Source organism: Betta splendens, chromosome 2 (assembly GCF_900634795.4).
Source record: "Betta splendens chromosome 2, fBetSpl5.4, whole genome shotgun sequence".
NCBI lineage: Eukaryota > Metazoa > Chordata > Actinopteri > Anabantiformes > Osphronemidae > Betta > Betta splendens.
The window spans coordinates 8805511-8949689 of NC_040882.2; the positions used below are offsets into that span (position 1 = coordinate 8805511).

At 48.8% G+C, this 144179-nt stretch overlaps 2 protein-coding genes and 1 long non-coding RNA gene across 8 annotated transcripts in view; 2 read left to right on the top strand and 1 right to left on the bottom strand.

The window, feature by feature from the left end:
* Positions 1 to 12468: 12468 nt before the first annotated feature.
* Positions 12469 to 119266, top strand: pard3ba (par-3 family cell polarity regulator beta a). 4 transcript variants are annotated; one of them, XM_029129543.3, is made up of 25 exons: positions 12469 to 12764; positions 12922 to 13058; positions 19858 to 19959; positions 33048 to 33225; positions 39269 to 39375; positions 43511 to 43593; positions 46316 to 46402; positions 46503 to 46628; positions 47104 to 47561; positions 49099 to 49235; positions 49554 to 49682; positions 55256 to 55441; positions 58089 to 58250; positions 59352 to 59420; positions 63185 to 63332; positions 64355 to 64502; positions 65462 to 65565; positions 68676 to 68717; positions 75525 to 75740; positions 76259 to 76460; positions 89378 to 89488; positions 89633 to 89923; positions 96336 to 96447; positions 109362 to 109438; positions 118321 to 119266. In XM_029129543.3, exons 2-25 carry the CDS (start codon positions 12942 to 12944, stop codon positions 118664 to 118666), a joined length of 3738 nt encoding a protein of 1245 aa, XP_028985376.1. In that variant the 5' UTR covers positions 12469 to 12764; positions 12922 to 12941; the 3' UTR covers positions 118667 to 119266. The 4 variants fall into 4 exon arrangements, with proteins under 4 accessions (XP_028985376.1, XP_028985382.1, XP_028985390.1 ...); XM_029129549.3 differs by having other exon boundaries at positions 12470 to 13058; positions 63185 to 63296; XM_029129557.3 differs by having other exon boundaries at positions 12471 to 13058; positions 63185 to 63293.
* On the bottom strand, positions 89938 to 92329 carry LOC114843220 (uncharacterized). Its single transcript, XR_003783554.3, has 3 exons — positions 91911 to 92329; positions 91749 to 91809; positions 89938 to 90288 (listed from the first exon to the last, which is right to left on the bottom strand). It is a non-coding gene; the product is annotated as an uncharacterized LOC114843220 (long non-coding RNA).
* Positions 119267 to 142590: 23324 nt separating the features above from the next.
* Positions 142591 to 144179, top strand: part of nrp2a (neuropilin 2a) — a 51138-nt gene continuing 49549 nt past the window's right edge. For 2 of the 3 annotated variants that reach the window (XM_029174661.3, XM_041074054.2), the window contains exon 1: positions 142591 to 143405. In XM_029174661.3, coding sequence (XP_029030494.1) covers positions 143330 to 143405 — 76 coding nt within the window. In that variant the 5' untranslated portion in view covers positions 142591 to 143329. The remainder of the gene's footprint in view (positions 143406 to 144179) is intronic. The other variant, XM_029174650.3, reaches the window with a different exon arrangement.

Genomic DNA, 144179 nt, shown 5'->3' on the forward strand with positions numbered 1-144179 from the left:
GTATCTCTTAAGGTTTTCCCTGACCTTTTCCGTTCCCAGATGGGATTCCGAACTTTTCGCTGACACGACGGGCCTTGGGCCTCCCGCCTCCTGCTCCTCTCGCGGGGCCATGAAATCTGCCGAGTCAGCGCGTTGGGGGCCCGGATCGCCCGGGGAGCCGCCCGGACCACTGCTTAAGTCATCAAGCGGCGGATCGACCGTTCCGCTGGAGCCCCGGTGACACGCTGACCTGTAATGAAATGCATATATTAGGTGGAGTTATGTGTCCCATAGTGTAGTCCAGGGGATGACATTTATGGCAGCACACCCCTGGAAAACACTCTAATGCCTATGGATTTACAGCGCTGTGTAGGAAATGCGTTCCTCATGGCTGCGAGTCCTCGTTCTGCAGGTTCGGGGAGTTTTCCTGTATTGTTTTTGGTCTGCGGCTGCACAACTCAACTCTCAGTTATTTATTCTGAAACAGAAAGTTGAAGAAAACTTGGGCGAAAAATATACCGTATTAGGGAATTGTTGTATCTAACGTGGCCACATATATTGTTCTCTGAGGTTAATGGAGGTCAAAAGAAAAGAGAGAGGAAATAATGGAGTCACATTCACTGAGTGGATGGAACCATTCCTTCAGTTAAATGCTACGATGGTCGGCAACCGCTTCAACTTTGTCTGGAGCGTCTCGTTGCTGCTAGCGCATCACTGGGCCAACTCGCCCGCTGTGTATCCTGATGCTGTACCAGCTGTCACCTTTCAGGTGTGCATCTGTGTGCAGGATGTGCGTGTCGGTGACAGCCTGCTTTTCAGGGCATTGGTGTGTTTAATGGAGCAGTGATGGCTCATCCAATCCTGCCTCGCCTTTAAGCCCGTTTTTGTCTGCACACACACACACACACGCACACACGCATGCACGCACGCACACACACACACACACACACACACACACACACACACGACATCTATGTGATGCAAGAAGGTGGTCAAGCATATACCGCAAAAAGTAGGCACACACACACACACACTCACACACACACACACACACACACACACACACACACACACACACACACACACACACACACACACACACACACACAGTAACATACAAATCCTGCTTTATGGGGGATAATCCAATGACAGCCAATTTGCTGGAGGGATATACTATTTTATTTTATTCTTTATTTATCCATCACTTCTGCTTTTACAAGGCAATTCGTTACGTAGCCAGCTGGAGGAGACGGAAGCATTAACCTGGACTCACACACACTAACACACACACACACACGACTCTTCCTCTCTCAACCCCCCCAACTCATCCGTTGAAGATTAAGTCGACCCCTCCCAAAAATCGAGGGTCCGGTGTAATCATGAAAGTGTCACATTTCAGCTGAGGGAAGAGGAATCGGTAGCTGCGGGGTCACTCTAAAATTCTCCACCTCTCACTCCCAGGTTGATTCTTTCTTCTCGTGGCTTTTCCATCTCTTTCTTCCCTGCTCTGTCTTTACTCCCTCCTGTTTTTTATTTATGTAATTCAGTCTGTATCATTCGTCTCCGCTTTTGTTCCTTTTTTGTCTTTCTCTCGATTTTGTCCTCTTTTTCCAGTCTTGTTACGCCTTCACCTCTCTCTCTCTCTCTCTCTCTCTCCCTGACAGCGGTTCAATCAGCAGTGCCTCCAGAGTGGTCTTGCTCAGTCAGTGGCCAATTACCCAGTCACACTGCCTGTCCTCTGGGATGGACAGGATTAGCAGGATCTGTCGTCTGACCACACACACACACACACACACACACACACACACACACACACACACACACACACTCAGACCTGGACACCTGTCACTTAGACAACCTGTGGGTTCTTTATTGTGTGTGTTTAAAAAAAAAATCTCTGACACCGCTATCTTTTTGTCCAACGGGCAATTTGACAGGCCAGTGAAGGGGCTGCGGAGAGGAGGAAATGTATGCTGTATGAAATGCATAAAAGCACAGAACAAGCTCCACTGGTGCGGGTGGGCAGAGAGGGCCAACCAGCACAGGGATCACTCCTCACCTTCGTCTTGCTTAAGGGCAGCTAGCTCAGGGCAAATTGGACTTCCAACCTGATGACCGCAGCAGTGCAGCCAGCGAGGGCATCAGCAGCAGCCGCTCGCTGACTGGCTTCTGCTTCCCTTCAGGGCTCGGCTTCTTCCCTATTGTAAGCGTTTCACTTCTGCACAGCCCTTTCAGTTTTGGGATGTTCGTTACTGAGCGCACACTTGCAAACAATGCCGTCCGAAAAGGCGGCTTCTGTGTCATTGAGTAGGAAGCTGCGGCGGAGGCCAGGATGGCTGTGGACTAAATATACAGTATGGTTTTATTGTTCACGTGAAATCAGAAATACAGCGAGAGAGAGAGAGAGAAAGAGAGAGAGAGAAAGCAAACATGATACAACCAACAGCTAAACAAGATTAAAACGCATTAAAGGAAAGCCATTAAATAATAAACAGTCTGTAATAACAATGGTAATAATTATGTTATTAATAATGAAAAAGGAAAAACATACAGTTATACATAAATACACATCTACATACAAAATAATTACACACATAATTTATTTTGTATTTTTATTTTTTTGTGTTGCGATTCATTTGTTTGTGCTTCATTTATTTTGAGGTAGTTTGACTTTAAACAGCATCTGATGCATAATATTACAGATAATAGTGTATTGTTTAGTCTGTCACATGGGCAATTTCAGCTGATTGGAAGTCTGTCCCATTCTAAATAAGAGTTCAGGGAGTTAGTTTATGCAACTTTATGCATTCTGATTAGAAACAAGACAAAAATCCTGAATACAAACACTCTTGCGTCAAACTATAGGTTTTGATCGTGATCATGGTCTAAAGATGAGGATTAAGTACATCTCAGGTTCGGGCCATTAACCACTCAACCATTGTGCTAATATGGGAAACAGATTCACACACTTCTCTCTTCCAGGCGACACCTCTGGGATTGGCAGCGGAAATGAAACCGGCCCCTTGTAAATAAGTGTGTCTGTGACAACGGGAGGGCGAAACGCTCCCAGTTGAGAGCTGCAGCTCTCACAGTACAATGTGCATGTGTTAATGGACTGTAGGCCTAATTACTGAGTGCTGAGCCAATAAAGGCAAACACTGGCCAATGAAGGTAAACATTAGCCAGCAAAGGGAAGCAGGACGTGTTTGTTGAATGGAAATAGTTATCATTGAACCTGGTCTTGAATTACAGAACAATTAAGATTATGGAGTTTCCAAAAATACGTAAAGGTTGAGTATATATTTATATATTTTGGTCCCTCTGTTTGAATGTGCGCCATGTGAATGAACCCCCCTCCCCTTTTTATTTGACTACCCCAAGTGACCCTGACTGAGTCGCCGGGATTTTCTTCGACCCGGTGGGAAATGAGGCTGGAAATGATCTGAGGAAGAGCCGGATTCCTTTCCTCCGCTTTCACAATCCCTCCACGGCTCCTTTTTGAACTCGCCAGCGTCCGAGGCCGGCTTATCCCGGCCACTTCAAAGACGCCGGGGACCGCGTGTTACATCACGGCGCCGGTGACCACCGATGCGCTGACTGCATGAGTGGAAACTGGGAGAAATGTCCTCTAATCTCAGCCCTGCAGAGAGAGGCTTTCAAGCCCTCTGGTTGGGGGGAGGCTGAGTAAAAGCTGAGTTTCCAGCAGGTAAGTGGCACCCCACCTTTTGTCACCGCGAGGCTCCGACTGAGAGCTCTGACAAATCCCTGCAGTTCACTTAACCCTGGCAAAGATGTTTGGGGGGGGGGTTATTTCAGTTTGTGCCCGGACGGATTCCACATTCAACTCCAGCTCGTTTTCTTTCCGATTTTCCGAAGAACTGACGCATTTGACGTTAAAGGATTACCGTAATGTTACATTGGGCGTCTCTGCTGTCAGTGTTTCACTTTCCATCCACCTTTTGAGTCGAACGAATGCAAATTGCATCCGTCGCAGGCCTGCACAATGGCGGCGGAGTGCTAAGCAGACAGAAAGATGGGATCAATATTACACTAACTATTTCTGGTATTATGGGATTTAAAGTGGACTTTAACGTAGGGCCTCACTTTTAAATCACTCTGCCACCGAGTGAAAAAGCCACAACAGACATATCTGACAACCTCTCATCCATATCAGTTTATTGCTCGCAGGGAAGAAGCAGGCGAATGGATGCCAAACAGCCTCGAAATTACTATCATTCCCTGCCTCTTTTCCAGAAAAGCTCTTTTTGATATTGACTGAATCAAAGAGGCGTCTCTGAGTAATTAAGTAAATTATGGCCCATCAGAATGGGAGACTTGGTTGAGGAACTACGCCGTATGGATTCCTCTCTAATTACAAAGGGGAGCTGGACAGAAATAGAGCTTTCTTTCATCCCCAACCTTGGTGTCGTCTCGCCGAAGCAGCCGTAAGCCGGGACTTAGCTCCGCGATCGACCCGTGAGCCGAGGGCCGGGGCCCACAGTTGATTTCCATGCTCCGGCTGCTCCACTTCATCCATATTTACACTATTTCCTTGGGAAGTCTGAAGACACACAGCGAGACGTTGCGTTATTGAATTATTGGTGTCTGTGAAATTGATAATCACAGGATAACATGTGACCTTGAGCTACTGAACCTCCTGTGGGTGGGAATTTGTAGAAAAATCTAAATTTCTCAACTAAAACACTGATAAAATGTTCTCATTTGTATTACAGTACCTATAATATGATGATTAAATGCAGCACAAATCAGATTCACTTCCCCAAATTCTAAGGTATCACAAACAATCAAGCTTAAATTAAATCTATAATTTGCAATAACAACCTGAAGAACCTGAACATTTTTAATTGAACAAAAACAAAACAAACATTGTCATAAACATCACAAAGACACAACATGTACAGTCACTTACTTATCCTGTGCCGTTAAATAAGGTTAATCTTCTACAATGTTAAATAATACCCCCCCCCCCATCCAAAAAGAAAAGCAAGGCGCCAATCAAATAGTGCCGTCTCCATAGCAACAATTCTCCCAAATCAAATGGTGGAGCAGCCACAGCCACGTAGCTGCAGCTGGGTGGTGTCTGTCGAGAGCACACAGTGATTACCTGTGCCCCGTCCCTTTGTACCGCGGGCAATCACGCTCCATTCGCAGCCGGCAGCAAGCGGGAGCCTTTTCTCACCCAGAGAGCGATCGAGCCCGGCTTCTCTTGAAAGAAGCCCAGCACGACATCCTCCCCGAGACGAGTTCAGACCACTTTCCCCCCGCGCTCATTCCACCTCCTCCTTGTCATCGATCGGGGGCTCCTTTCGCCACACGAGCAGCCGCCCGCCACAGAATCAGGTCCGGGCTGGTCAAGTGAATAACACCCTCCGCCCGGCAATCAGGCGCTGCAGCGCGGCTGCTCCGTAATGACAGCCGAGACCCCCTCATCACCGGAATCTTCACTTATGGAGAAAGATTCAAATTGGGGGCATTTAGGTTAAAAAGAGTTCCATCAGTTCACGCTGTGCTCACTGGAGGGATACAAAAGTAATTTCTTCACTCCCTAATCCTCCATCTTCCGAGAACAGCACACAGCAAGTGCAAAAGTTCCAGTGACTGTGTAACAGGGTGCCGGGGTTCAATCTCTCTGACAAAGACATTTTTCTCTGGCGTGTCACTCGTGCCTCGTTGAACTGCCTCTCTCTTGGACCAGCTGTCGCAGCCGAGATGGGAGCGTTTTGCAGATGCTCAAACCGGGGCTTTTTCTTCCGCCCAATTCTTCATGCAAATCAAACACGGATCAGTCTGTGGCTGTCTGATGAACTACTTATACAGTAATTGTTCTGGTCTCAACCAATGTGTCGCATTATGTGACTCTCCAGAGCTGATTAAGAATGATAATTGGCTTTTTGATTGGCAGTGGGGCAATTGTGATCTTTCTTTTCCCTTTTTGCCCCCACACACATACAGTATATTCCCACATGAGCCCCTTAATGCTCCCCTTAAATGTCTGAGACAAATCCATCTGGTGAGCAGGACTGGAGAGGCGCTATAGAAACCTTTCTACTGTTTAGGGTTAAGTGATGAAGCAGGACTGTTTTGCATTTGCAATTAGTGCATTTGCATAACTTAATTGAGTGCGTTTGGTGAATGGATTGTCATTAATTCTTCCGCAACCGCTGCCACATGGAAGGAGAAAGTTCTGCGAAGGCCTCGCGTCTCTCGCGTTTTCTCCGTCGACTCAAACTCGCCGTGTTTTTACTCGATCGCCGAAGTCGCGGCGCCGCAGCACACAGTCACCCGCGTCCCTTTGAAGGCAGGTCAGTCCAAACAGAGCGCTGACCCCATAGGAAAAGAAATAATAGCCCATAATGAGCGGGTGTTGTTACAGCGAAGCCATTCTCAACTTTTGGACTCTTTGACCTTTGACCTCTGGGGGCCACAGCTAATCGGAGCGCCTCCCCCGCTTGTAATGAAGACCAGGTTGCGGCGGTGCCGCTGATCACAGCCTGAGGCTAAGTGGCCTGATTGAAGTTCGGCCAAATTACGATCTCCTCTGTTTCATAGTCATGTGGATCGTTTCTGTTCTAATTACAAAGTCTTTGACACGTTGACCTCTGACTTTCCCGCCACCACCTGAAAGGAATTTATTTCAAATACTGAAAAATAGAGTTTCCTGGAACCATTTTATTTGGGCATGAATTATAACAAGGTGTGACATGCACAGTAATTATACATTAGAAAATACAAATGATTTATTCATTAGGTGAAGCACTCATTGTACATTCATGTGCGCGAATGAGCTAAAAAACAAACCCTGGCACCTTTAGTGGCTCCAATTTATGAACACACAATTCTGGAGGCATGGGACCGCGCACAGAAACTCACACAGCGGCTGCACAAGCGAACACGGCCCATTTTCTCTCACACAATTACTCCATTAGGTGCAGCCACATTTATTAGCAAATGGTGGGAGTGAGTAGCAAATAATGGTTCATGCTGGGCACAAATGCGGCTTAGTATGCTGGTGTTTTGTTGGTCATTTCTGAAGCAGAGACACGTGGGACAACAGCCATACGTGGTCAGTAACAGATCAGGCTCCTGCTCCAGCAGCTGCAGGCTTGTTTCTGTTTGTGTAATTAAAGCACTGATTTAACAGTGGTCGGGACAAAATGTCCTCCGAAGAGCCCTCCGGGTTGAAGTGACCCATTAAAAGCAGAACTACAGCACACAGACTACAGTTCAGTTTAGCATATGGTTGATTCGGGAAGTTGTTATGTAAGTGAACTGTGAAAAAGGCACACGTTGCTGAACAGTCATGCGATTATAGCAGGTGACAGATATAAGAGATGATTAGCCTCTATACAAAAGAAGAGCGAATGGAACTGAACTTACTCGAAGTTCATATTTCCCAGTATAGCGTAAATAGACGTGAGAGGGATGACATCACTGGGACATTACTGTAGCGGCGGCAGACGGAGGGAAAGGTGCCATTTTGGAGCCATTAAACTATTTAGCTACGTAGACCCCACCATGCTGCTCCCGCTCCTCCGCTCCCACTTTGGATTCCACTTATGTCTCACTCAGCTCCTCTCCCCACTCCACCTTTTCCCAACCGTTGCCTCTGCCTTGTTTGCTTTTGTTGCAAATGTAGCCCCGTAATTGTATAAATCAATGTTCTGCTCTCTCTCTCTCGCTCGCTCTCTCTCTGTCTCTCTCGCTATGATTAGGCAGAAAATGAGGTTATGTGGCAGTTGCCATGGTTTCAACGCAGCCGATTTCTAAAAAAGATCTCCTGCGAAGCCCGAGACTGGCGCGGTATAATGAACTTAAATTAAAACAACTTTTGTCTCACTGTAGATAATTACCAAGCGACTGTCTCCGACAGAAGGAATGAGGTAGAAAGGGAGGAAAGAAATCACAGGGAGAACAAGAGAGGGGGTGACAAACAGGATTTATGTGCCAGAGTGCTAATTTGATCCATTAGGGGATGTGTGTGTGTGTGTGTGTGTGTGTGCGCGCGCGCGCGCGTGCGAGGCGCTACCTGCCTAGTGAATATAAAGTCTCATTCTCACCCATCACAGAACGCTGCGCGGAGGGCGAGAGTCGTGTCCCGCTAAACTCCAGGCTTCAGCTCGGAAAAATCTAATTAGTCTAATTACGCGCGCGCAACAGTCAAACGCGGGACGGCGTCTCCTCTGCGACTTCCTCGCGCGGCAGAGTGAGAAAATATGTCTCTCCTGCGAGAGCGGCGTGAAAATATGTGCGGCTGCCTTGACGCAATCGACAACATCCACATCCTGCCTCTGACTGATGTCTTCCGTCTTAACCTGCTCTGTGATCTCCCGCGCTGCCGATGATATAATAAGTCATTCCTGGGTTCCGTGCCAATGGAGCTGCTCCAGCGAGAAAATGATTAACACCAAACCCGTCCGCTTGCGTAACAAGCGGCATTCAGTCAACCGCTGGCACTACGACAACAGCTCTCCTGGAGTGTTTGATCAAAGAAAGCCTCACAAAGGCGACGCTCAGTCAAGGGCTCCATCAGTATACTTCATTAGCCTCACTAAAAATAAGCCAGCTTGGCTTTATAACAGGCATGTGTGATGAGTATATTTGGCCTCTACTTCTGTACCTGTAAGTTTACTTTTTTTTTTTTTTACTGCAGATAGAAGACAAATACACATGTAAAAGTCACGTTTCTGTGCAGGTTGTTGACTGCTTGATGGGACGATGGCAGGCTCTTATTGTGAAGGACCTGCCTTATGTGCGACAGCCGCCGAGCGCTTCCTGTTCTGAGCGTGAAGCAAAATAGCTGCAAATCTACCTAAAAATCAAATTCTGTACTTTATGACATCACTCAATCAAACCCTCGATAAGCTTCTCGCCATTATCTGACTTCAAGTGCTTTCCCCCCAGCTTTTACAGCAGCCCCGTCTCAAGCTGAGCCCGTGAGCCGCGGCCGCTGGGGTTAATGCCTAAAGCCCTGGGCCACTCGTTCAATATGAGACGCTCTCCGGACGGGCTGCAGCTCGCGGAGCGCGCCGACCCGCAGGTTCTGATTCTGTTTAAACGGCACTCATCAAACACACACTTTTGGCTCGCAGACTGTCTAATGGATGCACGTTCGTTAGGATGCTGTTAAAACATCAAAGCCTCTCGGTTCCTCTTAAAGTCTATTTATAATTCTCACTACTTCTTCTTATAGGACTCTTAAAAAGCCCAAACAAGAAGTAGACAAGCAGACGGAGTTCCGTGTTGTTATCAACCCCTGGGTGAGTCCATAGACCCAGAACGCAGATTATTCTGCACGGTGGCATTCGATGGGGACTTTCCACGCACAGAATGCCGTTTTGCAGCGTGAACATCACACCTGAGGACCGAACGCCGCGTCTCACGTTTCACGAGCGCGCCCCCGTCCCCCGTCTGAACCCGCGGGAGCGCGTCTTTCTGAGTAATCCTTTCAACTGATTCGGGCCCCGTAATTGTAAGCGGCGCAGCAGGAAGTGAAGCAAGTCTCCGCTATTGACCGGCCCCCGTCTCACACTGCGCTAAAACACAGGGGTGGTGGCACCGCCGCTGAGAACATGTCAATTTTGCTCTTTAGAAAAGGGGCACTGCTTGAAGACTGAAAGCAAATCAACACGGCTATCGACCCAGACAAGCCAACCCTGTAAATTGCACTCACAGAAACGAACAAAACAACAAAAACCATCGCTGGCGCTTTTTATTGACGCCCGACACTTTGGCCAGCGCGCCTCACTTCCAGACGAAGATGAGATTGAAAAGCTTGACAGACCGTTCAAACGCTCGTAACAGCCGACTGTAAAAAGCGAGCGTTTTCAGATTCTGCCTCGCGCACGCAAAAAAAAAAAAATCTTTAAGACTCCCGCTCCCACGCGCTGAAGAGGCTCGAGGGCCGAGCTGAAGAGCAACGACGCTCTATTAATAGGGAACGTGACGTCACCGAGTCAACAGTCGGCGGTGTTGTCAAACCCGTCTGCTCGGGTCAGACGCCAGCGCTCCCATTGTGTGGGAATGGATCGAATTAAATTCTGACGGTGACACTTGATCACTGTGCGCTTTCACGTGTTACAACGAGGAGACATATTGAGGTCTGGTGTCTGTCACTCAGTTATGAAGCCATCTTGAATCAACAGCGAACCCAGTGAAGCTCCTCTACCTGCTTTATAGTAACTGAGGTCATTTGCACAGGACAAGTTCAAATGAAAAATGAAGTGCGTGAGATTTAGAGCAAATTGGAAGCCGAAATGTGATTGGGCATAAAAAGTTGTGTTGTTTTCTTTTTTTCTTCTTCTTTGTAGGGAGCAGGTCACAAAGGTCATCCTTTTGCACTGTCACAGTGACATTCCAGCATTGGTCGGATGATGCCGATAAAGAAAGAAAGCACCCAGTCAACAACCGCAAGAAATGAGGACGTCAAAACGAAAGAGCTACAAGAAGTTCAGAACATGTACGGATGAACAGATAAGCAGCTCAATCACGGGATAGAACACAGCTGGTTGTTTTGTAGCGTTGGCCGTGGGAATAGATCTCCACAACGAGCCGGTGATTACGATCATCAGCCTCGCTGCTACAGTAGATACCTCTAATTCTTTCACGCTGCACCTTGAAGTCCAGAAAGACAACAACAGAAGGCCGCGTGATATGAGGAAGGTTCAATATCGTACGGAACCGGGGAATCGAGAACAAGGCGTCGCTGAAATCAAAATGTGACAGAGTGAAGTTGTGTTGTCTGATTAATTATTAACGGAACCACAAAGGGAACAATGGGGCGAATCAAAACAGCAAAAATCACAAAGTGCCAATTCCAACTGGGAACCAGTGGTACATTTCCTGTCTATCTCATCATCATCATCATCATCAAAAAAAAAAAAAGAAAAAAGATCCCAAAATAATTCTATAAAAAATGCATGAGTGCATTAAAAAGCGCTGATTGCAATCAGAGTGCAGTGTTAGGAGGGCCCTCTGCTCACAATCAGGACTTATCCCAAATGTTTTGTCAGACTCCAGACCTGCTGCTATTTAAGCTGCATTTACTGTACAGGATCCTCATACCAGGACATTGTTGCTGCGTCAGTCTGAATGTGGCTGTGAGGAGGTGACGTGAAATATGAATGAAGTGAAACCAGGTGAGCGTAAAAACTTCATCCAGAGACACAAGCTGTGGTTCGGGCCTTTGATTTACACAGAGCTGGAATGTGGGGCAGCACTTGTGTCAGTCAGTGTTACATCCCAGGATAAAAAAGGATTAAAGATCGTTTTGTGCTGTATCCTCTGCCAGCGACACTGTACATCTTTCATTTCTCAGGTTCCCAGGGTAATAATGTGGCAGGAAACCTGTTGCGCCGCTGAGTGAATACGAGCGCTGGCAGCAACACATTTTTCCCATTCCTCTATTTGCTTTCCGTACGTATGCCCTGCTCTGCCCCCCCCCCCCTGCACTCACCTTGTTTACTGGGGCTGAGAGGAGTGACATGAAACAAGAGGCAAAAGAGGCTGTCAGCTCCTCATTGTTTCCTTCTGTACATTTTGGATGAGCTGAATGAATAGTGGCAGTGGAAATAATTGCTCGTCCCAGTTATGAATCCATCTGCCATGGTGCCGTTCTGATTAGACTGGGGGGGCTCCCAGGAGGAAAACCAAAGACTGAGGGAGCATGTCAGTGGCCATTAATACCTATAAATGCAATTTCACAACACACACAATGACACGAAATGACAGACAGCAAAAGCAGGGTATGTGGTGAGTGTGTACACGTATGTGGTATAGGTGATGTGGGAGGGAGTAATGTAAAAACAGCTCCAATCTGCAAATAACAGGATGAGTGTTTGGATTTCAATAGAAAATGGTCAATACTTACAATTCTTTAACAGCATCAAAACAAGCAAACAAACAAAGTAATAAAATCTAATATAATCGTAGAATTTTACAGATTTTAAATTCATATTTAAATCCAGTATTGACAGATAAACCCATTTGACCTACAGATTACAGCAGAAAATTATTATTTCAAAATGAATAAAAGTCATACAAATCCATTAAAGAGTTTTCTACTAAATGTAATAAATGATTGCATAATAAATTCTTCAAAGAGTCATTAGAAAAGGGGTCTGACTGTAATTCAAACGTGGAGTAATGGAGTTTTGGTATATTCCTCCACGGGGATTAATTAGTACATTTTATTCACTTTTCTGTTGTAGCATTAGAATATATTACAATACTGTATTCATGAAGCCTGTGACTTTTCTTTTTGTGCTGTCAAATAGGCAAAAATATTCACACTTTCGAGTGTGGAGCTGCTGCAGCCGTGCGGCTTCGTGCGACCTCACGTAAAGTACGCCAGCTCACCTGCGACTCAGTGGCCGCTTACGCAAGTTACGTACAGGCATATGGTTGACAGGCCATTTAGCGGCCGCGCAGCGTTCGCGCTACTCACGTTTTATCGCGACATTGTTTGTTTGTTTGTTTGTTTGTTTGTTTGTTGGCCGGTGGACTCCGCCCTTACATAATGTCGGAGCGGCGGCGTCGGTGGGAAGGTGATTTCCTGGAGAGCCGCCGCCGCCACCGTGATTTCTTCCGGGTTCCCGTCTGTCTGTCCGTCCGCCCGGCCGCTTGTTTGGGTGTATCCGCGGACGGCTCAGCGTGACGCCGACCCACGCTCCGCGCTGCCAGCCGCCGTGTTGCGCCGGATTATGTGACGGTTCGCGTGGGAGTGCTATGTCAGAGCCTCCACGCAGATGTTGCGGCGGTAGAGGAGGGTAAATACCTTTTCCGTGACTGCATTCCGACCTGAGACACCTGTTGCGCCGGTTTCGACACACAGGTGTCAGTTTCTTCAGACAGGCTGCTACTCGGGAGTATATTGAAACTTTTCCTCTTTCTTTTATGTTTTGAATCACTTTTCAACGTCAAAAGCAGCCGAATTAAAAGTTGGGATGAAAGTCACGGTAACTTTCGGGGACACCTCCGTGGTGGTTCCCTGTAAACCTGGATGGACCGTGCGGGACTTAGTCGAGCAAGCCACGCGAAGGTACCACAGGATTGTGGAGCAGGTGAGATTTCACTCTTTGGACATTTAGCTGAATAATATCGATCTTTATTTAGTTGCTTTTCCAAGCGTACCGAGTTTATGGTGTTTCATTCCAGCTATTTCTCCCACGTTATAAAACACGGCGGAGGTGTGGGTCACGTGACGTCATCAAACAAGCTAATCGCTAGTCGTGATGTTGATAAGGTTACATCTGGCTGCTAGCTTGAACCCAGCAATGAAACCTGCTGTCTTTTGAATTACCAGGATTTATTACTGCTGTGTGACAATATTATATCACTTTTTATACACGTACAGTCTCATTGCTTAGATTTACCTGTATTTGACGTTTGTTTTTGTTGTTGCTAACTTTACAACTGTACATTCATTTACTATAAAAGGTGAAAGTGTACAGATTTGTCAGCTTGCTTTTCATATTCAAACAAAAATATGACTTAAAATTAATGTTGTCGTATCCACAGGTTATGACAAATAATTAAATGCTAATACATAGTGTTTAATTTTATGGAACTAGTTGACAAGACTTAGTTTATTATAATTCAAGTACTAGGTTCGTTTGTCTGAATTTAGTTTGATAACTGATGATGTCATCTGGGGGAGGTTTCATTATAAAGCTGAGATGTGTCATATATATGTATATAAGACAGGGGGATCTTTAATATTATTCATATAGAGGAGATATGCTCTTCATACGGAAACGAGTCGACCCTGTAAATATCTAAACCTTTTGAAATGTTTCAGAGTAGAATTGTTGTTCCTTTAAGTGGTAGATACTGTGGTAGTTTCAGTAGAGATAGCCTCAATAAACCACAACACTTCACCTAAGCGATAAACATATTATGACTCAGACTGAGGAGGTGTGGTCCTTTTATGCATAGAAACATCAGGAGGCACAATGGCTGTTCTGGGAAACGCAGCAACGCTTCATGACACATCATGACAAAATACTGTGTGCATTGAACGTCTCGCACTGATTGCGAGGCCTTAAGTGTGACTCCTCCACCGTTTTCCTGCATCGCCGTGTGTTGTTCTGAATGTCTTACTGGCAGCCTCCACGTTCAGGCACCTGCTTTCCGCCTTCTGATGCTGCAGTCGCCCGGACATTAATCATTCTGCCGAGCTGACCTTTGTATTAATCAGCAGCCTCGTATGTGCATGCTGTCCTCGCAGGATAGCGCGCTGATGTGTGTTCTTCCACCGCGGCGCTGGCGGAGCTTTTGGCTGTCTACCTGTACAATGGCGCCCTGTTTAAGCCCTGGTATCTCCGCGGGCAGGTGGAAGTTTACCGTTTGATATCCTCAATGCGGCTGCAGTCGGGGGTGTGCGTGGCAGACAGCAGGCTTTGTCCGGTGAGTGATTGGGGATTAGGACCGGTGACAGGCCACTGTCTTATCGCTTGGCTGCTAACCCCCTCAGCCTGCCCACATGAGAGGCCACTGGAGCAGGGATGGAGGCACAGATTGGGTGGCTGGGTGGCTCGATGAATTGCTTCCACATTTAGCGAAGGGACTCGTGCAAACACCTAAATGACCACGCAGGCCCACACGGGGAAGCTCATCTTGCTTGGTGTCCCTTGAGCTGGCTCATCCCCGCTTCACTGACGTCCTCGGCCATGCTCACCCAGCCCAGCGCTCCCTTTTTATTCCCACTCAAGCACACTGCAGTGCACAAGCTGAAGGAGGTTAAGCGCGTGTGTGTGTGTGATTATGATGCACCCAGGCTTTGATTGCTGTTCAAAGAGCATGTTAATTAGGTGCTGTTCCTAGACGCTGACTCAGCGGTCGGTCGCCTTCTCCTAAGAGAGGCCGATCTTCTCAGGGACACTGCACAAAAACCCTGTTTTTGCCACACATCTCTCTGCTCTCAGGCCTCGCTGCACGGGGGACGGGGTCAAAATCCTGAGTTTATGGCCACATGCATGCTAAACAGGACCCCTCGCAGTGTCGCTGAGCACTGGCGCGGCGGCATATAAACCTTCTTAATTAGCCATTTATTTTAATGTGATCTCAGCTGTGACTGCGTACGTGCTCTGCTGCTTTTACCCCGGCTGCTGAGAAAACAAAGCCCTGGACTCGCTGCACGGATAGCGCGCCTTCTAATTATGCAGTGCGATTTGTAAAACACGAGTGTACGTGTGATCGTGGTGGTAATTCTGCGCTCTCCTATACTTACTGCTATTATGGTATGGTTTGAGGAAAGCAAAGCATTGTGGGTGTTGTGTTTCACCTAAGGTGTTGGAGATGTCACACAATTTATTCCTTCTGCCATCTGTATGAAATGGTTACTTTGTAGAAAAATATAATAATAAAAATGTGTCTCTGCCAATCAACATTTCAGGCTCAAACAGCTTCCAAACAACAGTGCTGTAGCAGCATGGAGACCACAAGTTTTGTGTGTTCCCAGGGAAAATGGTCTTTTTGTGCACATGCAACTTTCTCCCGTCTCATGGGTTCAGATTACAGCCCCTATGCCCACTCTGCTGACACTTCTTAGCGCCCGTTGCCCTCTGTCCATGCAGTTGTCCAGTGTGGGCTGCAAGGTGCTTGATGCATCGGGAGTTCAGTGATGCTTAAGGCGTTTTTTTGAAAGTTCCTCTTGTTTTGTTGAAGTGCTTTTGCTGCACTGGATGTTGGATTTGGATTTCTAACTACACACACAAAGGGCAGCTTTGTTTAAATAAGCAATCAGTTCAGTTCCTGTAGAATAGAACGTTTACGTTTAGTAAGTTGCTGTATATGTTTATTTTCTTAAGTAAATTGACTTCTGTAGGAAATCCAATGGTTTAAGGTTAGCACTGATGACCCGCTACATGTTTAACCCCAGTTGTCGTGACATTGAAAAGCGGATGCGATGCTGTATCAGTTCTTGGTTACACATATAGTATGGTAGTCAAAACACTGTTGCGTGTGGTTTAAGTGTGTTGCATTGGTTTAACTTGTCTACTGGCACCTGTAAGTCAACTTTAATACTTTAAATTTGCACTGCACTATTCAAAAATATACACAGGATAAATTAGGATTATTATGTTTATTGAATATAAATACTTCTTACAAATATATACAAATCAGGTACTTATCTCTGCCCATTGAAGAATCAGTGGAAGCTTTGTTTGAATTGTGGTTTCTTCATTTCCTTAATAACCAAATTGAAAGTTCAATGGATGCTGTGTGTTGTAGAATGAATATAAACTGATAAAATGTAATTTATTTTACACACAATCCTGTTTTCACTAAATAATAGTTGTAAACGATATAAGAAAGTACAGTAAATGTACAAGGCGTTGAATGGAAAAAAGGACAAAGTCTTATCATTTGAACGTTTTATCTCGGCTTGTTTGCCAATATTTGTTCATTCCTTTCCCCCAAATTTAAAATGTACATTAGGGCATGAATGTTATCTGTCATTCGCACATTTCTGCTGAGTCCAGGAGTAAGTTTGGACCCTGATCGCAGTAGAACCTACTCCAGACAGCTGTTTCCAGCTGCCATCAGAAGGAGCTCTCCTCACCGGCTCAAAGTCAGCTCCTCATCGACGCCCTCATTAAATACTTTTTTTTTTTTTTTTTTTTTTGGCACAGCTAAATCCACACCGTCCTCCTGCAGCTGTGTAATTACACATTCTCCCGGGGATCAAAGTGTGAAATAGCAGCGGCACCGCCACCGCTGCAGTGAATTTAGCTTCACTAATCGCCCCGGCGCTTCACTGTTCTCGAGTGGTGTCGTGTTTGCTCACCGGAGACGGGGGGGGGGGGACTGGGAGAGATAGCGTTTTAAATGGTGTGGGGGGCTTAATGGTGTAATTTGCAGGGAACTCACTCTTCAGACTGTCACGGTAATTCTCCTCCGCTGTTGACTGACTGACTTCACAACTCCTTTTGTTTTTTTGTTCTGAGGTAAGAGTTTAGGATACAAAGGGCAATTACCAGAGACGGAAAATGAGCGACTTTAGAGGATTTTTTTATTCCCCCTCTTCCTTCTGTGGAGATTACTCTCCCTCTGAAGTGTCATACATTCATCCCCTTTTCATCACAAGCTACAGAGGGACTTTTCTAGGGCTCAGGAAGAAAGCCAAAGTTTGCTAGGTGTGCTTAAGCGTGGCCTGCAGAGGTGATGCTAATTAACACTTGGGCATTGTTGTGCTTTAATCCACTGATGGGAACTTATCCTTGAGCCCTGAAAATCGCTCTAATGCTTCTTATTTTATTAAAGAGAGCCTCTTAATATCTTAATGCCGGTGATGCGATGCTGTTGCCGAAGAGCTTTTCGGTTTCCTACGCTGTGGTAACGCGCGCACACAACCACACACACACACACACACACACACACACACACACACACACACACACACACACACACACACACACACACACAAACCTTTTGCACACAAACATTGTGAGTGAGATGGAGAAGAATGCCGGCAGTCTCTCTGGTTGGACCAGATTTTCTGGCGAGGCTCGATGCTTGGACGCTTTCGGATCTGTCTGTACCACATGTGAAGTGAACAATTACTATTAAACAATTTCTTTTTAATTTTTGTATTTATGCTAACATTGATCAGTTTTGTGAGACCGCCAAGGCGCTGTTGCGTTTGCACAGTTACAACTTTTTACCCTTGTGATTTTAAATACTGCGCATTAAAATATTGCATGTACTAATTTAACATAAATGACGCAATTGTGTGTCCAGACACAACAGAAGCGTCAGTTATGACATCTTTCGCAATAGTGTATCACCCGCCTCTGTTGTTATATTTGTTTTTTTTTCCTGAACTTGTTAAAGTTATGGATCAGCGCTGAACTATTAACTTCATTTCAATGTCGCCATAAAACAAAACTTGAGTGAAAACAGTTGGCTCTTCCTCAATTAAATCAATTTAGGTTAGACTCTTTCATCAAATTTACTATATTGTTGTTGTTTTGTTTTTAACTAATCAGCACTTATGCAGTCAAACTTTCAGAATTTAAAGAATTCACTGCAGCTATTACATGTGTTGACCAGGTATTGATTTATTGTTGGGCAACACAAAAGGTGAGAAACTTAAAAAAACAATACCACAGGGGGCAGTTTGGCAACTGCAGTGTTCATCATCAGAGTCACATTTTCATATATGATCTGCTGAGTTGGCTGGTTGGTATGTGGAGCATGCGGACATAGCCTAGTTGTCTAAATATGACTATGCTCTATATGAGAAGAGTTCAGGAAGTCAGAATTGTGTTTATTACACTGGTGCTTTGAGATTATCTTACTCTGCTTCTCTGTTAATTGAGATTTGACAGGTTCGCCCACAACGTCACATGCTGGTGTCTGATATCAGTGCAGGCAGAATTTGAGCTACTGGGAACAGCTTTTAATACCTGTGCTTCACAGGTCTGTGGTCATTATGCACATAATGTTCCTAAACACAGTGAGCCAGTCCCACGAGCAAGTAAAGGCCCACGATTAATCGACCTAATGTCCAGCTTTGAGTTGTTGTTGTCCCAGCATGACTTAGTCTTCCCTAGTGTTGTTCAGTGACAGGCTACCAAACATCACAAACATTTATTTATCTTTTGTATTTCAAATTGAGATGCACCAGAGCAGGAACGAGCCCGTCTACAACAGGGCTGTGATACGGCACAAGCTGTTTGCAGGGTCTCCGCCAAACTCATTAGCTTGTAGCCTGTAATGCAGTCTTTTGTTGCTTGGGGCAGATTGCTTATTGATATATGCAGTTCGAATGGGCCATGTTCTCCTAATAGAAACAATAAAGCTTTTTCATTTTAATGGAAAAATATTTGAAATGTATGCAGTCTTCATTTGGCCTAAAATTGTCAACATGCCTTTTTCTGGGTTTCTGTGAAAGCCGGGTCATGAAAAGGGGAAGATGCTATTGTCAGCGCGCTTCTTTGTCGAGTGTATTGTGTAAACACCACCTACAGTACATGTACTGTACGTAGCTTCGGGTTCGCAGCACAGTCCAGCCCTCGCTCCCGTCGCCGGTGGATGAATCATTGAGCTTAGTGTATTTCCTCTGTGGGTGTGTTCACTTTGACCTCTGTCTTCATTGTGGCAGTGAACCCGGCCTGGAATGTGCCCACCACCACTCCCTGTAGAGCAGCCAAACTGGAAAAGTTCCTATCCCAACTGCCCCCCCCCCCCCCTCCTCTCAGCTCACAATTACATTCTTCTCTACTAACGTGGTGTGTATCTATGTGATGCAGCCCTTCGTTGTGTAAGCGTACACTTCTGATTTATCATGGCGAGACTATGGCAGCCTGTGTTGTGACATATAATATGTAAATATACAGCAAGATTTTATTGGAGTTAAAGAAAATCTAGGTTGAATGTAGAGCTGTCCTCATATTACAGTAACATTCCTCATTTCATTCAGAGCTGTAGAACGCCGTGTCTCTGCTTGTCTCTCTACACACACACACACACACACACACACACATCTGCAAGTGAAAATGTTGTGAACCACGCCTCCAAAACAACCCTGAGGTTTAGGTGACGGGACGTTACTCTTCTGCTTCATGCCTTCACAGATTTCCAGTAACTTGTTTCCTGGTTACCTAAGGCACCCGGCTGCTCCGCGTAACCTGGTTACTTTAAGTGCGTCTAAACTCACTGACCACACTGTCTGACACTCCTTCACACTATTACCCTCTTGTATTGTTCCCTTGCACTACTGGCGCTGGAATGGCTGTAAAGCATTTAACCTGATGGCTAAAAGTGCAGGTGTGATGTATGTAGTTATCACACCCGTAACCCTGTTACTGTGGAGCCTTGATGCTAACGTCTTTTTGCTTTGGTGTCTCTGTCCAGCATGGGGGGAGCGAAGTGAGGACCCACCACTTGGAGTATGGCGAAGGAGGGATCCTGGACATGGACGACCTGGTGAGCGAACTGGTTGAAGACAGAGACAAGGTGAGGATGAGCCGCTTTGAACATCAGGTCTGAAATTCAGTCAGTGCGGTGACTTTGCTTTGGACAGAGCAGTGGTGCTGATAGTTGTTACCTTGTGAGGTACTGTACAGTGAATTACAGTGAGAACCTGTCATTTGTGTTTTTTCACCGTGGTTAGAGTCAGGATGTGATTTGTTTTGACTTCCTACTAAATTCTCCAGTCTGGCAGGATGACAGGGTGTCCAATAAACAAGTTGTTTGTGAATCCAAACCCTGGTTGGCTTGTCACTTGCTGTTAGGAGCAAACCATCCGAATGCAAAATGTGATCAAATGAGTTTTTTTCTGCTGCGGTTCAGACCAAAGAAAACAAAGTCTGATTGGATTTGATTTTGTCGTAATGCGCTCCATACATGCTTGATGAGGAATTAAATGTATTTTCTTCCCCTCTCTCCTCTGCTGAAGCCCGCTTCCCCTTCAGAAAGCAGAAGGAGTAGGTGTGGAGAAGGTGCTGTGTGATTTAGCTGTCATGTTCATTTGTACTGAGAGAGATGAAAGGCCACCATTTCAGATTTAATGCCATGTGCAGAGGCAAGCTCTCAGAAACAGCAGTGATGTAACTTCACAGGAGATGGATGGGGAGTTGAAGTTTTCCGCCTTTCATAAGCGCACACACACACACACACACACACACACACACACACACACACACACACACACACACACACACACACACGCACAAGAACAGTGTCCCAATTTCTTTAAAGAGCAAGTTTCATTCCCCTTCGTAATTTCCCCTAATGCATTCCTAAGATGTGCTAATAAACCGCCTGAAATCCATATTCATAAGCCTGGAGCCCAGGCAAATGATGAATTACCAACACTTAGTCAGCAAGAAAAGCCAAATGAAATGGAAATGGAATATTCAGCCAAGTCGGTACCACACAATAACAGTTGGCGTTTAAAGCTGCAGGAACAATACTGTGTGTGTGCGCGTGTGTGCGCGTGTGTGCGCGTGTGTGCGCGTGTGTGTGCGTGTGTGCGCTGAAAAAGGGGACAGAACTAAATAATAGATGTGTAAACTCAGTGGGAATCTTCAACCGAGAAAAGGAAAAAAAATGTTTTTCCAATCACGGTAAACAGAGGCTTCGTTTTCCGGGTTGATGGGATTGTAATCATAAGATCTGGATGCTATTTGCGCTTTGGAGCGCGAGACGTACAGTAGGATTTAATGACTCATTTTCCGGCCTCAACCTGGTTTCTGTGTCACAGATCAGATCCCGCTGCCGCATTTGATCCCGTCGGCTCACCAGCGACTAAACCTGACGTCGGTGATTACGGGCTCTGCTGAGCAAACGCTCCGCGAGAACCCGCGCCGTGCGGGAACCGTCCTATTTACCTTTTTTGTTCTCCGACCGTTCCTCCGCTCTTACCTGAATCCTCCAAACGCGCTCCCCGCTTTCATCCCGCTCCTCATTTCATCCATTTGTTTTTGCGGCTGATGAAACGATAGCAGGCGGAATGGGACGGGCGTGTGGGATCTTCATAAGGTGCCAGTCATCCCACTTATCTCCAGGCTTCCAAGCGGCGCGGGCGCTCGCAGATTAATGAGCTGTGCCTGGCATTCTTGATTAGTCTGACTTCCTTTTGTTTGTCTACGTTTTTATTACCTCGCCTCGGCCGACAGATTCTATCTTTGCCGCGTTCCTTTTTGCTCCCGTTATTGTGGTCGACGCTGATTCCTCATCAATCATACAGGAGTGGTCCCATTGTGCGGGCCCTCAGCCTCACAGCAGGGGCTCTGTGTTAGCTGAGGATGCTAATGAGAGATAATGGCTAGCTATTTGTACTCCTGGTGGTTAGCTTAGCTGTGAGTCCAGACCTCTTTATCTGGGCCAGCCCTTGACTATTATTCATCTCACACGCACACACACGCACACACACACACACCTAATATCCCTGCTGCTTGCACTGAACTGGCTGGAGTGTAGGGTAGCATGTCGGTGTTAACGTGTACAGAGGCAGCTCCACTGGTGGTTGATGAGGCTGGAGATGAGTGGGCTGCTGTGATTTGATTACAGTTCTGCCTCCTGCATCTGTGAGACACACACACACACACACACACACACACACACACACACACACACACACACACACACACACACTCATTAGCCCCCCATCCCGAGACACCGGCCACCAGCCTCCTCATAAATATTAATATCAATCTCATGAATGTGGAGAAGGCTTAGGTGTGACCACATGAGAGCAGAACACACTTAGACGCACAAAAGGCCACCGTATAAAAAGTCCACGACAGGTCACGGTGCGGCTCGCCTCCTTTGTGTGCGTCACAGTGTGTGGCCTGCAGCTCTCAGGCGACGGTTGGTGTTGTTGACCTGTCGCATAACCTGCTACTTTGTTTATGGGGAAGAGAAGTGAGCGACAGAACCGCTTTTCAGTTGGTTCCTGTTTTTTTTTTTTTTTTTTTTTTTTTGCAGGTTACTAATTAATCTGCATCAACTCGTGTCTTTCTTCATTTTTGTAGTTGTTCCGTCGCACACAGACTGAGCTGCTGCGTAGTCGTAGCTCTTTTCTTTTTTTGTCCCCATCTCCTCCATCCAGCGGCCGTGACGCACTGATTTACCTCGGCACATTTATCCGTTTACCGCTTCCGCAGCTGTCGTTCTCTCCCATTCGCAGTCCTACGAGAGCCTGCATTAGCAGCAGCCATTACTCCCGCGTGTCTCCGCGGAGCACAGGAGCCGTCAGTCAGGGTGTCCGGTGCCGGCGCGCCATTAGCATGCAAGCCATGCACCACCTTTCAGCTGCTGCACCCTCCTCTCCTTCCTAAAGTGACTGTATACAGTGCTCTATACGCTGCAGCACCGCCAACATGTACAGTAGATGCCACGCGACGAGGGCCCCTCTGACTCACGCGGAAATATATGAATATTTAACATGTGCGAGTGTCCTCTCTTGTCACGCTGATCTGGGAATGGGAATTAAACCCAGGGAGCATAACGTCTCCTCATAAGTGGACTGTCACTCCTCATTCCATGTGCGCGACCACATGTACACAGTAATCCACGCAGACCTTGTTTTCAACTAGGGGGAAAAGCATTAAAAGGGAAAAAAAAAAGAAAAAGCTCAGTCTTGCAGCCGAACGAGAAATCTCATTTCATGGGAAATTTAATAAAATATCAAAAAACCTGGAATGGTTTTACTCTCTTTTAATTAGCCCCTTTTAATCACGGTGTCTACGAGGCGTCAGTGAACCCCTGCCGCCGTCTCCGGTTGCTGGAATGTAAATGCTAAGGGTGCATCTCCCAGCTGATCGCCCTGCGAAATGTCAAGTGCTTGATTACGCGGCCGTCTCCCGTCATCCTGCCCACATGTCAGAGCGAGGGCTGCAACGTTGGACGCACTACATGGAAATGTTTAATATTTCAAGTATTTCAAGTTAAAGGCGTCCTCGTAGTTTCATGGCCATTTGTTGGTCCCAGAGGCCCAAAGACACAACGATGGCTGGTAACAAGCCAAAGAAGGCAGGGCTCAAGCAGACGATACATGTCCTTGTCCCTGAGCAAATCTTTTGGTAGCATCACAGAGTATTATCTAGGAGCTCATAAAGAAAGAAGTAATACAATTTTTTTAGCTATACAGTTATATAGTCTCTAAATTTATTTGAAGGATAGAGCTATTAAAAAAAGTTTAATGTGCCAAACGGGGAATCTGACCTGTTCCTCAACTTCAGGTCTCTGGTTTCTAATTTGAGGAAATGTATGCAACTGTCTTAAAACCTGCCTGCCCTATTATGCCTGTATTCAAATATCTCTCTGCTTTTATATGAACATTTCCTCCAGATGACGTTACAGTATGAAGAGGTGCTTTTCAGTTGAGAGGAGTCACTGCAGAGGTCGTAGTCTCAGGTGACATCCAGTGCTCCTATAGGACTCCTTCAGAAGGTCTCATCTCAACACCTAAGGATGAGAGAAAGATTATGACATATGGAGGGGAAATGGAGAAATATTATAATATGGAGAGATATGTTAAATCATTAATGTACATTTAGCGAGAAAATTCAGATTCTTGATCTGTTCTAAACAAATCAGGTGTTTTAGTGTATGTTTAATGGGGAATGTCCCCAGTACAATACTAAACAATACTCTTGAAGTTGGGAGAGCAGAAGTCATTGCCGTGAATGTGACCTTTAACTGTTTCACTCATGGTAAGTGGAGGTGAAATGGTGTGATTTGGAGGAGTTCAGCCCTCAGATCTTTTCAGCTCACATAATCAAATAATGCCGCTGTAGGTTTGACTTCCACGTATCCAGGAGAGCTCTCTTGTAAGGTATGTCGGCTGATTTGCCTCCAGTCATTACGTGTCAGGTGTCGGGCCCTCTGACAGGCAACAATGAAGCATTACTTAAAATGTGCTAACCCGCCGACGGAAAAGTTCACGTGAATGGGAAGTGATTGCGAGGCGCATACGCGCTGATTAGCCTTTGACGCGCGGTGACATCTCGCTCCCTCGCTCGCGTCGTCCTCTCCGGCTGTGGCGGCGAGGCGCGTTTGATTGGCGTCTGAATAGTCCTGGAACGCCGCGGCGCCGCCTGTGAACGGCCGATGATGAGTCGGCGCGCGGGGCCCAAGCGCTGCGATTAGAAAATGTCACACGCACGCCGGCCTAATCATAATCTATACGCTTTTCACATTGTAATCACTATGCACGCTTGCCTTACCTGTGACGACAGGCTGTGATCAACGCCGCGTCTGTCTAATGCATTAGAATATTAATTAGATCCTCAACATGGCCGTGTAATGAAATGAATCACCTGTAGCGAGTCATTATGCTCTTTCTATTTCCGGCTTAATTGATTTACTTCTGGCCTTTTTTCTTTCCCGAAAAGTTGTGGGAGCCTGCAGCATTTTACATGGTCTGAAATTAAATTGGAAAATGAGCCGTTTAAATGTTCAGCTTCAGATTTTAAAGCATTTCTATTACAGGAATAACATTTCTCAGTGATGCGATATGTAAATCTCAGTATATGTGATTGTTGTATCATCCAGTATGAGCTACTGTGCAGTTTGTCCTCCTGCTCTGTGACGGGATCGTACCTGCTGTATATTGGCTGAAGCTGGATTATCTCCGTGTCAGGCTGTTGCCTGCAGATCAGATCGCGTGAATGTTTTGCCCGGCGGGATTCGGTCACTTGAGCTGATTTCATAATCTCTCATCAGTCTCGACCTTGATTCCAACCCCCTGCACCCGTACCTGAGCATCACAACAGCGCTTGATGTGATTATATTCAATTAACAATACCCCCTCCACACACACACACACACTCTTCAAACCTTGTTTGATTGCAATTATGATGAGGAAGGCTTAAGGAGAAATAGTTCTGGATGTGCTCGTCTGCTTTTCATTTAACTCCACGCGGGTTGAGCTTTCTCTCAAAGTTGCACTTTGGAATTTTAATTCCTTCTAAATGATATGTTGCTTTACCTTTTGACTTTGAATGATGGCACCTCTCCAAAATGATTTGTCAGTTCACTGAAGCAAAGGACTGATTTGAGCTAGGAGAAGGCCCACTTTGTGCAGGCGCGTGTGCGTGCGTGCGTGCATGTGTGTGTGTGTGTGTGTGTCTTACAGAGGCCCCGCCAGGTCATCACACCCTCGGATCTCATCTTCTGGCGCCCCTCGTTTGTTAATCACACAGACTCTGCGCTGCCCTCGGTGTCACCCTCACACCACCCATTAGCTCCTAATGGAGTGAAACGGTCAGGCTTGTAACCTGACCCGCCTGCGCCTGCTGCGGTCTGCCTGGAGGTTCCTCGCGGGGGCGGCCGCGGTCCGCACGGCGCTCCACACACCCACCTTTCCAATCAGTGTGGTGGAAACGAAGAGACACGAGGACGCGCAGCACGCGCGTCTGAGGTCCAATAACGGGCGCCGGAGCGTGGATTTCTGTATCAAAACACACGCGTTCAGACTCACGTTCAGCTGCAGCTCCTGTTGTGTTTGCTGTCAGTATTAGCGTTACGAGTTAACAGTGATTTTGGCTCGGCAGCCTGCAGAGGAGCTAATCACATCCAGCTAATGATCTATTATAGATCAACTTGTTTACAGCAAATCTACTCTCTGACCTAACCAGGCACACACCATCTGTTTTCCTAGATGACATTGCCCCCAGACTAGTGTGCGTGTGTGTGTGTGTGTGTGTGTGTGTGTGTGTGTGTGTGTGTGTGTGTGTGTGTGTGTGTGTGTGTGTGTGTGTGTGTGTGTGTGTGTGTGTGTGTGTGTGTGTGTGTGTGTGTGTGTGTGTGTGTGTGTGTGTGTGTGTGTGTGTGTGTGTGTGTGTGTGTGTGTGGATGCGTGGCGTGTTCTCCCTGCGCTCACCGAGTCACCGCTCGGTGAGCTCCAACTGCTAATAACTCAAATCAACAGAAAGTCACACTCTCCAGATGCGTGTTTGTGTGTGGGTGTGGGTGCGTGTGTGCGCCTTCACAGCCACTGCAGGATAAATGGCTCTAATCCTGAATCCAACTCATTTAGGCTAAATATTTAATGATTTCTGTTGCAATTACGCAGCGGAAACCACATCTGTGTCCATTGTGTTGCACATGCGCGCACACACTGTTATTATTCATTTTTGCTGCCTCTCACACTCATCATCTAACTGATTGGCCTAATGAATGGAGCACTGTGGACCGTAATGTGTCTGAATAGACCTCTTGAATTATTAGCCCACCTACACCCGACCCAGAGGGAGACGTATGGAAAAGAGGAGAGATTGTTTCATTCAAGCAAGAAGAAGATTAATCAATGTTTTAGTGATGAAATCATCAGGATAGTCAAGCTGCATCCTAAATTCTGATGTAAATCATCAGCTGAGTCCCACCTTATGTTTTTTATGTGAGAGCGTCAGACCAGATTTTACTGCATCGATATGCATAAATCAAAACAAGATGACAAGTCGGCTCGACAAATTTACTGCCGTCCGGCGTGATTGCCACTTGAGTTTGTAGTGCTGTCAGGAAGCAGACAGAAGGACTCTTCAGTCGCTGCTACGCCAATGTTTCACGTTTACCTTTTCTGTTGTTTTTTTGGTCTGTGCTGAAATTGAAGGCTTTCACATCACAGATGATGACCAGTCAAGGCAGCAAAGCGTGAGTCTTGGACCTGAATCAAATCTGATTTGGACTCAGCCCTCAGCCTGCAACATTTTGGGCAGTGAATCTGACACAAGTCATTTATTGTAGTTTTTGTTTGTACAGCAGAAAAGCCCCCTGAAATACTTTTTCTGTATTATCATTCCTGCATTCCTGTATTATCTTTTTATTTTTTTTGTCCTCTTTCTACCCTGAAAAGTTTGACATCTTCTGCTAATTAGTTATAATTAGCAGAATACTGTATTCTGTTATTTTTATTATATAATAAGTACACCAGAAAAATTCCAGAATAATGACAAAATGATTTTGGTACCTACAGTATTCTTTTATTTTATATGTAGTAAATTAATGTCACAGCAGCAGCTCTCACGCTCACATTTGTGGATGGATGATGCCTTCAGGTGCCGTTTTGTACTCACGAGTCTTGCAGACGTGTGATGTGGAGCAAATGCGTTTTCCCTCCCAGGCTTAGATGTTGAGTCAATACCTATCTAATAAAGCATGTTGTTACGAGCACATATGTTGACGGGCTGTGTGAGGAAAACCTGAGCGGGTGAGACTTTTTGGCCCCTAACACCTTGGGGGGAGAGTGAGGGATGCTGGCTCACCATGGCAACGGCAATGACTGGATGTTAAGTAATGTATGGTTCATATGTACTGTACCGGTCGCAATGTTTACGCCTAAAGATATAATCAGAGCTGAGAACAAGCACTTTTAGGTAATGGGAGCTCTCTGACACGGAAAAGAAAAAGCACAGTGGGAAACCGATGCATTATTAATGCATTGTGCTTTGCATAATAAAAAGTACAGTTATTCCCTTTAAACCATCCTAAACATCACTTCAAAGCTTTGTTGGCACAATGAAGGAGGCGACAGGCAGAAACGAGGTGACATATAGTATGCAAGCCTAATGTCAAGGGAGGGCAGATGGAAAGAAGAGGAGGAGGAGGAGGAGGGGGGGGGGGCAGCCTGTGGAGGGGAGCCACAGGTGAGAGGGCGGCAGCCTCCCAGCTCTGAGTTAATCACAGCTTCCATTTCTCTGTCAGATCTCACGAGGGAGGGGGAGGCGGGGAGGTCGGGGGGGGGGAGCAGCTGGCCTCGGCTCGGCCACGGGGAAAAGAAAGCTGATTATTAGGCTCTGGCTTCTGGGGGAGAAAGCTGGAACAAGTGCGACTTGACTGAGTGTGTGTGCGTATTTATGAACATTTATGAGCTGGAGGTTATGACTTTCTTGTGTCGGGGGAGCGCATTCCTCTGCTGCGTGTCAGCGAGAGACTCTGTGACTGTGTGTGTGTGTGTGTGTGTGTGTGTGTGTGTGTGTGTGTGTGTGTGTGTGTGTGTGTGTGTGTGTCATGTCCACACATGCTGAACACCACCCGGCGTAGCCACCACTGTTGTGTTGGCTCTGCGCGAATGATAAATGAGCCGGTTTGATATTTGTCTAGCCGGTCTGGAAATACAGAATGCGAAGCCCGGATCTCTGCTGTCACCCACCTCCTTCGCTCCTTTCACTCACACTTTCCCCCCACACCTCTCCCTCCCCCTCCTCCTCCTCCTCTTCCTCCTCCCTCATTCCCTCTTCTGGCCTCTTGGGCATGTGTGATATATGAGGAGTTTACTTTCTCCCTTTATGAGTGTGCATAAATAATAATGTGACCTGTCACTGTGCATAGCCAGCACGGCAGTACCTCAGCTGGTGGCTCGCTGTGTGTGTGTGTGTGTGTGTGTGTGTGTGTGTGTGTGTGTGTGTGTGTGTGTGTGTGTGTGTGTGTGTGTGTGTGTGTGTGTGTGTGTGTGTGTGTGTGTGTGTGTGTGTGTGTGTGTGTGTGTGTGTGTGTTCTCTCAGTGGACGCACATGTACTCCATCACTGTGGCTGATGTGACAGATGTGCGTGTGTGCACACACACACAGGCACAAATGATAACTCAACCCTTTACAGTGCCAGAAAGAGGTGTTTGCATGAACAGTAATGTATAGAAATACAACACACAGATATTTGAGGCTTATGGCTTTTATCGTTCATTTGAAACCAATTTTGCCCATTTTCCAGATCTGCATTGTAGAATCCTGCGATCTGGGCCAGCCGTCGCTGCATTTGCATGAATGTTGACGCTCAGACCGCCGCGCCAGCAGACTTCAGCGTTTAGCTCGGTCTGTCAGAAGCATCAAAGAGACGTTATGTTCAATGTGCAAGTGCTCGCTGCCGTTTGGAACTGCTTCAAACAGACAGAGAGAATCACTCGGAGGGCTCCGATTGCGACGAGTCGCTTGGAAAAACACTCGGCTGGAGGAGTCGGGACAGTTCGCTTCCCGCCACGAGTCGCAGACGCTGTCTGTGTGGTTTCTCCCCTAATCTCACGCACTGCATTGCCTGTGTGTGTGTGCAGCGCGTGCCAGGTGTGCGTTCCTGATCGACACTCCTCCCACATCTGGCAGTGATGCATAGATTCAGGCTTGCAATAGAAGCTGGATTAGCCCTGCTCTCGCTGGTAATGCAACCACTTTTCTACTTGTTTAAGCAACGCAGGCCAAACATTCCTCTGACGGCCCACGTGCTGCCTGGGAAGTGTGTGTGTGTGTGTGTGTGTGTGTGTGTGTGTGTGTGTCTGTGTGTGTGTGTGTGTGTGTGTGTGTGTGTGTGTGTGTGTGTGTGTGTGTGTGTGTAGAGGTTGAATGCATGCTCCCAAGCTTGTGAGCATATACAGTAAATACAGTATTGTACGTAGAATATTCAGTTTGTGTCATGCAACCTGCTGCTCGGGTTGTTCATTGTTCATTCAGTAGAAACTTCATCAAACCCCATTCCTCTGCTGCCATTTCCCACCATGATGCTATAGATATGAGTTCTCGCTCAGCTGGGGCGCGACGTGTGACTTGATCCGTGCCCCGTCAACATCCATCCTCAGCTCCACACCTGTCGGAGAAGCCCCTCTCGAGACGCGGCGTCGGCTCTTGGCCGAGCGGCGTCTTAATCGCACACGGAGGGGTTTCCGTCGCCGTCTCCTCGCGGCCGGCTCTCCCTCCGTCTTCGCGCGGTAGCAGCTGGGAAACCAGAGGGGCTCCGTGGAGAGTGTTGATTGTAAACTACAGTTTGAGTCCTTCTCAGCCGACGGCGCGGCGAGAAGCGTCCTCGACAGATCGCCAGATTGCGCAGGTGTTCATTTTCTGCATGGGAGAGCGGAAGGTTTATTCTTTGTGATTCACATTTTGGCGCTTCAAAAAGCAGCTGTCTCCCGTACTTTTTTAAAAAAAGCGAGCGCTGATGTGTACTGTATATGCCCGTGTGAGATGATTGGGATACCGCACCACTGTCACGATGCTGTAGCGCTTCTGAATTATGCATCTCTCGTTCAAAGAAAAGAATGAAGAATAGCATGAACGGGGGGGGGTGCAGCCGTAAGATAAATGACAAGTGCACAAAAGCAGAGCATCACACACACACACACACACATAGATAGAGGAGAAGAAGTATGGGTTGATTAGCACCAGTGGATGAAGTAAGGAAGTATGTGTGTGTGTGTGTGTGTGTGTGTGTGTGCTGTTGCTTATGTAAAGCCTGGAGGCTTGAGTGGTACCCACATGTAATAGTGTTTGACTAAAGCAAGGTGGCACTGTTCATCCTCTCACTGTTAAAAGTAGTGTGTGTGTCTTGCGTTGTGTCCACAGTTGTTTTCCTAAAGAACGCCATTATACAGTGTGTGAACACCCGTGATTGAGTGCATAATATATACGTGTGTGTGTGTGTGTGTGTGTGTGTGTGTGTGTGTGTGTGTGTGTGTGTGTGTGTGTGTGTGTGTGTGTGTGTGTGTGTGTGTGTGTGTGTGTACCATGTTCTTCCCTTCATGTGCTACATTTGGCTAATTAATTCTTAGCGAGTGCATCAATTATTAAAAAGGCCCGACTGTTCCATCTGGGAGTTGCAGCATGTAAACAACATCTACTGTTTTGCAACAGCTGGAATAATTTAATATCCTGGTCGTTAAAAATTCAAACGATAAGCATTGTGTACGTAAACTCTGTATGTGATTGGCTGATGTCTGGGTGATGGGGAAAAGTAAACAATTAAAATAACTTAAGTCCAGTGAATGAGACGTTTTATACGTTAAAGATGGAGAGGCTCTAGTCGTTTGTATTAGTTCCCGGTGTCAGTGTGCGTTTGAGTGTTTGGCTAATGGAAATGAGTCAGGGGGTCACATTATTCAGCAGTAGTTGACACACCGGATCCCCAAGTCCATATCAATGTTCCCTGATGGACACGGCAGGAAAAATAAGGTGATTTGTTTGCTAGAATACTAATCAGAGTTGTGAGGGCGAGAGGGGAATGTGTGTCAGGTAAATACACTGAACGAGTCGGGTTTTTCATCCTGGGGCTCAGGGTTCAGAATCACAGTGGCTGCAAAATCAGCCCATTAAATACAGGGGGAGCACTAACCTGTGTAGTTTTCCCAAGCTTTGGAATATTAAACACGGCGCGTCACCATTTTAGAGATCAGTTTTTAGATTTGACTCGACCTTAATTGCGGAGGGTTAAGTTAAAGGTTCTAGGCGACGAGGCATGTTGTTCAGATGAAAACCAGCGCCGTCTCCCTTTCTCCTTCCTTCTGCCTCAGCTCATCCCAAATGAAGTAATACATGATTCCTTTTGTTGATACTTTGTGTTTGATTGAGTGATGAGCGCGAGCAGCGGGGCGGCCTTCATCAGCGTCGCCTCCCGCCAGAGTCGGCCGTGGAAAAAAAAATAAATCCCCGAAAAGCAAATCATCATCAGGCCTCCGCACATTAAAAGAAGTTGTTGTTGTTGAAATGAGGGAGGGGGAAAAAAAGGAAAAAGCGCTCGAGCTTCGGTTCATGCGCGCGCCACATTATGCTCTGAGACCGAGCGTTGGGAGGGAGGGCGATAAGGAGAGAGAGAGAGAGAGAGAGACGGAGAGAGAGAGAGCGATCGAGGGAGCAGATAAAGAGAGAAGAACTTGAGAAGCATCCATCAAGCGGCGCAATCAGATTGTTTTGCTGCTGTTCGGCCTTTTCTCTCTCTCTCTCTCTCTCTCTCTCTGCATCTGCCACCTCCTCAATTCCTCATCTTTGCTTCCGCTCTTTATTTCTTTTTACACACATGCACAACTTTAGCGGCTGCAATGACGTTGCGTCAGCCAGTTGTCGTAAAGATATGTCGTGACATATGAATGGCGCACGAACGCGCGCTCCTTTTTCGCGGTTAATTGACGACCTTCCACGCGCGTGTCGTTTTTATTTCCTTCCCTTGTTCCACTGCGGTTATTGCTTTTCATGAAGCGGTCATTTCCTTCGCCGGCGTCGTCTAATGACAACGTCGCGCCGCCGCGCGTGCATTTGTCAAGCGCGCACGCGATCTCCGCGGCTCTATCTGCCATCGTCTCCCCGTCTCAATTAGGACCGTTTGTCGTCCTCCTGCCCCCTCCTCGCGCCCCGCCGCCCCCGCCGCCTCATTGTGGCGGCCATGTCATTGCGTTTGACAGCTTCTCATTCTCGTGTCACATCTCGGTTGACTGCTGATTTCATACGCGCGCGCCTCGGCCGCGCCGCGTGCCCCGGCGCCTTTCAGCCGGCCATCTGCCGAGTCGCGGGTCGCCTCTTGTCCGTCTTTCTTTGTGGGACTGTGAGACGTTTGAATCCAGCACTGTTTACTTGCTCCGCTTCCGCTCGCGCGCGCGCGCTCGCATCTGCGCGCTTGGCAGGACGAGGCGCGTCGCGTGCGTTCCGTTGGCGCGACGGAGCGCACGAAAGCCTGTGATCACCGAAGCTTTAGAACCTGGCTGAGCGCGCGTGTGTACTGTACGTCTCCAACTCACGGGATGCCAGAAATCACACTGTTCAGACGCCCCAGCGCCTTCATTTTACCCACTTCAGTGCATTATGTTTAATATTCCAGGGTTTTGACTCTGTGTGTTTGTGTTGCAGCTGGTGGCCGTGTTCGACAGCGTCCAGCAGCAAAGGACGGACACCCCCACAGATAACATGTCCAACGGGTCCAGCAGCTCCAACCCCAGCCCAGAACCCATGCACTACTACCCCCACCTGCAGTACCAGGACCCCAACGCGGGGGAGATCGAAGTCAACGAGGCCAGTCTCAAAGCAAGTATGTTGGTGTGGTCTTCGACTCAGCTGAAGCTCTCGTATTAAAGTGTGTTCATGGCTAAATGTGAATGTTCTCCTTTTGGGATTTACAGCAGCAAAACTCAATCAACACCTGAAGGTTTTTTTGTGACTGTAACAAAGTTTGAGGTGACACAGCAGGTGGTGTGTGTGTGTGTGTGTGTGTGTGTGTGTGTGTGTGTGTGTGTGTGTGTGTGTGTGTGTGTGTGTGTGTATGCGAGAGGCAGCGAGACAGAGTCCGAAAATACATTTATGGAGCAGCTGTAAGCAGAACATACTGTGATAAAAAAAAAAAAAAAAAAAACAGAAGACAATTTCTTCATGTAGCTTGATGGCGAGTGAAAACAGATGCAGTGTTGACTTTCACTTTTTTCATTTTCGCTACTTGGTTTATTTTTGTTTTTACACATTGCTCACGCGAAGTCCCACTAAATGCAAACAGACATTCCAGTGTTCATATAGGGTCATTTAAGGGTTATTTTAATAATCTGAGCCTCCATTAATACAAGTTTATATGGTGCTTAGGCTTAGAACATGCTGGTAAAGGACATGTGCTACACCTGCAGCTGTGCCACATGTTGGCCCGTCTTCATGCCTTTACAGTACCTCCACCCTGCCACTGTATATTATTATACTTCATATATTCATTACATTTTGCTGTATGGGGGCATATGACTGAACAGGATGAACGCAGTATTACTAAGCGCCGCGTTGCTCTCTCATTTTGTCTTTGTCACAACTCTATTCCTCACGCTGACAAAAAGCTTCCATCTGTTCACCATTAAAGTGATGGATTCTCACCACTTCTGCTTCCGAAATAGTAAATAACTTGATGAATAGACGCTTAGCCATTGTGTCGCTTCGCAGCCTGAACCACACACTGATCCTGGGCCTCGTGCTTGGGCATTTTAGCTCCTCTGTCTCCGACTGAGCTGAGACCAGCCGTTATACAGCAGATTTATACCCGATGTGCGATCTGTGTCAGGGGAGACCTCGTGAAAACCAACAAGCAGACGAGTGATGACAAATTAATTTATTAGAAATGGAGCGGCCGACCCTGATCAAAGATGACAACCCACTCAATCTAGTAAAGGTTCAGAACATTTTCAGGAGGAGCATGTGATCTTTTCTCATCCTAAACAACGGCATGTCCACATTGTGCTGTTTTTTGAAGGATGCATTTAGTATATATTTGTAGGGTAAGAATGTGATTAAGTGGATATAGCGAATATATAAACCCCCCCCCCCCCTTCTAAATTATGTTGTTTTCATTAGGACATGCTTTTTCTGCCAACACCCTGCAGAGAACTTGGGCTAAAACGTAAGTGAGAACGACAGATTGACAAATGTGAACGTAATGATTTAAAACGCAAGAAGGGAGCGCCGCTTTAACTTTTGTCTCAGGCAGGAGGTATAGCGAACAAGTTGTTGGGTCACGAAGCGTCTCCAGAGGCAGACATCATAGAAGTAGTCAGTCAGAAGCCTAAGGGAGCCTCTGGGGAAATATCTGCTCTGTCTGGGATACGGTTTGTTCGGGCTACAGCTGCATCTGAATGGAAGCGGTTGAGAGCCTGATTCCTGCCTGTGTGTGTGTGTATATGTGTGTGTGTGTCATTATTTCATCTTTCAGAGATTAATGTTGAATGGCGAGAGGCCAAATGAAAGACAGTGGATGAAATGAGGCTGGATGTAACATAGGACAGGTTTGTGCAATCACTTCTAACCTCTCTGAGCCAGTCTGAGGCCCACCCGCGCCTGCCCTTTGCCAACCCTCTCTCTCTCTCTCTCTCTCTCTCTCTCTCTCTCTCTCTCTCTCTCTCTCTCTCTCTCTCTCTCTCTACGCCCCCTCATCTGCCCCCTCTCATCTCCAGCCAGTCATGTGTGTCTACTCTACCATTCAGCTTCGGCCACCTGCCGTCCGGCTCACCACAGACCCCCCACCCCCCACCTCCTGCATCTCCTGCCCTGTATCCTCCAGTCTCCACATGGCTTCCACCGCTAACTAGATTAGCACTGTAGCCTGTTAGGAAGCCCAGAGTCCAGCTGACGATGAATGGACTTAATTCCAGCCCCCCTCCACATACACAGACCACGGTTTTAAACCTAGAGGGACCTCTTCCTGCCCCCCACCCCCAAACCTGCTTTGCAGCCCTGCTGAACCCTGACTAACCTGGTTATGATGTGACCCTGTGACGCCCCTCGTATAGAGCCAGACTCATGCAGTAGAAGTGCTTTTATCATCAGGACAACACACACACACACACACACACACATGTAATATGACAAAAGAGAACCCTAGTAGGCAAGTTAAACAGCGGCTCCCCACCTACTGCTGGGAAAGTCCTTTGGGAGTGTGTGTGTCCTCTCCTCTGATGGAGACGTTGTTAACTTGGTGTTACATCACATCTACTACGCTGACAATTTGTAAAAACATCATCTCTGTAGACAGTGAGCATGGTGGGTGCAGACAGTCAGATGTCACAGGAAGCAAGGTGTGACAGAGCAGTCAAAGATTCAGTTTTTATTTTATAGAGTGTAGTGTATTAATTTTGAGGACTCAATTTTATATAGTAGGAAATGTAAAGGAGTAAACATGATCATCTTCTACAATCTGGAAAAAAGCTTACTGACATCCAGAAATATCCAAGCAATGTTGTTTACTATTTAATATGGATCTGTCAAATGTTTGTGCTAAATATTATATGAAATCAATGTATAATGAACTCACACTGTACACTATTACATTTTTATTCATACATTTATTGACTTGATATAAATAAAAACTGTCAGAATCTGCAATTGGCCTGATGTTAACTAGAGTCAAACTACTGATTTCGGGTTCCCATTCTATTGTGGTCAATTTGCATCTTTTGCGAAAGTTGTGCAGATCAAAATTTTTTAAGACCTTTTGAAGTTGGAAACAATATTAGAACAATATAAAGGGCCTCAATCTGTGCAACACGAACAAAGTGAGAGCGTGTGGACAGTGTCTGATCGATAAAGATGTCAGAGCACCCACTCTTAGCGACGACATATCCCTCCACGCGTTAACCCGTTTAGCAACAAATCATGGAAATTGAAGTCACAGGGACAATTTGTTAACGTTTAATCTCATTATCACCTTATCTGAATATTCCCAATAATCCAGTTACAGTTTGCACATAATAGCGCTGAGTGGTGGTAGACAGGACGGTGAAGTAATTCAGTAATCGGTCAGGCACCAGTGGGTTTGTGTGTCAAGTTGGGCCGCTTGTTTGAACAGGGAGATTGGACTTCACACTGCCCCAGTGGGATGATTAGACCCGCATTGATCGGCTGCTACACACACACACATACACACACTTTTAGGAAGAGAGTCCTTATCACATCATCCCATGAGCAGCCTGAGCTGCTCCGCTTTATCGATTGCCAGAGAAACAAGACCATCCTGGCCTGTAGCAAGAACACACAGATGCCAACAAATATAAACAGAGAACAGAGAAGTACGGCTCAGCGGCTGTTTGTAATAAACGCACAACTTCGACACACGCGCTCGCACACGCAAACTCGAAGGCAAACAAAGCGATTAGCGTGTAGCATGCAGCGTACGCACACACAGACGGACGGACGGACGGACGGCGCGCTCGTTTCCAGCGCCGCGGCTTTACAGAACTTTCGCGGGGACAGAAAACAAGAGGAAATTCCTAAAATAAACCTCGGCGCTGCCAGAATTGCGTAAGCAGCCTAGTTAGGCAGAGAGCTGCAGATGGAGAGTCAGAGACGGATAAACACATAACTGGCAGAGTTCACAGAGGCTCCTCGGGCCTCTCCAATTACACTAATCCAAGGGAAAAAGAAGGAAAGAACATAAGTTGGGTTTTTTCCAGTGTCTTACCATTTGGTTAATGAAGTTTGGTTTAGTTTTTAGTGTTACAATGAGGCTTAAACTCACTCACCATGCACACGCAGAGGACAAGTACTGCCGAAGCAGCCTTGAGACAGAGAAATCTGCCTCCGTAACATCCAGAAAGGGTTTGATTCCATTTGTCAGATTTGATCAAATGTAAGACCTGTTTTAGACAAGAGCTTTTTTATGTACCTAATAATCTAACAGGAAACGACGTCCTTATTCTACAGTAGATGTTAATCTAGGAACAAAGCCTGCTTTTATCCAGGCACCTACTCTGATCCAGTCCCTCCTCGATTAGTAAATGCTCCCGGGCATGAGCGTCCGAATGGCTGCTTGCTTGAGTGAGCCACAACCGTCACTCTCATCAATAACCGTGACCGTCTTTGACCCCGTTTGACCCTCCAGGGGTCACTGCAGGTCACGGGTCAAACCCAGTCGCCCTCAGGTTCCTTCACACGCCTGGGCCCGGCCCAGGCGTGTGAAGGAACCTCGAAGAGGTGGGCGGATTGATGGAGGCAGCTCCGAGTGAAGCGGATGAAAGAAGGGGGGATTTATGGACGTGACCGTGGAGTAATGGACCCTGACTGTGACCATGGAGCAGCCTTGGTTGCCTCCCAAAGTCGCATCATTGACATCCTGATGGAGTGTGTTGTTGTGACTTGATGTAACGCGTCCCATTTTACGGCGCTCGTCTTGAAAATCAGGTGCAGGCACTCTGGGAATAAGTCATGTGTGAAGTTCACGGTCTTCAGTGCGATTACCCGGTCCGACTGTACCGGCAGAACAAAAGGGCGTTTCGGCCACTAATATCACCACAGTCTAAGCAGCTGGAGGTGGGAGCTCAACTGCTCTCCACACACGGCTTTCCTCGTTGTCTCTGTGGTGACGTCGCCGTGGAAACCATTTCATCACTGTTAAGTATTTCCAGTGTTTGACCTAGTTTGGATGCTGATTAATAGATAATCACACGGTGACAGCCGAAGCCACCGATACAGTGGCGCTTTGATGTAACTTTTGATGCCGGGTGATGCCGGTTCTGAGAATATACCTTGTTGGGTTTTTTTTTTTTATTTAAACAGATGTTTCCATGTTAAATCAAAGCGCTTGTCATTACTGCATATTACACTGTTTCTGCATGAGGTCTGTTTTAAAATGGAATAATTAAGTCCACACTCACTTGATTTTTTTTTTTATTTTATTGAATAGCGGGTATGAAAAATGAACAAAACCTAGGCCCTGATTAAAGGTAGCGTAGCTGGTGTTTAAATGCATTTCGACACCTTCATGTATTGTAGGCATCCTGAGTGCTAGCGAGTCAGCTGCTGTGTCTTTTACCATTCACGGTTGGTGAGGAAAGAGCGTGAAACCCAGACAGATGAAACGCAAAGCTAGGCTTTATTACTGTTAATTACAAGGACGCGACCTGACGTGTGGACTCGCATGGCTGCTGTAATCATTTTTTACCAGCACACTTTCACACTGTAACCTGCTCTCTGCATTCTGAGCACACTGGACCAGGACCCTGTCACTGACCCTCCAAAGAGAGATTGATTACAGGAAAAGGAGAGAATTTTGTTTGCCTTCCCTTTCTGTGTCTGTCACTATCGCTCAGCTCACTCTCTCTTTTCTTCTGTGTTGTGTTTATCTCACTCTCTTTTCCCTGTCTTTATTTTCTCCTCTGAGTTAAATTTACCCAAAAGCGCCCTGCTTTTTACCCTCAAATGCCGTCCCGCTGCTCCCTTTTGTGATGGATATTACGAGAAAGAGCCGGCGCAGAGGTTTAAATTAGATGCTGTTGAATTGTTCTGTTGTGCCTTGAGACCTGCCCGTGTCGCCCCTCCCGGTACCGAGGCGTGGACGGACTGCGGCGAGTGCGTGTGGATGCATATGTTTGAAGGCGTGGAGGCAACAGCTGTTCATTGTTTATAATGTTGGAAGGATGAGGATGGCGTCCCACTCTCTGGGTCTGAAATAAGAGCAGGCCCTTGAAAGTGTAACACAATAACGTCATTAACCATTCTTATTAAGTGATGATATTTTGTCATTCCTTCATCAGAGTTAGCAGCAGGATGCTCAGTCAGGCGTCGCGTGGTGACAGGGCCGTTCTCTCTAACCTGAGTCGCTCTCCTTCTTCCAGATACACCTCTACTGGTGAGGAGCAGCAGTGACTCTGCTCTGGCTCCGCCTCACGAGATGAGGGCCACACCCCCTCCAGATCACTATGGCAACGCAGCTCCTGAACAGGTGAGAACGAAGCTGATGAGTGTGATTACACTTCAGACGTTCAGGTCAGGAAGGGCGGGTGGTTTTAACTGAATGACCAGAGGAAGGACAAGAAACATGACAGAATAATGTTTTCTTTATCTTTTTTTTGCTGTGTGTGTGATCCCTTATGGAGGACAATTAGAGAAGCCCACTGAGCGTTCCTCTTTTCCATCTCCGAGCCCCAGGCTGTACTTTGGTAGAGTTGGCTGAACAGGCTGCCATTGTTTGTCCTTTTTTTATCCCTCTGTGAGAGTGTGTGTGTATGTGTGAGTGTGTGTGTGTGGTGTGTGAGTGTGTGATGGGCAGGACAGAGGCGGCATGAGGTCACAGTGAAACTCGGGCAGAGAGAGCTGTGTTGTTTTCCTCCTGTCATGTTCGACACAGCGGTGACTAAGCAGAACCCAGTCATCAGCGAGTGCCGTGTAAACACAATGACAGAGCCCATCCTTCTTGTCCGGGGCCCACCGAGCCTCACGCAGCGCGAGCCAGGCCTGAGTGAACAGACTCATTATAGATAACCTGAAATATCCAGCTGTTTACAGAAGTCTCCATCTCTCATCTGTGTGACAGAGGAAGCTGTTTCTCTGCAGCTCCTTGGGATTTGTCTATCTGCATCTTTGTGTTTTTAAACACACTTATTCTTTAGTTCCCATACGTGAAGGAGGCAGAAAAGTGAAACCATACATTTGAGGTTTAGTTTTGACATTACACAGATATTACGTAATCCACCGTAGAACATTCTGTGGTGATGCGATTCTTCTCCTCCGCATCGGTGTAATGATCATTCACCCAAATCAGTGTCAAAAAGTCGGTCTCCAACTAACCTGACTTCAGTCATCGCCACAAGCAGATACACTATGTGAACTGTAAAGAGCTTTTTGAGCAAGGCAGCCTAACCTTAAACCGCTGCAAAAAGAAAAAGATAAAAAATCAATGCTCTCTTAGTGTTTATCGTTTATTTAACACTACTGTAATCCATAAATGGAGCATTTGGGTACACACTGCTGCATTCAGATGGCAAAGACGCTTAAAGTAGAACAAAGAGCATTTATTGACCTTTTAACATGCAAGTGTGTGGGTGTGTGTGGCCGTCACAGCTCTTGGACATATTGAGTCGCGTGCTGGATGGACTTCCATAGATCCATACACTATCACCTCATCCTCACTCATCCACCGTATCCCCTTATCTTTGCAGACTCGCACACAATCACGCACTTCAGCCGCGCACACTCTTCCACTTTTAATAATGGGGGAGGTGTTGAAAGCTGAGTGAAGTGTAATTACACCTGATACAGTGATAAATTAGTGTCTTTCCCCTTTAATTGATTTCACTGTCTGTTAAACCAAATGTGACCCACATCTCTCTGGCTTCGGTGCTACTGTATGCAGTAGTCGGTGCAAACATACATAACTTCTGCAACTTTTCCGTCTCTTTAGCATGAAAGCTAATGCAATTAGCACAAGGCCTGTTAATTGACTTGTGCTTCCTGTCAGTTTGGAGACGACTAAGCAGTGAGGCTGTAAATAATAGCAGGGGCAGCAGTGTTTGTTTTCTCATTTCCAGCACCTCGTTAAGCATCCTCATCCGCTCCGTCTCCCCCTCTCTCCCCCGTCTCTGCCTCCCACATTTTGCGCCTGATTTTCCGTACTCCGAGGCGCCATGATGCAACACGTGTTAACGCGGCGGAAAGTCGGACTCTGATATGTTACACCCGGGTGTCGATGTCGAAGCTAACGCCGAGAGGAGCGGCGCTGGATTCTGCTGCATGCACAGTGTGAATCTCATGTTAGCAGCTGCGTGCTGTGTGTACCTGCGTGTTCGTCCCTTGGGGGGTAGCGCTGCATTCACGCGCGTGGGACTGTGGTGGAAGTGAGTGAGCGAGTGCAGCAGTGAGTCGGGGGTGATGGACGCGGTGAGGGTCGTGCAGCGGAGGAGCTTTGATCTCCTGCATCGCACACACACACACACACACACACACACACACACACACACACACACACACACACACACACACACACACACACACGTATTCCGGGCGCGCTGTCGCTCAGACTGTGGACAACGCGCATCACAATAACAGAGCAGGCAGACTTTGCTTACATTCAGATATGTCGCGTGCGACCGTCGGATCACTCAGCCAGAAATACTGCCGACTGCACTGAACAAAACGACTATAAACAATAATTTCCACCGTGCAGCTGTGACTGAAACGCTCGGTGCGTTTCTGGGATGTATATTGAGCTGGAGGGAAACGCTGAGAGGAGCTGAGGAGTGCTGAAGCTGTCACTGGAGGTGTAACTGATAAAGGAGACTAAAGTGTCAGCAGATGGGAAGGTGCTGAAAGAAGTTATTGTTAGTTGAAGTGTAGGTGAACGTGCGAGCACAGATGGGAGTTAAGGTGTCAGCTGAACCTGTAGGGGTAGTCGCATTGCTAGGGCTGCGTGTTGTTGTGGGTTTGGTAATAATAACAGTTACTACCACAACATTTACTTTACCATTTACAGTCTGATGAAAACCTCCTGATGATGTCATCTTGAGGAGTGTTCTGGAGGATTCGCGCCTTTGTTCAATGTGCTTGTTTATGTAATGTTGTAATTCAGTGGCCACAAATCTCTAATAACGCAAATTGTTAAAAAGATTTATGAAACCGTGAAAAAGCCACGAAATGGGTCCAGAATAAAGCAAAGCGTGGCCTCCAGACAGAGGGGTGTGGGGCGGGCTTATATACGGAGCAACAAAAGTTAAAGTGCTTCATTATTACTAACATAAAACAGGAGCGGCACAAATGTCTCTTGTTAATGTGTTGAGATACGAGCAGCGAGCGGGGCGAGCTGATTGGCCGGGCCCAGCGGGGCTTCCTGATGGGAGAGCTGCTGGTTTTAATGTCGACATCAACAGGAGCGCTCTCAATCAGGGATTAGATTCATGCCGGGTACTGTGCTGCTCCTTTAATTTGAAAGCATTAGACAAAGATGCGCGCACGTCCCCACATGCTATATCTGACACAACGCATGTACGTGATGGTGTTGTACTATGTGTAGTAGAGTACTTTGCCTTCCTAGTACATGCATGTACTACAAGGGCAGAGTGTGCTTTTGATGCGTTCCCATGGTGTGTGTGTGTGTGTGTGCGTGTGTGCGTGTGCATGTGCGTGTGTGAGAGAGAGCTAGTGGCGTTAGGGGAAGATGCACAGCAACAATGGAGCATCCCCCCCCCCCGCACACACACACACACTATTGTGTATAATCTCACACTGCCCGGTTAAGTGGGTCACTGTTTGTGAAGGCAGCATCTATATGTGTGTGTGTGTATGTGTGTAAATAAATAGACTGTGTTTGTGTTTGCAGCTCGGCACAGTGAATATGTGCAGGAGCATATGTGAGGGGGGTTTGTGTGCGCTGTAAAGCATGTATTTACTTTGTGTGTGACAGTGGGTCCGCTGGGGACATGGGTGTGGTGGTGGTGGTGGTAGTGGGGGGGGGGGGGGGGGGGGGGCGCTGAGGAGAGGGCTGGTGGGCGGGAGCTGTGCAGCCATTAGTACTGGTAGCACAATGAAAGTGACAAGGCAGAAGGGACTAATTGCACCCTTCTTGTCTTTGGAGAGTTGGGGCAAATTCTGTCTGCTAACCCCCCACCCCACCACCCCCACCCCCCCGCGCTGGCAGCTTTCGCAACAGTTTGACAACGACTCCGACGTCTTCTCTCCTTCTTTCTCCCTTTTTTCTTTTTCTTTTTTTTTATTCCTTTGCCCCGTGGTTGTTGATTTGCCATCTTTAAAAATAGAGCCGTGGCCGGCACAGGACGGGATGGGACAGGGATGGACGGATGGAGCGAGGGGGAGGGAGAGGTAGATAGAGACCTATGCGGAGCGGGTGAAGCAGGGACAGCGGCTCGTGGCGGGAGGCGAAGTGTCCGACGTGCCGTCCGCCGCTCGCTGTCTGCGCAGGTGATTGATGGCGCGTTGACGCCGTTTAGCTGATTAGCAGCGGGCCTCCTCACACGGGCTGTCAGACTGCACTTTGTTGAGTGTGGACAGGTAGGAAGCTGGCTGTTTGACTGCATTCTTAAAGTAGCCGCCCTGTTAACCCCGTGGAACGTGTGTGTGTTTTACAGGAAACCAAGCCTGTGCTGAAAGGCTCCTTGGACCCACAGAGCACAGACGAGCGCGCTGCCAAGATGAGCCACGTTACCTTCAAGTAAGTGTGTGTTGATGTCCTAAAAGCTGGGTGTGATGCCGTGATGGAGACTGGGATTAACGCTCAGGTCTTTGTTTGACAGCCTCTCACTGACGGGATTAAACAGTCTGACTGTGATATTACAGGTTGAACTATTTTCTACTCAGCTGCAGAGAAACAGAGTTAAACTCATTTGCTATGATCACAATATATAATGTGTCACTTGTATCTGAATAGTTTTAGCACAGAGGTTGTGAGGTATTCAGTTCACCATGACTTGCGATAGAGAAGTAAACGATTTAATTTAAAATAAAGTAGTGAAACATAACAAAGCAGTTGTGGAGCTTCTGTGCATCATCAGCAGCACTACTAACCTGCTAAAGCTAGACTTGTCAGTAGTGTGTGTGTGTGTGTGTGTGTGTACAGGTGAGTAAGCGTTCTACCCGTGGGCGTGTGCAGGCTTGTCACCATGGCAACCTCCCCTTTTAGTTTTTTGTGTTGTTTTTTTTGCTGAGCGTTACTTGCAGACCTCTGGCAGGCAGAGAGTTTTATCTTCATTCCTGCCCGTTGCCAGTCACGCAATAACCATAACAACGACTCGCCGCGCCATCACAACCCCTTCACCTGTCTGGTCCAGCAGGCCATGGCCGCCCCCCCCACACACACACACAGTCTGAAAATTGTTCTGTTCAAAACAACTCCTCCGAGGATCACCGGCGCTCAGGAAATAGACTTGGCTGCGGCGACAGATGGTGATTTTTCAGAGTTTCACAGTACAGCGGTGCCTTGACAGCGCTGTGATACAATGGAGGCGCGACTCTCACAGATAGTTTGCCATGGTAACAGATGGTTGGCGGCGGAAGGAGCCGCGGTGAGCGAGCGAGGGCGCGTTCGCCGCGAGTCCCGGCCGCGGGTTTGTTGGGCCCCTTAGCCTCTGTTGATGTAGAGGAAGTCAACCAAGAGTGGGAGCTCCATCTGTCTCACTCCTCAATGCTCTTTTTAGCCGTCCCACTGTCCCTCGCCTCCCCCTTACCCCCCCCCCCAGTGGATTGACTGTTTGTTTGTGTTTGTGTCAGTGGGATGCTAAAATGGGTGAGCGGAGCTATTCTGCATATTAGCATGCTGCGCTAACAAGCTACGGCTGCCTCTGATGAGCTTGTTTGTGCCGCCGTTTGTTTTTATGTATGAATGTAAATGGGTTGAAGCTGCGCGTGTGCGTCTGTTTGTACCACGCGTGTTGTCTGAATACACATCCATCATTCAGGATCACATTTGTACCTGTGTGCGAGTGTGTGCGTCCCGCCCTGACTCGATTGTTTGTGATTGTGTGAGAGCCTCCACTCCGCAAGCCGTGCACATGTTTAATTTAGATGTAACCCTGCTCCTTAATGGATGTAAATTTGATGCATGTGTATCTGTGAGTTCAATTTGGAAGAATGTGACTGATGGTGTTTGTGAGCGTGCAGCAGCAGGAATTAAAATGAGCTGTGTGTTTGTGGGTGTGTACAGTACGCGCGTGACCCCGGCAGAGGTTAACGAGAGCGGGGTGACAGTGACAGAGGAGTGTGTTTTAATGATGCCAGCTAGTCGTTGGGCTTGTGTGCGTGTCGGAAGTGCACGGGCCCAGAACTTCACAGCGTTTGTTCCCAGGCTTGTTTTGTTATTTTGAGCCGATGCAGATGCCGCGTCTGTTTTGCATTTTCAGCTTTTGTAAGAACAATGTGGGGAAAAACTTTGGAGGAAAATCAAAAAAATCCCTTTGCTGCGTTGCCCTCCACCTGAGAGAGAGAGAGAGAGATGCTGTTTGCATCATGTTCTCACATGCAGTTCACAGGCTGAATCACAAAGGCAGATGACACTGCAGAGAATTGCTTAAATGAGAGCTGAAAAAGCAAGAAAGAGCAGCGTTCATCCCAGGACGTGATATTTGGCCTGATTTCTCGCTCACTTTCAGTTTCTCAGGATTGTCGTTCGCAGCTCCATCTTCTGAGCTTCTGTCGGCACAGTTTTGTTGCAGCCAGTCTGGCGTTAAACAGTAGCTGCTCCACCTACAGTACAGTGCAGTCTCACATGCTAACTTACAGTAGAATACTCTAAAACATATATCTATCTATAAATCTAAAAGCATCTACTATACATAAAAGAACAGACATCTTTATTGACTGTCTGTGATCCTGTTTTCTGTTTGTGATTTTGCCATGCAAATGTTTAATAATAGGGAAAAAGGAGCATATCTGAGCATCATTTGCTGTTGTGTAAAGCTTCCTACTCTACGTTCACCCTACAGATGCTTTGATCCTACACACACTAGTGGTAGAAGTGATCTGATTGTCATCTCCTCTGATCTCCCTCACGCAGGTCCCCTCTCTTAGCAATCCGATCCCAAACACGGCTTCTTCCTGTTTATCTTCCGCCGCATTGTCCTTGTTTATCTGCTGTTAAAAGCCAGCGATCAGGCATCTGCAGAGATTATTAGCGAAGCTCATCATGTTTTGTCTCTATCTCCCCTTCCGTCTCTTTTATCCGCCGCTCTCCGCTTTTGTCCAGCCTCTAGATTGGGTGGCTGAGAAGCAGGTGGATAAAGGCCACCTGCGTCCCAGTCTCACAAACATGAAGTCGCTCGTGCTCGCTCTGATGAACCCGTGAGCTAATTTGTGTCCGTATCTGTGTAGCCTGGAGGAAAATGCTCCGATGGTGTGTAAAGCACTGCACACGTGCTGATTCTTCATGCATCTGTTGACAGTTCCCTCACAAAGACAGTGGAGTTTCCGGGCGACCGGGGACCTCTGGGCATCCACGTCGTCCCATACTGCTCCTCCCTCAGCGGACGGTAGTTACACTGCATGCACGCACCTACTAGTCAGCAAAGTGATTTTAAACGGCTAACGTTCGGCAGCTAATGCTCATTGTGCGCTGCTGTGTGCTGCAAGGACGCTGGGCCTTCACATTAAAGGCATCGAGGAAAACAGTCGCACCAAGAGGGAGAATATCTTCCAAGAAGACGAGTGCATCGTGCAAATCAATGAAACGCCACTTCAGGACAAGACCTTCGCACAGTGAGTACACTGTCTCCAAAGTACAGTTGGTGAAGTCAAGATTTTATTGCATTACAATTTTCTACATTAGACAAATCCTCCCCTTTCTCTACCTTCCCTATGTCCACACCACATCACCACATTCTGTCATGGCTCCTTCCAGCATAGTCACACACACACCTACAACCTTGTTTCCTGTTCTCTTCCTTTATTTTCTCTGTCGGCGCTGAATAGATCCATTTAAGGGCTTCCCACTGTGCAGGCTGCACTGTGTGGATGCAGTGCCGACAGTAGTCTATTACAGCAGCGCTGCTTAGGAGCCTGCCCCCATCTGATAGGGACCGCAGTGTCCCAAACCAGCTGGAGGAGTCACTCGGTGCTGGTTTAAATGGTATTAAAGTGTGTGTGTCCATAAACAACCCTCACCCTCTTCTTCCTCTGCTGTGCTTTTGTCTGTGGTCTTTGGTAAAGACTTGAGTTTCGCGTCTTCTCCCAGGTCTCAGGAAGTGTTCCGCAAGGCGATGGGTGCCCCGGTGGTGCGCGCGGAGATCCTCCCTTTGGCCAACAAGCAGCGCTACGAGAAGAGGCTGATAGGCCAGCTGTTCCCCGGGGAACTCAAAGAGACCCTCGCCAAAGCAAACAGCCCAGTGCTGCTGCGGAGTAAGGCCGACCCCCAGCCAGAGCCCAAGCAGGACGCCAAACCCAACGGCAAACAGGAGTCCAGGCGGCCGGTCCACACGCTTCCAAGACCCCCGGAGGCAGCTGCCGTGACCCTGCCCCCAGTGGAGTCCCGGCCCGTCCACGCCGCCTTGGAGAGGATCTCGCCCACTCCTCCGGCCAAAGCGGCCAGCCCCTCACCGACGCCCAGCAGCCCCCTGCCCAGTAAGAGCCCCGTCATGCCCAGCCTCACCAGAGGGAAGGGTGGCAAGAGGATCAAGATCGACCTGAAGAAAGGTGAATGTTCAGTAATATAACCCAGGTGTAATTTGTTTTTTCTTGCTCATTTATCAAATTTATTTTCCAGTTTTGTCATTGTTATTCGTGGACATTTCCCACTGACAAAGCTCTGAGGTAGTAACCCGCCACTGTGAGCGCTCGCTTTGTGTTTAGTCATCCAGGGTTGCTGCACAGCCGTCTGGTTACCGAGCCCGACGCCTGAATCTACGCGCCGTCCCAGCAGCCTCGGCGCTTATCCCTCTAAAACACATCGTCGCCGCGGCGCCGATGTGTCGATAGCGAGGGAATAGCTTCTTAGGACTATGAATAGGCTCTGTTCTAGCAACCTGCGGTGTTATGAGGCATTGAAAGGCTAGCTGTAATTGGGCTGCACACACACGTGCTCTACAGGCGCCCAGAGAAAAGCAGGAAGACACCCAGATGAAAGGATGGAAGAAATTGGGCTCCACACTTCCCAGCTCCAGCTCAAAGCCTCATTCACGTTGGTGTATTGTTAGTTCCTTTCTCTTCCCAGAACCCTTTTCATCCCTCCCATTTTCTTCACCTTTTTCCTCCTTCGTCCTTCCTTTGTTTGATTTTTTTTTTTTCGTTCCCCCCCAGTCTCCGTCTCTCCGTTTCACCTGATGCAAGATCAGAGCGGAGGATATTATGGGGTTTTCTAACACCCTCTCCCTTGGCAACAGGCTCTTTCTCCCTGTGATTGACAGACGGTGCGGTTTAGGTGCACTAATGTAGGGCAAGCAGAGGCTTAGCTCTGAGACCAGATAGCATCGCTCACCGCCTTTAGCATGCCATGCCGGCTTTGCTCTCTCTACACACACACACACACACACACACACACACACACACACACACACACACACACACACACGTACACAGAGCATGGCACATTTCACTCATGGCTTGGGGCTTGTGAGGCCGTGAAAAAGCGAGAAGGTTGGAGGCTCTGGGGATTGATGGAACAGCCACGTATGTGGTCTTAGACCCAAACACACACAAACACACACCCTCACATACACACACACACACTTGTAACTGTATACATAGAGATAAACGTAGGCTCAGACGCACAAGGAAAATCTTTGTGGAAATCACTTTGCCTCCCCAGGGAAGGAGCGAAGCTGGAGACGGGAGCAATATCACTCAGGTTCTCCCCTCTCTTTATTCCCGCCGCCCGTCTATCTTTCCCTTTTACCTCAGCTCACCGGCCGCCGTTTGGCCTACTCACACGTGAAATTAAAGGCAGAGTGTGCTTAATCTGGCTAGGAGAGGAGCCTTCTCTCCGGGGCTCAGGCAGCTGACCTCCAGAGGGAAACAGGCAGTTAAACTGTAGTTAATGTGGAAGATGATGCTAAAACTACAGGCTTGGTTCAGCGGCACCAGAGACGAGGGGAGAGGGAACACGCAGTGGCTGGTAGAGAGAGAGGGAGGAAAGGGAAATTCAATTAGAACAGAATTAAAAAGGAGAATAATTCCTAATTGAATTTAAGGCCCTAATGCAGCCTGTGACGCCAGCGTCTCTTCACTCCCACAGGTGCAGAGGGTCTGGGCTTCACCGTGGTGACGCGGGACTCCCCTAACGGCCAGGGGCCCATCCTGGTGAAGAACATCCTGCCGCGTGGCGCGGCAGTCAAAGATGGCCGCCTGCAGCCAGGAGACCGCATCCTGGAGGTAAGGCAGACCTGCCGCTGAGCGCGGTCACCACCATCAGGAGCTGGAGCGCGACGGCACCCCTGGTGGTGTAGCCCAGTAACTGCAGTTCCATCAAAATCACCAGCAATAAGGGGTGACATACCTAAAACATTATTGGTCAATGAGTTAAAAATAGCATCATTACATCATGGGTGAATGAAGGTGGTTCTCAGTTCAGTGTGTAAATGCCTGATCCTCTACTAGACCAGTGGAGGACTGGCAGTGTGCGAGACACATCACTTTAATCTACTCCTGTGTGTGTGTGTGTGCGTGCGCATGCGTGTTCTCTGTGTGCAGGTGAACGGTGTAGACATGACAGGCCGTAGCCAGGAGGAACTCGTGGCCATGCTGCGCAGCACCAGGCAGGGAGAGAGCGTGTCTGTGGTGGTGGCTCGTCAAGAAGACATCTTCCTGCCTCGGGAGATGGTAATAGTGCAAACACATGAAAACACAGCACTCATGTCCTCGCCCTGCCTGCTTTACCTTCACACCACGTCTCTCCTTTTGCCTGTCAGTCATTTGAGCTCCTTTTGTGATCATTTGTTCCTTTTGTCTTGATTTTTTTATGTTTTTTTTTTAACGTTTTCCTGCACATTGTGCCGCTTTTTCCTCTGTGCTTGTCAAAGGAGCGAACCCCCTTTATGTCGGTGCCCGTTTTCCTGTAAACAACGCACACGGTCGCACCCACGAGCGCACCCACAACACGCTCCGGGCCTTCCTGTCCCGCTCGCTTGCTGACACAGCGATCCCACAGGAAGCGTGCGAGCGTGCCCACGCTCGTCAGTAGGCGGCGGGTGTGAAGTGACCGTTCACCTGGAGCAGCTGACGGGGTCAGAGGTCAAAGAACGCTGGGCTGCGCTGGTGTGACTGCACCCCATGGGGGGCATTTTATCAATAAACACCCGCTTTGAAATGTGCATCCATGCAGCCAGGCGGCCTCTTCAAAGACTCTTGCTCTCTGTAAATGATGCTTTAGTCCAGCGCTTCTGTTCTGTCCCCTCCGTCCTCTGTGGTTTTTCCGATTATTCCCTTTCCGCTACTTCAAAGAACTGTGAGAAAGACGTGCAGGGCTTTGTAGTAACTGATGCATATTCACACCTAGAGTACACACAAACACACACACACACACACACACACACACACACAGAGCCACACAAATGCCTAAACACCTAGTCCTTGATAAGAACTTGAACAAAAGTGCTCTGACACTCTCGAACACACGCGTGTGCACAGATGAAAACATCACACAATCTTTAAACAGCCAAGTTGCTGCTTCCGAAAATAGGTTGCCCTCATTAATGGCCCGGCAGTCTTGGCATAACAAGTGCACTTTGAAGAGCCTCTACAGTCTTCATCTAACACTTGCTTCTATTTGTGCATTAGAGGGAGACTTAAAGAGGCTGAGAGAGGCTCGAATGAGAGAGAGCCTTCACTCCTGTCTTTATCAAGGCCGCCGAAGTTTATTGGTTCCCCGTGAGATCTGGCCCTCATCCGCGGCGCGGTCCTGCGGCTCAGAGATGGTTTGATGTCCTGTGAAGCGCGCACGCACTCCAATATTTAGAGATCCACACAGAAGGCACAGCGCACGGGCACCAGAGGCTTTGCATCATTGAATTTGGATGTACGGACCCATCGGAAATCAAAGGATTACATAAATACACAGATGCGGCACCAAAGAGGGAAAGGTTCATTATTAAAAGCAGCCAAATTAGCTCATGCAAATAGAGGAATGCTCTGTGTAAGTCCAACAGAATAAAGACGCATCCAGATGACTCCTGGAAACGACGCTCCGAGCTCCGCCGTTCGCTTCCCCCTCGCCCGTTCTAACGGCGCCGTTAGGATCGTTCTCCCACTCCTCTCGAGTAGCAAATTGTGGTGGAAAATTATGTGGAGCACTAGCAAGGCAACGGCTCGCGACGATTTGGTTGCACAAAAGCTGTAATGATGATGGAGCCGCATTAAGTCAACGCGGCCATCTGCTTCCCCCGTCGCAGGAAAATGTTTGTCTGCTTGTTTGACTTAGAGCCGGTGCTCATGAATATTTATCCCTGTTTACTTTGGAGGCTGTGGAATCTTGTAAAAAAACGCTTTTGTGTCTCCATAGAGCTGTGGTCATATTTGAACAAAACCCATATTTTTATACTACACGTATAAAAATGAAAACCTAGTGTTACTATACAATAAGAATCACCCGTATCATTGTTAGAAGATGTAGTAAACCCCTGCCTGTGCTTTTACTGTAGACGCTTACTGCTGTTCCAGGGTTTAAACCTGAAAAGGCGTCTACTGTCCACCTCCACCATCAGAAAACCAGTAAAACCATTAGAAGAATTTCAGCTGCACTGGCATCGTGCACAGTAAGGACCAGGTAGCTGGACACCGGGATGTCAGACGCTAGCGCGGCCACGGATCCGCTCAGGGTTCAGCGTTTTGTCACAGAGCACTTTGTCGGATCAGATACTTGCTGACACGGCAGTTTGAACCCGACTAAGGGACCGGTCTCCGTCTTCGCCCCGCTGCCACGCCGCTCGATTTATATTCCCCGCTCAGGCACTCGCGCGGCCCTATGGTCTTATCTCCCTGGTAAGAGTGAAGCCGAGGGAGCGGCCGCACTGTTGATTGATTAGTTTCAATAGAGGGGGGTATTGATGTTCCATGAGCGATGTACAGTTCTGTGAAAGCACTCGGCGGCGCCGGGAGGCACGCTGGTCCCGTTCAGTCGGAAGAAGAACAACAAAGCCTCTGAATTAGCCTCATTACTAGGACACAAAAGGATGCAGATTTTCCACCCACCTCCTGTTCTCTCGCACACTGTCGAAGTAATTAAAAAGTGATAACTTCTAATCACAGTTTAATTCCTGTCAGCATTGCTGCGTGTCCTCTGCTAGGGGCTTTCATTATTTCACGGGCCTGGGTTTGTTTCGGGGCGGAGATTAGAGAGGCGCTTTGAGAGTGATTGTTTTAAAAAAAAAAAAAAAGAAAAGATTTTCGTGCGTGTGTGAGTGAAAGTGTGCGTCTGCAGCACAACGATGCCTCTGCCAGGGACAGGATGGAGGGGTCACGCTGCACATGGCTGACCCTCCGCCGCCGGCGAGCCCGGGCCGGGTCGGAGGAACGGGGGTCGTCAGGCAGAACGCGGCTTTGTTGTTTCACTGTTTTTCCCCTTGTTTCAGCCTGTCTCCGTCTCTCTGATCTTTATTTTCCCACTAAGATCTCTGTCTCGCTGTGAGGATGTCTTCAAGCCGGAGCCCGTTGCTCACTCTTCCGTTGTCATGATCCTCCCTCTTCCTTCAACGCGACCGTCGCTCAAACCCCGCCGCTTTGTTTTCCCTTCTCCTCATTGTGAGGTAAAGGTGCAAAGCGGACATTAAGGCGATTAATTGGCAGCTCCATCGTTGCCATCGAGGACGCCGAGATCTCATCTTAATTGAATGTCGCTCTCACCGCTAATCTCGCCGCTTTGAAACCCCCCCCATTTTGAAATCCTCAGCGACAAAAGGCTCTGTGTGTAATCGCTGTGTATCGCACCCCTCCTCGTCTCCCACCCCCAGCTTATGGTAAAAGCTCCTCATTGTCTCCTCATTTCGGCGTTGAGGAGGGTGGTCTCTCTCCCGGCTAAAAGCATGTTAAAGAGCCCGTTGCCGTGAGGGGGGGGGGCGAGCGGGGGAGCGGAGCCAGGGAGTCTCACCCACCCTGGGGACAAACGTGCCCCCGGGAGAGAGAGCATTAAGTGGGATATTGGAGTGTGTGCTTGCTTTGTGGACCACCGCTGAGCTGCGGCTGCTTGTGTAAATAGATTTAAATTGGCACTTGTGCTTTAAGTTTCCCCTAAAGTTCCAGCACGTTGTTCTGCGGAGCCTTCGGAGCTCTGACTGGGCCGCCCTCACCTCGTGCGTCGCTGGAGCCGGATGAGACGAAATTCCAAACCTCACGAGTGTCTCTCAGGCGTGAAGCAGTGGGTTGTCTCTCTGTAATTCCTCTGGCTTTGAGCTACAACGCGCTGAAATGCCTTGTTGATAAAAATAAGCTCCGACTGAAAGTCTCACATTACACTGAAGAGGGAGAAGAATTCAGCTGTGGCTTTGAAAGGATGCATTTAGCTTTATTTCTGTATAGAGTGAGTGTGAACATCGCACGAGAGCTGAATATCGGGTTGTTGCACGTATCGGTGCTGCTGAAATCTACATCTCAAGGTCCTTTATACACTTATAAAGGACCTTGTTACTTTACTGCCAGAATGATGTATTATACGAGAGCTTCATAGAAAATATATATATTTGCCCAGTCAAAGGCTCTGGATTCTTTTAACAGAGAAAGAGAGATGTGATTTTAAGTATTATTAAGCAGGTAATTGTGTGGAAAAACATATCAGGCATTAAAAGTGTAATTTGCTTTTGTATTTCCATTTGTAGCCGTGCTGTTGTGATGGTGGTTGCGCACAAACAACTGAGCAGCAACGCGTGAGCTCTGGCCGCGTGGCCAAAGTCGCGCTGGGCGGCTCAGCCAATCAGAGCACAGCGGAGTGAGAGACATGAAGAGGCCTGATGTGATCCGTTAAATCACCCGGTTACCTGCGTGGCTCCACTTGTCACGACTGTTTAAAATGTCACCGTGAGCAGCGTGAGATCATGACCCCCCCCCCCCCCCCCCCCCCCCCCCCCCCCCCCCCCCCCCCCCCACACACACACATACACACACACACACACACACACACACACACACGCGCACCGTATCAGTTTCCCGTCCAGGTTTGCGTGGAGCTGCTTGTCCCTCACGGCCTTTAACGGGCTGTTGTTTTAATTAAAAGCGTCCAGACGAAGCCGCGGCTCTGACAGGGGGAGACAGAATCTGGGGGAGGGGGGGGGGGGGTGCTGGAACATCGGCATGAGGCTGAGCTCCTTACAGGAATTCCACCGCAGAGCATATTCGACTCCCTCATCCTTCAACGCGGTGCCTCGAGGAGGAGAGTGCGAGCGCTGATTCCTGATGCGGTGGCGGCCAGCGTGCCTGACGTAAGGCTGCCGCAACCCTGGACGAAATAGAAATTGAAAGCCGACATACGTGGACTCACCTTGGCCTTCTCAACCCTCCGTCCCTCCTCTAAAGTTGCGGGGGGTGAGGCCTCCCCCGCTTCACTCTAATGACACGCACTCTCCGTTGCTCTGTTGTTGCCGCCATTTCACATTTGCCGGCAGCAGGTGAGCGGGGTGGGTGGCACCGGGGGGGGGGGGGCCTGCAGAAGGCAGCGACGGTAACGGGGGATGAATGAGGTGGGGGGGGGGGGGTGATGTATAGTGTGATTGAGAGATTAGGTTGAAATGTAAAGGGGGGCGGAGGGAGGAAGTGTGAGCGAGAGGAGCGGGTGCACCTCAGGGAGAGGTTATTACTTTTAAATGCTCCTCTGTGCCTCCATCTTCCTCCCTCCTCCTCCCCCTGCCGCTCTTATTCCCCCCCCCCCCTTTCCTCTCCCCACTGCGCTCCAGGAGGAGGTATGAAAAGGTTATTATGTTTCCTTTAGAAATGGCTCGCTCTCCGTCTGCGCCTTTCATCTCCAAATGGAATAACCTCTCTACAGTAGCTTTCTTCTTTTCCCTCACTACACCTTCATCTCTCCTTCCCCGCGCACAGCACCTGCTCCTCTCGTCCTGTCCCCCCCCCCCCCCCCTTTCTCTTACCGTGGTTTATTTTTTCCTTTTCGCCTTTTCGTGCAGCAAGCTTCCGTTCGACTCATTAATCCTCCGCTCCTCTTCCTTCTCCCCTCCTCTTCTGGCTTTTGGTGTAGGGTATAATCAGGGTTGTGGGAGCATTAGGTATGGTGCTCCTGCTCTAATCATCAGCAATCATACACATTAGTTATTATGTAAAGTAGGCATGAAGAGGCTTTTTTAGTTGAGAAGGTGCTTTTCACATAACATTTTAAAGTTCTGATCTTAAAAGTCTTCCAGTACTTAAGTTTGATGCGCCTTCGACTCTTCCTCCTCCTCCTCTGTGTGTTTCAGAAAGGTGAAGACACCAATAGCCTGGCGATGGGAGACGGCAGAGAGCAGCTAATGTACGAGATCCCGCTCAATGAGACCGGCTCAGCGGGCCTGGGGGTCAGCCTGAAGGGCAACAAGTCCAGGGAGACCGGGGAGGATCTGGGAATCTTCATCAAGTCCATCATCCACGGAGGCGCTGCTTACAAGGTACGGAGGCCGCACGGGGCCCGTTCATTATATAGACGTACAGATAGAGTTTTCAAGAGCAACAGCAATAAACCTCTATGTGTAATTTCATCTGTTTTTTTAGGTTTTTAAACCACCAGCTTGAGCGGATGTGTTTGGGGTAAAATAATAGCCTATTACTGGATGAGGTTTTGACTCAATTCGGTTCTAAAAAAAAAGAATCCGATAATCTGTCATCATCAGTCATCATTTACACCCTGCTGGTGTAAATGTGTATTTACAAGTAAGAAGCAACCATGTAACGTAAAACATGTGACCTGTTTTTACTGTAAAGCTGTCTTTACAGTCCTTAAACGCCTCATTAAGCTTTAACCAGCAGAGAAATCTTCTGGTGCTTTACAGAGCTCCTTAAAAATACATCAAACATGAGAGCAGGAACATTTTTTAAGGTCACACTGCTCTGTGTGTGTGTGTGTGTGTGTGTGTGTGTGTGCGTGTGTGCGTGTGTGCGTGTGTGCGTGTGTGCGTGTGTGTGCGTGTGTGTGTGTGTGTGTGTGTGTGCGTGTGTGTGTGTGCGCGCTGAAAGAGGGGACAGTGTGTGTGAGAGAACTAATCAGGAGTTCTTTCAACTATCGTCTCATTCTAAACCTAGCACTCGAGTGAGGATGCGTTTCTTCCCGGATGTTTCTAAATTCTAGTAATCTTGTTCTTATTCTTGTGTTTTTTTTATCATTCTTTTTTATCTTTTTTCCTTCTCCTTGATTTGGTTCCTCGTCGTTTCCTCCCATCTCTGTTTTCTTGTCACTTCTCTCGGCCTCGTTTCCTCTCTTTCTCTGGGGCCACAACCCGTCCCACGGCTCAGTGACTCTCGACCTTTAACCCCAATTGACCCCACGTGGCCTCGTCACATCAGCATTGCCGCTGTCTTATCTGCGCCGCTCAGAACTCACTTCAGCTCACGAGCACATCAGGAAAAGAAACATCCTGCTTCAGCACTTTGGAGACTCCTCCGCTTGGTCTCAATATCTGGCGCTGCCTCGCGTGTCACAACTCCTTTTTGCCGCCTCGTTCGCTGCTCCCAGATCTGCACAGTGGCGCAGAGACGAGTGTGGCGTTGAAGATAAACGGCTGGTCTGAGATCAGGGCAGCCAAGACAGCAGCTCCCTGAAGTGCCGTCAGAAGTAGTTTTCTGACAGCTGCTGATGCGGATAGGGCTCCAACAGAACGGCCCTGTATGATCTCCGGCTGGCTGCGAAACAGGTTTCTGGGACAAGATACCACATAAGAGGAGGAAAGACTCGAAGAAAGGCAGACAGACGGTAGCGAGGGAGCCCATTGAAAGATGACAGTGGGAATGGTGGGAATCGAATAGCGAGGAATCGAGCAGCGTTGAATTAGAAGAGACGGGAAGAGGCGGAGTAATAGAAGAAAGGGAAAATTGAAAAGTGGGGACACACTGCAAGAACACAATACATGAGGAACGTGTGTGTGTGTGTGTGTGTGTGTGTGTGTGTGTGTGTGTGTGTGTGTGTCTTCTTTCCTTGTTGGCTGACGCATGCTAATGAAAAGTCGTAAGAGGCCTGATGAGACTCTGCAGTTCAGGGCCAGTGCAAAGCAGGGACCCATCAGGGAGACACACACACACACACACACATACACACACACCAGGCAAAAGAGGGAGGAGATGAGGAAGCGTCATGGAGAGATCTAACCTATTTCCATTACAGAGTTTTGGCTGCTGTCACGACCCGCGGCTTCTATTCTGTCAAAGGAAACCCACTTCCCTGGCTTCATCCCCGCTCCTGTCATGTGATCATTTCAAAGAGAGCGCTCTAAAGAAAACAAATTAAAATTACATGTTGCGTGCTGCGCGCGGAGAAGAAGAAATGAGTTGGACTAATTTTGGCGTAATTGTAAATTTTTCATGACGCCGCTGGGTTTGATGAGGGGGCCAAAATGTGGGTTCGATTTGCACGTCTCACACATGCAAACACTGGAGGTCAGCCCAAGTGGTGGGCTCTTAATGAGACGGGGTCAAAGGTCAGCGCTGACCATAATGCTCCGTGCCTCCACACACACATACGCCCGGGGAGACTGCGTGTGTGTCCTGACTCTCTCCTTTTTTTTTTCATTTTGCCCCTTCATAGGTTTCCTCATTTGATCCTCTCCCTCTCTCACCCTATTTTCCTGAGTGTCGGTCGCTCGTCCACTCCCTCCACCTCCCTGTCTCTCCCTCCAGGGCACTATTCTGCATTGCCTTTCTACAAGAAGCTGCTATTTAAAACACTTAGAAGTGATTTAGTGCCCACGGAGGCTATTCCATTAGCCGCTCTATGTATTTATCATGGCTCTCCTGCTCTCAGCAGATTGCTAACTCCACAGTTTTCTGGCCTTCCCCCATCTTCTTCCATTTTCTGCACTTATTTCTATTTCTCTCTGTCATTCTCACTAACTCTCTCACACACACATTTCACACCTCTCCCAATTTCTCTTCATCTTTGTCCTTATCCTTTTAAAACTTTATTATTGACCAGTCCTGCAGTGCAACATTTTTATATACTAATGCATGTTTATTATTTTTGTTGCTGTCACTTGGTAAACTGTCTTTATTTTAATTGATCCTTCATTCAGAAGCATTCACCAGCCGTTTGATTCTTTTCCTCTGCAGGATGGACGGTTGAACGTAAACGACCAGCTGATAGCAGTAAACGGCAAGTCACTGCTGGGTCACTCAAACCATGCTGCCATGGAGACGCTGAGACGCTCCATGTCCTCAGAGGGAAACGCCAGGGGCACAATCCAGCTTGTAGTACTTAGTGCAGCCAGACAGGTACTGTATAACGGATCAGGCTCTATTCTAGCAAAAAGGTTTCTGGGCTATGACTGAATATTGAGAGCTGTGTCACATACGGTAGTTTTGAGGATGTACCAGTGCACATTTATTGTTGAACTGTAATCGAGGTAGGTAACCAAAGAAGACACAAACTGGCCAAAACACATAATAAACCCAAAATAGACACAAAACAAGCTTTAAAATACTTAAAATAACAAGCAGAGAAAGATTAAAAAGACACATAACAACCAATAATAGACATAAAATGAACCTTGGAGACAAATAAACAACATAAACTCATCAAAGTCTCCACAGACATTTAGAAAAACAAAAACGTTTGACAGGCAGCTGTAGCTTTTCTTTATGTTCCCATTTATTCTAAATCCATCCAGAAAGTCACGCATCACTATTTCTTTTTGTGATTATTGTCCTATCTCCTACTTTGTACATTCACTAATACTTTTTGCTCATATTCTGGTTAAAATGTGCTGCGTTCTTTAACTTCCTGCTATAGATTTGAGAAAATGTATCAATGTGTTAGAATTAGGTGAAATTTCTCCAGTGAGGGTTTGAAAAAATACATAAAAAATTTAACATGTCATGTCCATAAATCTTATATTTCCCTCTTACCATCGGTCACATCTTTGTTGTCTGATTCATTCCCCTCCCTTTGAAGCTTGGCTGGATTTGGGTCAACATGTTCAAAATTCTATGTATAGTTTGAATCAGATGAATATGGTTGCGTGAATCGTTTAGGAATCTTTATGAAGTCTGCAGCCAGACGTGTCCAGTGATTACAGCATTCATAAGCAGCTGCCACAGATGTGACAGCAAAATCAATGGCGTGTGTCGTTCACATTAAGATCACTTCCTCGCCCGTGATCATCAGAGGCTCGTAGAAGGGGAAACGTTCCACACCCTGTCAGGGGCGTCCTGCATCAGGGTCAGCGATATGAGGCACTCATGTCTATACAAGCCCATGGTATTCACGGTCTTATTGTAGTGAGGATTGGTAGAATAAAACCTGTTGCATTTAAAATCCAAGACTGTTAGTTCATATCCCCAAATCATGCTGTGTTGCTCTCCTTTGCCTCGCAGATCTTCGGCAGCCCTGCGCCCGGCACGCCCACGTTCGCCGCCGCCACCCCATTGACCTCTAACAGTCAGGTACGCGCCACCAGCGCCTGCCTCCAGCAGCAGCAGCAGCAGCAGCCGGCGCCGCCTCGCCGCTCCTCCTCCCTCCTCGCCACGCTGAGGAGGCGGGCGTCCGAGCCGCTGGCCCACGTCCACGGGCGCCGGCCGGGGGACACGCACACGAGATACACGTACAGGTTCACGCACGCGGAGACGGGCCCCGCGCTGAGGGACGACGGGGGGGGCGGAGCGGGCGAGGCGCATAGCCGGGGGGCGCTCGCTCACAGCCGGACGCTGAGCTGCGTTAACGCACTGGACTCCAACCTGAACGGGGGGCGGTGCCCGTACGGGTGCACGCGGGGACGCGGGCGCAGCCGAACGCCCGTAGAGCGGCTGTCGCTCGACAACGTGCGCGTGGACGCGCAGGGCAACGTCCGGCGTGCGGCCGCGCGCGTGCTCGGACCTGCCGCCGCCGCCGCCGACGTTGCCACCTACACGCAGAACATCAGAGCAATGGCGGTGCAGATGTACGGAGCCCCGCACACGTGCACACCCGACGCACAATCGCATAACTACGCGCACAACCGGGCCCTCCTCAGACTCCACCACCTCCGGCTCTCGGGTGGACTCTGACGCACACCCAGCGCAAAATCATTGTATCATAGGAGTAGATTTCTTATGGTCTGGAGTCTGAAACACTTGCCTCTTCCAGCAGCACTAACTGTAACATTTATACTAAATTCTTGTATGCTGTGCACAGCTCTCCCTCATTACAACTAGCTCTAACTCTGATCTCTAACGCTCGTCAAACCACTGGAGTTGCCTGCACACGGTGAATCTTCTCCTTCCTGCTCTGTCCACTTGTGTAAAGTTTTGTATTATTTTTTTCCTTTTTCATTTCCATATTGTTTTGAGGGAAATGTCCCCTCTCCATCCTCTTCTCACCTGCTCGCCGCTCCTCTGTTAAATAAAGCCTATCTGAATCCTCCTGCATGCCGGCCTGTCTCTGCTTTTTCTGTTTGGGTTCCAGCGGTTGCCTTTGCTTCACTTCCTGTTCACTACATGATATTTGGGTCCTTGTCTCCTCCCGTTTGGACCTCGCTGTCTCTTTTCTTTTCTGCCTTTTCTTTTGGTCTGTGGAGCTGCAACCACAACCCATTTCAAAATGCCCACTAGGAAAAAGATTCATTACATCCAAACTACTTATTTCAGCATGAAGATGAAGCAATGCTAAATTCATAGACAAACAAGGAGTCACACAGTCATGTGAATATCTTTTTTGGCGTAAACCCGTGTGATAAATGTGTTTTGCGTGTTTTCACCTCTTCCCCAAAAACAATCCCCACAGACGGCCTGAAAACATCCTGTCAGTGCCGTGCCAGTTTCTTTAATCCCTGCTGGTTAACAAACAACAAAACATTAGCATAAATCACAGTCAGCTCTGGAGGCGGGGCTGGTCTGGTTCTTGCTCCATCAGCTCCTGGATGGCCGCTCAGATCAAGATATCAAGGCAAAGCACCAGAAAGGCGCTGTTTCTTAGTTAAGTCCGTCTATTCAGCTCCGTGCTGAACCATGACTGATGATTTCAAGGCAAACAACGCCGTTTCACAGCGCTTTAGGTTGATGCTGGGGGAAAATGTGTGTCGGTGAGCGAGGGAAGTGAAACGAGGGGGGGGTCTCGTCGGTGCCCAGTTCAAAGTGCACAGTTCACTTTCCATCTGCCTAGTCCGTCTCTGCCCGTCCATAAGCGGCCTGTCTGGTGACACCGTGGTGATACGGGCGCTGAGCTCCCTACAGTAGAACTCAATGAGCCCCTCATCCCTGTCGTCTGTCTTCAGTTTGATTTCCATTCAAATGGCCACATTCACTTATATTAACGTATAATATAGCAGGCCTCGTTCATCATGTAGGTTGTTATTTTATGATTAATTTTAATGTTTGTGAGGGCAAGCTCATTAAAATGCTATACTAAGTACAGTACATACTGACACTTAGCATATGGCGTACTGTACTGCAGTGTGTTCCTGTACAGGTTGCCTAATAAAGTGGCCAGCGAGTGTGTTTCATCAGGTAAACATAATGAAGTTGCTGTGTGAGCAGCATTTAGACACGTCTTGTTAAACATGACAGCTTAACATCATTAGCTTTCACTAAAGACGAGGAGCAAATTGCTTCATCAGGCCCATTCATCTCCTTCTTGACTGTACGCGAGGCCAGTGCTGATGTGGAAGTTTGACACCGAATGGCAGAGGAGCTGGTTCTTTTTCGTGCTGACATGCTGACATGTGGGTGTGGCGGGTGAAGCTCTCGCAGGCCTGTTGTACACAGCTGGCCTGATAGATGGACCCCCCCCCCTCCCCTTATTGTTGTGGGATTAGGATATCTGGCTGTCTGTCTGCCTGCTTTGAAAGCCTTAGGCGCTCCCACAGTTTGTGGAGACTGATGGAGCAATAGAGGGACGGGGGCGATCGTGTGTTTTATGTGTCAGCGGGATGTAACAGAAGTGACAGAACTTTGCAAGCGAATGCGTAAAACCCATATATGAACACGTGATGACTGACACGTATGATGTGCTTATGTATGGTACTAATGATGCCCCAGGGACATAAACCTTTCATTTCTGCTTCGTCGGGAGGTGTAGCCTCCGTGTCGTTGACCTGCGGAGGCGTTTTTTTTCCCATCCTCCACCTGCGCTGCCACTCACCGGCTCCGTCTGCGGGACGGGGGGCCTTTGAAATGCCGGATGGCTGTTCGATAACATGCCAGTCACAGCTCTCAGGATTATCTTAATTGCCGCCTTTTTCAATTGTGCACATGAGGAGAAGCAGGTTTTGTTATTAGTTGCACTGTGTTGAAACCGCGGCCTCAAAAGAATCGCCAAAGGCAAAGCTGAAAATATGTACTAATGTTTTTTTTTGCCCATCTCCAAACTTGTGAGCGGATTTAAAAATGGCAATTTAACCACTTGGTCATTTTTGTGATTTTCACTCCTCCTAACCTTTCTACTTTTTGACTACAGATTTAGATTTGACCTTAAAAACCTCCGAGTCGGAGATTAAAGTCAAAGCAGTCCCGTTTGCCAGATGTTGAGTGATGTGTTGTCATGGTCACAGTCTTACCTGTGTTGCCGCCTAAGCCCGAATAGATGACACGCTTCGTTCCCAATTATAATCAACTTGACTGCATGTGTAGCAGAACCCCTCGGAGATTTGTTCTAAATCTGCTCATTTTCCCTCAAAGCTCTGCTGTCGTGTCGCCGTCTGAGATGAATCGGAGTGGACTGGTTGCTAGATGTGATTATACCAGTACAAAATTAACGTGTAATCCTCATTCTTCCAAAAATAAGAAATTAATTTAAGTAAAGTCAATTTTGACAGTTTTTTTGCTTTTAGCAGAAGTTAATCTACCTGCTAAATAATTATCCAGGAGAAGTGAGGACAAGATACTACTTACTGTAGTTGTAGTTTCTACAGTTCATTCAATCAGCGTGGCTCTATTTACAAAGCTTAGTTTAAACTGGGCAGATGTTTATAGATTGTGTGTGTGTGTGTGTGTGTGTGTGTGTGTGTGTGTGTGTGTGTGTGTGTGTGTGTGTGTGTGTGTGTGTGTGTGTGTGTGTGTGTGTGTGTGTGTGTGTGTGTGTGTGTGTGTGTGTGTGTGTGTGTGTGTGTGTGTGTGTGTGTGTGTGTGTGTCCAAGTGAGGACCAAAATGTATCTATCTATATAAATATTGAGCAATTCAAATACTGTATCGTAGTGTCACTGGGTTTTCTGCTTTTACTGTGACTTCCTCCCAGGAGCCCCGGGGCCACGATGCACACCAGAGGCCGTCGGGACCCCCCAGAAACCCCAAGGCAGAGCCCACCATGAACGGCGCCAGCAACTATGAGAACCCCGGCTACGGAGGTGGTGGGCACGCAGCCACACGCACACAGACAAATAAGAGTGCGCACAATGTTTGTCCGTTTGAACTGTCGGATAGTCAACATTAGGCTTGGAGTGTTTGTGTACTCGCGTTATCTGCCACCGACTGTGTACTCGCACTCAGTGTTTGTCAGTGTGTGTGTGTGTCTATACATGTGTGAGTGATGTGTTTTATTTTGTTTGGGTCAGTGTGCAGAATCTTATAGCCCCGCATTACACCACTGTCACAGCGTCTCTGAGCTCTATCGGCCTCCTTTCGCCGCCTATTTACAGCAGGAGAAAGGCAAAGTCATTAACTGTGTTTTTCCGAACACGACGCTCGCTTTTCATGTGCAAAAGATCTGACCTTGGAATCATTACGCTGATGAAACGGGTTCTAAGTGGGCCGGATTTGCATAGAGTCTGTTGTGCGGCAACCACGCGCTGTTGCGCTGAAAAAGACTAACAAACTGCTTTAGATTCATGCTCCGTCTCCCTCCCGTCGCCCCCTGAGATGCAGGGAGCTGTACAGGCTTTTTTAGCTGAGACTCTGTCAGCTCTCCATCACACTCGCAACGGTACAGTTACAGTAATTTTGCAAAAAAGCTTGAGGGGGTTGCGATACAAAGACTTTTACAATGGGGAAATGATGCACTCTGGAGGTTTTACAGTTTATGGAAATATTGCAGAAAGAGTTGCAAGGAAGTTGGAATGAGGCTTTTTTATGGAAATTATTGTTAGATTTGTATGTGCATACTAATGTTTGTGTATCTTTGATGCCGGGCTGAGGCTTTTTAAATGACTGCCCCCATTGATAGTATCTTCAAAGCAGGACCTGTTTTGTCAAAGCTGATAATAGTTAACGATACTTAGGGAAAAAGCATTTTCCTTTTGATTTAACTTGTGCAGCTCACAGGCAACTCGAGAATGTAAGCAGTAACTATTAATCACAATTCAAAAAGTTAAATTCTATTAAAAAATGCGTTGACAGTTAAAATATTTCTTCTTTTTGTTCTTGTCTATCGCATGAAATCAAGTGTTGCTTTCTTGTCTTCCCTTTTCAGCGTCTTATCCTGCTGCAGCCACCAACGGCAGCGCCGGTCACTACGGCAACGGGGACGAGAACTCAGCGCAGGGCTTCCCCCCGCCGCCCTCCCCCACCACCATGAGAGAAATGAATAGAGACTTACCGCTAACTCCCCTGCAGCCCAGGTACCCCCCCTCCCCCCATTACACACACACATGTACAGTACACAGCTCCATCAGCGCTCTATTAGGCTGCACTGAGGGCCAGAGTTATTATACTGTAATGACTCTATTCATATGGGCCACTGTGTTATGAGATAAAGAAGAGTCATTATGCTAAATATTACAACGCACATATGCATTATTTAGACTATGCAGCCTAATTGCAATAGCCTATTTGCATTATGCAGCAGTAATTATGTTGATAGCATAATAGAGTCAATTCTGTCGGAGTTTAAAGGCTTAGAAAGAGCCATGATACTTCAGTATCCTGCTATGCAGTCTGCAGCCGCGCAGCTCGCCACACATTTAGTAGGTTTTCTCCTCCACAGCTGTCTCACCAAACCTGCCAGCGGAGAATTGTTAGATTCAGTCTGTTTTACAGTTAGAGTCCACTTAAATCAGAAGAAATGGTTTTATACTCTTGCCTTGATTGATGTCTTGCCATGATCTTATCAAAAGGACCTCAGGTGGTTTTCTAATTTTTTTTTGTTCTTTTGAATTTTGGGAACCTTTTTCTTTTATAGTAAGTTGGCAAAAGAATTGTAGGTTGAGACTCTGCTTAAATGTTATCAATCCTGTTTTTGGCATTCTGTTTTTTTTAAGGTCATGAGGTTTAGGGAAGACAGTTGTTCTGGCAACAGTGTGAGCGAGTGTGTGTGAAAAGCGTGTGTGCATTTAGTATCTCGTGCTCTGAGTCATAATCTGGCACCACTTTCACTTGTTAGTCATACCATCTGGAGGAGAGGAAAAGCGAATGGTCCTTTGACTGTTTATGTTTGTTCATAGACTTCGTTTTTTTGTGACGCAGCCGGCAAGACGCAAAGACACTGTGCACAAATGGGAACGGTTTACCAGCGTAAACACTGATCCGGCGATCCATTTTTAGTAATTGTGCTTTTTTTTTTCCCTTTTTTTTTTCCCAGCGGGTTTCAGAAGCCGCCCCACAAAACGGAAGCTTTCTACAGCCAGATGATCAGCGACGAGGACAACGTGCCTCGCAACAGGGCCTCCAAGAGCATGGACCTGTGTGGGTACACACACACACACACACACACACACACACACACACACACACACACACACACACACACACACACACACACACACACAGAATCATCACCTAAATCAGTCTATGAAGGAACACACATGTTGTACAGCCAGACGTGTGTGTCTAGTCGTAGGCTAAGACTACCCCCCCCCCCAGTAACCACATGCCTCTTATCAGTACATTGCTGTGTTGTGATATGTAGCCGTCTCCTATTATCCATGTCCTGAGGGGATTTGACCTCCTGAACCCATAAACCCAGGGGCTCTACAATGGACTGGATGAAAGCCTCTAGTGTGTGTCTGTGTGTGTTTGTGTGCGGATGAAAGGTTCGAGGTTTCAAATCTCACGCCTGTGTGCGTGTTGCTGTGTGCACGCAAGGTGAGAGCAGCCTGCACCTCTTTGGGGAGGATCACTCCCCTTTTTGTCTGTCTTCACCTTATCTCTCTCTTAATTCCTCTTCCTATGCATTTCCTCCATATTCGTTGGCTTTTCTCGTTCCCCTCCAGCGCTCTCCTCCTCTGCCGTCCCCCGTCTCCCTCTCTTCCTTCCCCTACCTCTCTGATTTCCAATCCCGGTTCATTAGGTTCAGTGGATTGGCTTTCTTCCTGCGGCACACGCCTCTGCCACCCAAGCTGATTGGCTTTCATTAAGGACCAGGGTGGTCTGGACACACACAATGCCTGTGCGCTATCCCACTGAGGAACCACTCCAATAGCCACCTCTATCTGCCTCTCCTGTCTGGCTTCTATCTCCATCTCTGGCCGTCCTCCATTTCAATCAGTTTTTTCCTATTTTTCTGTGTTACCTCTGCGGTTCTATTCATCCCTTCCCCATCCGAAGAGCTCGGGGCTGAAACAAGGTAGTTAGTGGCGGGTGCTCCGCGCGCACAGACACACACAGGACCTCAGATGCTGACCCCCGTCTAGACAATTTGTATTTAAAGAGCCGAATGTTTTTTTTTGTTCCCCGGGAGAGTCGCTCCTTACGCTCACATGTATGCGAGCGGGTTTGGCTTTTATTAAACGCCACCTGACAGAAAGAGGTGAGCTCGCCGCGTTGACCTCGAATGCCTCAGCAAATAGTCTGTGGACTCGGAGCTCACACCTGCAGAGAGAGAGGGAAAAAACGGAGGCGGCGACGCTGCAGCTGCACCGAACTTTGAGTCTGTTTACCAACTGTAGCGTGAAGCAGAAAAGAATCATTTCTATAATGTATATCTGTTTCATGCAAGTCTGACAGTAAGTCCCCGCCAGTCGATTTAAAAAAAAAAATAAAAATAAGCAATAATGGAGACTAATGCATTTAACAGCCTAAAAAGCTGTGGTTCACTTTGGAAAATGGTCGTGTATGGATTGGTTTTAAGTTGCCAGAAGGTTTTAAGTGCATCGAAACATCATACTATACCTTTTAGAGACGTGTAGCCCAGACTCCACACTTTGTCATCTGGGATTTTTGTTGTGCAGTAACTCAGGTTGAATTTAGAAAACCTGACTTTTAGTTGTAGTTTCTGTAAGTTCTGCTCTGACCCTGCTGCAGATTTGTCAGAAATAGAACAGACGATGCAAGACGATATTCTGTGATTGTGATTATACATAAAGAAGCCTCCTCTTGGAGCAGCACCAGGTGGAAGAAGCCTCCAGCAGAACCAGGGTCAGGGTGGGCGTCCCCCTGCCTCGACCGGCTGGGGTGAGGGGATGGAGGAGAGAGAAAAGAACAGGAAATGAGCAGAGGGAGAGGAGCTCTTCATGTAAAGACGCAGGAAGCCACTTCTGACATCTCCAACCAGAGCCAATAGTAAACCGCCACAATGAGGCCGTTATCAGCAAATTGCGTTGGATTAACTGCATTCGGCAGCGCCGCTAATAAAAACCTAATACAGAGAGATAATTACTGAATGCAAAGGCATTGAATGGCAGCTGCAGAAAGAGGGGAAAAAGGCTTTTGTTTGAGAGGTCAGATCTGCTGGTGAAGCAGGGTCCATTAAAGTGAGTCCCACTAAACCCATGGAACTGGTTCACAGTCTCAGACGCCGGGTCTTATTTACTCACCTCATCTTTATCTCTTTGTCCTTAGACCTTCCTTTGTCCTTTGGCTCAGCTGCTCCTTCCCTCATGTCCACGTGCATTAAACGCTGCACCACAGTACTGTACCTCACTACGTCCTGTAGGTTTCCAGTAGCGGTCCACTGCATGGTGACTCACTGCAGGTTCAAGCCCCTCCACTGTGCCAGGAGGATACACACTTGGCTGCTGGCCATGCAGACTTTTATCTTTCCTCCACAGAAAAGGAAGCTTTTCTTTATCTGCCTGGGTCATGTGGCCTGGAATAGTTTTTTTTTTTCCTCCTCCCAAGTTTTGAAAGAATTTAAAATATATTTTATCTGACACATGCACGAGAAAGATATTTCTCATTTCTTTGTCTCGCTGGCTACAGATGTGTCTCTGCTGGATTTGTATGAAACGGGCTCTTTTTAATTTCAGGTTTATTCTTGTTGATTGTGTTGTTTTTTTCGCCGCCGTTTGCTCGACTCGTCCCGGCGCACGTCGTTGCTGCTGCGTTTCCCTCCCCACAGTGCGTCCCAACAATAATTCCCCCTCCGCCTCATTTTCTTCCTCTCTCCACCATCTGTCCGCCGGGAAAATTGACCTCATGAAAAATGAAAAGGATTATTTAAGAGAAATAGCGGCCTAATGAAAACCTATTATTGCGTCTGGTGATGCGCAGCCTGTGGCTGCTGCCGCAGGCCGACTGCAATCCTGTTCAGGCAGATTAGGCGGTGGTGGGTGGGGTTTTCAACTTGTTTTTGTCCTCCCTCCCGTTTATTATTTCCTCATTGTCTCACCTCTGTTTTCATTTTCTCCCACAGTCACAATCTCTGGCTTGTGGTTTTCTTATGTTTCTGCTGCTTTTTTCATTTCCTCTTTCAGCCTGTGTCATTTTGTCCCTCACTCGCAGGAAGTCATACCAGCACCAGTAAACACCAGTATAATTTTTATATTTTTGAAACTAAGCTGAGGAAGGTGCATGCAGTGTTCCTCTCAGTGTTTGTGAGACAGGAGTATTTATTGTGTGTGTTTCTCCCCTCGTAGTGGCTGATGAGAGCAACATGGGGCGTCTGGATGAGCACAGGGGTGAGTGCCTCATATAATTAAAACACACTTGCACCAACCTGCCATGTTTTGTATCATATCTTTCCTGCCTCCCCCCCCTCCTTCCCTCCACTCCCCGGCTGACAAAGTTGAGTTGTGAAGCACTTAGTGTCTGAGCTCTCGCTGCTTTATAGCCGCCCAGGTCAGCGGGCCCACAGCGCTCAATCCTCTCCCAGCTGACAGCAGCCATATTGCATTACAATGGCTTCCGCCTCGCTTATTCCTCCACGGTCGGCTTCGCCTCGTTTTATTTCCGATCGCACTGGTTAAAGGTAAAATATAAAGTCAGTTTTACCATTTTCTTCCGCTGACGGGCAAATGCTCCGCTGTGGTGCTGCATGCACAGCTCACTGTCAAGATTTGAGGCACTTTACGTTGCAGAGTGCAGTAACAACCCTGTCTGAAGCCCCTCTCAGACGTGTAATTGTTATGCAAATGTGACAGGAATTTAACGTGTCACTCCGGTAGACGCGTAAGCACCCGGGACATGTGCGCATTAAGGCAGTGATGGAAGCCTGACTCAGTCTGATCGGGTACAGTAGAGAAGGCATCGGATGAAGATGCAACCTGCACAGAGACCCATTAAATGTACATTTAGAGCCCAGTAATCAAGTTCCCACCATATTAGCGCTTATGCATGGGGAACAAAACAAGTGTAAGAAAGCATGAAACACAATGAAGGAGCTAATTTAAAGTCGATGGGGAGATTTGTTGATCATCAGAGCTGCTTTTCCTCATGTATAAACACAGTTCTCCTTGCGTTTGAGTGGAGTCGGACGTAAGTGCGCTCGGCTGGTTTTCCCGTGCTGGTCGTACAGCAGCGAGCCGAGCGGGACGCTGCCCTCAAACCCACCAGCGGCAGCGTCCCGCTCTGGAATGCGAATGGGCCGAGCGCTGACCTCAGATCCCCCACACTCAGCATTCCCACAAGTGTCTTCACCTCCCCCTCCCTCCCTCCCTCCCTCCCCCGCGGCCACTGTGATTTTCCTGGCATTCCTGATCAGAAGCCATAAGCATTATGATAAATAAAGCGATCAATTCCTCCGCTGCGGCACTGCCTGGGTATTTTTATTCATGCCCTCCCCCCGTTGACATCTTGGCTAATGTGTATTGACAGGGCTTCTGCGTGTTTCCCATTTTTGCTGACGCGGTGCATTTTCCCCGCTTCCTGCACCTCCCCACCCCTCCCTAAATGGCCTCAGTGTTTCTTTATGGGCTTTGACATATTTCATTAGGCGGATGGTCTTAAGAGGCCTGCCTGGCTTCTTTAATCTGGCTAAAACCCTTTTTTTCTCTGGCTAGAGCCGCTGCGAGGAGCTCTTCGCTCCTCTAACTCCTCTTTCCTCCTCTCGCTCCATCTTTCTCGCTGTCACTTATCCAAACGGTCCCAGTCTCTCCTCTCCTCCGCTGTGTCTCTCTCTCATCTCTCTTGATTCTCCTGTCTTTGGAGTTTCCATCTTCAATAGCGCTTTTAGATCTTTTTTTCTTCTTCTCCTTTTTCCACTTTCATCTTCGCTACCACTTTCCTGCCTCTTTTCCAATCGCCCCTCTCTTGATTATTCTCTTTCTCCTGCTCTCTGTCGCCAGGCTCATCCTCATGTTTACCATCCTCCCAATCCCAAGCTTCGTTTTTTTATTTCTTTCCGTTCCCTTCTCGTAAATGTGATCCTCCATTTAGGATCGCTTTTATTCCCTTTCTCTCAACAGGCTGATCCATCTCCTCGTCTGTCTGTCTGTCTGTCTGTCTGTCTGTCTGTCTGTCTGTCTGTCTGTCTGTCTGTCTGTCTGTCTGTCTGTCTGTCTGTCTGTCTGTCTGTCTGTCTGTCTGTCTGTCTGTCTTCAGTCCTCTTTTTCTCCCTCCCTCCCTCCTCTGCAGCTGTATCTGTTCCAGCCTTATGCGATTATGGTGAACATGCTCCAGTCTCAGTTCCATCTACCGAGTCAGACCCTACCCAGCATCCTCTCCACCCTGTGTGTGTGTGTGTGTGTGTGTGTGTGTGTACTGTATATACACACAGCCCACAGGCAGCCAAAGGAGTAATGGACAGATATCCCCTCATTCATCCCTACATTTCTCCCCTTTGCAGTGTAACATCTCCTCTAACAGCAGGCTGCCCTCTTACAACACACCTGGGAGCTCATCCAGCCCTTCCAAAATACACACACGTACACACACTCTGCAGGATTATACTGCGATCCTCAGCCTCGCTCACATCCACTTACATGTGCGCTTGCTTGTGATATCGTTTGTTTTTGCGCCAGTTTCTCTTTGTATTAGGCTTTCTTCCCCCCCCTGCAGTCGTTTTGTACATTTCTTGCCATCTGTGGCTTTTGTGAGTGCGCAGAGCTGCCTGGCTAACAGCTAACCCTGCAGCACGGCCACCGGTGCCAGCTCTCTGAGCACCCATTAGTCCCTGTTGTCTCTGCTCGGCACAATGCGACTTTAAACCCGTCCGGCGTCCTTCCAGCTCGAAGCCTCTGCTTTCCTTTTGTCACGGTGACGTAGGACTCGCTGTTGCTTCCTCTTTCTTGCGCTCTGTCTCCCTCGCGCTCCTTTACTCTCCCCCGTCTCCCTCCTCTAAGTATGCTCACGCAGGGTTGTTGATTTAAGTTGATAGTCGGCACGCTGCACCAATTTGAAGTGAGCATGTTCACGGCATATGGATAAAATAATAACTGAATGATTGTTGAACTGTAGTTTTTGGATCAGGTTGTGGCTCAGATTAACTAGGATGCATGGACCTGTTAGCACAATGCAGATCTAGCAATATAACTATAAACATGCAACGTTAATAGTATGCAGGGGTCTTTGTGCCATTGTTAAGAGTCTTGCAAGTATGTACCTGACTTTCTTCCATCACGAGCACTTTTAACCGCTGCCCGTTCACAAATGGCACACGTCCCACTCGCCAACGCCCGCTCCAGCCGTCATCCATACTCCGCCACCCCCGCCGCGAGGCTGCAATCCAGCAGAGGTAAGCAGCAATTATGGAATGGCCTTTTAAGTCCCCTCCGGTTATTAAAGCCATTCATCTAGTCGGAGGATAAATACATAGAGCCCATATGTCCCCCGTTCCCCCATACATCTGAACAGCTGAAGACAATTAACTGCCAGAGCGGTGCGTCCACCCGGCTTCAGCCTCCGCCTCTGATCTATGGGAGTGCGTTGAGTTAGCGATGGAGGGACGTTTATTGACTGGACAGGTCCCTAATTGGAATGGACGTTAGATTTTTTTTTCCACAACATGGATTGAATTTTGTTTTGCTGGCTTCACAGCTGTTTGGGATTCACTTCAGAGTCCAGTTTAAAAAAATAGGTCGTGGTCCAGCACCTGAAAAATGATGGGGTGTCTATGACGCTTGTCTTGTCATTCTCATGTTTAAGGCCCTATATTTAATCCATTTAATTAAAGATGGAGCCATGTAAGCTAGTATCCTGTTCGTCTTGTATTTATTGCTATTGTTGTACCTGATTATTTTAGGCTCCTGTAATTTGCTTTATTATCACACTATAATACAGGAAGAAGCCATTTCATGGCTTCAAGCACTGTATTTGATGCTTCTGCTGGATTAAATTCAACAACCTCTAAAAAAATATTTGACCCTGAGGTCAGACTTTCTTTTACAGGTGTGTGAGCGTATGTGTCATACGTTTTTATTGCAGAGTGCAGGTCAGGGCCTGTTTTACTACAGTCAAGAACAGCGCTTCCCGGATTTACTGGCTGGTGCTGAGATTGAATAGGTGATGGAATAGCGTGTGTGTGTGTGTGTGTGTGTGTGTGTGTGTGTGTGTGTGTGTGTGTGTGTGTGTGTGTGTGTGTGTGTGTGTGTGTGTGTGTGTGTGTGTGTGTGTGTGTGTGTGTGTGTATTATGGTGTGCTCATGCATTTGTCCATGGTCAGAAGCAACCAGACCTTCTATCTTGTCGCCTAAAGTGTCTTATTGGTAACTTTCACACTCACAAACCGGTTCCCACCCACGGTTGTTTTGATGGAGGCACTTTGTTGTACCCGTGGCAACCTTGCAGCCAGTCTGTGGCGGAGCCGCTGGCGAGTGAGTGTCGAGCCTGAGCTCCGACTCTGATTTCCAAGAGTGCAATTATAATTTTCTCGTTATTTACATAAAATATAGTTATTCTTCAGATGTCACAACATTAAAGCTGAGATTGAAATGTATCGAGACGTCTCAGCCGCTTATTAAAGTACAGAGCATCCTGCTGGAGTGGCGTTAGCCTTCGCGGGGCCTGTCAGCGCAGCAGGACCCCGAGGCTACGTTCCAGGCGAAGACTTCACTGCTGTCATCGCTCCAAACAGACACGACAGCAGTCAGCCTCCGCACAGGTAACCGTGTACAGTACTTTACATATCTCACCCAGATGTGTGAGCGCGAGGCATGTTTGCCGGTGGATGTACAGATGTTGTGTCGCGGTTCTGAGCAGGTGGGTGTGGAAACGCCTGTCACCTGTGCTGTAATGGCATTTTCTGTCTAATCTAACCTAATCAAAGCATCCTTCACTTAGTTAAGGATCCAGTACATGGTCCATTCAAACCTTTGAGTGTCGCCCTTCCAGCGACTGTACTTCTAAACCCCTGCACACATGACAGAACGCTCCCCGCAGCGCAGCTCGTTAACGGCGTGAGGCGAGGGAGCCAAAAACGTGACGACGTCACCTGACCCTGGACGGAGGAGGGCCACAGCTGTGAAGGGCAGCGCCCGCCATCACCGGTGCCTGTTTGGCCGCTAGCTTGTTTGTCGGATATGTGCACCAGCTTGAAGCGGCGGCAATCAGGCGGACGTGATGCGAACGGAACCGCGAGAGCATCTGCTGGCACGGCGGGCAGCGATATGTGATAAACGCCGATTTCACCCTCCATTGGATCGCGCTGGCGATGATGGCCACCTCTCCGCTGCTCATCCGTCCTATTAAACCCTCATTATTCATTTACCTCCAGCCTCAGCCGCCTGACATGCATGGAATGAGAGCACTCAGCCCCCCCCACACACACAAAAGTGAACCGCGGTGCTGTTTCTCCTCCGGTTTCGTCTGAAGCTTTCAAGGACACACGGCAGTATCTCACACGAGCAGTATCATGACTTAATATATATATATTTTTATACTTGGGACAAAATTCTGAAGTTTTATAGTAAACACACACGTGCCCACGTACACAGTTTCTGCGTATGGTGCAGCAGCGCGCTGGCGAGGAGCTTAATTCTATCAGGCTGTGAGCTGGACAGCCGTAATTACATTTGTGACACAAATCCTGCCTCTCAAATTGAGCGTTTCATTCCTGAGCGCTCCCCCCTCTCTATTTATAACCCCTTATTCCCCATAAATCCCACTTCCTCTCAGAAAGTCAATTTAGGACTTGAAAGGCAGAAACGCTCTGCTTACTTTTACCCCCCCCCCCCCCCCCATTCCTCCTTTGACTCCATCACAGCTTCAGTTTCACTTGTCCTTTTCCCCCACTCTGCTTCTGCACTTTGAAGCCATTGACAAGACTGAAGAAACAGTTCTAGGCAACGAGTGTCGCGATGCGAGAAAGTAGAATACAGCAAAGTTTCAAAGTGTCTGAGTGCGATGGACAACTCTGGGACGGGCCGGTTGCTCCTGTTGTTTTTCCAATTTCCTTACACACAACTGTGTATCCTGCAATCCTCAATCCCCCCTTCCTGACCCCCCCCCTCGCCCTTCGTTACCCTGCTGAATCAGCCGTGGCCTTGATCGCTCTGCCGCTCCTCCGTCTTCCCCCTTCTCCCTCCCACTGGTTGGAGGCCGTACCTGAGAACAGTATGACGGCAGTTCATTTATTCCCCCTCTCTTCTGTCTATGCGTGAGCCTGGCAGTTCCCATAGTGCCGCTCCTTAGCCGTCCCTGTACCACTTTTTCCCATTCATCGTCTCTTCCCCTGCTTCTTTATGTTACTCCTATAGGCCTCTGACTTTTATGACAAGATTTATTTTCACGCTCTCTCCTTTGCCTCCGGTTCTAACCCTCACTGTATTTTATTTTTTACCTTAATATTTGTCATATGCAAAATTTATATAACCTTTTTCTTTTTTCCTGCAGTTGCAGTTACCTGATTTCTTCACTTAATTAAAAAAATCAGAATGTGGTCTGACTCCGTCTTTGTTCCCTCTTGTGACAAAAAAATTGTTTACAATTACAAAATAAAAATACAAAATAAATCCTGCTTCAATCTTTAAACCCACCATTTTAACATGTACTTTCAGAACTTAGCTGTTTGCAGTATTTTTTATTTCTACGTATAAAAACATTAGATAAAGGCATTTCATTAAATTTTAGCTCCAGTCAAGACAAGAAAAATGTTGTAAACAAGAAACACGATTAATATAAATGTTACTGTTAGGCGTTAGTTTTACGAAGGCATTCTTCTTCAGGAATGAGCAGTTAATCTTTGGACAAGATATGGAAAAACAAGGAAACTGAGTATTTCATAAATGAGAAGCCAACATCAGCCACTCATGGAGGACCTGACACCAGTTGTTGTTGTCTCATTTGGCACCATTCATAATCAGGATAATGGGAAAAGTCTCTCACAGATCTGTTTTTGTTCTTCCAGAGTGATCTCATGTTCTGCTGTTTGAGTTTTTACAGTCTGGCTTTCTGGATCCAGTGCTCCTTCATTAACTCGCCTTGCTTATGCTTATGCTTATCTAAACTCTGTATTTTCCCTCCCATCTTCCCTTTGTTACCCTCTGCTCACCGTCCGCCCACCGCCCTCACTCACAGGTCCTCCCATGCTCTCGTATCTCCTCTTTCTCCCAGAGCCTTCGCCTGGCGGAGCGCTGGGCCCCACCCTGGGCCTCTGGAAGTCCAGCTCCCTGGAGAGCCTCCAGACGGCCGTGTCTGAGGCTAAGAGGAGCCACGTCCAGGAGCAGGTCCCCTTCCACCGCCCGCGAACGCACATGGTGCGGGGCCGCGGCTGCAACCAGAGCTTCCGCAACGCCATCGACCGGTCCTACGACGGCCCTTCTGAGGATGGTGAGAACTGAAGTGCTGCTGCCGTTGGCATCACACACAATGCTTTAATGAAGCCCCCTCATTATTGTTCGACTGTCACTGTTGCTATAAAATCGGATTCTTCCTTTGACAACGAAAGCTTTTTAAATTGGACACTAAACTGTCAATGCCCCCCCCCCCCCCCCCCCCCCCCCACACACACACACACACACACCCCCACCCCCCCCACACACACACACACACCCCAGGCTTTATGACACTCTGGCACACCAGTGGAGCCAGAGGCCTGCCAAGGGACAGCGCTTAGTCTAAGTACCTTAATGAAATGCTACATGATTTTATCCACTCAGCATTTTAGCAAGAGCAACTTTATATCTTACAGCAGCATTTTTTTTTATGCGCTACCTTGTGGCGTGCTGAGGGGAAATGACATCCTCCATGTAATATGTAATTACAGTGAGCTCGTCGCTAATATCGCCTAATGATATTGGGACATTTGCCCGTAAATCCCATGTCTTTCCTCATTTTGCCGTCTTCAGATGACGACGTGTCGGAGCAGAGCTCCGGGTGCGAGACACCCGTCAGCAGCTCCTCCCGCCAGGACCTGACCGCCGACGACGGGAAGAAGAAGAAAAAAAACGCCCTGAAGAAGAAAGAGAAGAAGAGCAAAGGGAAGAAGAAAAGCGAGTCGGTGGAGGATCTGGAGAAGAAAGGCAAAAAGAAAGGATTTGCACTCTTAAGGTAAGGGGTCTGAGTGTCATTTAATAATAAATAAAGACGGCCATGTTGGAGCTGAAAAGGTCAGCGGCTTAACAGGATGAATGTGAGGTGGAGACGTGGAGTTAATGAGGCATGTGCTTAATCACTACTCCAACACTTCAAGGTCTTACTCAGGAGCATCAACAACGGGTGATTTTTGTATTTATTACTGTCTTATTGAGGCGCGGATTCTTCAGGCTGAGTTTTGGTCACGGCTTAAAGCAGTGAGGAAAATAATATATCCTATGCATCCCAGCGGAATTGAGGTTTTTATGTAGCAATCGATGGAAAACAGCAGCACCCTGTCCTACTTTCACCGGTTAAGTTTCAACAAATTACCCACAGAGCACTGCAGGATTATGGGATATTCGATTATTGGATATGAACACAACCTCCCCTGTAATGGAGGGTATCCATTATCTCTCAATCCATGCGAAGTCCCGCCAACACACAGAACCAGCCCAAAGCGCTCGTCGGGTCTTTATCAAGGTGTCGACATCGTGATTGTGCTAGTCCAATCCTCCAACAGGAATCCTTATCTATTGGCAGTGACACGGTGTGGTCAGTGTATCACTGCACTTCCAACACTTGAGATTCAATTAGGCTGTGGCGGGAGATAGCGCTGGGCCGAGCGGCGGCCTAGATGGCAGATAAGAATCCAATCGGGCACAGTGTCAAGGGCGGTAATGGAGGAGATGTTCTCACGGCGGGGCCCGGTGGCGGAGGCACGGCAAGGGCGAGATGAAGGACGCGCTGCACATATAGGAACACGTGTCGGGTCGGATTCTAGTTAAACATGAACCCTGTTAACCGAGCATTTAATTTGCCTAAAAATAAAAAAAAATGCAGTCACCTCTGTCTGCTGGCAGCGTAAACGGCTCCATTTATGACACATACAAAGCATTCACTGCAACAGAGGCAGGCAAATATGTAAATGCTGACACTGCTAGCTATGTGACAGATTGTGTTTATATGAATCCTGGAAGGAAGTGTCTGCATCCATACTCCACGGGCAAGCAGCGTTTCTGTTCTCATGCCGTATATGTCGGAGCTGGGAGAAGGGAAGCGCTTATTGATGGAACGCTGTAATGAAGCCAATGCAAACGACCTGGACCAAATGAACTGAACTGATCCAGAGCAGATGATGATCAACAGGAGCGAGGCTCCACGTGACCTCGGGGCTTTGTCGTCAGCGCACGTGTGCTTCATTCCTCTGACGGTGAGACAATCTGCCGTTCACAGTGCAGGTGACGAGGGGCAGTAAAGGCCGGGAGGCTGAAATGGAAGGGAAAACTTGAACAAGATCAAATCCGGAGAACTTGATGCTTTGAGTTGGACCCCATTCTTTATCTCACTCATGCTCACAGCCTTTCTATTATTTCATTGCAAACCCAGCTGCTGCCTCAACGCTGAGCCTCTTTCTACCTCAACAATAAAACCGAGCATTGTAACAAGCTTCCTGATTGTTAAACCCCCCCCCCCCCCCCCCCCCCCCCCCGCCTTTATCTGGCCAACTTGATCGTTATTGAACTTGAAATATGACTTAATTAGCCGGAGTATTGCGCGGTGCAATCTAATTACAGCTCTCAAATGTTATTTTACTCCAATGGCAGCATTAGTAAAAGGGCAAATTATAAACATATGACCTCAATTTACCTCTGCGATGGAAGTGTGCGCTGCAGCTGTGAGCGCGGCGCACGCTGGAAGCGGGCCCCGTCCTTTCAACAGCCGCAAATGTTTGGTTTAGATGCTCCACCGTTTGAACAAGCACTTGTTTGGGAGGAAACACACGTGCGTACAGTACAATCCGCTGCCTGTGAGGGGACTCTGACATCAGCGCCCACATCTCCCATGGAGATACATTGAAATTCATCCCATTGTTCCCCATTAATGCACCTGCACGGCCCATTTCTCCTTAAACTAAACTTAAGAGCTTGAACTGGATTAGCACGGTTTTCACTAAGCACACACAGATGACGTCTGCCATTAATGCGAGCGGCCTGGACTCAACACAGCGAAGCTGCAGCGCTAATCAGGTCGCTGTCGCCTGTCGTCACAGTTCGCGATCAGATCTGCCAGCGTTCTGCTGAGTGACGAGCGTCCGTCCAAAGAGGTGCTGCAACCTCCCGTTTAAAATGCTAATCCCGTCCCCTTTCGGCTGAGGCCGCGCTCTTCTCCCACTCGGTTCCTCTGGAGTGATCTGGCCTCAGACGTGACTTCTGTGTTTTTTTTTGGTCACCGGGCCCCTCGAAGCCCCCCCGTTCACGTCTCTCCTCTGCCTGATTGCTAAATAAGCCAAGACAAATGGCAGTGCCCTTCAGACCTTCCTCGGCGCAGCGAGGCTGCGCGTCTTGTCTGTATGCAGCAGGCAGCGGTGGGGTCTTTGCCTGGAACGTGGCCTGGGGGACGCTGACGCGCCGCAGAGAGGCCAGCAATGAAACTCTGCCTGCGCCGCCGCCGCCGCATCCACACGCTCGTGTAGAACAAAGAGATTAACCTGGTCAGAGGTTTCAGATGTCCTCATCAAACGGGCGTATCTGCATTTCTTTCCTTTTTGATTTGACGAAACCTTTGCCAAAAAGCCCAGGTTTCCATTCTCCCACATCAGAGGGAAGTTTTTAACTTTCTCAGCCTCGGGGACTTAATGGTGGCTTTAATTCTTGTGTGTACGGCTTATACTTGAGCTCGCGCTCCATCTTGTTTTTGTGTGCGGATTAGACATATTATGGTCTGATCCAACATGACTTAATCGGGAGGTCAGGGTTTGAAGAACATCGTTTGTGACTCACATCCTCCGTACGTGTCACGGAGACGGCGTCACCGCTCAGTAGCGAGGCTGTTTATATTTACGGCGCTTCTGCAGCTCAGACTCGCCGCGTCACCCGTCGCCGGGCCGCGTGTCGCCGCTCAGCTGCCCCGACAGCCCCGCCGGGTGCCGACACGTCCCGTCTGTCGCCCGCGTCCGCCCTGTCGCTCACTCACTCAACCAGGATCAATGTCGGGCTGTCGCCGGCGCCTCCGCCGATTCGAAAAGGCGCGAAAAGCCGGGCTTCGGAGCCGCTGTTTACAAATCCGCGCGCCGTAATATCCCCCCTCTCCCACTTCTCTGTTTGCGATGCTGCAGAAATCCGACAGCGACGCAAGCCAATTAGCACCGTCCGTTCCGCTTTTATCCTATCGCACAGCAACAGGATGTACGGGATTGAAAGGTAGTCGCCGTCAAGTTGTACTCCTCAGAACCAGCGTCGTGCTGTCAAGCCACACGAGCCCACGCCGCTTAACTCCGTACTCGCTCCCTATCTCTTTAACCTTCACGCTCTCCTCGACGTGGCTTGATTTGTCTTTATTCCTCTCCTCCTCTTCTTTTCTCCCCCCCTTCATTCATCCTTCCGTACTTGAGCGTTTCTTTCACAGCTCATCTCTCTCTGTCCTTGAAAGAGCTATCGATTTAGCCAGGCCACATTAGACAAAATGAGCTCCCACGTCCTGCTTGAATTCACACAAGATCGCGATTTTCTGCTATTAAGTGTGCTAATGCGAGCTCTGTGAGGTCCCCGAGACCTCCCGCCAATTAAACCGCGCGCGAGGCGTGTTTATTGGATTTTTGTCTTTGTGAAGTTTTCTGTCACTGGCGCCATTTTTTTTCATTTTTTCTGGCGCGCTCATCCGCAATCGCATTGTTCTTCTCGTTCTAAAGGAAGCACCGAAGTAAAACCTATCATCCCCAGTGTGCCGGAGCACTTTGTAATGAAAAGAAAAAGGCCGCGGCATTAATCCTCCCGTTGGTGCGGCGGAGATACTGGACCTGTTTCAGACTGTGGCTTTAAGCGTCAGAAGCCGAGGCGGGCGACGCACAGCTAGCGCTAGGCACGCCGAAATCCCTCTGACATGTTTGTGTGGGCGTCTCAGCGGTGACTCTAAGCCGTGATGCGGCTAAAGCGGAGGTGCATTACCTAATTCCGCCGTCGGTTAATGCACTGAAGGTGGATTTCTTTGATCCGACCATCTCATCTGGCATTTAAGGGCTGTTAGCGGCACCGATACAGAGCGAAGCGTATTAATGTTAGCCCGCTCATTTGTAAAATATGCATAAGGCCGCACACTTGGCACGCAGGACAAACCCATCTCTTGTGGATAAGCGTTCCAGCGCTGCCTCACTTCATCCCTATTCATCTCTCTAGCGTTTCATAAATAATGTATGCAAAAACCACAAATCACTTCCTTTGCAACACTTGACACGTATGAAACGCACCGCAGTGGCTTTCTTAAATGCGAGGGGCTTCGCCGCCTCATTCACATGCCCAGGATGTTGGACTTGGACTTACTGTATGTTAGCATCATGCAACTAGCTGCGGTGCGTTGCAGCAATTAGAGCCGGTTAATGTGTTCTTGAGGCCAACGTTTTCTCTTCACTCCCCAATATGTGCCACGATTGAGTGAGTCACTCTCCATGGAGCGAATGCAGCTGTAAATGACAGCGGTTCCTTTTTGCTTTTCATAATTCATATCTGTGCACAATTTGCTCCCCGCGAGTCGCCCGTCGCCCCAAATGTAGAACGCCGCCGAGTATTTCTAACCGCTGTCGACAATGAGCTCCCCCCTCGCAGAAGCTGCAGCCTCCTGTACTCGCTATTGAGGCCCTGTTCTAATTTACAACCTCGCTCCGCCGGCAAGCGGATGCGCGTGCTATCACCGCCAGCAGCCGCCAGAAAAACAAATTAACTGCTTTTTTTTTTTTTTTTTTCTCCCCTTCTATCCTCAATTCAGCACAGCGATGGCCGGCCCCCCTGAAATGGTGTGGGTTTATTGGTGCCGATGCGAGCTGTCAGTCAAATATCAGAAGGTACGGGGAATCGACGGCAGATATGATGAGGAAATCCTCATGCATATATATCAGCGGAAAAAGGGACCGTCACGAGCAGCCTCCCCAGCACCCCCCAACCCCCCCCCCCCCTTTGGCTCTCATGCCTCACCCCCTTGAAATTCTCCCTCTCCGCTCACGCGCTGGGCTTTTATGTGTCTTGCTTCTCATGCGGCTGCTACACCTGCCTCCGTTTTTCTAGTGCAACTACTGCCTCTCACTCACAGCATGGGGGGGATAAGGGGGGGGGGGGTTAGGGATGTCGCCTCCCCCCTGTGCAGTCTGACCGTGAAGAAGCTCCACCGGAGCAGCTGAAGATTTAATTACATTTATTTATAGGCTTCCAAGCAACTTGTTTACCTCTTCCTGAAGTTTGGAGGCCATGAAGTCTACCCTCCTAAATTACACACCTTCCTGTCTTTAGTCGGCCATATCACCATTTTTTATTTTGCTTAACGATCTGATACCGATTCCCATCCTCTGTAATGGACGCTAATCTCTCTGTTATTTAAATGGTGGAGATCTTATTTAGAATTGAGACTCTTCCTCTTCATTCCTGCTCCCGTCTGTGACTCATCCCGCTGAGGAACACGATACCCGTATTTGTATGGAGAATTATTGGCCATTAGGTAATTATCAAACGAGACAGCGAGCCGAGACTTCAATTTGTGTTGATCCATCAGTTCCTGTCGAGTTATGACATTTGAATTGACCCTGCGGGACGGGCGGCTTGAAGTGCAGACACATTCGTATGAGCCAGACGGCTCAGCGGCATTTCGCCGGCCGAGTGCCCGTCACTCAGCGGCCATTTAAAGGTATTCATGTGGCCACGGGAAACAGTCACAACCGGTTAGCATTCGATCTCATGTACTTGTGCTCACAGATACGCTCAAAGCACTGGGCGCCAGGAAGCGATTACACCTCCAATGGATGTTGCGTCTCATCGAGTCATTTTCATGCCATGAGTGATGGATGCACGTCCTCTGTCATTTAAAGTCGCCTAATGATATGCACATGTGAGAGAACACACACACACACACACACACACACACACACACACACACACACACACACACACACACACTACTGCATCTCTTCTGTCTTTCGTTACCCACTCATGTAACTCTCTCTAAACCACACACACACACAGCGCCACTTGTGCTTTCCACACTCAGAAGGTTAAGTGTTTCTGGTCTGAGGACGCATGGAAGGCCCTCGGAGCCAAGTCTCTAACCTTTCACTGTCTGCCACGGGCTCCCATTTGGAGCCACGCTGACCTGTGCTGGAGCTGGTAAAAGGCTAAGGGTTTCAAAAGAGCATTAAAAACTGTAGTTAGTCTAGCAGTATTTTATGGCAGGACTATATTGGAGCTATTTCCACCATAAGCGGAACCTTTGGGTTATAGTTACCCCTCACAAAAGGTTCCTGGTAGGAAGGAGCTTTCGATCAGGAAGTGTTATGATGAGACCTTTGGCTCAAAGCAACTTTCACTTTAGGGTACGTTCCCAGACTTTTTTTCCTGTGGAAATACATCTTATGGGGATTCAAGATCCTAAACTACCATCAATGAAATATAGCAGGTGTAAATTTGCTGCACCGATGCTGACTTCATACCTGTCGTCCACCGTGTGAGGTGTGGACCCCGGTGTCCTTTTTGAATATTAGCAACTTCCCTGACAGGAGTACAAAGAGGAAAGATGGGGCAAATTGCTGCAGGCAGTGGATTTTGTGTGGACTTGAATATGGAATTAAATATGCAATTAAATATGCAGCACATCAACATGCAAACAAGTGAAACCTCACATTTGGCCGATTAACTTCAGTCTCGCTGCCTGTGTGCCCGGCTCCATCTTTCTGTTCCCGGTCCCCGTTCTGCCCCCATTCCTTCCTTATTCCCTCTTGTCCTGACACCTCATTTCATGCTTTGTTTTCCCCTCTCCTCCCTCCATCTTTGCTCTGACTGATGTGTCTGTACCCGAGGGTCTGGCCAGGCGTTGATTAGGATCTGCTTCCGTATCTCCTTCCCGCCCCGTGGGACCAACCTGCTGCGCCGCCATCCCATCCTCTCTCCGCTGGGCGTTCACTGCCCCCATTTGACCCCCGTATATTTGCAGGAGGTTGTTAACTGCACACACCCACGGTTGCATGAGAATATTCTCCTGCACAAGACACACTTGAAGGAATTTGATATCAAAATGAGAACCAACTTCCTGTCTACATTATTAATGCGCTCTAAGTGAATCTGTTTTAACTACGATTAGCTTCGGGTGGATCTGTTCAGCTGCGCCTCCACTTCTCGCACTCTCTGCTCCTGTTTCTTTTTTTTCTCATCCAATCAGGGCTAATATCGGCGTTAATAGAAGCTGATTTGGGCCAAATTGCTGGTGTGCGGAGCATATGGGGAGGAAGTCAGATAAATAGATTTAATTATGCCCAGTGGGGAAAACTCTGGGCCTGATGGCTGTTTTTATTATCAAACCAAGGTGGGCGCTTGTGCAAGGAAGCCCAGGATTGGCCGACGGCGCCGCCAGTCAAAGCCAGTGTGCGGCGGCCCGGCGTGACCTTGCTGCTGGATGACGGCGCACTTGTGGCCCGATCTTCATTTCCACTAGGAAACCACGTCGGTTTTAAATAGCGCACGTTGTCTATTTTCTGCCGCGAATGTTATTCGGTCTATTTGGAGCCTGAAATACTTTCCGACGGGTCTCAGTGAGGAGCAGCGCCGTGGTGCCAAGAGCCGAGTGCAAGGAGGCACTGTTACATCACAGCTGTCTCTCTCTCTCTCTCTCTCTCTCTCTCTCTCTCTCTCTCTCTGTCTTTGCTGCAAACTCCACAGAGATATGCGCACTCCTCTCCAAATACATACAGAGCAATCTAATTACTGCGATAACATTTCTGCTTGGCTGATTAACTGTTCTCCCTGTGCCTCTGAACGCAGCGGTATTGCTTCTATATATTCCTAAGCTCCTTATTCCTCCCCATCCGAGCTGCACTTTCACGGGAGCTTTGGCTCATCCATCCATCTCTCTTCCTTTCTCTCCAACGTTTCCCCTCTCCTCCCCTCTTCTCTGTTCCTAGTGTTTCTTCATTCTCCAGGGTAGACGGGCTTTTTAGCTGTGTCTCATTTTTCCCCCTCACCTCTCTCTTTTCTCACTTGCTCATTCTTTTGCTCTCTGTTCACTCGGCTCCTTTTTGCCTCTCTGATTTACTCTCTTTCATTTTTGAAGGCAAATACAATAGCCAGTTTTCCCACCACCTCCGAGCTGTTTGCTGCCTTCGTCTCCCTTACAATATCAACCATGTTGCAAGAAATTTGTGTTCAGTGCAACAGTAACTTAGATATATTACGGCTGGCTACCTTTTTGTGCTTTTATCACGTCTATTCATAGGCGTCTGTGAGCCACACGTCGGAGGGTTGTGATGCTCTTACCAGTGCATGAATGCAGACAAGCAGCTCCAATGTGCTTGTCATGGTTCACACTTCACAAGGACACGTCGTCCCTTCCTGAGCTGGAATGTGTTGAGAATTTCAGAGTTTGCACAACACAGCCGCGTTGGTGACACTCGGAAGTTTAGTACGCGGTTAATTTGACAATCATTGTCAGGAAAAGAGCAGCAGGAAGATGCTGCTCTCCAAAGCTTCTCGCCGTTCCTGCTTAAAGTGTGCTGCTGAGGAGTGATATTGATTTTCGAATGGTAGCGCTTACTGTGTGCATCATGAGGCTGCCAGCCCAAAAGTCTGTCAAAGTCTGCAGCAGCCGCCCACCGGACCTGGCTGAGAGACAGAAGCCCCTTTAAACACATGCACTGGAATCCTGAACATGTTCAGGCATTAAACGCGTGAAGGGGGGGCTCAGCTTTGTTTCCAGCACGCTAGTCTGAGTGAGTGAGGTGTTACAGTGGTCATGGCGTAGCCTCATCCGCCATCTTGAAAAAGCTGTAAACACAGCATGATCAGGAATCAGACTGATTGCTACCTTCAAGTGAGAATGCAGCTCAAAGGGGTCGTCTCTGGTGAGAGTGAGAGTGCGACCATCATTTGTCGTTATCTATTTAGTTTTGTGATGTACTAGTTTCTAAATGCAGATTAAAGTTATGACATATTCCTTCCCCATCTCTTCTAGGTAGACAGGATGTAAACTAGCATTCTGTGCAGACACACACCCTTTGCTCCCTCCTCGTCGTGTGTGTGTGTGTGTGTGTGTGTGTGTGCGCTCCTCATCTCAAACTCTGCATGGCAAGGTGTTCACAACTTTCATCAAGTGTGTAAGCGTGCAAGCTCACACGTGCCAGTTAAATCATTGTCTCTCACGGATAACCTGACTTCCTCCATGCGCGCACACACACACACACACACACACACACACACACACACACTTAGTGTGCTCACGCTTCCACATTGCCAGGCAGCGTTCTCACATCCCTCGTTATGCCTGGTGATAAGCAACCACCCACTGACTCCCTGCTGCACCAGATAGGAAAGCTTATTAAGACTACACACCCTCAACTCGCACTGCAACGCTGCCAGAGCTGTTGTCACAGTTGCTGCAAACAAAGCAGCCCTAATGCTGAGAGCTGAATCCCGGAGATGATTCCCTGAAAGATTTACGCAGAAAAGGCCAAAATGACTCTTGTTTCGGCTGCGGAGAGGAGATATTTAGTTTCTTGGCCGTGCAAATCTGACGCATTTTTCGTTAAGACAATTATTCGTAATAGTTTGTAAAAGTTGGTCTAATAGAGGGTGCTGGTTTTGCTTTGTGTGGGTCCCTGCCTCCCTCCCTCCTCGGAGGGCTAATTGCACAGGTCAGGTGGGTGACATCACCACACTTTCTGGCTGTGATCTCCACAATAGTCACACAGAGCCTCATTAGAGCATGGCTATCTGAACGTATGCACGCCCACCCCTCCCCTCTCCCCTCTCCTCGGCAGTAATGAGAATGACAGTAGCTGTTGTAATTACAGTCAGTCTGCTTGCTTTGCAAGTGAGTTGCCTGTGCAACTGTCTGCGCGCTTTTGTCCCAAGCAGAATGTTGATTTAGTAAAGTGCAGTAGTTACCCCCAGAGGTTGAGCTTGTTTCTTCAGATGCTACTACAAACCTTTTCATAGTATTTGTCTTATTTCTGCGTGCTGAACCATGGGAACATTTTAAGGCTTTTCACCACTCATATACTCCATATAGAACCACAAAACATACTTGCAGGAGCCAGAATTTGCTACAGTGAATCCTCTCAGGGCCCGGGACCTGCCGAGGTGACGCCGGGCGACGGGGAGACCGGCGGGTTAATGATGACAGTGACACACTAATAACAGTTCCCAGTAGCTCTCGTGACAGTGGGGAGTGTATTAAGTGGGACACCAGAGCAGACTGACTCACCCGTACCCCCTGCTTCCCCCTAATGAGAGTGTGATGGAGTGGTTGTGTAGGTAGATAATGTTAAGTTAATGAGATGTCCTATTCCATGAGACACTTCCCTGAAGAGTTAGTGAGTGTGTTGCCTGCGCCGATATAAATTGCTGCTTGCGAGCAGCTAGTTTCCACAGTGTTTGCGTTATAAACTCATGGGATATTGTTGCGGCGGGTTTGCTCGCCCCTGCCTCTGCTTACAGTATAATTCTCCTCAGTTCTGTTTCTCATCGGGCAGCAGCGTCGCCCTCCACAGGAAATTAACCGTCCGCTCTCGGAGGGAGTGACAGGGCAGAAATTTAATAAACAAAACCGGGAACAATGAGCGAGCGATGAAAGAGGGGAAAAAAAGGAAAAAACGGCAGAAGAAGGGAAAGCGATGCAGACGCTTGACTGCAGCGTGAGAAGATGGGAGTTGTGGCGACGAAGAAGGGATAAGATAATAGGAGAGTGGGGGATAATAACCTCCCTCATGGCAGGTACATGTCTCTAATTGGGATCCCTACCCCCACTCGGTGTCTCCCCCCTTCTTTTGCCTTCCATCCTTTCTCAGACAATACAGTGGAAAAAGGAGGCTTTCCTAATTAATGCAGATATAATGATGGGTCCAACTGTGGACCTCTGCCCCCTTGGAATGTTGATTAAAGCCCTGTGTGTGTGGGGCTGGGTGTGAGTCTACCAGCCCAGCTCAGCCACATAAACCTGGGATTTTGGGATAATCATATATTTATGTGTAATATAATTCTATGTGTATTGATGCATACAAAGATGAATAGTGCTGATGTTCATTTTCCAATAATGCTGTGTTCTATATGGTTGCAGCTGAGTTAATTGGTAGTTTCCTTCTGGCTCCAGCATAATGTGGGAGTGCTTAAAAAATATGAATAGTTCAAAATAAAAAAAGCTGCGAAAAAGAAAAATAGATGCAGCAGCAGCACCCACACAGTGTCTGTGGCAAATGATCTCCGGGGCTCAGCACCGCAGCCTGAAGAAAACATACAATAAGAGATGTTGCATGTGTCAGAGTTAAACTTACCAAAATGCTCCAAATTCACGTCGGAGCCGTGACACACTTACAAATCTGCATCAGCTGCCGTATGTGTTGGACTCATGGCGGCTGATTAGGCTTGATTGGGCTGCTCCAGCTGATTGGGAGCTGCCACTCTGGAGCAACATCAGGCCAACTGACTCCACTGACTTTTAGTACTGTGAACGATAAAGGTGTAATCTGTCGGCCTAATCAACCAAAGCGTCGAGGCCGTTTTATATGCAGAGCTCGGCTTTTAAGAGCAAATCAAGCCGAGTCAAGTCCCAGAGATATGAATGTATCTCGTTAAAATTTCTGAGGGGTGTTTTGGGAAATGCAGTATCCAGTGTGTTTGAGGCTTGACCCATGAAGTTCTCTGAATCCTACACCAAGATCCTAGATATTAACATTGCTAGTGTCTTATTTTATGATGACTAAACTGTACTCTACTGTCTCCCTACATTAACAATATATGTAATACCAGCAGAGTAAACAAACGGTCTGGTGCTGATGATGATACGTCTAATGAGACATCAGTGTTTGTGAAACGTTTGCCGTGGATCACTGACGCCCCCAAACATTCAGAGGATCGAGGGTCTGCGACCCCTCTGCTCATCCCCGTCGTATCTGCCTCGCACAGGTATAAGCGAAGGGGACCAGGTTAGTGGCAAAGCAAACGCTAATTGGTTTGCAGGACGGCGCCAGGTCAGCGTGGCACCGCTGTCCGGGTCTCGCGTCAGCTGCGATGCCGCGCGCGCGCCGCTCTCGGCCGGACCAGCGGGTTGCCATTCAGGCCACGTATCTGCCTGTAGCAGTAATGAGAAGTGCCTCGCTGTTAATGAGATAAACACAGACATTAGATTGGCTCAGCGGGAGCTCGGAGGGAAGGAGAGGACCGGAGGAAAGGAAAAATAGGAGTGGGCTGGCGAGAGAGGCAGGGATGAGCGAGCGAGGGGAGAGAGAGAGGGGATGGGAGGCTGGTGGGCACTGGTGAGAAAGATGATGCAGAGAGGCGATAGAAGAATATGAAATATTTAGAGGGAAAAGCTTTGCTTAATTTCTTGGAAGTGTGAAGTGGAGCTTCATTATAAGTCGAACTGGAGGTGACAACTGTATTTCCCTGCGAGAAATGGGAGCGCGAGCGCCGCGGAATGATAATGATGATGACGGCCGTAATGGCGGAGTTGATAAGAAAAGCATAACGCGCCGCGCCGTAACAGCTATTTTATTGGGCGAAATGTTAAAATATTCATGCTGCTCCATATGCTGCGTGACAGCAGCGACGCCTGCCTCGTCCGCCCTGAGCGGCCTGTTTTACCGGGCGCCGCCGCTAATGGGCGAGAGCACGGGCGTCAAGATTCAGAGGAGCCGATTCAAGGCGGAGCGCGTCGGAGAATCTCTTTCATCGGTGAAGTTTGTTGTTTCATCATAAAAGCGCACGAGCCGTACCGACCGCCAAAGTAAAAGCATTTGGCGGCGCGCAGCATTAGCCACCTGAGGATTCCAGATCACTTGGATGTTGATACACGCTAAACTCTCACTTGTCTTTCAACTTAGTGGAGACTCACCCGCTTTTGTTTGCTTGTTTTAACCTTGTGTTGTCCAGGTTTGGGAAGAAGAAGGAGGACAAGAGCAAAGATGCAGGAAAGCCACCCAAAAACAAGCTGGAGGCCCTGAGCGAAGAGGAGCTGGACAGAATCCCTGACATCAGAGACGGGTATGGATCAAACCTGTGTGGAAAGGTTCAGAGAGCGCACAAAACGCAGTTCATCGTGTCTGACTGACAGTTTACATCTGTCCTGATGCAGTAAAATATGTGAGGTCTGTCTGAGTTTGAGGCTTAAACACTCTGTGTTTCCAGCAATGACCCTCGGTACATGGAGGTCCGCCCCGGCCACGCCACCCCCGATTTCGCCTTCCCTGACGTGGAAGATGACGACAGCGACCCCAACTACGCCCGCATCAACAACTTCCGGCAGCCGCCGCCGTCGCCGCAGACGTTCGGCCGCGGGCGCTCGCCGTCGCCGCCGCTGCAGCCGGGGCCCAGCCTGCCGCAGGCGCCCCCTGAGAGCCTGGACGGGCTCTACGCCAAAGTCAACAAGAGCAGACCCCCCCCCGCTCTACAGAGCCAGCATCAGAGCCAGGCAGACAGGTGAGACGCAGGCGGGGGGCTTTAATGCTTGGGAGATGTGTGAAGCATTTGCATCCGTTCTGGAGGGTGGATACATTTTTTTGGAAACACTACAAATCCAAGTCTATCAGAAGCAAAGAAGCAGCAAAGAAGCAGCATAAACGTTTGCGCGCTCTCTCTCTCTCTCTCTCTCTCTCTCTCTCTCTCTCTCTCTCTCTCTCTCTCTCTCTCTCTCTCTCTCTCTCTCTCTCTCTCTCTCTCTCTCTCTATAAACGCTGCCTCTTCGGTCGGTTCCTCCCACAGACGTCACCAGTTGGAGCACTCCCGCTGATGCTGACAGGTCCGATCTGGGCTGGTTCAGTCAATATGTTCGGCCACAGAACTTCCTTCACAAATGCACAAACAAGATTACATCACACATTATTTTTCTATACTTATCTTAATTATACTATCAGATCACATTTAATGGTGGTGTAATGCAGCAAACCAGGTTATTCCAAATGGTTGCGATACTTTTTCTGGGCACCTTAATGTACATGTCATTAGTGCCGAACCCTTATAGTTCAACTTGCAGCCACTTTGGTGTGTGAAATAGAAAAAGGAGCAAACCTACAGAGAATTCGAATGCAAATGTACCATTTCCCCGTATGAAATAATACATGCCACATTAAAACTTCCCTAAACTTATACTCTCTGACAGAAATCGCTGTTGACTTGCAAATCAAAAACTAAGCCCCAGACACCCAATCTCATCCAGAAAGAGGGAGGTTGGAGAGGGAACGAGCCTGGACATGGAAAGGAGACAGATGGGAATGGAAAGCAGTGACAGACGGAGGGAGGAAGCAAAAGCAGAAAGCAAAAGGAGAGCAGAGGCAGACTGCGCCAAAATGGAGAGAGAGAGGAAACACGCGGGAGAGGCGGTGCAGATTCGAGGGGGAAGAAGTGACAGAGGAGAAGATGCAGACAAAGGAGGAGGAGGGATAATTAGCCACAGTCTAGCAGCCTGACTGATCTGTTAGACCACTTTAGCTCTCATCCACTAGCGTTGGGTACTTCATTAGCAGCCTGTTTTCTCCCTTCCTCAGCTTCTCGTCTTTCTCCCAGTGTCACTTGTTCCCTTTCTCTCCCTGGTTCCTCATAATGTGTATTAGATAGTCTTTAGCGCTAGCACGATGGATGAGGGGCCTTCTTAGGCTTGTTAACTCTGTATGTGAGGGTGTCTCCAGAGACAAAGACGGACAGAAATAAACGCCTTTTAATGATGTTACAGTGCACTTATATGTTTGATGACTGGCGTTGGAGAAAACCACCTACTTAAATAGCGCTGTGGCGTCTGTAGGTCTTTAAAAAGTGGCTATTCAAATAAGCTGCGGTGCTTAGAATAGCTTATAGCAGGGAAGTGACAGGAAATGAAGCTACATTTCCACCAAAGAAGCTTGTTCCAGGGAACAGCTACCTGTTGAAGAGTCTTATCCTCAGGTAGAAGAGAAGTTACTGTAGTTGAGGAACTGTAGTGACAAACATGACAGATCTGTTATGTGGACCCCTTCATTCACTTCATAAGGACCTTAAGGGTTCCTAGTCCTCAGCTCCTTCAGGTAGAAACTCGCTTAAAGTCTTCAAATTCAGCACATACTGTAATGTATCAGGGACAGTAATTCTTAAGAGGAAGTAGTCCCTGATATCTGTCCAAGAATAGGTTGAAAGGTTGAGACCCACATTTTTGTTTGTTTGGGTCCTCTCATCAAATGTAAATGTGATGGATCAACACCAGCCCTTTACTTGAGTTGCTGTGATGTTTTCGCTGGCAGGTTCCAGTCTAGCTGTTAGAGTGAAGTGCAAATACCTCCCATAGTTTTGTCCGTTATCTTATTACGCAGTGAACTCGCCGAGCTGATTTTGGAGATCTGGGAACAGGACAAAATGCGCGGATGAAATTCCCCTCTATAAAACATTGACTCGAACGTTTTTACCCAAGCAGAGTTTTCCTGTAAACGCAGCGTCTGACCTGAGGTGGAGTCACATCACGCGCTCGCCGTGGTCGCCGGCTGTTTCCAGTAACGCACCGCCACCTGCGGCTTGGACTCATTCACAAATGTGCATCTGTTAAAACACAGCGCGGCCACGGAGGCTGGAACCCCCCCTCACACACACACACACACACACACACACACACACACGGTCCAGAGCACACCCACACGCAGCCACCCACGTGTGATATTCCTGCCCAGTGTAACCTAGCAACAAAAGCCGTGTGTGTGTGGTCCAGCGAGTTTTTTTTTTTTTTTTTTTTTTTTAATCCCACCACACAAAATCATAGGTGTAAGCTTACTGGCTGTGTGATTTCTGTGTGGCAGCCCGTGAGTTCGAGTGCACTTCTCGGTTTTCGCCTTCCCCACAAAGCGGCCATTTGCAGCCGGAGCCTGAATGTTGTTATCGTTTCCAAGGGAACAACATATCTGTATCTTTTATGTTTTTTTTCCATTACACTGTTTTAATGATGCCGAGGAAGAAATGTGCTCATTAGACAAGTGGGAGATGCTGTGTGCTTGTGAAATCTTTAATGCTAATATACAGTTATTCAGATGTTTCTACGCGTGATCGCTTAGTTTTGCCATCTTAGACATGTTAGACACCCCCCCCCCCCTCTTATTTCTGTCAAGGCCTCCAGCAGCGAGCCCGCAGCGTTGTCTCCCTAATTTACTGTCGGACATTTTCATTAGGTCTTCAATGGCAGGTGTGCGCCGTGATGGGCGTCACATTTGATTAGAGGCACGCAAGAGGCTGACCTGTAGAGAAAAAAGGTTAGCTATGCGTGTCAAATTTTATTAGCCACGAGGCGCTCCGTTAGGAAACGAGGAGGCGAGATGAGAGGGGGAGCGGGAAGACGGAGCGAGGCCAACGCGGAGGCTTGTTTGTTCTGAGGACGGAGAGACGGGCTTCCAACGACACATCATGAAAAAGTCCGCTCCCTAAATCGCTCTAGACGACGGGCTTGACTAATTGTTCCGGCGCTTCACAAAGAAGCTACAAGGTCTCTGGGATGTAGAATAGCTCAATTCATTCATGCGCAGTTGTTTTGTTTTCCTCCCGAACGAGGAGCGATTTGGAAGGAGCGCGAAGCAGACATTAAGTAAGGAAACATCCCATTAACACAGATGGATAAATTCACTTATTCTCTGCTGCGGAAAACACATCTGTTCACTGTGATACATTCATTTGCGAGGCAGCTTCTGCCCGCGGACGAGCTCAAGGAGGAATACGTGTGGTCCCTTGAAAAACAGCACATCATTAGTGTCAGCTGTTTGTGCCTTTAAGCTTTTATTGTCTTTTATTTGTGCCCTATGAGCAATTAGGATGTTTCCCTTTCACATTCAAGCTGCTTCCAGCCTTTGTTTAGTTCATGGTCAGTTAACTACAGGAAACTGGATGTAAATGGAGGCGAGTGTTCACTTTATGGCAGTCCGCTTGTCTCAACGGTGGAAAACAATGCGTGACAAATAAAACGTCTGCTTTTTAGACGCAGGGTGAGAAGGAGGGAGTGCTCCTCGGCGTCTGACAAGTGTTTTAGTGTGGATTAGTTTACAGATTAAGGACTGATTAGTATCAAAAAATGCGCACGACAGCATCGTATGTGTGGTGCCACGGTTCACGGCCCTAAAGCTTCTTTCCGAAGGTCTGAGGACCGAAACAAGCGCACCTCGCCTAGAACCTCCGCGTGCTCCTGTCAGACGCAGCCAGAGGCGGCTGATGCATGATCCGAAGCCACAAAGGTCAGGATCGCTGGGATAACAAGGCGCTGGAATAGAACCCAGAAACCTTTGTCAGCCGCCCAGCCTCTAGCCACTAAGACACTAGACACACGGAGCGCTTCGGAGCGTTTTTGTCTGGTTTTAGTGAGTCCTTAAATGTTCAAAAATCGCTGATTCTTCTCGACTCTTTCCTCTGTGTAGTAAACCTTCAAGAGAGGTTTTCAAGCTCCTGTAAGGGTTGATTACAATGTGGAGACGCGTCACTAACCCTCCTCCTTTGAGCTTCCACTGACATTGGGTCCGACCCGCCGCCAAGGCGCCCTGAGAGTGACCGCGCGCTCTGATGTTCTCACCTGCAGCAGGCAGTGGGCAAAGTGGGCCTGCCGCCCTCAGCCTCCTCCTACAGAGCGCGTTGTCTGTGAAATCAGCCGGCCACGGCGAGGGGGAACCGCCGCACACGTTCTAATTAGCCCGTCCTCACACTGGCCAGCGCCGCGGGACGGACGCTTGTCTCTCAGCGTTCCTTCCATTCGCTTTGAAATGGCAGACAGTTTGGTTCCCGCTCCTCTCCTCCCCCCTCGTTGCGTCTTTCCCTCTTTTGTACATTTCTTCATGTCGTTGGCTGTTCCCGCTCCCATTCCGTCGCCTGGCGCATCTTTTATTTACCGCTTCCTCTTTCTTCCCCGTCGCTCCTCCAGCTCAACACCCGATCAATCCGCATCGCCAGGCGCCTCTGAAGGATGGAGGAAACGTGATACTCGGAGGAACGTGTCCAACTTAAGTGGTATTGGTTTGTGTAATTGAGCTAATACAGCAAAAACAATGCTTCGGTGCCTCATTGAGTAGGTGTAGTCTGCAGTACTCGACAAACGGTCCACACATGGAAGCGTTTGTGTGGGAGTCGTACTGGGCTGCACTCGGGCCATGATTTATGTGAAGGTAAAGTCAAACAAGTGCCCTCGAATGGTTGTAAATAAAAACCACAACGTTGGCAGGCACGGTCCGGTGGGTGACACCTCCACCGGCCTCGGGGCCTCCAGGCCCATGACGACGCTTGCTCCCGCCGCTAACACGCTAATATGCTAACAATGTGCAGGACAAGACGTCCCTGTCAACCCGTCACACTGGTACTCAACAACCCCCCCCCCCCCCCCCCCCCCCCATGCTCTATCCAGAATCAGCCTCCGTCTTCAGCCATTAATATGATAATATTTGGCGTTGTCAGTGATGGAGGCCGCGGCATAATGAGATAATTACAGTGTTGTTTCATTTGGAGAGCGACACGCGCGCTCAATCAAAATGGCAGCCCTAATTACGGGCCCAGGGATTGGCTAATGGGCTCGCGTAGGAGAGGAGGAAAAAGGAGCCACCTATCAACCGGGCTCCGAGGGTCTGTTTGTGTGCGTGTATGGAGAGGGGCCGGCGGGCTCCGAGAGTGATGGAATTGAGCTAATACGAGGATAAATAAATAATAGAGGGGATTAAGTGTGAATGTCTGTGCGTCAGGGTTGTGAGATGCAGCATTTTTGAGGGGGGGGGGCGCTCATTGGTATTGATCAGCTGTGTGTTGAAATCTCCATTAAACCAATAGAAAGAGGCGACGATCAGCAGATCTCCATCTTTTCTGAAAGTGGAGCGACGCGCACGCACGGGGTTTGAGAGTGATAGCGGCGCTTTGCATATCAACGCGCTGGCAGCGAAGTGAGCGTGAGTCAGGCGCCCGTCCCCGCTGATTCAGAGAGACGACGGGCTGCAGTCACGGTGTGTCCCACATACCGGATCGCGGGGATTAACTGTTTTTCCTCACTGTCCTCCAGCAGACAGACAGACAGACGTTCCAATTAAAGCCCGGCTCAGGAGAAAGAGAGAGAGAGAGAGAGAGAGAGAGAGAGAGAGAGTCGGGCCTCTCTGTTTTACAGGTGCACAGTGAAGGCTGAACATTGTTGTTGTTGGGTTCCGTGGGAACGTCGTCCACGGCGTTTATCTCCCGAGGACAAAGGCGCATCAGTGTCAGTGTGACATTCGTCCTCCAACGTGAACGCAGATAAAGGGCAGTTTGGCGGCGCATCCCCGTGCCCGCCTCGCTGGGCCCAGGCTTCTACTCTCAGGTGTGCGCTGCTTATCTGGCGTCGAGGTCCAGCGAGCGCGAGGAGGTTTCTCCGTAAGTTTTGTCCCCATTCTGTCCTGATTTCTTATCACCGGCGTCCGCTGGCGCTAGTTCCTGTGTAGCCGTTGCGTTCTTCACTTTCACCTTGCGGTGACTTCACTCGGGCCCGTCGAAGCGTCCGCGTGCGGGTCGACCCAGGACGGCGCTCAGTGCGACTTTAAAGCAGAGCAGGTACATCTGTCACCTGCTTTTATGTCGCGTCTGTTCCACTTCTTTATTTTTTTTCTCGTTTTTTCCGTGTCAGCTGTTGACGCTTGAGCATAGGCACTGATGTCTTCTCACAGGCAGCGCTTTGTGGATATTACCCGTCTGCTTGTCACTCTTCCTGAGCTGTCAAGCGTTGTCAGCGCCGGAGCCGGTAGAAAACCCGGCAGATTTAGCGGCAGATGAAGCCTCGCACATCGTCGCTTCCAACGCGCGTGGAGGAGGAGGATGAGAAAACGGCAGGTGATCAAACAACAGGCCGTCGTTCTAACGTTTCCCCCCTTTTCTCTCTATGTGCCCCCCCCCACAGTGATCAGTTCGTCCAGGGGGTGCGCAGGGACTACCAGCAGGCCCGGGCGGCGCCGGTGTACGAGGAGCTGGACGCAGCGCGGCGCCGAGTCCTGGACAACGACCCCAACCGGGTACGTGGGCCTGCTTTCGCTTCTTCCCTTTGTCTCCTGAAGACTAGAGTGTGACACGCTGGAGCCATTTCGGCCTGAAATGCTAAGCAAGAGGTGTGTGTGTGTGTGTGTGTGTGTGTGTGTGTGTGTGTGTGTGTGTGTGTGTGTGTGTGTGTGTGTGTGTGTGTGTGTGTGTGTGTGTGTGTGTGTGTGTGTGTGTGTGTGTGTGTGCGTGCGTGCGTGCGTGCGTGCGTGCGTGCGTGCGTGCGTGCGTGTTGTTGTCTCGGGGCCACGCCGGGGCTCCTGTGAGCCCAGCCTGTTCTCCCTTGGGCCCTTCTCAGCCTATTTTCAGCTCCCTTGTTAACATTTGGAGGGTGCCACGTGGCACCGAGGCGGCGAGGCTCTCCTCCTCATTTAGTTTATGGAGAGATCTATTAGACCGGTGACATTTCCATCCACCCTCTCTTTCAGCTCTCTACCTCTCTCTCTGTCCACCTCTACCTCACTTTACTCTTTTTTTTTTTTCCTATTTCGGCTTAAGCAGCAGTGGCCTGAAAACTCCCACTGCATTTGCCTGTGCTAACCGAGCTGCACTGCTCCGTGTCCCTGTGCCTGTATTGATCCAGCCTGTGGAATCCTCTCATTTACCTCCGTACGCTCCAGCGTGGAGCGTGGGAATCAATAGGCGTTTATCAGCTGTTTAATTTTTCTAAGCGGTTCCCATGTATGCAGGCTTTCACACTTTGATACAAAGCAGAATCGCCGAGTCCGACCGCAGCGGCTGGCGAAGACTCTTCCCCACAGTTGGATTTGTTTTTCATTAAATGACACGAGTCGGCGAAGACGGAAACAGATGCATCTGGGAAATATGGGCCGGGTCTGCTGACAACATTGCAGATACCCGTAGCCGAGCACAGACCGCCTCCTGCTGCGCTCGCGTCCCCTCTTATTTTAGCTTGTGTTTATTGAGCAATGAAGCCCCGCGAACCAGTCTTCATTAGCGCTGGCGGACTCGCGCCGCACTTCCTTTCGTCCAGGCCCAAAGGGACTCCAGTCATTACACGCCCGCCCCGGTTCGCCGTGAGCCGCTCGGTACCGGGACTCAAATGCAATTAAAGCCCAGCGAGGGCGAGGCACAGCCTTGGATCTGATTGTTATTTTCCACCCAAAAACAGGACGAGGGAGCGAGCTGTGGTCATATTAGGAAGCAGCAGTGGGCTCCTACCCTGAGGACCTGATAATGAAACACCCCACTCACAATCACACAAACGCAGTGCGAGTAGAAACACTCAAACGTCCCTTAAGATGGACACAAAGGGAGGAGGATACTGGAATGTTGGACATCCAACATGTGTAGCTCATCGCGCTGAAAAGTCATGGGAAAGCATTTAAGGGTAAAGCCTTTATCCGCCTACTGTTCAAACCAGCGTTTGTTTACTTTCCACGTGGCTCCTTTCTTTCTTACTGTTTTCCATTACAATGGCCATCTAACAAAGGAGTATTCTGTCTGTGAAAAATATGGAGTTGCAGCAGAATTAACTTGCTAATTGCTCAAGATAACAATTGGATTTTACCAGGATAGTTTGTTATAGAACAAAGCACCGTGTTTTACAGCGTCTTCAATCGACCCTCGGTTCTGTTGTAAATCGAGAATCAAATTATTATATATTATTCTTCTGCTGTTTCCACCAACAAAGCATGAAGCTCCGATCAAACATGGACAGGCATCATTCAGACCCAACAGATTTGTCATCGCCACCTAAAGGTTGTACGAGGCCAATCTGCACAACACACACTGTACTGTACATCACATGAAACGAAGCAGCTATCGCAGGCGTAACCCAGGAACACACCCAGTAGATAGATGAGCACCAAACCAGTAGGCAGCGGCGCGAATAGACCGGGAACCACAGGATCCGCTTTCATCCTCTGCTTTGTTTACAGCGGCCGAGGCTTGCGTGGTAGCGCCACATCAGATGCGATGGGCAGCAGCGCACAAAGGGGCGTGCAGCGCTCATTTCACGTTCTCATGTACTCACGGCTGAAATAAACCTCCGCAGAATAAATCTGCCTTTTTTCCGGGGTCGGCGTGGGAATAGAACGGGGAATAATCGGCCTCCTCGTCTGTTTGCTGCGACAATGAGACGCGGCGGAGGGCTGCGCCGGTGGCTCCCCTCAGACCTTGTGATTCAGCAGGACTCGTAGCTATTTTCCCTCCCCGTGTGCATGCGGCCCACTTGAGCAAAGCGCCCGCTCTGCTCTGCCGCTGCTACGCACACACACACACACACATTCTGCCTCCACCAGCACAGCGCTGCTCTTTTATGCTGGGCCGTTGCCGCGGCCTTGAATGGTTAAAAGGCTTTTCCGAGCTCTCCACACAAGGCCAGGAGCGCCGTTCTCACTCTGAGTGGTTTATTTGTGTTTGAAAGAGACGATGAGTGTGTGCGTGTGTGTGTGTGTGTGTGTGTGTGTGTGTGTGTGTGTGTGTGTGTGTGTGTGTGTCTGTGTGTGCATGTGTGTGTGTGTGTGTGTCTCCATTCCCACTGGCGAGCTGGAGGACCCTGGGTAGCACACTAACCTAAGCTGGCATAAACAAAAGCAGCGACAAAAGACACTGGGGTTAGAATATCTATTCACGTCCCTGTTTATTCTATTTGGCGGTCGTCTGTCTACATGAATCTAGAGGTGGAGCCGCGTGTGGACAGCCACGTATAAGTGGGTGCGTCTGCCACTGCCTTTCTGTGTGTGTGTGTGTGTGTGTGTGTGTGTGCTTGAACGTCCCTTCCTCGCTGCTTTCTTCTGACCTCCACCTCAGCGCCTCCGTCTCTGTATCTGTCTCCGATTCGACCCTTTGCACCGCGCTCCCCTTCTGTGAATAGGTCACACGTGTAATTATGACAATCACACTGTCACCCGCTCGCTGTCTATTTCCTCTATATGCTAATGATAGGCCCTCTGTAATGTCTTGATGGCCAATTAAACCACAAAAGTACACGAGCAAGTTCTTTTTATAGACTTCTTCACGAAGTAATGATGGGCTGGTTTTAAATTAGATTTTTGTGCCTGTCACACGGGTCAGATCACGCACGTTTGATGTGAGTTATGTTTAGTTTTTAGTAGGCTTTTAACTAGTCTTAATTAATTTTTCTTTTCTTTTAGTTTTATTTCATTTTTTAATTAATTTTCAGGCATGTGCCAAAGGTTTTTGAGGGTCAAGTTGCACATATCCTTAATCAGCGTAAACTTCCTGTAGTGTTTGTGTTTTTTTTGAGGTAAAAACTAGGCTTCAGTCTTTTGGTCCTGGTGTTCTTTGTTCGGCGCCATCTGCCTGGCGGTAACGGTTCAAACGGAGAACGGCCGGGTCCTCGTCGATGCGTTCGGCCTCCGTGGCGTTGGGAGACGTGCGGTTCCTCCTCTTAGTGGGAAGACTGCACCCAGTGATCCTCTGGGCTCTGTTAATTACTCTCTGGAGCTTCTTCTTTCTGGGCCACTGTGCTGCAGGAAAACCACACACACAGTGCGGTATGTGAAAACGCTCTCCCCGCTGTTATTCTTTGCGAGGATCCTCGGAAAATAGAATGTCTGTCTTTGTCACTGGTCCAGTACGGAGCGACGTGCAGGTGCAATGACATATAGCATCTGACAGGCAGTGTGGCCTTCTGCAGGTTCTGAAGCGGCTCTGGGCCTGAAGGTTTTCCATCCTTAGCGAGATGCTTGCATGATTGCGCCCATTTTGTCATAATGTCACTCACTGAGTCTCGTTTGTCCTATTTGCCCCCTAGTGGCTGTTACTGTACGCTGACCATGATCTAATGTGTGTACGGTCAGAGAGCAGCAGGATATTGTTACCCAACCTGACAATAGAGACACCCACACCCCCTTAAACACATAGGAACTCATGCATCTTATCTTCAACTCATTACCCTTTGAATCATAAAGACGGCGGCACCTTAATGAACACAGGAGTCACAAACAAACACACACGCGCTGCTGCACACACACACACACACACACACACACACACACACACACACACACACACACACAGTCACACAATTCCAGATATGACTTGTCATCCGTTGCGCAGCTGTTTTTTGTACTTCCCTCTAATGTTGTGCGCGCGGACATCCATCACCTTGATGATATTTTAATGTCACATCCTCGGGCTGTCTCAATCTCTCCCGCGCTCCTCTCTCTCACCGTCTCCTCTCCCTCCCACACGTCGGCCATCACTTCATAAATAAAACCCCACATCATTAAGTAAACACGCACCGGCCTGTCACGGTGATAGATGGCCTACACGCGCTCACATGCATGCGGGGCGGTGGCGCTCCCGTGCCCACGGGCAAACGCCCCTGATGGTTTTTTAGCACCCGCTGCCCTCGTGAACGCACACGTGCTCCTTTTATGAAGTCGCACAAATTAAAACGGGAGCAGCACATACAGTATCCAGACGTGATGGTAGCACACGTCCCATGCATCATCTGTGGTTTAATATTGGCGCTTAGTTGTGTTTACTGGCAAGACTTGGTCCCGCTGTGTCCCAGCGACTGGCCCACTATGCTTTCACCTGACAAGCGCCTCCTCTTAACACACACCTTCTGCTGTGCAGGTGTAATGGATACGCTTGCAGGCTCGTCCCGCTGTGTGCCTGCTGTTGGGGAAGCTGCCACAAAAGTAGCGTAGCCCAGCAGAAAGCTGCGTACGGAGGCAAGGGGGCAACCCGGAGGTGGCGGAGTGGAATAGGATGGAGGGGGGGGCGGAGAGGCAGGTCGGTCAGGAACAGAACAGAGTCAGCACTCGAGAGAGAACATATGAGTTTATAGCAACGAGGAATGAGTGAGAAACCGAGGACGTGACGAAGCAACGGAGCAGAGTCGATGTAAACAAGAGTTAAAGAAGCGCCTCGGGGAAAGATGGGAAGGATGAGAAATGGCACATCTAAAAGGGGGGCAGCAGGATTGGCACACGGACAAGACAGATGGGACGGAGGAACTGACGGACACATGGAGATATTGACACAAACTAGTGGAGGAATGGAGCGGGGGAGGCAGAGGAAGAGGCCACGGTTTCAGGTGGTCCCTTCAGAAGCAGGCGTCTGTGCTGCTGGAGCATGGACACAATGGACTCCCATTGATATGTGTCTGAATTTGGGCTTTTTTTGCCTGTTACAGTAGTTTGCTAGTTGTAATGTGTTGACCAGCTGGTTGAGATGCAGGATGTGTTTGTTAGTCTTTAGTACCAGCACTGGACCAGTGAGAGGAGACTGTGCCATCTTCAGTCACTGGCGAAGCACCGACCAGCCCACTCAGATCCCACTTGGAGGCAGACATTTCTGATCAACCTCCAACTTTTAAATGAGCGCGGCACATTAGGTCGAGTCGTATTAATTATTCCGATTTCCAAAGGAGATCAATTGGAGAGACATACAGTAGTGTGGGAGGCTGAGATGCTACATTGTGCATAAGGAAGAGGGTGAGGGAGGGAGAGAGCAGCTGGTTCGGGGGTGTTTCTCTAAAGGAGGCTTTACTAATGTTGGCCTAATGTTAGTGTTAATCAGGTGAGCATATGCCCTGTGTGTGTGTGTGTGTGTGTGTGTGTGTGTGTGTGTGTGTGTGTGTGTGTGTGTGTGTGTGTGTGTGTGTGTGTGTGTGTGTGTGTGTGTGTGTGTGTGTGTGTGTGTGTGTGTGTGTGTGTGTGTGTGTGTGTGTGTGTGCGTGCGTGCGTGCGTGCGTGCGTGCGTGCGTGGAGCTGAGGTTGTGCTGATGCACCTGCACCGTTTTAATGAGGCAGGAGCGAGGGATGACTGGCTAGCTCACACCCATCATTCAGCGTCTCACGCGCACTCGCACCCCCCGCGGGGGGAAAGCAGAGACGCCTTGCACTCACTAAGCAAGCTGGATTGAGTCCTGCTTATAAATTGACACCAACCTCACACAAACCAAACGCGGCGAGAGTGTGGAAGTCCCACCACGCACACATTTAATGGTTACTTTTATGAGCTAACACACCACAAACACGTAACGGCGCACGATCCACACGCAACCACAGAGAGAGAGAGAGAGTCTCTCGTCCACGCACACACTCCCCGTGACCATCTAAGGGCCGTGAACCACAGCTTTGGGCGAGCTGAGTTTCTCCGAGGGCGGGGGGCTCTGTTCAAATCCACGTAGCCCCGCGCTGAAGTCAAGGCCCGTGTTGATTAAAGGCCGCGCGTTCGCTCCACCACGTCTCTGGACCCGGCGAGTTCTATTCTGGCTCGTATAATTACACGGACCCCGCCACAAGTTAGTGTTCGCTGCGTTCGCCCCAGAATAGCCCCATGAGCTACTGTGACCAGCGACCGGCCGAGCGGGGGGAAAATCACAGAGGACAAATGAGGTAGAGCCTCCAGGCATCACTAATGTGGAGGGGAAAAGCATGCTGGGTCCCGGTTACAAGCATTTAGTCCAAAAGGCGGCCTGGCAGCTTCATTTCGTGTGAGCGGAGTTAATTCCACGCTTTGCAATGCAAATGTAGTTTCTTGTGCTAATTCCTTTAAACGCTGCATTATCGGGACATAATGCCTCATGAATATTCTAGAAAACAAATAGATTTACACTTGAAACAAGTTAAAGAGCTCCAGCTATGAATGCACTGGTCATTATGGGACAATACCATTAATACCCTCCCAGCATGGCTCAAACAGTGGCGTGCAGTAGTTTGGCAGCGTGAGGAGTCGGAGCTTTGAACCCATGAGGCAGAAGGTGATGGAGACGTTGCCGTGCTCGTTTTCGTCCTCGATTTCTCCGTCCTTGGTCTCGTCTTGGTGACAGACGCCCGCTGACGGTGCTCGTTCTCTAAACAAGGCCTTGGAGCAGCTCCTACAAGCACTCGGTTTGATCTTGACTCACGTGGTCGTGACCACAGTCCGGGTATTTTGAACCCGGCCTGTAATTCCGCGCATTACAATTAAAGGTGGCTTTTTTCCGAGCACTCGTGGCCGTTCTGCTCCGAGTCAAAGGCAGAAAACGCAGAGTGTCTGATCCGCGCGTTCTGCTCTTCGACCACCGGTCTTGTGCACTTTGCCGCCGGCTTCGGTCTTAATGTTTAATTGGCGCCTCCCCTCCCTCCGCCCACGGACTCAGGCGCAGCCTGAACTCTCGCTCGCACCCCGGGGAGACAGAGACAAGAGTGAACATCTCATCTCAACATTATGTTTCTCACTGAGAGTTTCCACAGACGCGTGCAGCACCTTTCTGCCGCTCATCTCTTCACAAAGTCACAATGAGCGATTCCATCCACGGACTCCTCCTCTCTGTCCTTGTCTCTCCAACTCATCCCTGAGGCTCCAACCCCCCCCCCCCCCCCCCCCCCCCCCCCCCTCGTTTTGTTTTAAGTCACTTCATTCCAATGCTGCACAGCAACCGGCTGAAGGCTTTTTAAATTTTTTCCCTTCCCTGTCCTCCCTCCTCCCCATCTGGGCCGACAGTGGCCTACAGGGACTTATTTGGTGTCGGTCTTTATCCCCACAGCTTGTCTCTGGCCTACGGGTAAACTGCAGAGTGTGATCTGTCTGCAACTTGATAGAAATCTACTATTCTCCTCCTCACTCGCGCCGGCTCTCGCTTCAAAGCGTGTCACTGCTTTGTGTTTGGATTTCAGACGCGAAGGTTCAGTTGGGTCGGTTGCGTGCGTGTGAGGTCACGCTTCACTGGCCTTTCCTTCCTTTCTCAACATGTAAAAAAAAAAACAAGCCCAAAATGTGTGTTTTACTTGCATTTAGACGTCGTATATCACTAAAAACACAATTAGGTGCTACATGCTCATCCTCAAGTGGGCCATAATTATATAATTACACCATCATATAGTACATCTTTCTATATTTTTTAATTGTTCATATTTATATATATATATAGGATGTAATAGGTATTTCCACAAGATCAAAAACAAGAAGTCAGGGTCTCCACCTGCAAAAATTCAATCTATTTTCTTCTTTTAAACATACTTTATGAATTCATTTCTATATAAAAGGCCCGTGTTGTCTTCCAAGAAGATAAACTGACCAAGCGTGATTCATCTTCGGGGCAGGATGAGTAATTTCAACAGGTGCAGGTTTTAGGAAAAGGAAGCGCCTCGTGAGTCAGCACGCTCTGCCGCTAAGACATCAAACCGAGGATTTAGGCACAAAGAAAAGGAGAACCCCACAAGACGGATCTAAATACGCCCTCACTCCGCTGCGTGCACATGGCGTCTGGGCGAAGTGACCCTCCAAAGCCGGCAGCAGGCTCCTGAGGAGGCGTCACATCAAAGCGTCTGAAGGTCAAACAGATCGACCTCAGGACATTTCTCAGCGTTGGCGCTCGGAGGCCGCGAGGAGCTGGAATTACTCATCAAAGCCTCCGCCACCGATGGAGGCGTTGACCCCCACATCTACAAATCTGTGGCCGGAAGGAGGGAACAACAGACGAGTCCTCAGCCTGAGCTCTTGTGAGGACGGAGCGTCAAAACACCAAAACGCGTGACTTGACAGATCTGGAAGGTGTACAGTAAACCACAGCCACACACACTGTAAATGTGTAAAAAAATACTCAAACTCTGTCTGTGTCGTAGTCACACTTCCTGTGAGCCACCAGTCAGGGCATCATAACCTCACACACACACACACAGTCACAGGGGTATTTGGATGTTATTTCAGCGAACAGTGGGGAGGCAAACAAACCCAGGGAGGAGGAGAGGAACACGGACACAGCGCCGGTAAATAAACACCCCATGGCCACTGCCATGGCCACACACACACTGATAACACACATGGAAGCGTTTCAGGATGCGTGTTGATTGCAGATTGGTAGTAAAGCGCGCGCACACACACACACACACACACACACACACACACGTGTAGGTCAAGTGCAGTTGCTCAACAGCTGACGTTACAGTTTTACTTGTTTGCAACATGAAACCTACATACTGTTACACACTGTTACCGTAGGTTGGAAAACACATGTTTTTGTGTGTGTGCTTGTTCGGTTGGAGTCGGTGACATCAGCGCGTTTCCCTGAGTGTGTAAAACGTTCAGGTAAACACATTCAGTTGATTTAGACGTCATGTAAACAGTTTGAAAAGTTAATACGGAGCAAATGTACCCAGACTGATGAAATGGTCCTGCACGGAGCCATAGACAATGCCGGCGGTGCAGCAGACGAGGTCACAGGCAGATGAAACCCCAAACACGCCAGCGTTTGTTGGCACACACCAACTGTATGTAAACGTAGAAAACGTTCATAGGTCAAGAGTTGAGACCTAAACAAACACTAACATTGAGGACAATTACCAGCAGATTGGCCTATTATCAAAATAGACTCTGCATTCCAGCCTGGGTGTGTGTAACCTTTGGTCCGTGTGTGTGTGTGTGTGTGTGTGTGTGTGTGTGTGTGTGTGTGTGTGTGTGTGTGTGTGTGTGTGTGTGTGTGTGTGTGTGTGTGTGTGTGTGTGTGTGTGTGTGTGTGTGTGTGTGTGTGTGTGTACCATCTGCTGCTAACGAGCTCAGAGTGAGCAGGGTCCAGGTGTGGGAGTGTTTAGTGTACACTGGAGGGCAAGTGAGACTCCTGTTTGAAATATACACACACACACACACACACACGTACCCCCCCCCCCCCCCCCTCTCTCTTTCTCTCTCTCTCTCTCTCTCTCCCTCGCCCTCTCTCCCCTAACGGGGCCTAATTGTGTGTTCTTGCATGGAGGACACCTGACTAGCGGGACAGAGCTTGTGTGACCTTTCCGAGGTTTAGCTGGTTAATCGCTGGTAACGGTGGCATTTCCGGAGAACAGACAGAAAACACTGAGGACACGGCGTCGGGTCTGAACGACGACAGTCTGTGTTCCTCCAGGCCACACTGAGCTAAACCGTTCATTATGCTGAATGTGCTTTGTTGTATAGATACTAATTTGCCTAAATCAACCATTAAGGACCCACTCAGCGGCTCACGCTGGGGACCTTTGCTTACCCTCTCCCTCTGCTCTTGTCTGTCCATCTCGCCTCTAACAGAGCTGTAACTAAGAGTAATGGAGGTGGTTTTGCACATATCTGTGTGCATATGTGGGTGTGACTCTGCTGTGTTGGCATTTCGGCTTTATACTACAGCTAGAAGCAACCGTAGTAAGGCTCACAAGTTCCTGCTTTGGTTTGTTTTGCATCCACCCACACATGCATCTTTAACAATTCCTCCATCAGTTTTCCCCCTTGTGTGCCAGCTCCATTCTCTCGTTCTCTCTTTTCTCAGTCTTATCTGTTTCCCAGTCCTCCCACAGGGTGAGGACGGGGGGGGAGTCAGTTGAATCCTATCACGGAGATTTGCAGGGAAAGGAGGCGAGGAAGGATATCGGGTGTGTCGGGCCTCGATGGTGCCAGGGTGCGGAGGTGAGGCTGCCAGCGGGAGGTGGGCACAGGGTCCCAGCGCTGAGACACATGCGTAATTAGCCCCAGAGATGGATGGATGGAGGGAAGGAGGAAGAAGAAGAGGAGGATGGATGGTTGGATGCAGGGAGGAATAGATGGCAACGAGGGAGGCTAATTGTGCTGTTTGAAAAGAGACGGCAGAGGAAAGCGGTTTTTGGAAAAGGCAGAATCGGAGCATCTCCGTCGCTGGATGAAAGCTCCGCTCAGGCATTGTGTCAAAGCACTTGGACTCTCATTTGAGGCGTATTGTATATATGAGCATTGCAAATTTACAGCAAAGCTAAAAGTGCTCCAAGAAATTCATTTCCTGAGCTCCGGCAATACTTTCTGATGAATGCGACAGCTGTGCTGCTAGAGCTGATTGGTGTGTGTGTGTGTGTGTGTGTGTGTGTGTGTGTGTGTGTGTGTGTGTGTGTGTGTGTGTGTGTGTGTGTGTGTGTGTGTGTGTGTGTGTGTGTTGCAGTGCTTATCATCTGGCACTGTCAAGGCGCAGCTTTCTAATTTGGAAAAATGGAAAAGTGACTTTCTGCTCGTTCGCACACACGCCAGCCATTCTGTCAGAGTGTTTGTCAGCTGCAGCGCTGCGGCGTTCGATGGCTTCACATCGTCATACAATAAAAGAGAGATTGTTGTGATGCGTTTTAGCCGCGTTGCTTAAAGGCACGTATCATAACAGGCTGGCGGCCTGCTGATCGGAAGCTTTGGGGTCTGAGGTGCCGTCGAACACTTTTAGTTGGAGGTCTCCTCATCTCCAGTGTCCCGAGGTCCAACCTGGATGCATTACACGCTGCTGTTTTCCCGTTGCCATGGCGAGGTCGAGACTTGTCTTTTGTTTTTGTTGATTTCTTGATCTGTACATGTGCGTAGGCCGTGGCCGTATTTCGGCACAAACAGAATCATCTGCTGTCTAATCCGAGAAAATGGGCCTGAGACGCGTCCATATGACGGACGTCTTCAACATATGTGTGTGTGTGTGTGTGCGGGTTAAGAAAGGAATCCCTCAGAGCGGCTGCAGGCTATTATGTTAATACAATCAACGGACAAAGACGTTCACTCATTTTATCCAAACACACATTTCCTCCTGTCCTCATCATTCTCTCCCTTTTCCTTTCTACTCTGAAGATTTATTACGTTCAGCACGCGTGTGCGGAGGGTCGTCCACCTGAGGCCCGGCTCCTTGCTGAGACCAGCGCGCATCTCTTTGCATAATGCGCCCGGGCTAACGCGCACACGCCGCCATTCAGATGCAGCGCTCCATCCATAAACCGCCGCGTATTAACATACATGAACGCACACGCGCGGGCAGAACGACACTTGAGTGCGGAGCTCAGCAGCCTGGCTCGCATTCAGAGACATTAGGGCTCCCCCGCTCGCAGACACGCTAATGATATGTGCTAATGCGCCGCAGAATCCGCTTGAACCGGTGTGTCTGTTTGAACCAGCGCGGCCCTGCTTTGTGTGTCGCCTTCTGCCACTTGGTAGATCTCCACGTGTGCGTCTGTCAGAGCGGTGACCTGTTTGTTTAGGTCCAAGTGTGTACGTCGGGAAGCGACCGTGCGCTGTTAGCAGGACGCGCTGTTAGCATGAGATGCTACGCTGGCCAATGAAATGTCCGTGGAGTAAACAGCCCGTGTTTGCATGCGAGAGCCCCGGCAGCAGCTTAGATTGCAGATAATTGAAACTGTATGCTCTCCCTCCCGCCTTCAGGGATGGCTTGTTTAAACCCTCTTGTATTGTTGTAACTATACACCCTGTCCACACGCACACAGCCTCAGCCGCAGCTCCGCGCTCTCGCTCCAAAACACCATGTGCTCCTTGAAAAGTAGCCGAATCAGAAAACGCTGATTTGGCACGGCTTCTTAAAGCGCGGTGTATCCCCTCACACACACACACACACACACGCACACAGTTTTTTACACCGTGCAGCTGTTGTTTTTGATCTGAACTTGTATTTAAAGTGGAGCTGGATGACGGATGAGTGGCCGGACCACCACGGACAGCCAGAACAGCGCCGGCTTCCTTCCACACAGATCCGAGGCTCTGGGAATCTACTGGAGGAGTAAACACAAAGATCCGCCCTAATTGGCGCCTCGATGGCCGCGGTCGAGCTCTGTAATGCCCCGCGCCGTCATCCAAATTGCCTTTGTGTATCGAAGCCGTCGCGTGTAAACAGCGATCGCAGATTTATTTGCCTTAGCGTGGACGCGGCTTTAATCAATCAGGGCCTGGTGTGTTTGGATGAGAGACAGATCCAGCTCTCGTCAAAACCCACTCAAAGCGTAATTCTTCTCGTATGACCTGGGTGTTTGTGTAAACTGTACACACGAGGCGCTTACGTGCGGTTGCGTGTGTTGACGTTACGTGGGGCATTTCATGACTTTTGTTTCCTCTGACGGCTGCACATGGTTAAACCTGCATGAAGCTAGGGGAGGGGGGTTTAAAGGAAGGCGGCATGAAATGTATATATTTGCATTCACTGTGCTGCATCTCCTCCTAGATGGCACCCAGAGGAGCCGAGTCCCGGCCCGGGCACCGGTACGAGGAGGTGGACCTGAAGTTCTCCACGCAGCCCAGGTGAAATACTCCTCACCACTCCTTCTCTTTGTGTTTGCCTACTTTCTCCCTCCCTCGCACGCACGCACGCATACACACACACACACACACACACACACACACACACATGCAGACGCAGACTAATCCTCTTTGGAGCTTATAATTAAATCTGGAGTGTTTGCCTTGGGAGTGTCTACTCATCCCAGCAATAGGAGGGATCAGTCCTCCAGAGAGCAGGGCGCAGGCAGCGGGACCCCCCCCCAACACACACACACACACACACACACACACACACACACCAAGGATGTTTCACTCATATGAGGGATAAAAAACCTTAAGTGCAGGTTCTGCCTGGAGTTGCATGCGTTTTGTCAAATTAGGTGCATGTTTGACCTCCTCCAGGTAACTCACACCAGCGTGACCGCGCCACGTGATCCGCCGTGCGTTTTCTATTCCTGCTCGCTGCAAAGCGCCGAGCCGACGTCATTTTCGTGCTCCTTGCGGCCCGGCAGCTAAGTGGAGCGTGCAGCGGCTCGGCGCGGGGAAAGTGAGAGCGGGGGGACGCCCGGGATGGAGAGGAGCGCAGTGAGAAAAAGAGAAGAGTCATTTCATGGGTTATTGCCCCTCCTGATATGACAGGCACCAGGGAGCGCAGTCATCGGCACTGGGACGAGCCCGGTGGAGGATCTGGGAGGGAGACGGAGGGACATGACGGAGCAGCACAGAGACAGAGAGATTAGCCAAGTGTAACTGTGGAGACAAACCCAAATGGAGACAGAGAGGGGAAGTCGGGGAGACCCCGAATGACCGCTGGCGGCTCGCTTGAATTATACTTTATATCACGATAACGGGGGAAAAGAAGTCCTGGCATCTACTTATCGAAAACTTCCTCCATAATGAAATTGAAGCAGCTCCGGAAAATTGAAAACCTTCCCAACCATTCAGACCAGCAGAAATCAAAGTGGCGCTCGGCCTCCTGCTGCAGAAGTGATTCATCAGCAGGCGTTTCAATGATGTATTAATCGGTTTGGAGCAAAAAAAAAAAAAGCGTTTTGCAGGTCAGGCCTCTGAAACGCAAGGAATCACCCCGGATGTCATTAGAAATGAGTTGACTTTAAAACTCCTCTTCGTGTGGGCGATCTCATGCATCGCTAACATTAGCGAAACGCTTTGTTTTTGCTTCTCGGGGAATTAAATGTGTTTGGGTTTGCGTCGTCGGCCAGAATCCTCCAACACACAGGTTTGTTGCTTATGATAATCTATGTGCGAATGTGGATCCCAGCGGGTTGTGGCTGTTGTACCTGCCTTTAATAGCAGCAATCACGGCTTCTAAGTATCGGCAGCGAGCAGCTCTGATGTTCTCCGGCTGTTTGGGCGCGACAATAACGAGCCGGGTTCAAATAATGTTCATTTCCTCAAGAAACACTTTCATTGTTATTAAACTGTTCATCTCCTCTGTGATGTATTTTAGGACGCGGACCCCACAGGGTCGCATCCATTTGAAAGGCGTGTGGTACAGTTAACGCGCTTCTGGGGACGTTCGCCTCAGAGCGTGAACACACATGCGTGTTTGTGTTCTCGTTTTTGATGCTTCTGTAAAGATAAATCACGACTTCTCAGCCCCCCCCCCCAAAAAAAATGCTGCATCTCCCCGTAGCATGAATGCGGAGGAGGGGACGCGGATATATTCCGGGAATGTTTTCTTCCCAACGAGGTTGAAAAACAGGAGCGAATGGGAGAACAGACACAGCAGTGAATTGAATGCATTTTTCAAAGTGGAGCTGAACTTTGTGCAAAATCCCCCCGGGTGCCGCCATTATTGAAAGCCATTTCCTCTCAAAATGAGTGCAGCTCCACCATTGGCCTGGCTCTCATTAGCATACATTTGGCCTGCCTTTGTGTGGAGCCGGCTGGTGCTGCAGCTGGAGGGGTGGAAGCGAAGGAGGCGAGTGTGTGTGTGTGTGTGCATGTGTGCATGTGTGCATGTGTGCGTGTGTGCACGGATAGGACAAGAGATATAGCCTCACAGATGGAGAACAGAGGTAAAAGTCAGCAGCACGGGGATGAAATCATGGCACAATGAAGGCGTCCAGGCAGACATTTAAATAGGAGCCGGTTCTCAAGTAGAGTCTGCTACAGTAGATGGATGTCAGTGTAGCCCGGGATCACACTACGCTCACAGCCAAGCAACAGACCAACAGCTCCGGGTTTTCCTGTTGACTTCTTATTTTATAAATCACACCCGTCATTATAATACCAGTTTCATATTTTAATGTGGCAGTTCCAGCATCTCGCATTTTAGTTTCTTTGGACTTAAAGGGAGTTTTTCCCCAAAGTAGCCGCGCTAAAGGAAAGAAAGTGGACCCAAGCCTAGGACCCAGCGCCAGGGGCTCCTGCACCGCGGCCAACGAGAGCAGTCTGGAAAGGTGGATTTGGAGACGGGGAGCTTGAAGTGGCCGCTTGGAGTGTTTTGCCCCAGGGAGGGCGATAGTGCCGGTTTGGCTCCTACCTCCTCCTCCACTGGCCATTAGCGCTGGGGTGCAGGTCAGCCTCCAGATAGCACGCGCACACACACGGCCATATGGAGAATATTAACGTCATTACCAATTCAAAGCGGAGGGTCATGGGCGCGGCGACCCAGCCCCAGGTTATCCAACCGCAGCCACCCCCCGTCCCCCTCACCAGAGGTGATTGGATTAGGGGGTCGAGTTGGCGCCCGGCCTCGCCGGCCCGATAATTAGCTGATTAATGTGCAGGCGATGGCCGGGAGTCAGAGAGCGCGGGGCTCCAGCCGAGCGGCGCTCCTGTCGCGTCGGAACAGAAGGCGCCTTTGTGCGGGATGAGCTAGCGCATGCTAACATGCGCTAACAACTCCGTCCGAGCTTCTCCCCGCTCTCTTAAATGCAGGGCGAGTTCCTGATCGCCCTCAGCGGGTCGAGTGTCCTCCGGTATGCGGCAAAGTGTCCCTGAAGGACTCTCATCCGACCTTCCTGAGGAGTGCACGCTCTAATGCGCACTTCACCGGGCTCTCGGCCACTTGGCTTTCCGCGCGGCGCCTCGGCGCACGGACCTTTTCGCCCCGGGTTGTGTCTGCTCCGGCCCTAATGAGCCGCGTGTGGACACACCTAGGCCTCCGTCCTCCCGCTGGGCCAAAACAATCGGACGAGAGTCCACCTGGAAACTCTCATATTCGCCCGCAGACTTTCGCCGAGGGCTGTGTTTATTCCGACGGCTGCGATACGGTGGAACCCCGCGGCGCGGAGCTCTCTGGGTTCTGATGGCTTTCATAAGGTCAGCGGAGAAATCACATTTTGGCCGCGCTCGCCCCGTCTTTATTAAAACTCACTCCGGCTTCTCGCGGCTTCGCCGGCGATCAACTCCTTTCCCACCCGCTGCTGTCCAGCTGTCGAATAACTCACTTTAAACTCGCCCAACTAAGTTAGAGTTATTGTCTCCATCACTCATTTAATTTCCCCGTTCCCGGAGACCTCTAAGCGTCCTTCTTCACTGTGCTTTTTCTACATCGCTTGTGATAGCTTCCAGGACCGCGTGTGATTGATTTAAAGGCTGGCGTGACCCCTCCTCGCATTATTGTTAAATAAGCAGCCCGCCAGCTTCTTAAGCATCGCGTGGATGATTCGGTTTCATTTCCCGAGAGGTGCCGCGAACCTTTTCATATTCGCGGGACCTTTATGAAAGAACGGGCCCATTTGGTTCAGAGGCAGCAGTGTTTGTCCGGCTAACTGTGTTTGTGCGCAGACACATGAGAACTGTAATGGAATCAGCGGGAGGAAATGAAAGGGCTTCAGCCAGCTCTGTCACATGCACAGCCGAGGCGCCGCTGGCTCTACCTGTTTACAATGACTTCTCCTTTTCTGTTCCGTGAACGTTTCCCTGATTCCATCAATCCTTTTGTCTGCCTTTGTGTGTCGCTTCTGTTTACGGTGTCTCCCCGTGCCTCGCTCCGTCCCCTTCTCCCACAGGCTCCCAGGTCTGTGTACGTGCAGAACAAAACCAGTGCTTTGAGCCTCTGTGTGCGTGTGTGTGTGTGGAGATACAGTAAAAACTGTCATTTATGAGTCTGCATGAAATGAAGTCTGCTAATCCAGATGGACAGAGATGCAGTGACTGGGATTCAGGATAGACGATGCGTTCACTGACCGTGCGTTTAGCCTGCCGTCGCTGCAGCCTGGAAAACAAATCCCAGCCGTTTGTGTCATTAGATGTGAATCCAGCGCTTTCTCCCAGCATGTCTCAATTACCTGATTACGCTCCGACCGTGAAGTGAATCTCACCTTTGACCTTCTCACTCGAGGCTGGATGCGCTTCGAGGAGCCCTGGAATTCACATCACCGAACCTTTGCAGCGAAAAGTCTGGTGTTTAGAAAAGCGGTAAAAATGATGAATTGAGGGTAGTAGACGCTCAGCTACGGCATGACATCACCCACGCGATGAATGAGTCACAAAGTGTTGCTGCGAGCCTAACGAGAGCGTGCACGCGGGCCGTTTGCGGCGGCGCCTCCCGTCACTCCTCACCCTCTCATTCGGAGCCCGCTGCTCCCGAGGCGCGCCGCTACCTGCCACTGATACTGTCCACGCCGCCCCGTCACCGTGGCGTGTGTAAACACGGGCCCGTTTAAATGGGCCGCGCGCGCCCAGGTGAGAGCCAGGTTCCAGCGCCGCTGTTGACATAGGCTGCTTTGATTAGCACCACCGCGTCTGCGGCCGGGGCCAGAGCCGGCTAATGGTTTCCTCAGCGGAGCCGCGGAGCCCGCTGGGCCCGGTCTGGGTCCGCCTGCCGCCATTAGCGCTGCCGAGCTCCTGCGTGTGAATGTGTAGGGTTCGGACAAGGATGAATTTGGGGAACGCAGGGAATTCATCATGCGCTAATGAATATGTCAACTGGCTAAATATACCGTGTTACAGCTTTTAAGTAAACAGCTCCTATAATAACTGATGACGGGGAGCTGTTTCGTCTCTGTCGTTAAGAAGCCGCGGGTGCTGTCAGCGACGGACCCCGGGGTGGAATATGGGAAACGGAGCCGTTCCTTTTGCTTGCGCCACAGCTCCGTCTGCGACTTACGACGCGTCGAGCGCACGAACACATGTCTGAGCGCGTGGGGGCGTTTGGCAGCGAGACGCAGCAGCTGCTTCCCCCTCGCTGTTGTCTTATCTGAGCGCTCGTCATGTTGGCAAACAGGTGAGGTACAACTGCCTGGTTTTGTGTGTGTGTGTGTGTGTGTGTGTGTGTGTGTGTGTGTGTGTGTGTGTGTGTGTGTGTGTGTGTGCGTGTGTGCGTGTGCGTGCGTGAACGTTTTCTAGTTATCGTTAGTGCAGGTAGTGCGACGGTGCCCGGCCTGTGGAAGTTTAAATCTGATCCAGGTTCAGCCCGGTCCCACCCGCACCACCATACGCCCAAACCCCTGGCTGTCAGGGGCCGATGAGACCCACCCATATGTAATCATATCCCATGCTCCTTCACATGCATGGAAATATGTAAAGCTCAGTCTGTTATTTGCACTCGCCACGCACGCTCGCTGAGAGGCTGCTGTTACAGGGCTGATGTTCCTGAAGTGTGAGTCAGATGTCATTACAGCTTTCCACCGGCGTGGTTCACATCACACCCCGCTTTCACTAGTTGAATAATTCCGTAAATAACTGGTTCTGTTTGGGTCCAAAGACAAGAAAACGTCTGCTTGCACTTCACTAAATGTGGTCTGTTAACGATCTCTTCCTTCGCTCCCTCGCTCACAGCAGCAACATCACTAACATATTATATAATATCAATCACAGTCTCCCAGCAGCTTATTTGCTCTTAAAAGTCTTTTCATCTTTATTCCAAACTTATTTGTTCAGACGTCACTCCGTCAGACATCATTTGCGTAGCTTTTTTCCCCCCCAAATATTATTTTCTGTTTTGACATTTCAAAAGTGTTCCTCAGACTCGTCTGACAGCTGAATGAAAACACACCTACTGCACTGTCTGTTCGCCTCTCGCCGTCATGCGGCTCCTTTCAAACTAGATTAGCGGCACCCGAGCCGCGCTTTTAATTGTCATCACCGACGGCATGCGGCGGTTTTAATCCGGCGGGGATCTGCCACGTTTTGGCATGTTTATTGTTGGAGCCGCAGCTCGGGAGGAAATTTCCGCCCCGGCTCCAGGAAGCTGCGAGCGCCGTGACGTCCCCGGTGGCGGAGCGCGACAGTAAACTGGAGTAATGTCAGCTTTTACATCTGGCTTCATAATTGGAAAAAGTCCATCACTGCACTCTCTCCCTGCTGCTTCATTTACTGTGTGTTTAGTGCCGGCGTTGGTATTTATTTCTTCCTCTCTCAGCCTGTGCATCAGACTCGCTGATGAGGTTACGTAAGCTAACGAGTAAACAGAGATTTCATTGTGACACTTACAATATACAAACACAGCCCTGCACTCTGCGCGGGCTCGGACGCCGAGTTGTTCCACCGCAGAGGCTGGAGGAGGAGCAAGGCTCCACTGGAAATGTTTTGTCTCGCCCCGCCAAATTAAAAGCGCTGTTCATGCAAAATTCAAATACGGATGACATTTGGGACTTGAGGGTAAACAAAATCCCAGCGGAACTGAAATGAAGGGGTTATTAGAGCGATGGTTTCTTGGTATGTTTTAGTTCTGAAGTGGTCTTTAATGTCGTGATCTTTAGTTTCTGCGTGTTTCTTGCTCACCTGCAGTAAATGAACCGTCGTCCGCCGTCTCCGGCCCAGACAGAATTCATCCTCCTCTGTTTAACGCGCAGCCACGCGGAAAAATAGACAACCTGCTCCAACGTGGCTAATGAAGGAAGTGAAAGTGATGAGTCGGCGACTGTGCACGTGATGCAGCGAGGAGGAGGAGAGGCTTTAAAGCAGACAAAGAGAGGAAGACGCTTATTGAGGGGGAAATTGAAGATGGCAGTGAGGGGAATAGAAGGAGCACGATGATGGAAGCGGAGGGGAAGCAGGCCGAGGTTCCGGCCCGTTGGGTGGCCCTGGAGCGGGCTGAGGACCCAGGTGTTTCCCCTCCTCTGTCCAGGCTTCATCCCCCTTTCATTCATTCTCGTCGCCTCCCCCGGTGGCCTTCAGCGTTTAATCTGGATTAATGAGCAGGTTGACCTTCGCGTCTCTCCCTCTTCCCTCTCCTCCCCTCGCTGACCTTTCACAGGGAGGAACGTATTGTTTTTTTACCCAGAATGCCTCCACACATCTTCATTTTAGATGAAATCTTCCTCACTCTTGTCTCCCTCTACCTCTCCGGTTTCCTCGGCCCATTTTCCTTCCTTATCTCGGCTCCCGCGTGCGTTCGGGTGCGTGCGCGTTGAATGCGCTCGCTTCTCGTTCCTGCTCCGCTGACTGACAAGGCCTTGCTGTCCGTTCACGAGACCACCTGTGTATCCTCTGCTCCCTTTGGGTGGTCAGGCCTCCCAGACCCCAGGAAAAACACACACACACACAACACACACAACCATATTTTTTTCAATATTCTCCAAGGGCAGCCTGTTTTTGCACAAGCGCAGACACACACACACACACACACACACACACACACACACACACACACACACACACGGAGCTGTGTGCGAGTGCTGAGTGAGTCACTCTAATTGGTTAGTCAACAGGTGCTGAGCCCGACGCCGGGGCCTGGCCCGAGGAGAACAAGGCAGAGGCTAAGCTCAAGGCTTCTGTGTAATAACGACAGCGGCAGCCATTGTTGAAGGCCGGGAAGTGAACGTCTAAATCTGTTTGGCCGCCCGCCGCCGGTGATTGATGCGGCTTTACACCGATTTGGAGCGCGGCCAGTTAGCGGAAGCTTTACCATTTGTTGTTTAGGTCGCGTTCGGAGCAAGAGTGGAACGGCATCAGAAATAGTGAAATGTCAGGCTTTGGCGGACGTCTGCTGGCTTTCAGATATGTCAGAGTTTCCAGCAGCACATTGTTTGCTCCTTGTTAAATACATGGTTGTGTTTCATGTTGCCTCGCAAACAGTGGACCATGTTCACTAGATGATTATTTCCTTCATTAACCGCTCTGGGATTGGTGCAGCCTCAAATGCCAGATTTGAAGCTGTCAGAATGTTTGTAGCTTGTTCTTTTTTTTTTTTTTTGTCTTTTTTTTTGTCGAATGTGCAGAAACGGAGGGAAAATCTCAAAGCTGCACATTCAGGTCGCCCTGATGGAGCCGCTCCGGGCCCGTGGAAACATGTGCAGCCACGGATCACGGCGGCGCTTGTAAACACCTTGTCCGCGGGCGGCGAGGCGTCGGCGGAAACGCCGAGGGGGGGAAGGATTTGAGCGACGCGCTCGAGGCTCGTGGAAACCACCACTTTTAAAAATAGCAAAGTCTCCGCTTTAAGGTTCGCTTACTTCCCGCCGGGCTCGTGTGACACGCTGGGAACGGCACATACACTAGGATGGAAAACATTCGAACGGGCCCCGTGAAAGGTGAGCAGCCCTCCCCGGGCCTGCCGCCCCCACCCTCCCCCCCTCCGTGTCGCCTTACCCCGGGGTTTAGCCCTTAATCGCCCGCAGCCAGTGGGAGGGAACTGGAGACTTCCAGCTGGCTGCCTCGTTACTGCAGACCCCTGGGACACCGGCGCTCGCATTCCTCCACACATGAGCTAAACACACTCCACCTCGTATGTGCTTACCGAGGCATTCGCTGTTATCTCCTGGCATCGCTCCATCCACGGCCCCCTCACAACTCGATCCCGCCAAGGCCACGGCCTCGCCGCGAAAGCCGAGCAGCGGGAGGGGGCTCACCGCGAGGCAGGGCCTCCTCGCTGCTTCAAACCAGTTCGGACCAGTGTTAAATATTATCTCCAGCCAGACAGTCTGTGTGATCGTAGGGTTTTGTGTCCACAAACCTGACTTGCCGCTCCGTCGTCTCTCTTTCAGGCGGGACCCGTACGACTACCCCACCCACTCCAGGCCCGTCCTGAGAGACGCAGCCCTCCACCCCAGCCAGCACCAGCACCAGCACCAGCCGGGGCCCGGCAACGAGCGCTACTACCACTCGGCCCCCCGCTCCCGACAGCAGCACCAGGCGGCGGGACGCCAGGACGTGCCCCCCTCGCCCGCGGCGGGCCGCAGGGGGCGCCAGCCCCAGGAGGCCGGCGGGAGGCGGGGGGACGGCTACCGGCAGGCCAGCCCCGGGCGCTACACCAGCCCCGACCGCTACGGCTACGAGGACGACAGGAAGGCCGACCCGAGGCGGAAGAACCCCGTGATCGGCGCCGTGTGACCCGCGTGAAACGCCCGCATCCCGTTTTGGCGTAGGTCTGTGTAATGTGTGAAGTGACGTAGACGTGTGGAGTTAATCCGGTGCCATATGTTGTTTAGAATCGAATCCACTGCAGCAAACTGAGCTTGTAAAGCCGCGCGTTACGAGCGTTTTTTTTGCACAATCGGCAATAAAGTTGAAGAAAATAACACGGCGTCACCTTGACGGTGCGGCAGCAGAGGAGACACAGGAAGCTACTGTGGACAAACAGGAAAAGGAAGCGACCTCCTTCAAAGAGTCGCCTCGTCCTTGGTGCTCGGCCACTTGGACTTCCTTCTTTTCTCTGATTATTTAAGCGTTTACTGTACATTTACCCACCCAAATGCATGGCTAAGGAATTCCGTGATACCTTTGTGGTGTTTTTAATAAACTGCACTCGTCTTGATCCAGTGGAAATAAGAGGTGTGACTCCTCGTGGAGCTGATTGAACTGTGTGACTCGTATATCACTGTTTAAAGTCTGTGCACTGAAAAGCCTTGATTCAAACGTGCTGTTAAATAAATGTGATTTCTTTTTTTTTTCTTTTGTATGAATATTTTGCATTAAACATTTTGAAATCTATCTGTGCAGAGCTGAATCGTTTGACCGCTCCTCAGCCGGGACCTATTTAAAACACGCCGTCCTCGGCCGCACCGTGAGTCATCACTAAAAATTCATTACGACAATCGGCTTAATTTCTCTTAGCACAATCTCCAGATAAATTTGCCCTGTGAGATGACTGATAGGAGTAGCCAGAGTTCTGATAATTACTAAATCATCTTCAAGCAATTAGAAGCAGGGAAATCTCCAGTAGAAACGATTACTGCCCAATTTGCTCTCAGAAATGAAGATGGCACTGATTGGTGAAATTAGACTTGAAATGGGGAATAATTAGGGTGTGGGGAAGGCTTTTTCTATCATTTAGTGTTTAATTAGCGCCGGGGCCAGCAGGGACCAGGCCTCTCACGTCTGTAATAGTCCTTGTTACGCAGGCGGACGGCCGGGCCATCGCTTTTTATTTCAACCGGTCGCGAAGCAAATGAACCTCGGCGGCGAGAGACGCGGGTTGATTCCTCCACGTTTCCATTCAAATAGTGTGAAGACGACGCATCACAACGCTGTTCACAGGCCAGAATAGATTAAAGGTGGATAAACAAGGCGGGGGAGGAGGCGGCCGTCTGCCGGTCATCCTGTGACGGCAAAACAAGGGAAGCGCTTCAAAGCGCTGGCGCATCTGCGGCAGAAGCAGCGTCAAATATGTCGTTTTAGAAACTCATTGTTTGAATCGCCGTATTTGAGTGTGAGGAAAACATCCGGGGGTTCGGTCCCGTGTGTTCTCTAGAACCATAAGGGCAGTTTGTCAGTATTGTGCTCAGCGTTTAGTCATGTTTCACACTTTTAAAGGCTGGTGAAGGAGAGATGCATGATGCGCTTCATCGATTCCCCCACTGTGATTCTGCTTCTTCTGTTTTATTTTAAGGCCTTTTCAGTCTAATACACTTAGAAGCGTGGAGTGTTTTGAAGCGCATTTTTGTGATGCATTCAAAGATGCTCCAAGATATTAAAACTGAGCAGAGTTGTCGATGTAGACGACTTCTTTTACCTTTTCATTCTAATAATATGCTTGATAATAACATTAAAAACTGCAATAAAGGTGGAAGTGAAGCTATTCGACTCCACTCAACTTCATTGTTATGAAATGAAATGAAACCATCACCTTTGTTCATTGTTGATGCTTCTAATACAAACACAGCTACAGGCAGATTTACTACAAGAATGAGCTTCTGCATCCATTCATGACCACAAAGAGCCGGTGCCTGCAAACCACCCATTTCTACAGATCCCTCAGCCAAAGGCCGGGTCGCTCCACGTGATCATTTCAACCAATCACATCAGATAAAACCGAAAAGCGCTCGCGCCGCGTCTCCCTCTCACTCAGGTCGAAGTAACTTCCAGCACTTAAGTTGCCTCCACTCGCTGTGCAGCCTGCTTCAAGTGCCTGTGGTCAGTTCACTGCCAAAGACAATAAACAACAGCAACACAACGTTGGGGAATTAATTGCATTTAATGTCCATTAAACAGAAGCTTTAAAGTGTCTGAAGTGGCCGACTGCAGGATTTACTCCTCCGATCACAGCTGGAGCAGCCACTGAGCATCGAGTAGAGGCCCTTTAAGTAATTAATTCATTAATTAATGAGTGAATGTTCTGCTTGGTTGCTTTTGGAAATCTGAAAGTTCTCATTTTTTGGGCTCCCGGCGCTCGACCGCCATGATGCCCCCGGCTTCTGGTGGGAGAATTCCCCGGTTCTGTTCTTCAGCATTACCCATTCCGCCCGGCGCTCCCGTCCGACACCTCCGCTTGTTAGCGTGTGTCAATCAAACCGTCACGGGAAAGACGGAGCCCGCGAGGCTCACGCCCGCATGCAGGTGCGTGGACACGTCCGCACTGAAGCATTGTGGGAAGGGCCGTCCTAACCCACCTCTCCCCCCCATCACGCTCTTCATTAAAGGAGCATTCCACCGTGTTCACCCGCTGTCCCTCTGTCCTCCACCTGCCACCATTTGTTTCCATTCAGCCCCCCGTTAAGGCGTCGCGGCCTCAGCGGCTGAGCCGGGCCGAGCCGGGCCTCCTCATTTAATTATCCGCCTCATTAGGAAGGCGGCCCGGCCCCTCTCCCGGGTCCGAGACAGGCCACGGGACTAGCTGGTGGCTAATACGCCGCCTAAACGGCCTGAATATGGAGATTGGTGGCGTTATAGATTAGGGTACCCCGTTAGCCTGCCCTTCACCCCCCCCCCCCCCCCCCCCCCCCCCCTCTTTTATGTGGGCCGTGTAGCCTTTTGATTCAGTATCACTCCAGTTGGAGGGTGCTCGTTCAGCCAGCGTGTTTGTTTGATATTGTTCACGAGCTGTGAAATTGAATTTCCACAGTTGGGCTGATATTGGAAATAATTTCATATCCTGTGCAATATTCTTGCTTGGTTTCACCTTGTGCTGTGTTTAAGACATCCATTTTTGCTTAATGTCTTTTCTTTCTCGCTCTGTCTTTCCACTGCTGGGTCGATACAGCAGCACTGTTAATTTAGACCATATTTACCCTAAAAGCAGCGCTGGCTCTCTGGCTGCCGCTGGTTCGCCCACACGCCACAGCCGAGCCACCAACCGCTATCATTTACACCAGCTGTCGCCATGGCAACGCGGCCACCACTTCTGGCACAGCCGCCCCTTTCGGAGCTGATGACATCGTTGTGGCAACAATAAAAGGTTTATACGTCTCCAGATGGAGGAAAGGATTTTCTTCATTCTTTGTGGACGGGGGTCACTGAGCCCCCGAAGCTCCGTCCACTGCACGATCTTTCCTCGGAATAACAACAGTGCTTTTATTCGCCAGCTCTGGTACCAGATCTTACGGAGGGAGCGGGATGCCACATGCATTCCAGGCATGAGCATCGTTTCAGTGTGGCCGCGGCCAGTGAACGCCACCTAATGCACTCCTTCCCCTGATTCCAGAGGCACGAGGCCCAAATGCCCAGAACCACCAAACCGCTCCGCGCGACCGGCGCTAACGGCGCTAACTCAAAGCTAGCCGCCTGGATCACCGGGCTCTGGCGAGTTCCACAACAGCTGAAGTCCATGACCCCCCCTGGACCCCATTCATCAGGCTTTCAGCGCCGGCCGTGGCCTCTGACACACACACAACTCCAGCCAGGGAGTGGAAGCACGCGACAAGGAAATGCATCAGCGTCGGAGAGGCGGCGGAACCGTAGGAAATCACAGCAGCGGTGGAACCAGCCGACGCATGCGAAAACACAGGGAGGAGGAGAGCTGAGGCCGAGGTGTCCGTTATGCACACGGTCATAGGTTCTAACACATACTCCTCATATGCTCTCACTGCTGTCCACCACACATACGCACACCTGACCTGTGTGTGTGTGTGTGTGTGTGTGTGTGTGTGTGTGTGTGTGTGTGTGTGTGTGTGTGTGTGTGTGTGTGTGTGTGTGTGTGTGTGTGTGTGTGTGTGTGTGTGTGTGTGTGTGTGTGTGTGTGACTCAGCTGACCGCCTGGCAGTCGCTGTGAAATTGGCGCCCTTCTCATACAGATGCCAGGTGTTTTGTTTGGCAGCCAGGGGGTGAGCTTGTGTCAGGGGTGTTGGGTTGCCGTGGACGACGGAGGGGGGGGGGGGGGGGGGGGGTTGTGATGTGTCGTGTGTCCCTGTTAGCCCGGCCACTTGGCCAAGACGGCCCGGGAGGAATCAGAGCCGGCTTGGTTTCCGTACGGGCCCGACAGCAGTGCCATGTATCATCTTCGTCTTTCAGGCCGAGATTTAGAGGTTCGAGCCGCCGCTCTTCAATTGGGCTAAGTTTCCTGAGCGACGTCCAGCGAGTTGCTTCTCGCCATGGCTGAGCTCACCCGCAGTCCGTCGGCCTCCTTCCCCTCCTCCTCGGCGCCAGCTTCACCTGTTGGGGGGAACGCTGATGTTGACCAATGTGAGTTTCAGAATTCCCATAATTCCCAGAATTCCCATAAAGCAACTCGATAGCACCTTTCTTTAGGGGCCTCTCCATCATCTATTAAACTCTATATTCCCACTTTGCAACTCCAGCTCTGCTTCAGACCAAACTAAACGCTGGTGATGTCATCTTTCTAACCCACAGACCCACAGAGCAGCGAATCCAGCATCTGTGAATCTCACTCTGCAGCAGGGATTTCATTTTTTTTTTTTTTTTGGGACCAGGTGCAGATTCATTTCTCACCTCGCGTGTCGATCTCCCCCTGCAGCTGCAACAAACAGGCAGGTCATTTGGTTTCTGGTCTCATTTTCATTTGCAGAGGTGGTGGTTCCAGCTTGGATTAGATAACGCCGAAGACAAAGTGAAGCCTCATTGGAAAGTCGCTGTAGCAGCCAGCAGCGTAATCCATCCAGCATTCCTTCCAGGGAATGGCAAGCAGCTCCATGAAACGGAGCTGCGGCCCCAACTCCATTAGATCTCTTCACTCTCTATCTTTGAAAAACACACACACACACACACACACACACACACACACACACACACACACACACACACACACACACAGCCTGCCACCGGCTTCATTAGTGCTAAGAAATGTCCTGCTTGTTAAGGCGAGGCAATTAGTGGCTAATTGAGAAGCTCTCGGCAGCGAAGACAAACGCGCTTCCCTGTGCTTCTCGTTCTCCTCGAGTGTGTGACCGGTTTCCAGGCGCTTCACCTCCGGCTCCATTTCTCCAGGTGACTGCTGGCGACAGAGCTGCAGCCTGAGGGGGATACGGGGAGAACAAGACCAGGAAGACTTTCCCAGCTTTTGAACCGTTTGATGCGAGAGACTTTTTGTGGCAAGGAGGAGATTCTGGTGGGTGTGTGTGTGTGTGTGTGTGTGTGTGTGTGTGTGTGTGTTTGTTTATTTCTTAGGAGTGTTTTGCTGGGAAGAACTCGAGCCTCCTTTGCAAAGCTGTGTCATGCAATACAGTCGGAAAAGGCATAATTGGGAGTTTCACCGAATCACTTTTAATGTAGCTTCCCCTTCATTATGCCTCCTCTCCAGCTCGAGACATAACACAGGACCTGCCACCGCTACACACACAGAAACACACACACACACACACACAAGCCACCAACTGCCTGCCCTTCTCACTCCGCAGCTTGACTTTCCGTCTCTCCTTCTCCCTGTTTCTCCTCCAGCTCCTCTTTCCATTCTGACCCCCCCCAACACACACACACACGCACGCACACACACACACACACACACACACACACAATTCTTCGCAGTCCTCAGATAAGCTCTGTGATCGGGAGGAAATGACAGTAACACACACTCAAACCGCATAACCGTCTCTTTTACAAGTCGCTGGCTCACAATAATTCAAATGCATTTTATTCGACTAAGCATCTCTAATTTGAAACAGCAGCTTTTTATTATTTGCACCAGTGCTAATCCTGACTTAGTTCTGCAGGGGGCACAGTCCCTGTTGCCTTCCTGCATGTTGTACTTGTGTGACCTTCTCCTTGGTTTATATACACATTCCCTGTCAGGGCCTCTGTACCGGCACCTGATATGCAATCTGTCCCTGACGGACGCAGATAAAAATGATGAGGATCTAGTAAATAAACAAGGCTTGTCTCCTCGTGCCCACTCTCAGCGTGGCTCCCCCTGTAAACGTCAGGCGTGTGTGACCCACTCGCCCTGACCACCCTCTGAGGGGGCTTCCACAACACGCCTTTATCTCAGCCCGCACTTCACAAGAGACGGCTGAGTCGGGGACTCCCTGTGTGATTAGCTCCTCGGCTAACACACACACACACACACACACACAGACACACACACACACACACACACACTCAAGTTTGTTTTCATGCATTATCGCAGAATAGAGCTGTCTTTGTGTTTGAGAGTAGGTGAGCACTCACACACTGGAGGTCAGGGTCCTGCCACACACGAAGCCTGGAGCTGATAAGTGAGTCATAGGACACACACACACACACACACACACACACACACACACACACACACACACACGTCACCTTCTGGACATGTATTTCCATTAAGCATATGGGCGTTGAGAAGTCCCACTGCTGGAATCACAGCAAGATCCCACATCACAAAGCACCAACGTAAACAAAACACAGAGGAAACGCTCCGTCTAAGTACAAACACATGCCTCTAACTATCGCTGTGCAGCGCTTTGTGCCCATTTAACCCGCTTCACTTCCAAACAGCGCACAACAAACTTCCACAAACTGCTTTTCCACCTACACTGTGAGGCCACTTCAATGATCCTGGGCTCCTCACGCTTCCTCTCCCTCTGCCCCTGATTCCTCCTACTTCAGACGAACCACCAACGACGCGCTGAAGCAGGTCAGTTCTTCAGAAAATGACTCAGTGAGAACACTGTTGTGTGTCAGTGACGCTGTTTCACAGGCACTGGATTCATTTTTTCCCCATATCTCCCTTAGTTTCCGCATAGTACTGCTGCCGCTTCATAATTCTCATATCATTGTGCTTTTTACACACCCACACACACCATCATCGCTGTGAGTCAAACTATAGCACACTTGATGCCACAGCAAACACAGGTCTCAGTCTGGTTCCACTGCAGCGCAACTGTTTAGAGCGCGACACCTACTGTAGTTGCTGTGTGTGTGTGCGTGCGTGTGTGCGTGCGTGCGTGCGTGCGTGCGTGCGTGCGTGTGTTGTGTGCATGTGCGTGTCTGTGCATGCGCATGTTTGTGTGTGTGCATGCGTGCGTGCGTGTTTGTGCGTGTGTGTTTGTGTGTGTGTGTGCATGCATGCGTCTCTGTGTGCGTGTGCATGTGTGCACGTGTGCACGTGTGCGTCTCAACCTCGCTCTCGGCTCCAGCAGCTTCCAGACCCTCCTCCTCTCCTTCCTCGTCTCCGATGAGACGTATTGATGCAGCGCGCGGAGGTTAAGCCGTCGGTTTAGTGTCCGGGCGGCCGTGACATTCCTCCTTGCAGCCCTGTAATTGACTCGTCTGTGTGTGTATCAGTTAAACCTGCAGCTCACCTGCTGTCGAGGGGGGTCGTGATTGACAGGCTGCACTAAAACCCCCGGCTCTGCGCTGCTGCTTCTTCCTCACGTTCCCTTTTCTCCTCTCTTCCCTGCGTCTGATCCTTTCCCATTTCCCCTCTCTCGCTTTGTTTTGGTCTGTCGGCCCCTGTGTCTCTCAGTCTGTTCACCTGTCAGCCTGTCTCTCCTCCATCCTGCACCTCCGGTCCTTCCTCCGCTGTCGGTTAGCGTTAGCGGAGGCCTCTGCAGAGACCAGCTGGGGGTCTCGGTTACTCTGGAAAGTTCGCTGCTCATGCTGCAGGCACGCCGTTTAGCTTTTGGCGCTGTTTCAGCTGCTATTCCTGGTCACACACACACACACACACACACACACACACACACACACATACACACACACACGCACTCGCACACGCTCGTATGGACCATATGTTGTGCCTCCCCAGCGACTGGACCCCGGTCCAGGAGCATTATCCATTTAAGGCCACTAACTCTGCGGATTAGATGTAGATTCAGCCTCATAATGGCCGGTCTGGCTTCAACATTTACACAATTACATGACCTCACTCTCACACACAATAATAAGTGCTGCACTTTATTTCATCATATTTCCGTTCTCTCTCTTTTTTTTTATCTGCTAATTATTTTTCCTATAATGCAATGTTTACATCATTTGGAAAAATCTACGCCCACTCCTGGAAGACGGCCGCTGGCAGCGGCGTCAGGCAGATTACAGGTCGCTATTAGCATTATGAAACACATTAACACCTTTCACTCGAAAGAATTAATGGTTTGGAGGATATTTGCCGTGATATATGAGCTGTTGCGGCGCGGTGATCGTTAACTTGAGGCCAAGTACGCAACAAGCAGCTGGAATTTGAATACATCGCTTCTCTCCGCTCCAAAAGAGCCAGTTTGAAAGGAGAGGTTTGAGGTTTGTGGTGTCATTAAGCGACGATTTGTGTTGATCCTGTTCAACGTCTTCCACGTTGCACCGGGCTTTCGGATCCTGCGCCGCGTTCACACACCGTCACGCCGACAATGAATGTAAATCTCACTTCCCCCACATCGCTCTCACGACGCCGACGTGGGGCCATTTGCTTGTTGCAGGCTCCTATTTTTATTTGTTTCCACCGAATGGGAGCAGCTCTGCTCCGCGCTCGGAGTCGGGGATGTTGGAATAACGAGGCGGGCCTGTAAATAATGAAACAAAGCATGTAGCGCATCAATTAGGAGCCATTTACCGCCTCGCATCCATCTCATCTCGAGTGTGCGTTTGCATGATTTCAAACACGTCTTCACACGTGGTTTCGTTCGTTCCTTTTTTGGTTCGTTTTTTTTTTTTTTTTCCTTTTCTTCTGAAAACACATTAATCAAACAGTAGAACACCGCACTCTCCTCTGATATGAAAATGAGCCGGAACCACATTGAGGACATTGTCACCGTAATTGCTCTTTGACAGCTTCGCACACACACTCACGCTCACAATCTTTAATTGCCTCCAAAATGTTTATGTCAAGATGGCGTTGCTAAGATAATAGCTGCGGACTGCCAGCCCCCACTAATGGCATCTCCGTATTTAGCGCTTCGCATAGCGGGGCCATCGCCGGGGCCCATCAGAAATTCGGGCTCCCATTGTTGGGCTGATGCGGTGCTGCTGGATTCCGGCCAATTCATTAAAAAACTTATCGCACCGCGAGGAAATCTAGAGCACAGCGGAGCGTAGTGGGAAGATTTTAATAAATAGAGCTAATGTGACATTTTCAATATCATCGGGTGGGATTTTCTTCCGCGCGTTGCTTCAGGACCAGATTGTTTGGTGCCGGCGCAGCCATTGTCTCTCTTGTCCTATATTTGATACTCGCGTCCCGCATTCATTAAATCCATTTTTATGATCATTACAAAGACAATGATGAAAAATTAAACGGAGCTGTTTGCTATTCATGGAGCGCGCCGCGGCAGAAATGAGCAACGGCGCTGAGCGCGCGGGCTCTGATTACGGCCGGGACACGTAAACACACCACGCGGGCGGCGGAACGCAGGTCCGACAAGGCCGGAGAACACGCTCGTTTACCCGCGCTATTGTTTTCAGAGTCCCGCGTGCACGAGGCGAGCTCAGTGTTTATTAGCTAAATATGGAACGTGTCACGTCGCCAGCTTCCGGAGGTTAAAACGCTGGAGATCAGCGCAAATGAGATCGGTGCTGGCGTTAAACAGCTGCGATCCACCCACGCGGGGTGTTTCCGCGAGTGGACCTCTGGACACAGACTCCCCTCAAAATCAAACGGAAGCCCCTCCGCTTTCTTTCAATGAAGGAGTTTCCATCACTGTGGAAAAATACTGTACGTGAGGAGCAGCCTCACAGGTACACTGTGCTCCTCTCTCTTTTCACACCAGCCAGATTTCCGAGGGGGGGGGGGTGTGCACGCATCATGATGTGTCACATCATAAAATCTGTAATGAAAAGGCAGAATTAGACTGGTTCACATCCTCCGCCGCCTGCTTTCGTGTTTGTGGGCGAAGACTCGACGCTTCAAGTCGTGTACCGCGAACGCACCAGGTGAGATGGATAAACGCGTAGAAGGGGGCGGGAGGCGGCGGCGTTCTCGTCGCCCTCAAGCGCGTGCGATACGTTTAACACGCAACTATAAAGTTTAAACTTTATTGGTGTATTTTACTGCCCTGTTTGGAAAGTTTGAGAAGCCAGTGACGTGGTCGCTCCCTGACGGAGCGGCGGCGGCGGCGACGGCGACGCTTCCCCCAGAGATCGACATTTACCGGAGCCGCAAACTTTCAGGAAAGACACGTAGACGCATGCGTTGCATTGGTCTCCTTCGTAACTGGGTTGCAGAATAACAAGTGAATGATTTATGAGCGCGAGCGCTTTCCCCACGGCTGACGGCCTTTTCACGCCGATGACAGGTCGGTTGTCGTCATTTGCTGCTTCAAAGCTCGGCTGTCGTGAACTTTGTATTCATAATGAGCCAAGTTCTGTAAGTGCGGACGCCGCGGCAAAAGGCGCCGGCACGTGGTAAATAGCGCGTGAACCCGACTTTTGGGAGGGAAACGCTCATCACGCTTCTGTGCGAGGCTGCTCGAAGCTTTGCGCGTGAACCCCGTGGCCCCTCGGCTCCGGCGGCGCGGACCAGACACCAAGTCTGCGCTCGGAATATGTTCACACACGCAGGTACAAATTAGACGTCTGCAGCTCCGAAGCTGTTATGGCGCGCGGGTTCAACAACTTTGGTTTTACAAGGAGTTACGTCAAATGTAGAACACCCGTCATAAATATTTACATAGCGGAGCCCAGTGGGTGCTTGACAGTAACTGGTGCTTTGGCTTGGCCTGGAAATGGCAGAAAATGTTAATCAGAGACCAATTTCGGACTCCTTTGCCACATTAATCCTCTAAAAACACACCCTATTTAAGAGGAACCAAGTTTCCTGCTTCAGTTTATCAATGATGAAATACTTATTGGCAGAATAAGTAAATAGTTTTAATGCCCACTGCTTGTTGCAATTGTTTCCCCCCAGTATTTATAGTACAATTATGAGAATAGTCAGTTAAAACAATTTGATTATTATGATTGTATAACAATTAACCGTAAGCTGATGTCTATACTAACCTTATCATGTCAACACGGCTCATTAAAGTAGGCTTATATCTTAAAGAGCTTATCTGTGCCAGTAAACTGGGATTATTGTCTTGTAATTGAATGAGGAGGAAGTAATGGGTCCTTTTTTTACAGTGCGAATCATGTGGTACAGTAACAATCAGAAGTAAATATCAGGAATAAATCCATTAGGCAACTCTATAGACGCTTTATTCGAATTCATTCCTTGTGTGTTTGCGTCTCACGCTGTTCCTTAATTAAAGTTTGAGTGTGTTATTCGAGGCACTTTAAATTGCCTGTGTGTGGTATGTCTTCTATAAATAAATCAGCTGATCCCCTGACTATAAATACAGGCTCATGATGCTCCAGTCTGCGGCAGATTAGTGGCTCACTCAGTCTCTGGGCTGCGAGCCTAGTGGCTGATTCTTTGGGAAGTCGTCTATAGCGCACGAAGCGAGCGTGCGATGTGGGGCGGAAGGAAGGTCGTCAGCGTGAGCGCCGGCCGCCGCCGCCGCCGCTGATGCTGATGGTCTGCGGCGTCAAACAGTCTCTGTGTGGGCTCTAAAGCAGCAGTTTGGGAGTCTGACTTGTTCCGATTAGAAGCATATCGACCCCGACCGGGAAGCAAGGCGCCGCGGCTCGGTGGCCATTATTAATAATGAACACGACGCACGAGGTGACGGCTCAGACATTCAGCAAACAGGTTTGTGACCCCCCAAAAACAATTAGAGGCTATTGTCCTGACCTTTAGGTGGTAACCGCCCTAGAACGCCGGATTAAAAATAATGAGTTTGGCTGCAGTTATTACCGGTGGAGGAGGCGGCGTGTGTGCGTGTGTGTGTGTGTGTGTGTGTGTGTGCGTGCGTGCGTGCGTGCGTGCGTGCGTGTGTGTGTGTGTGTGTGAGGCTGAGCAATTGGATTACAAATAAATGTGCATGTGTTGCTGTCGAGATGTTGCGTCTGACACTCGGTTTCGGGCCTTGGGCGTTCGGAAAAATCGTTTCTTGTCACGTCTCCTTCTCCCTCCAGACTCGCCCTCGCTCTCCGTCATCCCGTCTCAACGCACGAGCCGGCGTGAAAGTTGAGGTTGAACTCTTTCTTCCTCTTTCTCTCACTTTTCGCCCCGTGACTGGTGCCTCTCTGCTCTGGTCCCCTTCCTCATTTGCCTTTTGATGACACTGATAATCCTTCGACAAGATCCCTCATCCAAACCCCTCTACCTACACACACACACACACACACACACACACACACACACACACACACACACACACACACACACACACACACACACACAGTAATAAACATTTCTGGATGCTGGGAAGTACAAACACACACACAAACGCCCCCACATACAAACACAATCATGCATAGATACACATAGAATGACACACACACGCACGCACGCACAGACACACACATGCGCTAGGTGCCAGCCATCGCCATGGCAACTCCAATCTCCCATCACAGCAGCGATATGACAGTTTCTCTCCGTCTTTCTGCTCTCCCTCCATTAGGTTTGTTTCTTCTCGTTGCTTCTCCCTCTGTTGTTGTGATTCCGGATCCTTCTCTCGTTTACGCCCAGACATCACCAGGACTTCTAAAACAATAAATATTAATTTCTGGATTATTTTCTGTGTGAACACTTGGGTCACCTTCATGCTTTGAAAAGTAGACCTGAGTTCAAGGTCAGTTTGTCCTGACTTCAATATTTTTACCTTATTTTAAGCTCATGGCCACATTATTTGCTCCAATGTAAAGTTGCTAACCTCTAATACAATTCTTTCCAGTACGACTCTAGCCCCGACTGTGGCCTCAGTAATAAACACATAGTAGATTTATCTACCTGACAGCTTCAACCTTTTGCAGATTAGAATTAATGGTATTGGATAGAATTGTCTGACTACCTTCTGTCTGACGAAGAACACAATGAGATTCCACTGAGGAGCAGGTGTGGAACTAATATCCAGTGACTTCAATCATACAGCCTTAATAGAGTTGACCATGTTAAATTCATGTTGAGGATTCAAACCTTTGCACCAGCGTCGGCTCCTCAGCCCACTGGCCTGTGGGGTTGCGCTGCCTCTGAGCCCTTGAGCCAGCCACCTGCGCAAGGTTGCTCTTCTCTATCACCAGCAGTGAAGAAAAATGTCCAGCTTTGTTCAGGCCGTGAATGGACCTCAGGGCAAAGGTGGTTTTCTAAATGCAATGATATGACATGCCGTATACATCACTTGTTGTTGTCACTGATATTTGATAGGCGTCGCAGCCAGTGACTGACAGTTTCCCCCATTTTTATTTTCACAGAGCTTTTTGCTCGTTGACGGTGGGACTCGGGGCGATTTTGACAAGACAAAATACAGGAGATGAATCTGCGCTGGGGAAATTACAGCTGAGGAGAAACAAGAATGAAGGGTGTCAAATCCGGGCACCCGTTATTGTGTTATCTGCAAAACTATATAATACAACAAATATGTCACTGAAGTTACCGATGAGTCAAAGAATGATCTAACTTTGGTATTAAGACATGCACCGAAGCCACCCAACTCCCCCCTTCTCCTCACCCGTGGACCCTCCACCTCCCACCGCCCCCCGACCAGCTGCTGAAAGGATCATTTAGGGTCCATTCACATCAAAGACCCCCTCAGACACTTAATGGGGCCATTGTTGTTGCTGCTTGAAAAGGAACAGAGGTGTGAGACATGAATAGAGACAGAAAGGGAAAGTAAGATAATGCCCTGTGTTTTACACCCCCCTCACGCTGTCACTCTCTCTTTACACACGCTTCAAAAACAGGAAAGTTAACAAGTCATTTAGTCCAGTCTCGACTCTTCAAATCATATTTATCTCAGAGCAGTTAAACTATGCATCTAATTAGGTGGTGCTGTCTGTTTTCAAATCAAATCCAGTTTTCTTCACTCTGGTAACATTATCTTCTTCAAAGATGGCCCCTGGGTTAGCAGCTACTGAGCCACATGTGACTCCCAACCATACAAACCACACACTGTTAAGTTACAGATGGCACACACACACACACACACACACACACACACACACACACACACACACACACACACACACACACACACACACACACACACACAAACTCAAGCCAGCGAGGCTCTGCCAAACCCTCAGAGAGGCTTCCAACTCGCAACTCTGCAGCGAAATTAATCTCGAAAGTATCCAAAGTGAACAGTGACACATATCAGACTCTGCTCTCAGGATTTAATGTGTATATTTAGCAGCTTTTCGTTAATGAGGATGTTAATAGGCAACTGTCTGGCTGTGATGTTTGAGCGTCAGCAGCCATAAGCCTGGAAGTGTTTGGAAAAGCGGATGAGTTAAAGCTTTTTGTGGGCATCATTAATCAAATCAAACGCCCGTTTTTAATGAACTGACTGTCTCGACTTGTCACAGAAGAGCCGGACTGAAATTCATCAGACAAGTCGGGCATCTGCTAGTTTCTCCAACACACACGCTGTAAGGAGTAGTACTGCTAACGAATCACAGCCACTATTCAAAATCAAGTTTGACCTCTGCCAGAAATCTCAAATTCTCCAATATGCCTGCACTTAATATCAGCCAAGTGGATATTAGGTCAGCCAATCAGAGAAAGTCGCCTGAGGACATGCACAAATTTACTAATTAACTGATAATTCATTGTGAAATAAATACTATTATTCTTCTAGATTCTGACCTCAGGGGGAGACTCCCATTGAGTCCATATTTGCACCACAAGAGGTTATTTCGGTTTGAGCTTATCTTAAAACCTATCTTACTGAGCTACATACATGTACTGCATGTAGACTAGAAGCAGATCACTTGATCTGTATCTCTGTGTATCATAAGAATTGGATGTCGTCCTGAAGATGGTTTGGTTTACAGTGAATACTTCTTTAGGATTAGACACGCCGTAGTTCGACAAAGCCTCTGTGAAATTGGTTAGGAGCATCACCAATTTCTAAGATGGTGGCTGGAACTGATGAAAGCATGCTCCTGCTTTCAAGGCATTAACGGTATCATTTATTCATGATTTATGTGCTAATGTTAGAGAAACACTGTTACGTGATCTGCTAAATACTCGAAGGAGCCCTGGCTGCTCCCCTTAAAATAAATATGACACCAGGAAGAGTCTGCTACTTGAAAAGGGTTTAACGTTGTTGTGCCAAGGTAGCTGTATGTCAAGCCAGTTCAAACAGTATTGATCTGTTTAAGCAAACAGAAAATATATATATTTCTAAGCAAGACTCCTTTGACAAAAATAACGAACACAGCTTTATTCAACACAGTGTGCAGCCATTCAGGAGCCAATGTGTCGCCTATAAGTGAAGATAAGTATCCGAATCTTCTAAAACAGAGTCATAATAAAACTGTAGTCAGGTCTTAAATGAATATAAGCTTTAAAAACATGTGAAATCCATGCATTATCTAAACTGTTAGCAGGGGAACGTGCGTCTCATTTAACCTAATTATGCTATTATATATTTTTTTCCTACATTATGCAGAATTGCTGTTTTTAAATGGTCCTATCTTCAATAATCAAAGGCACAGGACACTCTGAGAGATTCCACTAATGTAGAACAACTTCAATAAAGACGCTGTTCTTATGACTCAATAAAAGACATTTTTGCTTAATACTTTGTCAATTCCCGTGTTTGAAAATTTAACATCACAGTTAAGCATTTTTTATACACTCATTCATAAACACTCAGGTTTGAGTATAATTTTATTTCATTGCAAGGTCGCTATGCCCCTGGCTTTTATGCAATTTGCTCATTTCTAATATGCTCATCGTCTCATTAAACACAGAGGAGGCATTCCATTATCACAGACATTCTTGCCTCCAAAACCCAGAGCAGCCTTGTTACGCCGCACGTAGCTGTGGCAGTCGCCTCACATGTTACACACACAACACCAAAGTCGGTTTATGTAGGTCAGAACCGACGCACGAGTCAAGTCTGGTTTAGCAGTGACAGCAGACACATGTTTGATTCATCACCACGGCGGTGAACCCTCACCGGTTTTGGTTCAGTTTAATTAATATGGAATAAAGCCTTAAACATGCAGCAGCTGGATTCGATCTAAAGCGTCCTGTTGGTCTGATGACGCCTCAGTTCTGTTTCTCCTCTCCGCTGGTGAAAGGCTTTTATCTATGTACAGTTTTGAAGTATCTAGCGATACAACTTTTACTTTGAGGAAATATACATTTAGTCCTCTACATGAACTGTGCTGCTTCATTCACTAGTTACTGTATTTGTAGGACTGAACCAGCTATAGACAATGAGCAGTGCAGGTGTGTTGCGGACGCGCGCGTATTCAGCACTTCCTCTGACGAGACACTTCCTGTCACCACATTTTTCAAATATCTTACTCTTTCATGCTGACTGAACAAAAGCAACGACTAAAGTGAGGAGATCTTTCTTTGTCATGGCCTCCATCGCTGCTGTGAAGGTGAGAAGCGCAGCCGTCAATTAAGTTGGGTGGCTTGGTTTGGCTAAATGTTGCTACTGTCATTTAGTTAGCGTCTTAGCCAATTGGCTGTTGGCTAATTAGCTACAATTTACATACAGCCAAGCTAACGGGGCTGTTTACTTACTGATAGCATAGCAGTTATGTGCTGCTGGTGTAGAAATGTGCCAGAAGAATGTAAATAACAGTTTGTAAGATAATATAATATGATAATATGCTTAGCTATAGCAGATATGGGGCAGCGTTAGCATCAATTTTCCTTTAGCCTGCCTCCTACGTGTTAGCCAAGCTTCTTTTTGTTGTGCCTTTCTTTTGCCAGATCTAGACCTTCATGCCAAAGGTTCAGACTTCTTGTGAAATCAGAAGCCTCGATCAATTAAAAGAGGTGAGGAAAGCAACTTTTTTTGAATCCACACAGCTTTCTGTGAGGCGTCGCTATAGGTTGCTCAGTAATTTAAAAGTCCCAGTACTGCAGCACCAGTACTGGCAGACTCACAGGAGTGAGACACGTGTGTTTTGATGCGTATTGAAGTAAAGGCCATTGATTAAAGCCCCCATTTACATACAGTGCTCAGGAACCGGGCGGAGGCGGGGGAGACACAGGCGTCGACAATGTCAGACGCAAAGTTTGCGCCAGTTTCGCGTCGGGTCTTGTTTGTTCCCTGGACGCGTGACGCGACCTGTTCACCTTCCTACGCAAGCTTGTTTGTTGCATTTGATCTTCCAGCCATGCGCCGTCATCCATCTTTAATGTGGTTCAGCTTGGCTTCACCTGAGGTCAGGGCGCGCATGATAACACCTCACTATCTCCTTTTTTTATCGCTATCTAAATTACCGCCAGCCGGGGCCACTGAAGGGAGCTTTGAGAGTGCATACCAAACATACCCCTGTCACCCTTCTCCCCGCTAAGACAGTTAGGGCTGAGACTCGGCTAAGCTTGATAAACAGTGACAGTTGAGGCGAGGTATTTCCATGACTGACGGTTATTGACTTGGTGATATGGTGATTTGTTTCTGCGCTGCGGCACAATTGATTAGCCATAAGGAAACTCAGGAGATGTTATTGGATTACTATTCAGAAAGATGGAGTGTCAGTCTCCATCGGATTCTATATCTCATCCATCTCGCTTTCTCTGCCTGTCTTTCTCTCTTCAGAATATATTAGTCATTTCCAATAATGGCAGGCTGATGTGGAAGTGTCTCCTGTCCTCCAGTTGATATTCTATATCCATGGCTAAATAATGATGGATGCTTGGTCTTGTCTTGCTCACCTGTCAGTCTGTTCTTTCCTTTTCTGTCTGTCTGTGCGTCAGCGCCTCATTTCCGCTGTTCTTCCTTCCTTAGGTTGTCTATCTGGTTTGAAGCTCAAACTATGCTTGTTTTACACCTGAAGCTCAGGTTCTTTATACTTCTACAACCAGACAATGGAGCATAGGGCCTAAAGACACAATAGATGGTTCAGTATTACCCTACTAATTTTATCAGGATCAACCTGTGTTTATGTCATTAGTTACAGGATTGTGCTTAATAATGAAATGAAAAAAAGGTTTTGTAAGGTTAGAATTATAAAAGGGAATAACAGGTTGGGATCGAATGGTTAAAACTGGTTAAATGACACTTTCTAGGGTTGCTTTACCAAACATTGTGGTTTCTCTGTGACCCTTGTTTGCCCTTCCCTTCACTCGATCATCTCAGGGAGACAAAGATGTGGTCCATAATGCGTCTACCGGTGCATATCAAGGTCAATCAGTGGCAAAGGGATGCACATTTAAGCAAATGTGTGTGTGTGTGTGTGTGTGTGTGTGTGTGTGTGTGTGTGTGTGTGTGTGTGTGTGTGTGTGTGTGTGTGTGTGTGTGTGTGTGTGTGTGTGTGTGTGTGTGTGTGTGTGTGTGAGAGGTGACACAGGGCATTCACTTACACATCTGACACAGATGTTGTCTTTGTGGTCAGAAAGCTGTAAGTCAATTAAGTTTTGCTAATGGGGCTGAGCGCTTAGCCGTCTTGAACGTGGACACACACACGCACACACACACACACAGGATACTGATAAGATTACCATGGTAATGTGGATGTACCAGGGTTAAACCACTTTAAGCAAGCAGGCCTGGGTGCCTTTCCCTATTTCTGTTAATGGGACTTTTCTTCTTTTGTGTGCCCTTCGCTCCCTCCTCCTTCATCCTCTTTTCTCTCACGCAACGACTTTCCTCTGTTGCTCTTTACATCTCTAACTTCCTGTCTTCCATCTCTGTTTGCCTCTGTCTTTATCTTTTTCCTTTCAGTCCAGCGGCTATTAAGTCCATGAGAAAAATAAAAAATGTTTAATGTCCTAAGATTGTATAGATGCTTCATCTTTCCTTTGTTCCTTCCGTTCCCTCTGTTTAAATTCATTCATTAAATTCATATAAGAAAAACAAAGGGGAAGAGAAAAGTAACATCTGTTTATCAGTATGACGTCTATGCACATTAAGTGTATCTATATAAACGATTACTCATGGATGAGACATTTTTACACTTTGTCTTGGGTCATAGTTACAGCATGCATCCATTTACTTGAAGTGCGCAACCTCGTCCGATAAGGACGTGATTATTCATGCTCTGCCTCACATTGTGGTATAAGCAACTGTACCTCTCAGCCAAGCAACAAAAAAGCTCCCTTTCTCATTAGCATGCGCTTGTCCTCCAGTCTTTTCTCTCCTCAGTTTGTCAGACACTGATCTTTCCTTCAGAGGCTGAGTGATAAAGGCCGTGCAGAGTACACAAGGCGTGGAGAATGGCCTGTTGTCTCTTTATTATTGCCTCCTAATGCTGAACTCATTCCAACCATGATGAAGCGGGGCTGGACCTACACTGTTTGAGAGGACAATGACTTTGTCTTCAGTATATGATACAATACAATACATTATATACATTTAGCCCCAAAGATCTCCAGTAAAGTTTGTGTCAGGTATTGTATTGCTGCTTGGAAAATATGTGTAGCCCCCCCCCCCCTCACTGGTCTCTCGACTAAAAGAAGGGGTGGGGGTTCGGAGGAACAGGGTGACGAAGGTCACTTTGATGTGACTATAAAGACGCACAGCAGGCCAGTGGAAAGAGATGAAAGAGACAGAGCAGGAGTAAAATAGATCCTGGTGGAGAAGCAAAGGAAGCAGGAGATAGATGCTCCTTCTCCTCTGGAAGATACACAGGATAATGATGCTGTATCATAAACAAGAGGTGTCCAGGGAATAGAGCAGGCATCTTGCAATTAAACTGAGCAAACAACATTTTTGAAGCGAGCTGACAACAGCTATGGGGTAGACACACAGCGATGCATCCATCTTGCATGAGCAACTAGCAAAGCTCACATTTGAATCAAAAACACCAACTTATTAAGCAGGTTTATGAATTAGCATTCATCCAAATCTGGCTAATTCTGATCATTCACTGTGACTTGTTTACTGAATAATTGTAAGTCCTTCTGACTTTAAATCACTGCTCTCTAAAATGTTATGGATGTGCCACGGTTAGTCAAACGAGGTAGCTGCAGTGTGTGCGGTGTGTCTGCATCCTTAATCTTTTTTATATATGTATAATTTGGCAAGTTTGTTTGTATTTACAACCTGGTCCCAAATATTGCCTGGAGCCAGGATTTCTCTCCACCTCAGCTTAATGCAGTTGCCTGCCCCCATTAGGCCCAGTTGTGTACTACAGTTGTGTCATACTGCCCAGTTGTGTGCCCTTCAGCAGTCATGTAACTTCACACCATGTGAAGCCTGTAGTGTTTTGTATAATTTTGTTTCCTCAGTGAGTGACAAACCTATTTTTGCATAAGCAAATTGAGAGATGAAGCGCATTAAAGCTCTAGAAAATAAAACAAAAGGAAAAAAAATCTGAGGACACAAAACCTGCCGAGCCCGATCACAAAATGTGTGTGTCGGCTTGTTTCCCTAAATCACTGCACTTCTGCACAGGCTCACTTTGAGGTTTCCCCTCTGTCTGCCGCGCGTGCTGCTTTTAACGGCACCTGAAAGCGTTTTGATGATTGAGCTGTTTTTTGGCGGGGGGGTTTGAAGGTGGCACACGCGGACGCACACATATACACAAAGGGGGAGGAGTGAGTGGCAAAGGCAGCAGACAGATACCAGATGTTTCCATACAATCCAAGCAGCCAGCTAGCACAGCGGAGGCAAGATTAGTGTGTGCAGTACAGTAGCCTGCAGTGTGTGTAATTATTCCCCTGGCCGGGACATGCCCATAGCTTGGGTGGCCCAGCAGGAACTAGACGGTGGCAGCAATAACAGATTTGCGATTTGTTAGGATTCATCCCAGTGCAGGAAGTTGTGTTGGAAAATTCAGGAATATCACAGGATGGGTGTGTGTGTGTGTGTGTGTGTGTGTGTGTGTGTGTGTGTGTGTGTGTGTGTGTGTGTGTGTGTGTGTGTGTGTGCGTGTGTGTGTGTGTGTGTGTGTGTGTGTGTGTGTGTGTGTGCGCGCGCGCCTGCAGATGTGCTTATAAGATAAAAATCAAATGAAAGTTTAATGATCCCTAGGGGAAATTGGGTCACTGCTGCAGTAAAGAACAGTGTGAAGATAAAACTATAACAAACAGAACAGTGTGAAGATGAAAGATGCAGCAGCTGCATCATTTTAATGTGGCTCTCCTAAAGCCTATAGGATTTGAGGGAGCTCTGCCTCCAACCTGTGCATTGGCATGTTTGTGTGTAGCATTTTTTATAGGGTTTTTTTTTTATCCCTAAAATGTGTGGAAAGCTCCGAGACTGTGTCACTTCAATGAATACCAAAGGGGGCTGTCGAAATCCCTCCTTGACCCTCCGCTCTTGATGTGCTGACAATGCCCGTAGCCCCTCCCACATACACACAAATACACACACATGCTTGAGATGCTGATAGGGTCAAGCTGAGGCTATCTCTAGTTTATCTCCCCCGCCGTTAGATCTAAAGCCGTGTCTGTCAGTGTTGGGAGAGAAGAAAGCTGGGGGTCTCGACTGGGATCACTCAGCCTCGCAAAGAGACTACCACACTTTCACACAGTTTCCTCTTTAAACCTACAGCTGGCTGACTGGCAAAACACACTTATGGCATAGAGAGAGGAGAGATGTTGAAAGGGTGTGTGGGGGGGGGGCAGAGAGGGAGAGTTATCAGTCTTGCTGTCAGTCACTGGGGCAGGTTGTGATAAGGAAGGCACTATGGCAGCCGCCGGTATCTATCGCTCCCCCTCCGTCTCACACACACACACACACACACACACACAAACACACACACAGAACGGGAGAAAGGCCCTGTTGTGTTTCCCCTCCGCCGCCCATGAGCGAGCACAGCGCAGGTGCGCCGCTGAGGTGAGGAGTCCGACTGTATGGCGGCCATTTGTCGACTGTATTTCGGGGCGGGGAGCCGACGGAGGGAATACAGATGGCGAAACGCGCCAGAAAAAAAGGGGGGTCCGCGTCCCGGCGCTGCAGGTTAAGTGTCTCATTTCACAGCCGAGGTTCTTAAACAGCCTCTGACACTAAGGCATGCAGCGTCCTGTGGCTTTTTTAGACGTGGACTCATAAGCATGCCATGTGCTGGGGAGGATATGAGTTTCATTTTGCTTATTTGCAGCATATCTCACTTCCTACATCATAATAAATGTCCGTCTCCTTTCTGCTCTAGCTGTTTTTGTTTTTTTTGCATTACCTACAGAATCTCATATATAGAAGATCATGATCTCTGGGAAATAGCAGCACATACAATATACGGGCAAATAGTATGAATATGAAGGTACACATTAACTTGTGCAATAAATACAGGCCCAGTCCACCCACAACACTCCCACTCTGTAGACGGTTGCCCTCCATTAGCCATGCGTTGACCCAATATTTTGAGGGTGGAAAGCTGATGGTGGGGGCAGAGATGTTGACAAATGGGAGAGAGGAGTATCAAATGACCCTCGGGGACTGGGGGGGGGCTGTGGGACAGAACGTGACCCAGTACGGCTGGGGGTTTAACATTGCCTCCCTTGTTATGTCCGCGAGTGGGGTCACGACGGGGGTGAGGCGGAGATCACCCAGTGCTCGTTAAGAGGCGCTTAATCAAGGTGTCCTTGTAGCACTGGAATACACAAGTCACTGTACAGCCACAACAAACTCCGCAACACAGCACATGGCAAACTGGTTTGTGCCGGCGTGGACCCCCGCCCAGAGACTCCGATTAGCCAATCAGAGTGACGTCTGACACCCGCAGCTCCCTCTGGCTAGAGGCGGGCTTAGAGATGACTGACAGGCCGTAAGAAGGCTGCGAGTCGATGGCATCTAGTCAACCTGGGGCTGCCGAGCAGCAGGGATGATTGCTGAGTGAGGTGACAGACAGTCAGGCAGGCGCGCAGACCTGTCACACAACCTTCTGTCAAGGGCATTTTGGCCTTTTGTTGACATGGTTTACTAGTCTCGTAATTTGGTGGGGATCGCGCGCGGGCGTTTTATTTCTCTCACCTCGATCGGGGTCCGACGCGACTTTAGGACTGTACTTACGAATGGGAAGGTAAACAGCGCGCTACCTCGACGCTAAAAAAGTTCCCTACGCGCCCTGACCTTCAGGAATCCACTTAGCTGTTCCAAACACAGATGCCAGCGAGGCTACCAACATATTGTAGCTCATTACACAGCCCGGCCTCAGCCAGGCCATTACATTGCACGGTAACACAAGCCATAGGCAGGCCACATGGACTCTGCACAGGCCTTTCTCAGCAGATTATTTTGGGCTCACTACTGTGTCATTATATGTCCTCCCGCTCTGTATTTAGGCCTGTTGATTGTAGGGCTGCGACTGGGCAGGGCTGAGGTGGGCTCTCCCTTTATTGAGTTGAGGGCATTGACATTGACTTGGTCGTTTGATGTGTTTTCGGTGGAGAAAGCCGACCATGTGCCATTTGCTGTGCAACCACCCCCTCCCCAGTCAGACATCTCATTCTCTCTCTCTCTCTCTCTCTCTCACCCCGTCCTTTTTCTCTCCTCTCTGTTCCCTTGAAAACAGCCCTAGGAGCAGTTCTGCACCCTGGTTTACCATTACAATATATCTTATCACGGCCTCATCTGTGGAAGGCTTCATATCTGCGCTATCTCCTGAAAGAGGGATGCGTCCCTATAATGTGTGTAGCGTGTGTGTGTGAGAGAGAGAGAGAGAGAACTCCCGATGGCGCGTGCACGTGCTCTCTCTCTCTCTCTCTCTCTCTCCCACTCCCTATAATCAGCGGCCGACGGGAGGGGGCGGAGCCGAGGCGCCGTGACTGTAACGCGATAGCTGCTCAGCTCAAAAGCCCGATCACTCACACACCAAGTCTACACACACCTCCCAGGCGCGCGAGACGGACGCCAGAGTCTGAGCGGAGCGCCGGCAGCGAGAGGAGCCCTCACCCACGGAGACACGCGGGGACGCAGCGGTGCCGCAGGAGGTGGCGGGACGGACGCGAGAGACATTTAGGGAACCAAGAGCCCAGCACTTTTTATTGCTCCTCATTTATGATTCCGTTGAATCAGATTGACAGACCGAGGCTTCCGACGGCTTCCACAGCTGCCAGCGGGGACTCCAGCTCGCTGCCGCCGAACCGGGAGCGGAGATCCGACCCTCGCGTGCGCAAAATACGCGGGGCGGCGTAGAAGGAAATACCGGCACTGGGTCGGAACCCATCCTGTGTGCGGGATCTCCGGAGCGCAGATACCGCCGCTCAGCTGCTGGGTTCAAGCAGTATTGATCAAGGAGTTTGAATACGAGTTTGGATGCGGTTTAGCGCTGACTGGACACACTTGAAACTCAAAGGGCAACACGTATTTGAATCCGAATCACCTTAAGGACATGTAGTTGGCACAAAGTCTCATCCACTGATGGTTGAATAAACGCCGTCGGATTATTGCTGAGGTGGTCTAGTTTTGGCTACTGCCGGCGGTTTTCGGGGTGGATTTTTTACAGCAGTAGAAGCGATACACAACGTATTGGGAACATTAGAAACTTTAAAGCTCGACACGAGTTTCTGCATCACTCAAGATGGATTTTGTGCCGTCGTTGATTGGATTTTTATTGGCACTGTGTCGTCTGACGTCGCGAGTCGGAGGAGAAGAGGGTGAGTTTTGGTCACTTCTTTGATTTCTGACGCACGCGTGGTCTGTGCGAACCACAACAGTCAAAATGTGAACGAAACATTGTAAATCACAATCATTGGTTTAGCCTGAATATTAGTGGTAAGCTCCAATTTGCTGGTTTGCCCCTTGTCATGCGTTTTAAATGAAAAACGAAAAAGCCCCCCGCCTCTTGATTGTTTAGTCATTTTACTGGGATAAATAAAGGCAGCGTCACGATAGACGATGGGGTTTGGAACAAAAAGCTCGACGTATCTTAGTTACTCATCCTGGAACTATGGTGAGTTTTACTTAATTGTAGTGGGTGATTAACTCGACCAAGCCTGTTGTTAAACTATTAAAATAAAGCTCTGACACGTTTTTCGTTATTTCATATTCATAAGGCTGGAAACAGTTATCCCAGCAGGACTGTAGTTCAGTAGTTTACCTGTAAATGATCAGATTATATGCATGAAGCCTTTGACATTTCGAGCGCATTGTTTACCCGAGTTGTTCGCCTGTTGTTTTGATTCGATTTAATTAATCATCAAGGGGAATGCGCAAACCCCCCCCGACTTGATTGAAATATTTCACACAAGTCTGAGAACAGGCTGGAGGCGTAGACTGGGGTCCAGCCTGCTATTTGGCTCAAACAAGCCCGTGCGTAAAAGCCACACTGTCATTGTGGGACTCGACCAAAAACGATTGTAATCCTCTCCATTATGACCATTACCTTCATCAGCCCGCTGCAGGTCTCGCCGTCATCATCCCCTCGCGCG

Excerpts from the sequence above, each read along its gene's own strand:
- pard3ba (XM_029129543.3), top strand. The coding sequence starts at position 12,942 with ATGAAAGTCACGGTAACTTTCGGGGACACCTCCGTGGTGGTTCCCTGT. Across the intron at positions 39,376-43,510 it reads GCAACGCAGCTCCTGAACAG|GAAACCAAGCCTGTGCTGAA; the intron begins GTGAGAACGAAG and ends TGTGTTTTACAG. Across the intron at positions 58,251-59,351 it reads TACTTAGTGCAGCCAGACAG|ATCTTCGGCAGCCCTGCGCC; the intron begins GTACTGTATAAC and ends TTTGCCTCGCAG.